Source organism: Accipiter gentilis, chromosome 5 (assembly GCF_929443795.1).
Source record: "Accipiter gentilis chromosome 5, bAccGen1.1, whole genome shotgun sequence".
Classification (NCBI taxonomy): Eukaryota; Metazoa; Chordata; class Aves; order Accipitriformes; family Accipitridae; genus Astur; species Astur gentilis.
Window position 1 is genome coordinate 32,047,906 of NC_064884.1, and position 144,179 is coordinate 32,192,084.

At 40.8% G+C, this 144,179-nt stretch overlaps 3 protein-coding genes across 5 annotated transcripts; all 3 read left to right on the forward strand.

The window, feature by feature from the left end:
• Nucleotides 1-25,073: 25,073 nt before the first annotated feature.
• RGS17 (regulator of G protein signaling 17) lies at nucleotides 25,074-99,299 on the forward strand. Of its 3 annotated transcripts, none has more exons than XM_049801301.1 (5): nucleotides 25,074-25,239; nucleotides 69,787-69,930; nucleotides 92,368-92,457; nucleotides 94,380-94,614; nucleotides 98,127-99,299. In XM_049801301.1, exons 2-5 carry the CDS (start codon nucleotides 69,812-69,814, stop codon nucleotides 98,313-98,315), a joined length of 633 nt encoding a protein of 210 aa, XP_049657258.1. In that variant the 5' UTR covers nucleotides 25,074-25,239; nucleotides 69,787-69,811; the 3' UTR covers nucleotides 98,316-99,299. The 3 variants fall into 3 exon arrangements, with proteins under 3 accessions (XP_049657258.1, XP_049657256.1, XP_049657257.1); XM_049801299.1 differs by having other exon boundaries at nucleotides 25,126-25,235; XM_049801300.1 differs by having other exon boundaries at nucleotides 25,141-25,239; nucleotides 92,380-92,457.
• A 5,383-nt stretch (nucleotides 99,300-104,682) lies between these two features.
• MTRF1L (mitochondrial translation release factor 1 like) lies at nucleotides 104,683-122,563 on the forward strand. Its single transcript, XM_049801295.1, has 7 exons — nucleotides 104,683-105,260; nucleotides 108,134-108,213; nucleotides 109,420-109,603; nucleotides 116,597-116,760; nucleotides 117,730-117,847; nucleotides 120,237-120,373; nucleotides 120,826-122,563. The coding sequence occupies exons 1-7, from the start codon at nucleotides 104,957-104,959 to the stop codon at nucleotides 121,039-121,041; spliced, it is 1,203 nt and encodes a 400-aa protein (XP_049657252.1). The 5' UTR covers nucleotides 104,683-104,956; the 3' UTR covers nucleotides 121,042-122,563.
• Nucleotides 121,236-130,689, forward strand: FBXO5 (F-box protein 5). The gene is made up of 5 exons (XM_049801291.1): nucleotides 121,236-121,334; nucleotides 125,850-126,586; nucleotides 126,725-126,815; nucleotides 128,033-128,194; nucleotides 129,767-130,689. Exons 2-5 carry the CDS (start codon nucleotides 125,865-125,867, stop codon nucleotides 130,016-130,018), a joined length of 1,227 nt encoding a protein of 408 aa, XP_049657248.1. The 5' UTR covers nucleotides 121,236-121,334; nucleotides 125,850-125,864; the 3' UTR covers nucleotides 130,019-130,689.
• Nucleotides 130,690-144,179: the final 13,490 nt, after the last annotated feature.

A 144,179-nucleotide genomic window follows, 5' to 3' on the forward strand; every position in this document is an offset into this window, starting at 1 on the left:
CACTCCCTGCCACCCAGTGGAATGAGGGAGAGAATCAGAAGGAAAAAAGTAAAACTCATGGGTTGAGATAAGAACAATTTAATAGAACAGAAAGGAAGAAACTGATAATGATAATAATAACAATAATAAAATAACAATAATAATAAAAGGATTGGAATATACAAAACAAGTGATGCACACTGCAATTTCTCACCACTTGCCAAATGATGCCCAGTTAGTTCCCAAGCAGCAATACCTCCAGGCCAACTCCCCCCCAGTTTATACACTAGATGTGGCATCCCATGGTCTGGAATACCCTTTTGGCCAGTTTGGGTCAGCTGCCTGGCTGTGTCCTGTGCCAACTTCTTGTGTCCCTCCAGCTTTCTCGCTGGCTGGGCATCAGAAGCTGAAAAATCCTGGACTTAGTCTAAACACAACTTAGCAACAACTGAAAACTTCAGTGTGTTATCAACATTCTTCTCATACTGAACCCAAAACATAACCCTATACCAGCCACTAGAAAGAGAATTAACTCCATCCCAGCTGAAACCAGGACAGGAAGGTAACATTATGCTGTGTTTTCTCAGCTAAGTCAACAAGACTTTCAAAGTATGTTAGCTAGCATTGGTTAGGGTCTAGTTAGAAAGTGCACTGTGTTACACAAGGAAAGATGGAACCAAATAAAATGTGTTTCATCTTCTAATTTATATACTACACATTTGTAGCCTAACTTCTGTCTTCATATCTACAGCTGTATGATACCATCTTGTGCTTCCACTGTACTTGGCAGTGAAGGCTCTGGTGTTTCCCCCGTTTAGACCGACTAAACACTCCTCTGAAGGTAGTAGGGGACTGTTCAGTCTAATCTACTGAATGACTCATTTGGCACAACGGATTGATATAAGCTGCATTGATAAACCATCCACTTGCACAACAGTCATTATTCTGAAGTCATACAAGCCGATTCACTAATTCATATCTTGATAAATGTATAATAAATATATCTTTATTTTAAATATACTTGGGCATTATTCTTATCATTGCAGGTCACACCAATTTAAAAGGCTAAATCCTATTTTCAAAAGTTCTTTACACTCTGATCCTCAAAGGAATTTAAGTCTCTAACAGTCATAAATATGACAGGGATATAATGGGGTAACTATCACTAATTAGTAAATGAATTACTGTACATCACTGGGGAAAATAGGAAAGGCCATCTGAATCACTCAGGCAACACCAAGTACATAGAAACCGTGATATTAAATTCTGTTCTGCAGCGGTCCGAATCCAGTGAATTGCAACAGGTGCCAAACTGTACAGATTTGGCTTCCTTTGTGTATATGAGTGGGCTGAGGGCTCTTTGCTTAATCACCAGTGCAACACCGATTCTTTCCATTCCACCTCAGAAGAATGTCAGCCTTCGCAGATGGAGCCAGTCTTCATTATCTTCTTTGTGCATAACACTACAGAATCCTCCATAAAATTGTTATTTCTGCTAAGGTTTATTTTTGTTTCAAAGACAAGCATACAATCTCTCTTTGCAAAGGTATTAATATTTCCTGATCAAACCCTCCTTAGCCCAAACATTGGTAAATATAAATAGAAGATTAACCTGAATAAAATGTTCAAGTGAGTTATTTAGTACTAATAATTCATGTTTTACCTTTAGTCTATAAGTTAGATCATGAGTGATTTATTTTGCTGAAATCATGGCAAAACTCACAATCATACTATAAGGAAAAAATGATTAATCACAACAGAAAATACCACAGCACTTAGGAACTAATATCCAACCCTCCACTCCAGTGGAAGTTTGATGCAAAAAAACAATGCCAAATAGCATGTAAGAGAAAAGGAAACACATTTTGCTAGTATTTTCTGTCAAGAATATTGGGCTAAGCAGAAAAAGCTTGTAGGTGTCTGTGTCAGGAAAAATCTGTAACCCAGATAACTGGATAATCTCAGTTTGAATTTCCTTTGCTTTGAGAATTCCATGCCAGAAATAGTAGGCAAAGTGAGTGAATTTTTTCCACAAGAAGACTTTTTCAACAGAAAATTCAGATTGAAGACATTGCAGCATTTTTGTGCACTAGTGTTATTTTCAGTATATTTATTTCTAGGGTAAAAAAAATAGCTGAAAATTTAGTAAGCTTGATGCCATGGCTCTTTTCTAAGCAATTTAAAATACCTAACATAAAGAATATCTTATTTATAATTTAATTTTATTTTAATTTTTAACAAAAGCTTGAAATGTTAGTAATAAAACTTTTTATACTATGTATTTTAGCTATCAATCTATAAATCATTTGATATTGATCTCAGATTCTTTTTTTCCACTGTTCAGATCTAAACTAGGGTCAGAAATATTTTCTAACCTTTTTTTTTTTTTTTCCTTTTGAATTCCTCTAGCTTGCAGACTTATTTTTAAGAAAGGCGCTTTTGTCTAAAAAAAGGACAGGGGATTTGCCTACTCTCTCTTCCAGAAGCTAACTGCTTTCTTTTTCATTAAGCATAAATATGAACTTCATTCCTCTATGTATATCCAGGTAGATGAATCAGTTTAGAATCCAGTTACCTGTAGTTATTCCTGCATCTTTAACTTGTATTTCCTGATTGCATTAATTTTAATATTTTTCACCGTGAATCCAATAGTAGGTTCTTCAGCATAATAACAAATGTTTACCCATGCATTGTCTAATTCTTCAGTAACAGTAGCTTGTCACTAATCTATTTGTCAAACTGTAGAAAAGTTTAGAACTCTGCAAAGCTTGTGAACTTTATTTAATGAAACTTTACGATGTGGTTCAAGTCACCCTTGCAAAGAATGTCTTTGTTGTGATGCAGAACCATATTCTTTACTTACCTGTAAGAAACCAGTGTTCATAGTTATCAAATCTCCACTTGAACAGATGTACACTGCAATGTTACTATTTCTTCATCTAGGAATTAAAACTGCTTGAAAGCAATTTGTTGATCTTCTCTAGTCCTGCTTCTGAGTAACAAAACAGCAAAGGCCACACACCAAAGTTCTTATTCATTAGATTTGCATTTTGAGTATACTTGATAGCATTGCAGAAAAAAGTGCCTGAAGACCATAGAAGAGTCCTTGTCATTGATATCCCCATTAGATCCAGCATTAAAAGACAGATTCATTAACTGGCAGGAAAATAAAGAAAAGGAACAAATAAAAAAGTGTGGTTACCGCTGATTGTATTACTACCGTTATCAGAAAGACTTTCAGAGAGAGAATAACATTGCCAAAAGAGAAACAGTTTCACCGATGATTGTAAATCTTGTGGTCTTACAGTGTCACCACCACCTTACAGAGGGTAGTGTGGGGCTATGTCACCCGTTGTCCTTCACCAGAGAACTCTCTGATAAAGCAACTGTCCAGAGAACAGAGAAACTAAACGTCCATTCGTGAGGTCGTGTATAGCTGTGCTGCACAGAGCAACTCAGCATGCTCAGGTAACCTGACAGAGTTTCTATCCTTGTTTTCATGAACTTCCATACAGGTTTTAGGACTCAAAATTTGTAGGGAGGCCATTCAGTCCAGCCAACATGGCTCCCTTACTGCAAAATTTCTGAGGCTTCACAAGTTTTGTGCATTCTACATCATCATGAAAGTAAAGCCTGCAGAAGATTTACAAAAAAAGGAATCATAGTGGTGACTCCATTTATGATCAAAAAGCTTCCCTTTTTCATGCATGTTTTCTCCTTTCCCCTGAGATTAGACCAGAGATTGTATGCTGAACTTTTCCATTGAATATGTTACAAAACCCAGCGTCTCTAAAGACATTTTGGTCTCAGTGGAACAGTATTTTAGGATAAAAATAAAAAATTCTGAAAGTGCTTTGCCTGTTTACTAGATGAATTAGACAATAGCCAAGGTGCTTTGACAGCACAGAGCCCTAGATACGTCGTGACTGTAATTAGCTAAAACATAGTAACATTTGTGAAATTTGGCTCTGAGATTATGTTTGCAATGACTTTATAGGTAAACCAGTATCAAATACATCTCTCTTTTTGGACTACCAGCAGTATTCGAGCCTGTCTGTCATACAGTTCATTTTCAAAATGCTCAGAGGTAAAAACCTCAAATGGGATTCCCCAAACTCTCCGTTTGGAGATACTCTCATTCAACTCGAAAGATATTATTACAGCCATTAGATTTGCCATGTGTTTCTTCTTCTTCATCTCCTTCCTCGCTGTGAATAGCCTGCTTTGGTTGGAAGTGACTGACACATAGGTGTGAATTGGGTTTGTGGTCCGGAGAGCCACGTCATTCTCTCATTGCTCCTAGGAGATCACCAATGAACAAAGCCGCCTTTGCAAGAAGTCCCATATATTTACTGGTTTGGATTATACTGCTGTACTTCACAGCCCAAGTTGAATTCCTACAAAGATGAAAGGTGGCGAAGACTTCAGCAGACGCGTTTTCAACGGTGTGACATTTTATAAGCACATTAACCCGTCCTTCAAGATCTCCACTCTTTGCTCTTTGGTTTGGGCATTGATATTTTGTATAAGCATTTAACAAATAAAGCACAAGGTTTGCTTGTGTGAAGTATTTCTGTCCGGCACTCATTTATCTTTGATACTGCCGCAACTGAGATCAGACGAGATGCCTGCCTCTTTCAGATTGGAAAGGGCGGCTGGGAGCTGATCTCTGACAGGTTCCTACTTTTGGAAGCTGCTTTCCGGTTAGGTGCCTAAAGTACTGCATGTATTAAGTCTCAAGATATGGTGCTGGGTCTCACTTTTCTCTCTTGCCCAAAGGACATTTATGTGAAAGGCTGAAGTTAGCTACGTGGAGGGGATTTAGTGTTACATTTTTATTATACTTATTTTACTGTTGGGGTCTTGGCTTCAGCTAGTCAGCTGGTGAGTTTACGACATCCAAGTTATAAGATTTGATCAGAGATGTCCAAACTCCGGGACACAGTGTTTTAGGTGCTGGTTTTTTTGTTAGGACTTAATAAATAAATTCAAAATTATGTTTTATAAATGTATTTTACTAATAAAAACTGTTCACACTGTTGGTTGGGGGGGTGTATATTTTTTTTCAGTTTTTTTAGTTTTAGCTATTGAATACCCATTGAGTTCAGTGGGAGCGTAAAGGAACAGAACAAGATTGTCACCCAAATAGAGGCTTCAGGATTTGACCCTTTATAGTTCTTATCATTCCATTACCATGCACAAACCATATTGAAAATCACTTGAAAATGAAATGGTGGACTGGGAATGAAACTTTAATACCCCATAAGAAACCTGACTCTATGATGAAACAGAGAAAGCTAACAGTGCAGAGGATGTAAGTGTGACTTAAAGTCTTTGCCAACGCAAAAATAGCAGCCAAATCCAGGTAAGGTGTACCTTATTTATCTACATCACTAACTATTTTAAGTAGTATGAGTGGGTAGTCAATCTTAGAGCATATACATATTAAAAATTAACAGATATATTCTTAGATTTTTTAACATACCTGGCAACATACATATCCTAATTTGCAATAATAATTTGGTAATTTGGTAAAATTCAATTTAAAAGGAAGAAATTTGCAAAGATATTTAGATTGCTTTTTCAGAACAAGTCAACCTTCAGAGAAGCTTGATCTTTCAGCAAGTGAAAAGTAAATATGTTCTGAAATTTCTGCTTTTACAGAAACAAAATTAATGCCCATTGACTAAAAATTCTTGTTTCAGATAAACTTTTATTTCTTTTTCCCATCCTATGTCATGTCATTACCACAATCTTTCTATTACATTGGTAAAATCTTAATAGTAAACTGGTAATTTTCCATGCTATTCTGAACAACTATAAAAGAATGTGTGATCAGCCTTTGTACTGAATTGATCAGAAATTCATAATATAAATAATTAGATTTTAATTAGTTCTTTCAATAGTCTATTTCTGAAATTTGTTACAGATAATCAGTCACTATACTAACGTAGCCCAGCAATAATTAACATTCAGTTTTCTGGCACTAATCACCGGAACCATGGCTCACTTCCTAGCATTTAGGGCATCCCTTGGAAATAATGCGATAAAGCACTCAAGACCGTTCAACCAATTAGCGTGCTTGGATGAGTGAGCTTTCCAAGCCATCTGATTTTAAACGTGGGTGCCTCATGTTGTGGAATATTGTCTCTGCTGAATGTCCAAAAGGCTGGACATGGGAATGGAGAAGAAAACTGTAATCAGAATGTATTAACCTGAAAGGAAATTCTGCTGGTCAGTCAAAGAAAATGGATGCTATTAATTAATAAATAAATAAATTAAATTAAATTAAATTAATTTAAATGTCTGGGAGAAAAGGGTCTACCTGTAGTTGTGAATTCTTCTTTCCATTCTAAATAACACGTTTGCAAAATATTAACAAAGGTGCAACAGGTAGACACTATGATTAGGTTACACTCAATATTAACCTTTTAGAATGTTTTGTGGAATCAAGGCTTTTTTAAAAAAAAAAATCTTATTTTATACAATAACACAGCATTATCTTTGTGCAGTGTATAGAATGAGGGTTACACTCTCTGTCTTGTTTTGCTTATGATTTAAGAGGTTCAGAAGTTTCTAAATTTCCTGTTCCTCTGAAAATATGTTATTAAAGATTCACATTTCATTGAAAAAACTTCCCATAAGATTTAGGAAAAACTTTCAACTTGTCTGCAAGATCTAAACACAGCCAAAAATTCCTGTTGGTTAATACAGGCCATTTAATTAATAAAGCAATGGGGTTTGTGCGTTAGTTAAATTTCCATACAGTACTTTTAAAAATATATCTGTTATTCAAAGTCACGCTGTTAAGCAGAACCTGCAAATAATGACCTGTTTATTCTCAGGCAGATTTTATCTAATGTGACTAAGTAAGTGCCTGGTTTATACATTTTCTTATTTTTAAGCAGTGACTGTGTTGGCACAAAATTGATACAGTAAGATAATTCACTATTCTACCCAGTTTATAATCTAGTAATAGTACTCAGTAGAAAAATCTAGATGAAAGTGTTATTTTAGATTTTTTTCTAAAATACTTGAAAATCATTAATCTATGCTTTAATAGAGGGAAATTAGATCTATAGTACGCTATTAGAAACAACGGAGTGATTTTAATCTAGATGATGAAACAGATTTATTTATGTCTAAGCTTTCTATTTTTTGCTTAAAAATAATAAGATGTATGCAGCTGTGAACAGCTTGGTTTTGGTTTTTTTCATCAAAAACTCAAAACCATAAAAATGCCTTGTGAAATACTTGTGCAATGATACATTTTATGTATGCAAGAAATGTTGACTTCCTAACTTGTTCTAATATTTCCTAATTCTTCCTGCTACTTTATAAGATTCATGAGACTCTTCCATAGTTCCTTTAAGAATTTGGAGATCTTAGGATCAAGAGGGATAGCAATGTGTAAAAGATTAAAGTACATTAATTGGCATGACTGCTTTACATTTACATGGTCCTGTGCTGCTGAACTGCAATCCAGCTAGATATCATTAACTTATAGCTCTGTATGGCCACATTCATCTCACTGCATCCAGAAGTGCCTCCCATTTCCCAGATCCAGATACATTTCTTGGCTTCACCTTGTACTGGAGCAAGATGTGGGCATCATTAAGTCCCACCTTCACTCGCACACCTGCATTTTCATGCAAAGAACATGTGAGTAAGCACTAGGGACAGGAGCCACGGGAGAAAATCTTGCAAATTACATCTAAACACAGCCTATATGCCCACCTGTGGAGAGGCTGGTTTCTTCTCTGGGTTGAGAAGAAGCGTAGATCAGCAGGAAAAGGCAGGGGGAGGAGACCTGAGAGCTCTCAGCACTTGCCAAGTAAAAAATACTACAGTAGCTAAAAAGCCCCAATATACTCACTCTATTTTCAGTTAACCGGTAAATTAGTGCTAGCTGCTTTGACCAGCAGCGTTTCTTTCAGTCTTTCTGCCCTGATACAACATCTGAATTTCAGAGACCATCTATAAGTTGCACAAGTGTCTGTCAGATTGCCCACATCTTACAGAAATCATAGCGGGCATAAGCCCAAACGCCGCTGTTGTACTCCCCGATTGCAGACAGAAACACCAGTACTCATAGCTCTCACTATGACTGTTGTGCCCACAATCAAATTAACTTCACATTTTCCTTTAAAGATAAAGGTAAAATAGAGTTGTAAGAAATGATTGTAAGGAGCTAGGATGCTTACGTACAGTTCTTTCAATAGATCTTGCGCTTTCAGAGGTAAACTTAGTGATGGGGAAGGTCACTTTCAGCTCCTAAAAACTTCACTAGCTGCTGTGAAGCAAAGTAGAGATTAAAATGTCAAGGAGCTCCCTGAAATGTGGGCGATCAAGGAAAAATTGCAGAACATTTCTTCTGTTCTGATATCAAAACTCTCAGGAAGATATGGAGAAACATATTTAAAAAAAAAAAAATATCTCCTTCCAAGAGTTATAGAACAAACACATTAGGAGATGCATAAAGCTAAAGTTTTCTTCCATAATTGTAGCTTCCTGAAAGATGCTGCAATTGATCATGCACCTCTTCATCAAAGGAATCCAAAACAGGGTTCCTCCCTGGAGGTACTGACCTGGTCCTCCTGCCTTCATTATGATCCACGTGGCAAGTCTTTTTCTGCATCTGATATGAGAATTGAATGGTCTAAGGCATGTATTCTCCTTCCTGAGCCTTTTCTGTGCTCAGAGTCAGTCCTGCAGACCAAAGGGTGTAGGTGATATGAGGCTTTCTCGGCTCCTAACATTGTTTTGATTAATTTCTGTCCCTCATGTGCACTTGTGCAAAAGAGAAACACATGGGTCTGCTTTCCTAGTTTAATCATCCCAATCAAGACATCTCTTTGATCAACATCACAAATCACAGTACATTGCATATTCTACAGCAAATAGCACGGGGTGTGCTGTAGATTGATATCCAAATGGCACATAAAAGATCTGGAGCACAGATCAAAGAGGAGAATGTTGGGTTCTTGGCTGGTCAGTAGGCTTGTGTTGTACTGTACTACTCCTTTATGTCTTTGGCTAACAAGGCTTCTGAAAACAGGCCAGATCAATGACCTCCTATGGGAAAACTCACTTTTCGTTCCTTATCAGTTTGTATCTGCTGGCTATTCAGAAAGTAATCATGCAAACCTTTTATTGCCTCTGTTTTCTAATTCGAACATGAAATAGCTGAAGAGGCATGAAAATATGTATCCACACAAGGAATATCTGAAGCTATCACTGTGCTTTGGGTCACAGAACCTCATTTTTCAGCCCATTAAGTGCTTATACATGGCTTCCATTATCATTCTCCCTCTGGTAAGGCAGGGAAGTTCTGCCATCCCCTTCACAGATGGGAAATTTGAACATAAAAAGCTTAAGATCAACACTGAGCTTCTTTTCAGCCTTTCCTTTCTGCAAGATATGCTGTGCCATGCAAGGATCCTACATCAGCTCCAGTTCGGCACTCCAACCACTCACATATCAGTGAGTCTGTTCCTACCACATGGTTGTCAATTAGCAATTAGTCCTTCTGCAGCTCTTCTGAAAATTACAGGCATGACCCTCCTGTTCAGTTCAGTTCCTTCCAAAGTATTTGAAGCTTCCTTCTATGCCAGTGAGTATTGGGTTTTGGGGTTTGGGTTTTGTCTATTATTATTCCGGAGGGATGGCTTTAGCATTATTTGGGGGTGGGGGTCCTTAATAATTCTGTGTCTTCTTTCTCCTTTACAAATTTTAAACTTTACAGACACAGATGGTCCACTCGTATATGTAAAATTAAACATATGAAACGGCCTACTTGCATAAAATAAAGCATATGCATAACTGTTTGCAGAATCATGGCTTCAGTGTGCATGTCATAAATCCAGAGAGGGCTTGCCCATGGCTCCTGCTGGGCAGCCATACAAGTTGGCACACAGGGAGCCATCAGACGCTCCCCTTTCTTGCTTTTTAGGAGTGGTCCACATCCCCAGGCACATACCTAGTGGGTAAAAGAGAAAAGCAGGCACTTCTTCCTGTGCTTCTGTTTCTCACATTGAGACTGGGGAATGCATACAGTGGGACAAGTAACTTATGCCAAGTCACAGTGGTTATTTGCATTGTGGTCATCCGGGTGCAAGGCAGGACTGGATGGTGACTCTCAGAATTAAATACTCTCCTTTTCTTGGGGTACTCAGCAGAGAATGAATAGCTAATTAGTAATTTGCCTTGGTGTGGTACGGGCAATGTGACTACCCTTGGATTTGTCATTTGATTCAGTTGGGAGGAATTAAGCTAAAATAAAGTGCAAAAAGGCCTAATGCATTTTTTTTTTTCCCTAATCCATTTCAAACTCTCGAGGTCTTACACAGGGCCCGTTGGCACATCTGAATGCCTTCGCCTAGTTAGCTCTCAGAGTATGATTTCATGGGGACATCCTTTTATGGGGGTTCACAGAGACTTCATATGCTGGCAGCAAGTGTGTCCCTATTGGGCTTTGAATTTGCTGATGATTGAGGAGTCAGCGCCTGTGAAGATGAAATACCAGCGTGCTCGTCACCTCCACCGAGCATATTTCCATGTTTCACCAATCCTTTGTAAGTACTTGGTACAGAAACAGCTCTGTTTATTGGAGGTGCTTGTTCCCCAAGCTCCTGGGACTGTGCCCAGTTGCAATCACAGCAGTGTTATTGCAGTTCCTTCCTGTCCCTTTGATGTAGCATTTGCTTTTTAAATTCCTGCTGCTTTCACTCATTTTTCTCAGTCTGTTTTTTGGCTTGATTTCTGAAGGTAGTGAGGCTCTTTCAGGGACAAGGCCTTAACAGAGAGTGCATGTTTCTCCCACCTCACTGTTTCACTAAATCATGGTGTTAAAGCCTGATCAATTTACTGGCACCAACAACCCCTAGAAGCACAGCAAGGACTACATCGAATACAGCATCCACTATATAATGCTTAGAAGAAGTCAGCTTTAATAAAAAAGAAACTGAACCCTGTTTATTTCCCAGCTTCTGTCCTTACTCCCTCAAATTACTGCAAGAGTTTAAGGCAATTGGTGCCTTGCAGGATGAAGCTATTAAATGTTGAATGCCTTGTGGCAAATTGCATAGGAACATAACTATTAGAAAAACTGAAAGGACTCTCATGTATTCAGTTTTGTGGTCCAAGAAGAGCAAGATGAGATGGCAAACCTGACATCAACACTAAACCTAAATGGGTTATAAAACATTTTGAGTTAGATTGTGCAAGGTGCTCTATGCTATGTGGTCACAAAGACTTGGGGTTTACAATTTTTTATTATAAAGTTGGCAGAGGCCCTGTGGCTCCACTCAGGATTTTGAAGGCCATTACCATGTTAGAGAGCAATTGGCATTTTTCTCTCTGTATATGGAAGGAGGATGAGGGTATAAAAGCCAAACTGAAACAAGAAGGCATTGAATCTATTTTTTTCCTAAAGTTACTGTGGCTAAAATCTAGCAAAAGATGTATTTCAGGTATGCCTGGAGGGATTTATTTTGCTTTATACAACCCTTTTAAACCATCTTTTTCTTTTCTTTTTCCTTTTTTTTTTTTTTCCACAAACACAACATATGAGAGCTCAGGATTTCACAAATTGAAATTTATTGTAAATTAATAGTGGGATTGAAGGAAAACTCTAAATGTTGTGGTTTAATGGACTGAGCACACCTATTGATCTTGATGTTAGGAATGTTACCTCTGCATTCTTGGGTGAACAACTTACCTTAATGTTTCTAAAGTGGAAACAGCACCCATTTCTTTACAATACATCTTAAGAAGAATTAAGGTCACAGTCCTACTCCAATGAAGTCTAGTAGGAGGAAGATCCAAGTTCATTTTAGGAAATGTCAGACAATTTTGCCCTCAGTTAGACCCTATGGACTTCTGCGGGAGTGAGAGGGTGGCACGAGAAGCAGAATTACTCTGTTGTCCTTTCCTATTCATGCTGTGCCAATCATCACAGCATCTGAGCACTTTCCCAAATTAAGACTAAACAAAGAAGACTAATGTCTGTCATGCGAAATTTCCTCTCTGTTCCTCCCCCACAGAGAAAAGTTACGTGAATGCTGTGTAGGAGGGATGTTGTGATATTCACATAAACAAAAAAGGTAAATGCATATTACCAAAAAAAAAAAAAAAAAAAAAAAAAAGCAGACATGCTTATTTACTGCCTGTTGGGAAAGAAAAGTTTGAATAAATGAGCTTTATAATTGAACTGGAAAGGCTTCTGGTTTGTTGACATATTGTTCTTTGAAACAGATTTTCAAGCCCCAGACCCAGTTTTCATTCACTGTAAATGTTCAGTAATGAACACTGGGGTCAAGATGAGGGAAGACTAACAATGTGGACTTATCAGTAGAAAGCATCATTATCATACACTGAAAAGAAAACAATGAATGTGAAGGACATCTTCTAATAATTGGAATTATTTACTGAAATTTACAGTGATATTGTTTATATTTTTTTAGTAAAGGACAAACAATGATCAGTAATACATAGGATGGGAAAACTCTGGAGCATCCGTTTATTTTGGGGACCATCAGCAGCAATGCAGATACAAAGCCCAGCAGCTGCATTTCTAGCCATCCATCCCAATACGTAGATTTAGGCACCCTCAGGTCCAAATCTTCTGCTGATGTCAATTACTATACATCCCATGATTTCAATGTCCCCGTGAATCCATTAGTTGACACGGTGCTTGCATAGCCGGTTTGGTTTACAGACTTGCAGAAATTTTGTGGGTGCAAGGGCTAACATCACACAATAAGGAGAAGACAATGCAGAGAGCAGAAGGACATAATGCACATTACCACATCAGACTTACATAATCTCACTGCCGCACTAACTAACAAATCTCTACCAAGAATGCTGGAACATTTAAATAGGATCTAGGCTAACATCTAATTATACTGAAATTGCATTGTCTTTGCTAGTCAGAAAGCAGGGATGCTACGCAGTTCCTCAAGTGAAATAAGACCGCCCTTTCCCCAGTGACACACGCTGTGCTCTGACTGGTTTCGGTAACCCCACTAACCACTGAACTCGTACATGCTGGGTATCCCAACTTCAGTAATTACAGCTCTTCCTCTGTAAGACGAACGTGTATGTGCACAGCTGTCTGTGCTGAGGGTCTGTGCTGGTAGCTCCTTTACACAGACATGTTAAGCGCTCTGCCAGCAGCAAAGCTGGGTCCTCAGCTTCACGTTCCTTTCTTCTGGAGGGAGGGGGGAAAAGTACAGTGTCAAAATGTTCAAGGAACAGAATGTGTTTGTTTGGAAATGTGGTTAAGAAATTGCTCGAGTTGATAAAGTTTAAGCCCTTTTACACATTTTCTGCTGATTTTTTCCTCTCCTTTTTTCCTTGTCAGCAGCAAAATTCTCCCACTCCTACAATTGTATTTGTTGTCTGTTGGTCATGTAATTATTCTCTTAAATTGGATGTTCTCAGCCCTTCCCTTTTTATTTACCTTGAAACACAAACTCCATTTCCAATGCCAACACAATAATTCTACAGCAAAGCCCAGGGGAGCTTTGAGTGGGTAAGGAACGAAACACCGGCTTCACTTCATAGTAAAATTAGCTGGAGCCACCATTTTACTTTCCATACATATTTTATAAAGGAATCACATCCAATAGCCTTTGGTTTCACTATCAGGATTTTCTGATATACTCCTACATTTGGACTTACCTTTGGCTCACAGCAAATTGATAGATGCTGCCAGAGCTTAAGAGATTTGGTAATTAAAAACTTCCCTGCCACTTTCTGTATGCACAAGCAGATTATCTGGTGCTGCAGAGATTCTTACAAATGGTACTCTGGCTGCCAGCATCACCAGAAAAGTGAGACATTTCCTTGTATTAAGTTCCAAAATAGCATATGGTCTAACAGCCTCTAAAAGATGCTGTCGAAGAAGACAATCACTGACAAGGTCAAGCCTGGTCATAGCTGGGGAGATGGGGCTTATCAATAAACAGAAGAGGTCTGGAAGGCAGCTTGGCTTCTAATGAGAGCAGATCTCAGGCACAAAAGCAGACTGATAAAGTGGCTTGCCCAATCCCAAGGAAAATGAACTGCAACTTCATCTACTCTGTTGTGAAGCAGAACTGAATTTGGTGAGTGACTTCCAGACTGAGCTTGTATAACTGAAAGCGCAACTTTATCCAAGATCTGAATTCATAAAGGCCTATTAAAAAATGGCCTGGCCGGTTGCTTGAGTGATTTTTTTCGTCAGAATGTTTTCTCAGAAATCCCACAGCACCAAAGGCATTGTGTATCCGTGCATGCATCTGCAGTACCATTTGTATTATTTTCTCCTACGGCCAGTGATTATGTATGCCTCTTACAGGCTGCTTCTGCATGTAACCGTATGACAAACAGAGCAGAAATTATTTTTAAAATACACAGGCAATGCTTATAGTCATCTTTTCTTACTATTAGCAATATCACAAATCCTCTACTAAGAGAGAAAAGATTTGATTATTTGTTGTGGTTTTTTGTTTTTTTTTTAAAAAATGGTTGTACACCAAAGGTCCCTTTCTTGGATTAAGTCCTTATCCACTGAGGGATTTATATGAAAAAGAAAATTTTTCATATTTCTGCCTACAGGATCTAAAATGTCCTGTGAATCCTACCCTGATCTAAATGAACATAGTGTTACTGCTCAATGCATTCTATTAAATTCAGTGGATTTTTTTTCACTTATAACGTTATAATTGAGATTAAACTGTGACCATGATTTTTATAAAATGGTAAGTGAGTTAGAGTGACTAGCTTAAGATGTTTCTAGAAGGCCAGCCTTTCAGAAACTCATGAGCAGACCACTCCTCTTCCCTGCCTTCTCTCTAAAAACGAGAGGCTTTGTGGTGTTTCAGGTTGTTGAGCCAAAATAATGAGTCATTTCTGAAAACGGATTCTTTTTAATGTTGGCAACCTTATCTACCTGCCTCCGGCATCACACCGGCCATGAGAACTGCTTGCATCTTGTAAATAACAGTTGGTCAGGGTAACAGAGGCCCTACAGTTTCAGGTGCTTTGATGTTATTTCATTTTACACCCTTTGATTTGATTCATAAAGTGGTGCGTAGGAATTCTTTGTAGTGTTCCTTAGCGCGATTAAATTTCCAGATGCTTTGCCTCCACTATAGCTCTGATTATATCTTGGGAACAGGACTTTTTGGTTAAAGGGTGCCATTTTTAAACATTCATTTTTCAGGCTAAGTTTGCTGTTCAGGTTCTGGTCTGTCACCTTCTGGATTGTGACAGGCATTGAAATGTTCTTAAAAACAATGATATCATTCTTCTCAAAAAGACTCCATTTCCTCTGGTTTGTTGTGTCTAAATTATTTTAACGCACAATATCAGCTACATGCCATTTATTGAATTATTAGGCTTCAGACAGGTTTAGCAAATAAGTTATTGACCTTCAAAAGCTGTTTTTTATATATGCAAACAGTGGCGTTGTCCACAGTATGTTTATGATGCTGTCTTTCTTAGTTTTGAGACAAACTAGAGCTGACAAGATGTTGGGTTTCATGGAGGGGAAGAAGAATAAACTTGGTGGGCAGGTTTTGACTTCATAGAGATACACATTTCCTAGCAATTATCAATTATCTTTTTATTTTAGAAGATACATTCACACCTAATTTACCACAGTATGATTCTGGATTGTGTTAAACTAAATAGAGTTTCTCAGGATTTACAGTAATATGCCCTAGATTAGATTCTAGCCAACAATTTGAAAAGGGAGAAAGGGGTTTGGCTGATTTCATTTTAGGAACTCACAGTGATTCTTCCTGAGCAAAGAGTGAGAGTTCACATTTCTTTGTACAATATTATTGTAGTCATGTTTATGGATTAGATCTATCAGACTGTAAAATATTAAAAAACTGACGGGATGGCAAGCTCTTTCCTTTTTTTTTCATAGTGCTGTAGGCATGTGGATTAGAAAATAAAGATGGAGTCTTGCTAAGAGAGATGACATGTTAATTCAAAACGAGCAACAGAAGAAGATAATAAATACAGGATTTTTTTTTGAGGGAGGGCGACTAAAAATGAAATAATGAGCTTATGTGGCCGTCTGAGTATAACTTCGGAATTGCTTTATCATGTTTAAATAAAAATAGACTAGTCTAAAAGTCTTTATATAAATGAAGACTAATCCAGGAGTCTGCATAGGGAAGTGAGTTTTGACAGGTACCTCATAATCATATATGAATAGTAACTACATGCAGCCTGTTAGCTTCCAGTCACGTGCTCAGCTCATTAAATCACGGTGCCTAGTTGAGTGACAAATTTACAGGTCTTCTTATAATTTGGACTGATGTCATCATTATGACACACTCAAATGTAAATGCTTTCAGTTGTGCAAGTAAGGCAAATACCTTTCCCTTTTACCCTCTAAATGAACTATAAGTTTAGGACATGAAATAGTCCTAACAAAATGAAGAATGAAGACTAAAAGCATAGGAGCCAACCGACACGCTGCTCTGCTCAGCCTTGTTAACAGTTGTCACCGCTTGGCAGAAGTCCCTGAATATGGTTGCTGCTACACCTTTGCTTCAGGACTTTGGTTACATTTAAAGTGATACATAGCTGGCATAAAGGACCACCACCTTCTCTTGTTAGAGTGCAGTTTCCAGTCTTCCAAAAGGAGTCATAAAGTCGGAGGTCGGTAAGATTGCAAGAGTAATAACAGAAACAAAAAGCTAAACAAGTCCAAATGGGGCCATAAAAAAGCCTTTTTGCACAAACCAGCATATTTTCAAATTAGTGTTTTGCAAATAGCTGGGCCTACACCCGTTGCCCTATTTTTCACCCGCTGCAAATCTCTCAAAAGCATCAGTGATGCTGTTGGACCGAACTTGATGCAGCTTACAAAGGCGATGCCAGGAGAAGAGAGCATGGTCTATGTCACTGCTTCTCAGCTTGGGGTTGCCTCATAAAATGATTGTGGGGAAAAAGGAAACAGAACACATCCTACATACCCTAACATCTGCAAATGAGAAAAGAAACTAAATTGGGAAAAAGCAAGCTATATAAGAGCATTCAGAATTTATGCTAATTTTGAGCTGAGTGTAGCAACACTGCACAGGCACTGGGATGTTTTCAAAAAATTTTAGATGGTCTCTAATAGGAAAGGTTGAGAAGCACCATCTTCTGATCAGCTGCATATATCGCTCGCAGGTCAACATCATTCTATTGTTCTGTGAGAAGGACGTGGAGGTGACAGATGTCCTGGTCTCTCAGAGTTTGGACCAAGGCATTTGTCTGCAGACTAAAGGCTAAACTGATCATGCGGGAAAATCTGACAGGGAAACTCTCTCTGGATTTTCAGGAGAATATTTCAGAAATCAGGAAATTGCCGCTAAGTTTCCACTTTCCTGAGGAAGACGTAAATTGAAGTGAAATGGTAATTTTAGTGGAGTTTTGGCCAAAACTTGCTTTGTATTGGCTTTACTGCCAGTTATTCTCAGTCAAAGCAAAAAGAAAAAAAAAAAAAAGTGGGTGAGGAGGAGCAACAACCAAAAAAATACACGCCCAAGGTTTTTTGGAGGACAACTGCTATGAAAGCCAGGGTACTTGCACATGGCATATGCCTTCTGTGAGGGGGATTGAATTTGCTGAAAATATTCTCTCTCAAGCAGGTGGAAGACAAATTTCTGTTCTACCTGTGAGCCTCTCACAAGGCCAAATTCATGCCCATCTACGAAGTCTATTGTTGGCTAGCTTACCTGTGCGTTCTATCTTAAGATCATGAAGTCATTGGTCTGGAAGGACTGATGGATTTTGCTTTCATACCTTTTATTAGAAAGTTAATTTCAAACAGAAAGTATTAGTTCTGTATTACAGAAATTTAAGGCTTTCTGACCAGGGCAGTAACCAGTTCATTGCTTTTACATCACGTACAAAGGCTGACATGATACCTTTTTTCAAAAATTCAGACAAGTGATCAGATACAGCCAAAAGCAATTAGTTAAGAAAATGACCCAAGAAGGGCCTGAAATTTCCTTATGGGGAACAGACTAAATAATCCCTTGCAATCTGTTTCGAGGCCATTTGTCCCGATTTTGCAAAAAGCTCCAATCACTTCTGTCAGACTTTATTGTCAAGTACTTCAAACATATTAAATTATCTGAAAGTATTTGTAGAAGAGCTTACCAGACAAAGAATGAAGTTCATATTTCCATTTATTGTTGGTTTGAAGAGGGATGCCACAAAAGGATGTGTTGCAGAATACTCGAGGCATCATTCACAAGGACAATTTAGTGACATTTGCCTATTCTCTTGGTTACGTCTGCTAGTGATTACTTACCTAAGCCACCTTGCGTGGACTCTCTGTGTCTGTGTACCGCTTCTACTGCAAAAAGTTTCAGCTTATAGATCGCAAGGAGGAAACAGCAAGTACCGACCAGAGAACGGTGTTGCCTATGTGCAAATACAAACACCGGTAGAAAGACCAGATGTCCTCTAAAGAGGACCGTGTTTGTGAATACTGAGTAGTCTACTGTGTTGAATCATACCATTAAATCATGCCATTCCCTGCCCTGGGAAGGGCTCTGAGCGCACAGGTAAAGCGCGGTGGGCTGGCACCACCGACGACTGCTCTGCTTTCATCTCTCGGTGAGCGAGGGGAAGGGCAGCCAGGTGAGACCACCTCAGCTGGAGTCTTCATCCACCCCAAAGCCAGAACAGATGCTTCAAGGGGGAGGACGGCTGTGCTATGTCGGACAGGGGAGCACAGATAGAGAGTCATTGGCGTAAGCTTTTCTCCCAGAGTGCTCCCACCACTGCTCTGGGACTCGCCATAACCGCTGCTACGTGTGAAGTGTACGTACAGGTCGTGGGCACCGATCCCAGGAAAAAGGCGGCTAGCTTGCGGTAAGGAATCTTTTCAAATTACTATCAGATGCTCATTCCTAGCCATTAAAACCCTTACGCCTTTGGGAGGATTCTTCAATACGCAGTGACAAAGAGGGAAACAAGGACAGAGACGTGCCTTTGCCAGGGGATGTGGCAGTGACCGCTGAAGCCAACGAGGTTGGCAGCAGAAGAAGGACCACAGCTGAATCCCCATCGGTGGGCTAAGGGGTGCGGCCGCAGGTGACAAGCAGAGGACGCTTCCCAGCTGCCTGGAGCTGAGGCTACCGCACGTGTTGGGGGAGTGTGGGCACATACAAACTCTGGCACCAGAGCCGGGCAGGAAAGTTGCCTCTCTGATGCTGGCAGGCTCTGGGCTGAGTTCATAAACTCCTCCCAAACGTCGTGAGGGTGGATGAGAGGGTGGGACACCATCCATAGCACAGGAAGCTGCTTACCCTGCTCCTTCTGCTCTGTAGTCAAATCTCCAAGGCTGAGAGCTGCAAATCCTGCCTCGTGGGCTGCTGAGGAAAAGGAGGGTCTCAGACCCTCACCACCTTGCCACCAGCTGCACAGCATAGACAGAAGTATACAGAATTAGAGCCACGTGAATTTCAAAAGCTACAATTTAAGCAACTTTTTAAGAGATAACATTGCCTTTTATTTCCATAACAGAAATCTCTGTTATGCTCTTTCATGGTTTTTTTCCCCTTGAGAAATGTTCTTGTTGGTTCTCTCAGAAACTCCAGGTGGACACTTATGTGTGCTTCCAATCCCAAGTCTGGTTGCTGCTAACGACTCTGGCAGAAGAATTACATATATTTCAAAAATAACAATGAAAAGAAATGGGCTAATTTAATTACTAGAAACAAAATTAATTTCTTCACATTATACTGAACACATTGCCTGTACTTATAATAGAGAACAGATACTACCCAAACTCTTTCATGAAATAAAATACCCAATTTTATTCCAGCACATCTACCTTGTTCTATTTTTAGGTACAATTCTCCACCTGAAATATTTGCCTGTGTTAAGAGGTGGGCTTGTATTCACCCGTATTCTCTGATTGCAAATGCTTGGAGGCTTTTAAGTCTAACCATACTATTTTGTACTTCCACAATGTAAACTCTTATAGCCACTGTTGTGTTATGAGAGGGAGGGGCTTTGGGGCTTTTTACCCACTATTATTTGCACTCCAACCTTTAGCTTCAACTTAATTAAGATTTTCATGGAAACGTGAAGTAGATAAACTAAGTAGAAACAGAATATATAAAGCACAGGTCTCTCTGCTTTCATCTTACCTTCAGCAAACTATATGAGATTATAAACTGTGTAAAACACAATAGAAAATACAAACTCCCCACTTGAGAAAGAAATCAAGTATGTGTTATTCTCATACAACTTTTTAAGTATGGAATTACCTCTACATCTATAGTCCAATCTAAGTCCCATTTACTGAGAGCAAGAAAAGGCTTTCTTGACTCAAATTTTAAAGCTATTACTTGTTTTTTACTGAGACAAAACAAAGTTTTAGGGAAATGGATTTATGATATGTTGTATGACTTTTAAGGGTAATGAGGGATGTCATCATTAAAAAGAAACATTAAAGAGTTTATGGATCAGCAAGCTAAGTAAAAATTAGTATTTCATTGTTGAACCTTAATCTTGATAATTCACTGTTACCTTGGGATTATTCACTAGAAGCAGGCATGTTCAAAATACTACATACTTTTTGCCATCCAAATGTCATTTCTTGGGACATATAAGTGGCTTTTATGACTACTAGCCTTAAAAAAATACTTACCGTCTACTGGTCCTTTCTGTTCAGTTCCACTTAAGGACCAGAAGTGTTTCGCTGCAGAGTGCTCAGATCACCTGGTTACTGAAGTGAATCTCCATCTCCCACTTCTGTGCAATGAAACCTCTTAAAATCTATTCACTCTAGCTGCTAAAGAAGGGGGATAAAATATATTTAGCTCTAGGAATAGTGTGAGGAATCTTTGTCTAGCTCGTGATGGAAGAATATATTTGGTGAAATGGTAAAATGATAATACCAGTTTATTCCTGAGCTAGGATCAAGAGACCACCAGGGTAGGTCAAGCCCACAGGAAGCCATCTCAAGCACCCATGCTGTACTTCAGTCTGGTTTCATCAGTCTGGTGCCAGTGACATTTTTCTTCTCATTTGAGTCAACAGACTTTAGGGGTTTGGTGGCTGTTGGCACATAATACCAGCCTTTGAAATACTGATGGCTCAGCCAAAGTTAACAGAAACAGCTGCAAAACAAGATGTCATTATCTCTGGGTCTTGCTCCGAGTGAGCTACAAGTGCACGGCCATCTGCAAAGAGCAGTTCTTTAATAAGGGGACTTCTGAAACCTTTGTTTCTGCATATAAACAAGCCAAATTACAAACGCCGCTTGGGGAAATCTGAAACTGGACTCTCAGAGATAGACTCTGTGTTTGTTCGATTTGTTGCCACTGCAAAAATAAATCTCTGTGACATTAAGATGCTGTAGCTCTAATCACGTTTTGCAAACCAGCTTTCCATCCAAATAGCCAACTGAAGTTGATCACTTCTTCGGCTCATTTGTTTTGTGCCAAAGAGCAAGAGTTAGGTTGGGGGTTTGGTGGTTGGTTGGTTGGGGTTTTTTTCTAATTTTCATGGTTTTCTGCATAGCAGCATAGAAATGCCTGTTTAATTCTTTAAACTCTTCATAATAGTGTCAAATAGCATTAGACAGCCTGACAGTTATAAATAGCCGTGGCTGTAAAAGAAACGTGGTGTTGCAGGGACATAGCTAAGAAAGATTCAAAGCAGTATTTTACATGAAGCAGACCGTAAATATACAGTCATCTCTGTAACTGCAGCACAGTTTTCTAACCCATTGCCTAGTTGATGCTACAAATGTAAGCGTCTTTAAACTTTGGCACTACTGTTGCTTACAGAGAAAAATATATATAAGATCAGTGCCTCAAACACATTTCAAATATTTCATTTTGTATCACACTGAAGCAATGTTGGGGGCATGAAAGAACATCATGACTTTCTGATCAATTTGAAGTCTTTGGCTATTGATTTGTTTTAATGATAGCCTTTGGGGTTTTTTTAAGTTGAAGATAGGCAGAGACTGCTGTTAACTGAAGGTAGTCTTGAAGAGTTCATGACCATGAGAAATTTTAAATGTCTTGTATTCTACAGGTAAAATATGAAGTTGACTGAAATGATACAGTCAACCAATAATTATGTAGACTTAATACTGAAAAATAAGGAACCTAACTTCATGTCCGCTAAAGTCAATAGGAATCCAGACATTAAAGATCACAAAGTTGAAGAAAAATGATTTTATTAATTTATATGGACTCTCTGTACCAGAAAGCCTTCTCACATACACAGTGTTCTAGATTTTCACAAGTCCTTTTATAATGCATTGCTCCTTCCATTTCTCTTTTCTCAAAAGTCAGTGACAATTCATTGGAAAAACAATGACAACAGGTTTAAATTTAAAAAAAAAAAAAAAAAAGAAAGAATGCATGGTAATAAGGAAACTGTTTGGGTTAAGAAATGCAAAAAAGCATGGAACAAGACACACGAACCGGGGAGAGAGGATAGAAAGGCCTGGAAGAAAAAGCCACTGAATGCAACTGCAGGGCCCTAAAATAGGCACACGGATTAGGCAGTGGTCAGAACAGAGCTGCTGAACAGCTATTGAAAGGAAGTGGATTTATAAACACGAGTTCAAGCAACAACAAGGAATGGCTTCAATGCAGGAAACTATGGTAAATAGGAATGGCTGGGCTTGTTCAGAGCTGTGGGAAACATTAACAGAGTCATAAAAAGCTGAAGACTTTTATTCATTTAAACATTTTAAGCATAGCTTTTTCAAACTTATAAAATTTTAAAATCTCTTTTCTTTTTTTTCCCCTGGTATATGGATAAAATTATTTCCTTTCATTTCTACCCATTACTCAGTCTCCCTTTTAGGTTGAACATCTGTATACACTTTTACGTACCTACTAAATCTTTAGGAGAAGACATTTGCTTTGATCGGTTTCGTAGCTTTTGTCAGAGTAGAACTGTCTTGCTAATATTAAGCAGGTACTGAAGGCTTACTGTCTTCAGTATGAAGTCAATAAGCTCCAACATATGACCCTGAAGTTAAACAAGTCTTAAGACTATTTCCTAAACATGGAAGCTTTTCTGAATTGAGGCCTTAGAGTGGAACTGGTGCTCTTTAAAGCTGTAGAAAGATACCCAAGCAGTTATTCTAAGCATTGCAATTAACAAATACAAACACTGTTAACACTTCATAAATACTTTTAATCCTTTTAAATGCTCTTCTGAGCACTATTTCTAAAGAAAGGGAATGTCAGCTAAATTTCCATAAAGACCTGAAAATTGCCATGCACTCAGATGTTTAACTTGGAGTTGCACCTACATCTTTATTTAGGTATGCAACTAAAAATCATTGCCTGATTTTCTGAGGGCAAGGCTACACGTGTAGATAGCATGCTTACTAGGACACTTGGGATAGTTGGAAAAAACAATTTTTCAGGCCCTCAAGCTCTTCAAGTCTTAAACAACTAAAAAACCCTAACTATCAGTTGCTCTTAATTTAATTATTTTAAATAGGCGGAACAGTTCAAGAGAAGTCTGTTGATACACAAAGAGCAGAGGGGGATGTTTGTCAGGGAAAAGGTGATAAGGTATGAGCAACTATAAGACAAAGAGGAGACAGGCTGCAAAAATTTTGCTTGGACAGAATGCGATACAAAATCAGTGATACAAGTGTATTTGGTTAGGCAATAACCTTTGCTATCAAGCGAGTTACGACTTCCAGTTCTCACACTTCTCCTCCTCGAGGACGGAGATCAGAAGAAAATCGAAGTGATGGTTTCATGAGGAGTGACTTTCGGGGAGGTTAACACTGACTTTGGTCCTTATGATTCAGAATTTGAGGCTTCTATCCCAGAATTCAAGAAGTAAGCCGTAGAGCCATGACTGCGACCGCCATGTCGTTAAATTAGTTACGTTTTGAATACACATCCCTGGGAGCCGAGCTGTTTTTGATGTGCCTATGCTCGTACGGCTCTCATGCAAGTTAGCCCTTCTGGACTGTTTCCAATCCCCTTAATTTCAGCCCTACCAACATAGGCGCAGTTTTGGCTACAGCTTTTGTAGCACTCCACTTTGGGATCTAGATAGGGTACGCAGGCGTCTGGACCAGTTTTGCGAAGCGAATCAATCCGGGTTGTTGGCGAGGCACAGTACCACCTTAATCCGGCCTTGTGCCTTTTTGTACCATCTCGCCGGATTGTTTTGGTGGAGCAGTAAGCGCAGCAATGTGTTCTCTCTTGAGACGTTAACATTTCTGGAATCACGGCATGATTTGACAGGATCCTGATGCCAAATATGTGTTTTTCCAGCGCTGTTGCCTTGAGGCGTATCAGGCTCCAGATTTTTAAGGTGCAGCGGGGAAGCTAAATAACGTTCTCTGTCGAGCCAAAATTTGGAAACCGGCGTTTGGAAAGCTGGGACAAAGTAACGGGCAAGACCTGGCAGGATTCAGGATTCACAGCCAGATTTTCAGAACACCCTGATCTTGATTCTCACGCTTGCAACCACCAGATCCGCGCTGGTTCTTTTTTTAGGCATCCTGCTTCAGGTGCCCGACATCAAAAAGTTACTCAGCCACTAAATCCCTGCCTCTCTCTCGGCTGCGCGAGGAGAACGAAGAGTCGGATAGCGGTTTCTACACCCTTTTTTTTTTATTATCGATTTTTTTTTTTTTCTATTTGGACGCACCGACGCGGGGCCGAGAATAAAACCAAGCAGGAGCCCAGCACTGCTAGCGCTTCTCTTTCTACCGCCGCGGCGCACCGCTCCCGCCCAGAGCCTCGGATGCCGCCGCTCCGCCGCCCGCCGCGGGGCGGACCGCCGCCCTCGGCCCCGGCCCCCGCCGCTCTCACGGCCCCCGGGACCCCCGCGAGACACCCCCCCCCCGGCCCGGCCCGGCCCGGCCCGCCGCACCGCCCAGGGAGCCTCCCCGGCAGCAGCGGCGGAGCCCGGGCCGGGGCGGGGCGGGCCCTGACTCACCCGCCGGGGCCAAGCGGGGAAACTCCCGCTGCCGCCGGGCTCCGCCGCCCGTGGCAGAGCGCATGTGCGGAGCCTCCGCGCCGCTCCTCGCACCCTCCCTCCCGCCCTCCCTCTCCGCCGCCCCTCTCCGCCGCCCTCCTCCCTGCCCGCCTCTCCCCCTGCCAGCTGCCCGCCCGCCGTCTCCCTCTCCCTGCCGGCTGAGGTGCTGAAGTTGGGCGGATGGCAGCAAAGCCGCTCCGCTAGGGACGAGCCGCACCAGCCCTTCCCGGGATCGCTCAGCGCCAACTGCACGCAGCCGGGCGGGGGTGGGTAAGGCGCTCCGCTTTTTAGTTCAGCCTGAACCGTCTTCAGCGGCATCAAAATGTCTGCTTTATACTGATGCGCGGGGGGGAGGGGGGGGAGGACGGGACGGACACCAAAAAAAAAACACCAACCAAAGGGGTGGGGAGGAAGAGGAGGGAGGGAGACGCGAGGGAGGGTGGATGAAGGGCGGTGGAGTGCGACAGAAAATGCATTTGCCGGGGGGACCGGCTGTGTGTGTCAGTGTGCGCGCGCGTGTGTGTGTGTGCGTGTGTGTGTGCGTGTGTAACAACGGGCGGCTGCGGCGCCGGGGCTGCAGGGTGGGGGTGCGCGTGTGTGCGTGTCTCCGTGTGTGCGTGTCTCCGTGTGTGCGTGTCTCCGTGTGTGCGTGTCTCCCTGCGTGTGTGTCTCCGTGTGCGTGTGTCTCCGTGCGTGTGTCTCCCTGCCCGCGATGCACAAAGGGGTGGGGAGAGGGACCGCCGGGCTCTGCCCGCGCCCTCCCCCGCCGCCCCCTTTCCCCGTCCCCCCCCGGCCCGGTTTGTGTCTGGGGTGCCGCGGCCCCGCCGGGCGATGCCGCCGGGCATCCGCCGCGCCGGGAGATGCTGCCCGGCCCGGGGAGGGGGAGGGAGCGGCCGCCCCCGGGGAAGCCGGGGGCACGGGCTGGCGGTGTGACAGCCCGCGGATAAGGCAGCGCTCCTGCCTTTCCTCTTGACCTTCCCCTCCCTGTAACGCGGGTCTGCTCGGCTGTTGGGGGGGGGGTGGGGGGGAGGTGTGTTGTAATTATTGTTACGATTATTTTAATCCGGGGAGCCGGCGGAAGGTGAGGGCGAGCGAACGAGTCGCTGCTCCAAGATCGAGAGTTGCTTTCCGATCCCTCCCCCCCCCCCCCCCCGGCCCCCGTTCTCGGCCGCCCCTACCGGGCCGGACCGGGGCCAGGGGCCAGGGTCCAGGGGCCGCCCCCACCCCGCTGCCGGGGCCACCGGCCGCACCGCCCTCCGCGGCCCCCGGGCGGCACCCAGCCTCCCCCGCCCGCCGTACCCTGCGGCACCGCCATCCCTCTGCCCCGGCCTCCGTCCCGCCCCTCCCCTGGAAATGTCGGCGGGATGCGGGCGGGGGCGGCGGGCGGAGCAGGTGGCCGGGCGCGGCCGGCGGGGCAGGGGCTGCTCCCGGCCCCCGCCCCGGCCCCGGCCCCGGCCCCGGCGCGGAGCCGCGCGGCAGAGCGCGGCGCCGGCACGGCCCCGAGCAGCGCGGGGCTTCCCTGCGCCCGGGGAAACACCGGCTGCCGCCGCTTCCCGGTGCTGCGGGGGATGCTGTAGCGCTGCCCAGCCGCCGAGCACCCGCGGTGTGCCGCTCCTGCGGTTCCTCGCCTCGCCTCGCCTCGGGATGAAACCGCCCGCGATTAAGAAAGCGGAGGTTGCCTCGCTTGCGCGGCTGTCAGCCCTGTATGGCACAATTTGTAGCCACCGCGTCTTGTTGATTGAGGAGGAAACCTCACCCGCCCTGGCAGGCTTCGAACTGGCAGGGCTAAAATTCGGGGGGTTTTTGGTATTTGGTTTCTTCATTTCCGTATCTGGATTTTCACCAACGCGTGTCATAGGTTTGCAGCCAGATGCTTTTGCAAAATGGATGAAATCTCAAATACCCTGCTAGGTAAATGTAAGGAAGTTACATATCGTCTGGCAATACTATTATGGGTAACAGGTGATAAATAGCTTTCTACGAATGTAATATGCATGCATTGCAAATGCGGGGAGTTCTATAAAGGAAGTCAATTCTTTTTCACATCAGTGGATGCTAGTGTCATCACCCTTACGTAAATCACTAGGGAATTTTCCCGTGGCACCAGCCATTTGGGCAAACAAATTATTCAACCTTTATGGAGAAACACTGTTACACACTGTTATCACAGTTACCAAATACGTATTTTTATTTGAGTTCATACTCAGAATAAGCAAAGTCCTAATAAAAGGTGTATGTGCCCCACCCCAGCAAGTTTACGGCCTAAGGCGCAAAGGCTATGATACGCACCAGTACTTAACCTCCCTAAAGTACGTGAGCGTTAGATGTTTAAATGTCGTTCTCCATCGGGGTCTTAAATCCTTTCAAGTAGCCAAAATAAGAACATAATTTGATTAAAAGCACACGATCGAAAAAATTGCTACAGTGAGTTGAACATCTACTCCGGTACCCTGGCTCTGACTGTAGTCATTAGCAGATGCTGAAGGGAGAAAAATGTAAGAAGCAGGATTGGTATACAGCGATCTTTTCCTGGTATATCCTTTCAAGTTCCAGCATACCGTAGTACAGGGATTTCTTAAACTGGAGTTTGCTCCCAGACCATCGTATTTAATACGCCCTTGAATTTCTCTGCTCCCTTTTTTTAATGCGTGTGTGCTTTAGTCTCCACCACATTCTGTGGCAATGAGCACCACAATTTAATTACGATTTGCGTGAAGAAGTGCTTCCTTTTGTTTGCTGTGAACCTGCTGCCTGATAATTTCATTCGGTGCTCCTCAGCTTTCGTATGTGACAAGGAGCACACGCTGTGTCTGTACGAGGTACTAGGAGTGTCCTCTCACGCCAGAGCAGATACAGCGCTGGCAGTTCAAGTCCCTTCATTTTATCTATCACTGAGTTGAGAGGTCTGCCTAGAAGTGTAAAGCCGTATTCAGCCCTCGGTCTTTATGTTGATATCTACAGATAAGAATAGTCATTCTTTTTCTTGTTATGCAACATGGACACTTGTGCACAAAGAATTGCCCTGAACCCATGAACTTATTTCAAGAAGGCTGCTGAAAAGCTGTTTTCTGAAAATTAACTCCCTGCACTATTGATTTGAATCGAAATCTGACTGACAGCTTGGTGAAAAATGCCCTATCCTAAGCCAGTTTTCTACCTACCCTGAAAACAAGATGAAATGTTTTATTCTCCAACTACAATTCTTCACTTTTAAGAAGTAAACTAAATACAAAATGCAAGCGGTATGTCGAGGGACATATATCTATGAACTCTGTACATTTGAATTAGCATCACTTCCAGTTGTTCTGTGTAACGTTCATTAAAAGGATGTGCACACTGAACAACATGAATATTTTCAAAAGTAAAGTTTAAATTCCCATAAAATCTGACTGATCTGGAAGGAGCTGTGACACCAGTTTTTCTCCCCAAGACTACTCCTGAGTTTGAATCATGCTTGAGGAGCACTAGTATTGGTCAGACCAGCATCACAGAAAGTTTCCCTCATCTCACCGGTAGCCCCGTTTTGATTTCCTCACAAGAATAATGGAGGAGTAAGAGACCAGAGAACTACAAAAGCACAACCCGGACCCACAGACCCCAAAGTTCCCACAGTTTGAATTTGGCAGCAGGCACAACTTGGAGCAACACAATCCATGGCAGAATGTGGACAAGTGGAAAATGGTAGAAACCCACGTGAGCTGTGAAATCCTTCACAAAAAATAAAACACTGGGAACCTCAGATGCAGTAATCCTCATCTCCCAAAGGACTAAAAAAAGAAGAGGCTGGGTGGCATCGTTACGAAGACAGGATAGGAGGGATGTTAGCCAGTCTCAGACTCAAGCCAGTCTCAAACTAAATGTGAGAATGATTTTCCACTTATAAGTGGCATATATGTGTACATATATGTGGCAAAACATATATATATATAGTATATAAACTTTCCTTCATAGAAAATACATTAGCTTGAATAAATTTTGCAATCCTAGTATCTTTTAAATAGCACTTCCTTACTTGTATGCTTCACACGCCTGCCTTTAAGTACGAAACATTTGGAGATTCTTATGAATACGCTAGAAGTGTACCAAGTGAAACAGTATTAGCTCTTACAGAGATGTTCATCACAGTTCCATTAGCTGCCTCCTGATCGTGTCTCCAATATGTCAGGCAGGGATTTATTTTGCTCGTCTACCAAGGTCTCAGCTTCAGCTTTTTTAATCAAAAATACATCTTCACCGTACTCATAGTGCTTATTCTGTGAATACAGAATGAGTTTTCTAAGAACATAAAATTCATGTGGTAATTGGCTTGAGTAAAAATTAGTTAAAAACTAAATCTTTCAAGAAATACAGCATTTCTGTTGGCCTATTCTTTGTCCTAAGTAAGTCTTAATAATGAAATAATGCAATCAAACTTTCCATACTGTTAATTAATTAAAAGCTTGTGCACAGGGTATAAAAACAAATGAATAGATTAAGTTGTAATTAAGTTTATCTAGTCATGGTTATAGCTAATGGCTATAACTGTACAGGCTGTAAGTAAGCTTGTGTGAGTAGCTTTGCTGCTGACTCCTGGGGGCTACCGCACCCTCCGAAGGAGCTCAGCCCTTCGGCTTGGCACCTCTGCAGGTCTTGGCTACGGCGGCTCTGAGATTGGGAGCTCCACGCACGTCTCTGATCCTCCGGCAAGTTAACCGGTTCAGAGAGATCTTTTCTGCAAAGATTTTGTGTCTCGACCCCAAGTTGGGTGTCTGCTCTCGAAAGGTTTCCCTTGGCGCTGCTGCTGTCTCTAACGTGCACAAAGGAAGCAGCCATGCAGTGTGACTGTGGCAGGAACTTCGGGGAACGCTTGAAGGTCACAAACAAATGAACTCGGGGTCTGCACTGCTCCTTCTGCCCAGCCACCATGTAACCTGGGCCTCGGCTAAACGTGGGTCCTCCAAAGCAACACAGGGGCTTGATTCCCTAGCGTGCTTCATCTGCTTTGCGCTGCTCCAGTGATGCAAAATAGATGTAAAACTAATTTAAATGATGGGTGTGCTTTGAATCATTTGTGCTGTTCTGGTATATTAATGAATCTGGGCTTAAATTTAAAAAAAACAAAAACAAAAACAGAATAAAAGTAATGCAGTCAGTTTAAGATTGATCCTGTCATGTCTTCCTGTGAGTTTTGAGTGATAGCTTTGTCTCTAAGTTCCTTGTTTATAAAATATGAATGAAATGCTTCTTACCTTTCATACAGTCGAAATTTTCATGTTATTTACTTTGTAAGAAAATGGCAGTAAGTTCCTAGAGATCAGTAGATTTCTAAACAGAATGTCTGTGGGGAATTACAGGTAGGGAGGTGGAATAGAAATAAAAGGTTAATAAAATCTTAAATCCTGAAGCCAAGCATTACATATTACTTAAAGGCACTCAGACATCTTAAACACTGCATCTGCACTGCATAATCTTTCTCCATGCAAAAATACTATATATCTAGCCTAGTTTCTTCAGCGAGAAAGAGAGTAAATTAGTGAGTGATGCATTAACACAGCTATGCAGCTTCTGCTACCAAAGCAGCTTCGTTTAAAGCAGCTTGGCTGCTCTCTCCAGTGACGCCAGCTCTGTGCTTGCTGAAATATGAGAGAGATCTCAAGCTGGACCACTCTAGTTAAGTTAGCCCTAAGTCTGTACGTACAGGCTAGCAGAGAGTGTGCCAGAGTAATGCTGCCTTACAGGGAGACTGCCACTCTGTCATGGCTCCCCGCTGTAAAAGGCAATTGATTATGCCACCTTGTTCTGTAATTTTACTTCGGTGCCCGTCCAAGCAAGACTTGATCTTACTCTGTTTTAGGAAGGCTGAATATGGCTTGGGCTGGTTTGCTGTGTTATGCTTTGCTCTGTTGTGTTTTGCTGTGCTGTGGTGTGCTCCAACGATCTCTTCATTTATCAGCAACTCACGTCAATTACGGTGAAATAATCCTATGAGATAAGGCAATTAAAGCACAGGGATCATGGATGAAGGCTGTCATGGTATCCTTAGCGCAGCACTTTCATGCCTGCTGTAGTTCAGACAGCTTTCACACGAGAGAGCTCAAAACACTGGGCACCCCAAGAGGCAATGTGTCCTAGGCACGCCACAGCCGCGGCGAGGAGCTGCACCAAGTCCTCGCGGTTTCCACAGTACCCCTGGCCGGCTGGTATCACCATATACACACTGATCTCCTAAAAGCCTAAATCAGAGGGAAAGGTATAGTAAATTTTTAATACCATTGTTACTGCTTATTGTTTATGTAATGAGAGCAACCTTCTGAAGGAATTTCTTACCCAATCCACTTTATTATGACAGCACTGCAGGCAGCATGCGCCCTCTGATATTCACGTTGCACCAGACCTTTGGGTGGTGTAGATGCTGCTTTCTCAAATGATTTGCATCATATGAAGATCAAGAGCAGCGGGTAATAACTTCCCGTACAAGGGCTTCACAAGTAGCCCTGTTTTAATGAATGTAGGTGGGAAGTGTAGTCCTAATTACTCAGTGTCCAAAAGGTACTTTTATTTCCAAGTCTCATCTTCAGAAATTACAAAGTCCTAAAATATTAAACGGATACTTCATAGCTTTCAAGATGGGTTTGGGAAGAGAGGAGTGAGACGCAGAAGTTATTTTTTATCTTTCAGTTATAATGGTTTAAAAATATATTCACAAATTCTTTTGATGCTTAACTCTAAACTAGTTTGTTGCAATGCAGTTGTCATATAATGGTCTCATAATCTAACTGATACAGCTTGATATATCTGGTAATCCAGTAGCTAGAGTCTTAATTCATAGCATTCTTTCACTAATATATATATATTATATGTGTCCAAACATTCTTATAAACGCTTACTGACTCTCACAATGTAAAAAACCCAGATGATAATAATAGAGTCTCAGCTGTATGGTAAGCATCGCGCTGACCAGAATAGACAAGGATGTTTTCAAATTCTATGTCTGATTATTTGATAGGTAAAATCAAGTCATAGAGCTACCAAAAAAATATGAAGTACTGGTGTGGCGAGGTTCTTGAAAAGGCTAGAGGGAATACCTCTGCCCAGTGAATGCAGCAACTTCATAAACGATGAAGTTATGAAAGCGGCAGCTTTGAGCTGATAGGTCACGTAGGACTGGGCATTGGTCAGTGATGCAATATACAGTGCTTCACTATACAGAAATCTGACTGTTTATTGGAATTGTCCTGAGCTCTCTCTGCAGAAGGACCATCCTGTATCAAGTATCTGTCTCAAAGCCTATGTCTGCACTGCAAATTGCAACGTAGGGTAGAGATACCCGACAAAGGTTGGACATTCAAAAAATTTAGTTAAAGCGGCACTGAGCCCTGTGCAAGAAAATGACCTTATTTTACCTCTACTATCTGTATGTCATCTTGTATCCTGCAGCTATAGACTACTCAGAAACTGAAAAATCCACTCCCGAAATTTTTCTATTTTTAAGCTAAATGGCTTCTGAGGGCATTTACCATGAAATATGTTCCATACTCCTTCAACCGTTGTCTTAGCTCTTCTTAAACTTGTTTCAATTGATCAATAACCCTCTTCATCTAAGGACATCACAACTGTCGTTTCAATAGCAGTCAGTAAAAAATGCAGAAGTATTCACGTGGCTTTCACATGGCTGTCTAAGATTTCAGCGTCATGTAGCTGAGGTAGCACAGCTCTTGTGGGTGCAGGATTGCACTGAGCACTTCGTTTACTTGCCACGACTCTCAGTTCTTGTTAGAGTCCCAGGTTATGTCTCTGTAAAATAACAAAAGCCTGAGCTTGCGCACCAGAACTTGATCGTCTATGCACTAAATCGTTAGAATGGTCCCAGACCTGGCTGGAAAGTTACCACAGCCCAGGGACCATTCCCAATAAAATGCTTGCATGAGGCTGTCCTGTTATCCAGAGCAGGTCAGTCATAATTATACAAATATAACTAAATTGGCCATTTGGCCTTAGAGCCAGAGAACAAGCCCTGAAATTGCTTAGCTTTCCAGTACAGACACGTCACATTTCTTCAGGATATAGCCTCTAGCCTCTGTCTTTGGCCTGCATCCTTTCTTCTTGGGCATATGATATTAGATTCAGCCAAAGTAAATCCACGTTTGCTGTGATTTACTTACCAATGGATCCAGATCACCTTAAGTCAGTGATTTGTCCTTGTTGGCTTATATTGTTCCCTTGATATTTGCCTCCTACAAACAATAGCATTAGCGATTTTTATGGTTCCTTCTGTTTCGTTCACAATAGAGGGGAAAGTGGTCGAGTCATATAAAAGAACATAGTCGTGAAGGATCCAGTTAGAAACACACCTGCTTAATAACTATTCCCCATTTTTAATTTCAGACCAAGATTTATCAGGTTTTAACACATTCAATGTTTATCATGTTGATTTTTATCATGTTTATTCTACAATCACAATGTTGTCTGTACTAACAGAAGTCAACATATTTATATTGACAATATAGCCATCATCTTTAGCCATCAAATTGCTAATCTTATATAAAATACTAATATAACCATCTCATACCAATCTCAAATATATATAGCTTTAAATTTAGCATAACTCATATTGAATGGCTTTAATTATACTGAGTTAATTCAAGTCCTTCATGTGTTTATTACTATTAATATTCTATCACATCTGTGGGATGAGGTTCATATGATTTATGTTCAATATTAATTTCTTTCATACATCACAGGAGGGAGAATTGTTCAAGCATATTCAGCAAGGAAGTGTAAAGTTTAGGAAGGGGGAGTGGCTCATATCTGTATGTGCATGATATAATAGGAAAATTATATACCTTGTGTGACTTTATTTCTAGTGAGCAATTTTCTTGGTCAGGCATATAATGCTGTGACAAATACTGTGACCTGGTTTTATACAATGTGTAAAAGCAGGTGGCATTTCAGGAACTTTTAAGAAAATTCAAAACAGTAAGAGAGGAGGGGACTATCCTTCATATTAGTATTATCTTGAGAATCTAGACAGTTTAGTAAGCACTGAGAACAAATGCAGAACACATTATGAAAAGGCTCTTACTGTCTTGCCAGACTTCTGGGATTTAGACCTAGTAAGTGTTTTAAGATAATTGTCCCATCATGCCGTCTTTTCTACGAGCTCACTTTTCAAACCACCACATCACCTCTGCATACTGGGACAACAGCACTGCTATTTCACAGAAAAGAAATAGATATATATATCAACTAAGTGATTACAGGATCACACAGTGAAATAGTGGCAGATGCAGAAATTAAATATAAGGGGCAAAATTCTTGTTGATTTCAAGGATCAAAATTTAACATTAAGAATCTTGTCTCCCACTTCACTTGACAGCTTCCCTTTTACGAAAGTAATGCTCATATATAAAACATCAGAGAGAGCTTAAGCTCCAGAAAATCTCCATATCTAGAAAATCTCCAGGACAAAAATGGGAATTTGCAGTTGAATCAGAAGTCAGTCTTTCTGATCAGATATTCTTAGGCATTCTGATGATGACCAGAGCAAAATCCATACAATATAATTACACTGTTCCCTTGAATATGTAACCTGAATATCAATATGAAAAGTATTAGTTATGGCCATGTTAGAAAAAAAATCCTCAGTAAGCAAAAGACTTCAAAACCATGAAGACTTTGGATGGTTGAGCAATGTAGCCCTACATTTAAAAAATCAGAAGGGAAAATGGAAGCATATAGCACGTAGCATGATACCTTCTGCATATATCTCCTGACATTCAGCTCATCAGTTCTTTAAAACAGTCTGGGATTTTTGTGATCCATTAAACCATTACCTGTAGATCTGTCATTCTCATAAAATGAGTACACAGTAAAAATACAGTAAAACTAGTCAAATAACACCTGCCCTAGCTTTACAAAATTAAGTATAAAAAAATTCTATGCATAAAAGATTCTGTAAGGTCACAGTTGTAATACATACGAGAAAATGTTTTTACAGGTAATAACAGAGAGTGGACTTCAGTAGTCAACTCATGCCTAATTCTAGTAATGAATGCAGCATACCTTTTCTAACCACAGATTACTCTGAATTTTAACAACACTGCATTCTTGGGCTTGATCAGAGCTTGGTCTAGGTGAGATGCTTTAATCGGTCTATATCAGCGTATACTTTATATGTGCTTATATATATTTCTTTGTAATTTAGCCTAAGATACTTTGAATTAATTGCCTTCTGCTTACCACAGAGAGAGAACACATCCATGGGCTGTGGCATAAGTTACCATCAGTCAACTCCTCTAGTAAATTTTCCCTGAAGTATGCCAATGGCCCAAGTAAATGCAATGTAGTTTATTTCTTAATGAAAAGAAGTAAGTTATTACATGTCACTGTAACGATGGGGGGGAAAGATCTCTTTGAATTCAAGTAAATAGGGTCTAAAAGAACTTCAATGTAAGAAGACTAAATTTGTCTGAAAGCCTAATTTATTTCAGACCCAGCTATAGATGGGATTCAGTTGTTTTAAGGTTCATAGGGGTTTTAAGACTCCAAATAATTGAATTGCTATTAATGTGTAAGGCATTTTTCCATTAACTTGAATGGAATTCTGTGGCAGAAACTGTTCTTACAAGCAATGCTAGCCATCAGTCATATTTCAAATATGATTGCAAGGCTCTATTTAGGCTCTGTTAAGTAGAAGCTGTTCTGCTGGACAGTGAGATCATACACAGCAAGGGGACTGAATGCCACCGCACCCTGTGCTGTGAGGTACTAGCTGGCATCACCTAAAAACACGATTTTATGTTTTAAACCCAAGTTGGGTACTATTCATATAGCAGACTTTCTTTTTTTTTTTTCTTTTCTTTTTTTTTTTCCTGTGTTAAACCCTGAGCTATGTAGGTGAGAGACTGTTTTAAATTGTGCTACAGCCCTATCCTCTAAGGTACAGAGTGTATCCACCACAGTGCCAAGCAGCTCAACTGCTATCGAACCAGGCTGGCAGCGTGTGCTCAGCAGCAGTCTGGATTAGCCTGCTTTTCATTAGTATGGCCAATTCCAGCAGGTGGCTTAGTAGTAGTTTTAGGAACATTGGAAAATAAGAACATAGGCTGGAGGGAACACCCTGGCTAATTGCATCCCAATCTCTGGCTGTTTCCAGCAGCCTGTTCTTACCTTTCCTTCCTTTTCTGGATCAAGTTAATATTAAAAGCTAGAATTTATTTTTTTTTTTTACATCTATTCTTACTCAAAGGCTGTTCCAGAGCTCCTGTTGAAAACCTTTTTCTCATTTCCAGCCACATTCATTCAAAGACAGCTTATTCCCCATTTGTTCATGTGCAATCATCTGTATTAAATTGGTCTCCCTCCCTTTCATTTTCCCACCTGACACACTCATCTCCCTCCCATTTTAATATTTGTCCCAGTAATGCTCTTTAGATCAAGCAGACGTCCGAAGATGGAGGGAACCCTCAGAATACAAAATCTTCGTACCCTGTGAAGAAAGTGGGCTCAAATGCCATGGCAGCAGCACTCCTTCCAACCACAGAACGCCTCCTCCAGCCCTTTCCCGTCATAACTTCACCTGTGGAGCTCCCTGGAGTAGGAATGCAGTAGGCTGCGTGACTACTCCATGAGCATCCTCTCACTCCCATTTACATAAAGGCATCCCTTGCTAAGAAGTATTCAAGGTGCAGCTGCCACCTAAAGAAATCTTAGAAGTGTGCTGCTTGAGTTTCAGTGCTGTGATGCAGTGTGATCCTTGCTGTGAATAGTGGCAGCAAAACACACAAGATCATGTGTGTAAGTAAAGACTCACCTACATAAACTTCGGGGGGGGCACTAAAAGTGTCTTTTTTTTTTTTTTTTCCTCTATCACCAAAATACATTTCCATGTTGATCTGGGTACAAGAAAGCTTCAGTATCAGTTATATTTCTCCTCTCAGACAAAATGGCCTTTTCAGGAAACTTCTGTAAATTACTTATAAGTGCTTCTCAATTTTGGCATCTTGTAGGACTAGATAAATAAACAAAATATTAATGTAGACACTTAGATAATAGTCTAGAAGAGCAGGGTTCCAGCAATAACAACTGTGTGATGCAAATGCTTTGGTTCACCTACATGAGATTGCACAGGACAAACAAAAATGTCATCGCTTTGATTTGTTGCTGCATGAGTTACCTTCAAAAGAAAAGTCAGATCATAAGAGAAAATTAAACATTTGTCAAAGAAATGAAGAATCTGGGCCACTAGGATGGATTGGCTGATGACTATTCTTAGAGTTCAGTTCTGTTATGAACTCGGTATTGTTGACCCACTTGCAGACTCAAACGGAAACAGATCATGCTGCTTTATGAGGGTTTTGCACTTACATCTAAAAAGTTGTCTTTACACCCAAGAAGAAGTTTGAACTGACCATAAGCATGCCATATCCTTTATTCTGCTTGCCACCATCCTGCCTCTTACTATGCACTGAGAAAAATACTCAGCCCTATCTCAGGACAGGGACCTCTCGAGGAAACAAAATTTGGCTGTGCCCAAACTTATGCTGGCTGAATAATGACCAAACGCCTCATGTGATCAGCAGGCAGCTGTGACCCCCCCAAATGCGATTATAACTTGACCTCAGCTCATTTTTTATATTAAAAATAATTGCATTGTTGAAACAAACATAAAGCCATTCAGAAAACATCTAAATTTGGCTTCCAGACTGTTTCAGATTTCGAATGCCTTGTCACTGCTTCTGAGTGATATATAATGGAAATATAAAGGTCAGTGCTATTAGCACATTGAAAACATTTCCATCCATATCTCCTTCCTAAGATGTTGCATGGGTGACATGCCAGCAGGCAACATGTGTCATGAGTATTATCTACAGGTCTCGGAAAACAGTCCCCTGATCAGAAAAAGCAGCTACCCCAAGGCTGTAGGTATGCGTACACCATTTGTTAAAGGCCAGTCCGGAGCTCAGACACCCCCAACAAACATGTGGGGACAACACTGCATTAGTCTGCATGCCCAGGTGATAAGCACTTATCTTTTGAGTGTCCAGTGGATGGTTACTCCATCAAGCACTCCACATCCCAGCCAGGCCTAAGTGCCTGAACCTCCCTGGCCCTGCTGCTGTCAGGATGCCACACGCAGGCACAAGAAATCTTGTCTACTCGTTCACAAGACAGCGATGTGGATGGCCCATAGGAACTTGCCATGCTTACAGCTGGCAGGGACCTGCAGTTTTTGTCCCCTGGTAAGCAAAGCTTCTCAAGGGCAGAAAGTTTCCACAGCACACGGTTGCTCTTGCTAGGACTCTAAACTAATCTGCAGCTCCCCAAAATCAAAATCCATGTGTGGATTTAGATGCAGTATTGTTGGCAAGAATGTCTAACCTTTCTCAGTCTTTCTCCAGAAGTCATCGGTCATAGCACAATTATAGCAATAAGGCTGTAAGTTAGGGTGAAGTCAGAGAAAGAAAATTCAAGAAGCTTTGAGACATTTAGATTGTCTTTGAGAAGTGTCTATAACTTTTTTCCAGAATATTAGTGAAAATGGGAAGGTTAGAAGTAGATCTGCAGTGGTATAGAGGGTCAGTGGCCAGGGATGGTTTCTGACAGTAAGAGCAGACATATACTTTCTTAAGGTGCTTGGTGCTACTGCATCCTGAAAGATGGAATAAAAAGTATTCTCCACAAAAGTATCATAGTAGTTGCCCGCAGGTCTATCCCAATGAGGAAACATGTTAGTCCAAATGAATTGCAAGGCAAAACTCCTTCCTATGTTTCCACACAATGGAATGATGAACATGAACACAGGCCTCCACCCTAGCAGAAAAATCTGCAATATCTTACTTTGTGACCAAACATGCAGGCAGTTCAATTGAATTCTGACTAGTTCTTTCCACAAAACTACAAAAAATTTCCCTGCAGGAGGAAGTGCTTGAGTCAGCTCCACAGAGAACAGAAGTTTATCCTATTCACTAAGTGTGATGAATCTTCTATTGAGATGCTAAATATTGTCTCATTGCCTTCCATAAGATCTAAAGAACTTTTTATGCCACATTTATATTCATTGTGTCTTTTGCCCCTGGCTCTCCAGCTGTTTCCCTGCTTACATCCTGAGGCAAGAACTGCTGAACTTGGGGAGCAGGAAGACTGAATTATTGACAGGGATGGTCTACAGAAAATTTTAGAGTGAGTACACCTCAGAATTGGCTATCCAGATCTTTCAGGAAAAGGAACAAATCTCAAGAGCAGAACTAATAACCAGCACCGACGGAGAGAACACAGAGATGTTAAAAGGACCTTTGAAGTGTGAAAGGGCAAGAAACAGGCATAATAGACATGGAGATTGTAATGGTAGATAGCAATGAAGGGTACTGAAGTGAGAACAAGAGTGTGGATGCTAGTTTCTGAAGAAAAAAGGAAAATAGTGGAGAAAAGGTGAATTAAATAACTACAGTGATACAATCTTGGAAGTATGGAATAGGAGAGTAGGATGCTGAAAAGTAAAAGTCAGGGAGCAGAGGGAGGCTTTTTGCTATGGAAATGGCAAAGAGAGAGGGATTTTGGAGCTCAGAAAAATGAACAACAGTATTTTGCAACAGATGAGATGGTAAGTGAAGGAGAGAGGAGTCATTGGTGACTGAAGTCAAAAGGTTGGGAATAAAGTGATTTGAAAGATCATAGTACAGAACAGAAAGGGAAATTTGGAGAAGAGATAAAGACATTTTCTCTCCATCCAATGAATTTAAATTGCCAGTGCAACATCAAGGAGAAGAAAGCCATCCACCAGTGTGTGAGAGGCTGAAAAGTGCAAGATCTCACCAAAAGTAAACTGACTACATGGGTGCCAGTGTAGACTTAAGGCAGTAGGGGAACATGTTGTGGGAAAAAGAAACCCAGTGTTAAAGACCTAGAAGAAGAAGGAGGAGATGCTGAAAAATTTTATAGTAAGGACTGAGGGGAATGGAAGAAATATATTATAGTAACATTTTTAAAATAAAAGCTGATTTCTAATAGCTTTTGATTATTAGATGATGTTTGTAGCATCTGAGAAATTCAGTCTTTATAAGGAGATGTTTGTTCAGCCTGAATATTAGGAAAGATATTACTCAAGTCCTGCTTTAAAAAAAGTGTTAAAAATGAGAATAATTCCTTTATGTGTAATAAATAATGACATATGCACAACATCACAACAACAACAACAAAAAAAAGCCACAAAAGCCAGGTTCGGTTTTCCTTTGCTAACTGCAACTAGAATTTCCTCCTGAGGCCCTCAAAACTATGTGCCATTCAACTCATTTTTCTCAATCTGGAGATAACAGGAGATCAGAACTAACAATTAGGTAAGATTTCTACTCCCTCTCCTCCTTTCTGATCCTACTCCATACTCAAAATAAGTAAGACAGCTCTGGCTAAGTAAGAGCAGACGACCTTCTGGAATAGAAAGGAGATCAACTTTTCCAATGCTGTGCTTTCTTTGGATCTGGAGATCTGCACATGAAGAGAAAGAAGGCAGACAAATTTTGATAGTAATAAAAGCTCATGCCATTCCTAGATTTGCTTTATGCAGCAAACCTACTGCAGGCCTTTCTTATCCACAGCATGCTTTCTATTACAGGACTAAGGTACTAAGGGAAAAGGTACTATTGAGCCAACTGCAAGTCTCCCAAAGATTTTATTGCTGTCAGAGAGAATTCAAAATTTCATTGTATCCTGATCAATACCCTTAAAATTTAAAAACTGATTTTCTTTCATTGTTTTTTTAAAAAAGCCATTTTCCACCATCCAAAATTTCCCTAATATAATTTTTGAGCAATTCTGTTTATGGAAGATGCATAAATATTACAGTAGCATAGTTATTGGCAACACTGGTGTCCTGAGTACCAACCCTTTGGTAAACAGAAAATGTCTGTTTCAGTAATGTCTGAATATACATTCTGGGATCAAATCTAAGATTTCCATATTTTTGGGGACAGAGGCATTACTAATTGTCATTCTTTTTGAGGAAGCCATAATATTTAGACAGAAGAGAAACAAAAAAAATGTAATTAAGATATTTCACTTAATTTAAATATTTCCTACAGCTCCATTTTACATGCAGTGTTCCAGGATGAGATATTTGTGCATAGGTTGAACTGGCATAGCATAGAGATAGGGAAGGAAGAGTTTATCTTCTTCACTCAAACTGGGATGACAATAGCTGCTGTATGCACCTTGGCCCCAATCTGCCACAGAAATTAGGCATCCAAACTCGGACTTAGTTGGCTTTCAGTCCTCTGTATCTAAGAACCCCCAATATCCCATTCCCCTCGCGCCCTTAGGTACCCAAATTTCCCCAGTCGAGTGCCTTGAGTGCCTATTACTCACGGTTGGAACTGCTTCCAGCCAAGTCAGTCACAACCAGCTCTCATCAGGACATGTGTTCTGCCAGAGATCCCAGAGGAGCTCGGTCCAGGAGGCATGCTGAGAGTGTGCTTCTCATTTCCTAAAAGAGCTGAGCTCATCACAAAACACAAGACACAAACGAACTGTCATTCCAAAACACAGCCAGAGAAGGAGGCTGGTCAGAAGTAAGTTTTGTGATTGTTTCAGCCCTCCTGCCCTCACCAAAACTGTTGCCATTTTCTCCATTTTTCTTTCATAAGGTAAAGCAGGAGGGACAGCTCTGGCCAGGCCGTGAGACATCTGGGTTCATCCCTTGTGAATCTGAGGGAGTTCAGACCTTCCTTTCCCCATCACAAGTTTTGTGTCCTGAAAATATTCAAAGGGAGAAATGGTCTCCACTATTGCTGTTGACACTGTGCTGCTTTGCAAAAAAACCTACCTAAAACCCCATCAAACAATTAAAGAGTAATTAGCCAGAGAGGCAACAAAGTACCCACCGTTACAATGTTCACCTTGGAGCAGGAACACCTTGATTTCTGCCCTGTTCTAAGCACTAAAGAGTGTGGGAGCCACATTATTTAATCTTTGCAATATTGAATAAAAGCAAGAAAGCACATCTGCTGTTTCCTTTTTCAAAGCATAGCCTAGTCCTTAATGTGTTTTTAAAAGGGATAACTCGGGTCTTAAATCTAGGAGAGGCCCATGGCTGCAAACCTCAGTCATTCTGCAGTCGAGACTGGGTTTCTCAATCCCGGGAAGGGACAGGGTAAAGCCCTCTCTTGGTCACCGGTCTTCCACTCCTGGTTGTGCAGCCGCTTAAGCCAGTCTAAGCCAGAACTGCTGCTCCTCTCTCCTTGACACACGTCAGTGACCACAGTGAATCAGTTCAGAGAGTTAATCCATCTCACAGCTCATCATTTGTTTCTACAGAGTTAGTTTTCTGCCACAACACCTACTTGATTTGGGTTACCACATGGTAGAAACACATCACCAGAAAGCAGGAGTCAAAGGACCAGTGGCTTGGACTTAAATTGACCGAGGAGCCTCATACTTGGGGTGCTGCCTTTAGGAATTCATTCTGAGGTATCTCATCCTGTCAAGGTATTGCAGATGCCCAGGTACTTTACGCAAGGCTGTTCCCTTCTAGGAGGCAAAAACCCCTCCAGCTCTAAAAGCAAATGGCTCATTGCCTCTTTGCAGCCAGAGTTGCCTGGCCTGGTACCTGCAAGCCAGCTGAGCGGGCCCAGCTCTGGGGAACTCGGAGCTCCCCACAATGGACTAGAAGCAGAGGGAGCATCAGGTTGGCTTTCTCATTTCCTCATCTTGGTAATAGTGCCCGTGTGAACTGTGTGATTTTTTTTCTTCTGGTGTTCTAGTTTTATGGGGCTCCAGTTTTAACTTTAGGGGTTATGCTTGTGTTTAATATTTTTTGTTACCTTACAAAAATATGATCATATGCAATAGGACTAACATATAACAAATAGCTGAATCAGAAGCTGAAAAAGGCGGTTCAACTTATGAACTGTTGTTCAGGCAATTGGAAAAATGTAATTAGGGAGCACATTAAAACCAACAAAGTCTGGTTGCCTACCTGGGACAAAGACTAAACCTACAGTAAATACGTGCAACAAGTAGCCTGGCAAGTTCTCTCCAAAGGTCTGCAATTATTATTAAGTGCATGTTCAACCTGACTGGATGTCCTAAAAGGTATTTATCCTTGCATAGAAGTTGTGCAGCTACGTGGTTATCCTAAACCCATCACTAGGAAGTTCAGTTCTCCTCTACTCCATAGCTTCTCTCTCTCTTTTCTTTTTTCTATTTATACTATAACCAAGTCTCCTGAAACTTCACCTGGGTGAAGATATTCACCAAACCTGGATGGAGAGTGCACTGAAGGCAGACCTTTTCTAAGCACTTCTTCTGATACAGCATTTGGTCTGGGTGCAGATGAGCTCTTCTGGCAGTTGTGTCAGACAATTTTGCAATTGTTGCTTTCTGAAAAGAGACAATTGGTTTTTAATCTTTCAAATGCCATGGGGACATCAAACAAGACTGTAAGGAAATTACTTCCTGGGGTCAGGGCCCATGCTGGTGGAGGCAGAATGTGGTTGGATTTAGGAAACTCAATGTTTCTGAGCAGTCCCTGCTCTGGAGACCTGTGGAAGAGACAAGAGGCTGTATGTTCCCCTAGTCTGTGAAATCGTTAGTATGACAGGAGTCATATATGGGATATGAAAGCTGTTGTTTCAAAGTGATCATGGGACTCAAACAAATAATGTACAACACCTTTGGAAATTCCAGACAGGGCTCCCTTAATGCAGACAGGTCCACTACTGTGGCCCTGCAGAGTAGCTTAGAGAAATGCAAAGAGCAAATTTTTGCAAGTTAAAGTTTTTCTCTGGTTATCTGCATTTCTTATGTATGTCTCATTACCATCTTGTCCAAGTGCCTCAGAATCTTAAAAATCTGTGTCTCGAGTCCAAGCCCAACTTTTTGACTGTCTAGTCAAAAAGAAATTACTTCTTTCTACTCATCCAATAGTCAATCACTTGTTCTTCTACCTAGATTTAGAAAGCAAGGTTTAAGTTCATAAGGAGCAGAAAAGGAACTTACACCTGCATGTCTTGCATCCCCGAGCTTTGTATCTGCTAACAGTTACATCCCCTTTGATGTGACCTACACACAAGTGAGAAGTCTGGAGTCATCCAATTAAAACTGGAAAGATTTTAAAATTATAGATAAGTTTCATGGAATGAAAAAATTATTCGGTACCTGAATAGCTGAGATGATACATAATTTCACAACCTGTAGTCTCCAACTCCTATTGAAAGTAACTTATTAAAAGACAATAAGCAACAATTTAGTCAGGCTTCTGAAATTTTAGGGTAGCCCTCAGCTACTGGATCATCTTTCCTCTCCAGTTTGTTGACTCTCTCTGATCAGTTGGGTATGGTGCCTGACTTGGGCACAAGTGGAACTTTGTTAACTATTTGTTGAAGTTGTGGTGAATAGCTGTTGCAGAAAGTTTAAAGCTTATGTTCTTTAGTGGAATCTGAACACTTGCTGTTAAAATGCCTCTGGCTCGTCTGCTGACACACTGCCAGATGTGAATCATAGCAGGATTGCCTGCTGCCTTCTATGTAGAGTTGAACACACTGAGAAAGAGTCCTCATCTCCATCACCAGATTTTCTAATTAGTTAATGTAAACATTAACTCTGCAGTGTTGTTTTTTCCTGAAAGGAATGTCTTGCTTATACACTGTCAGATTTTAGGATATGAGAGAGCAGTGAAGATGAACACTGAAAGACAAATCAAATAGAGAATTGGTGTGGTCTGTTAGGGGAATACAATGGCTAACTCTAAGGGAACATTGTTAAAACCAAAGTGCAATAAGAGAGAGGGGTTTATGCTAAATTAAACTTTAATTATCAGGATTGTACCTGAAGCACAGAACTAATTTCTTCAGTTAAAAAGCATGCAAGCATCTTTCTGTGAGACTAAGACTGACCAACTTTGTAAACCTCCCATGAAAGTGACACAAATGCATAGAAACAGGAAAAAGTGAATAAATGGGGAAGCAACATTTCTATCCATTGCTGCAATAACTTAGATGGAAAAGGACACACCATTAAAAGAGAAAGGGGATAAAAGCATATCACTAGACCGCTAAGTTTGCCTTGTACTTTGCCATAAAAGCTAGGGATCATCAGGCTGAGTGTTCTGAAAGCTTCTCCATTCAGCAGGACTCAAAAAAAAAAAAAAAAAAAATCCCTGCATTTTGTTATGAGTCAAGCCAGCAAGATGTTTTTAACAGGCTTTCAGGCTTGATTTTGGAAATATCATAGTGTCACTTATGATAAAACTAGAACAAATAATAGCATCTGTCTTGAATATAGCCATCTCGGCCCCATTACACTATAGCAATGCCATTAGAAGCAAACCGGTTTTCCTGTCCTGTCTGTCTATTAAGTTATCTTCCAAAGTGGTAGCATTCTTACCAGGCATATTTGCCAAGCACGCCTAAAGAATGATTAACTGTTTATATATTACTTCAATTTCTCCATCTATTGCAGTTTCTGATTTTCTTTGGTTTCTGTTTTGAGTATCACATCAAAAAAGTAATTTATTGCCCCCATTTAATATAAATAGCCTCTGTATCTGAAGGAGGCTAATGTTTAGTTTACATCTAGGTTAGTATAATGGTGGTTGGGAGATTATGGATTAGTTAGTCTGGATTTAGAGAAATTCAGCTTTTCAAGAAGCTATTTGAAGCTATTTGAAGCTATTTCAAGAAGGTATTTGAGGTTTGTTGCTGGATTTGGGTTTGGGTTTTTGGTGTTTTTTTTTTTAAAAAAACTTTGTCCTGCTACCTTTCCCAAAGCAAGCATATCAAAGTAACCCATGTAAACTGCAAGTGTGCTTCCAGAGTGATTAATGTCCGCTGTCATTGAAGAAAATGTTTGAGCAAGCAACAGTGCACACCATTTAGCATGGCATGTAAAACTTTGAATCTCTTTCATATCATTTTGGTGACAGAATTTGACTTGGCGCTGAAGACCAAAGTATTATTCTCTTGACTGCAGCTTAGTTTAGCCTCCATAAACTCACTTGAACTAATAGACTTTCAGAGCTAAATTACTAGAAAGGCGTAGTTACAGCAGGAAACCAGACTGAGATTATTCCTGAAATCTGAGGGCAGTCTGTGAAAACTACATGAGCCTCACTGACTCAAATCGCAGTTTCCTGACATGATAGAGCATAAACCATCTTTCTTTTTGCCAAGTGGCTACGAACTGCCACTAGAGCCCTACAGTAGATATCTCTGTGGCTGAAGCATAAGCACTCACTGAATAACAATGAAGCAGTGTAAGGGAGGATGGAGCACAGAGAAAGGGAGCAGAAAAAGCTGAAACAGCTGACAGAACTGCTTTTGTAGAGGAAAACAAGGTGAGCACCTGCAAACTCCCGCATCATGGCCTATGTCATCCTCTTGAGCAAGGAGTAAACTTCCTCTGCATTTGCCCAGGAGTAATCCTGACTCATTTAGGAAGCACAGTGTATCCAAACTATTGCTTGGCTTTTGATAGAAATAGTCACTATTCTTCTGCTTCTTCTACAGCAATTTGACATCTCCGTTCTCAGTATCAAGCTTCTTGACTATCAAGCAGATAAGGCAAAAATCCGAGTCCTATACCATTCCCTCATTCTTCATAGGAGTAAAAAACACAAGGGCTATCCATTCTGTGTTAGGAACTTTGTCCCTCATTCCTGCCTTCATAAAAAGAGAAGAGGAAAAAAAAGCAAACAAAAAAAAATTAGCCCTTTGACTGTATCTGTTATGAAATATATCTACAGTTCTAACTGGGGACAGCTGGGGGATTCAAGAAAACCTTGTGCTCTAAATATTCACGTGGTGGTTTCCTGTATAACTCTGCAAAAAATCCCACCAAACCCTTATGCACTTGCTTTTATGTTTATATGACCAGTTATAGGAAACCAAAACTCATCTTCCTTTCAGGGTTATTTGGGAACTTGATTAATATCTTGGGCGCTTGGAGGCTGATGGAAATTTTTTGCAAGTGCATAAAACTGCTTTCTTACCAAACAAACTGTGGCTTTACAATAGCTAAGATGGAGTTAAACCAGAAATACATCTAGGCAGCTTTATTGGGGCACTGCTTAAAATGATTACTCTTTGATGTACGGTACAGCTGCTCTTTAAATTATGCCTCTTCTCCAACAGCCCATGTAAAGCTTACTGCTCACTATTCACTTCGTCATTTTAAAATACCAGTTTATATAGCTTTTCCAGTATAAGAATAAAGGGATGGTAAATGGTGACTAATAATTCCTAGATGTATTTATGATTCAACAACCCTAGAAAGCAGCTATGCAAATAATAGATACCTGTCTTGTGAAAGAAGTACCAGGGAAATTTCTTAATCTTTGAAGCAGAATTTTTCAGGCAGCAATCACTGTGTATCCCTCAGTTTTGCATCCCTGACCCACTCAGTTGTCCAGACAGGAAACCTTCCAGACGGTTCATGTGCTGAGGTGTAATCAGAACTAAATACCTTATTATAATAGTCAGTAAACTTGATTGTGGTCACTCAACTGCTGTAGGCATGAACAGGAGTAATTACATGACAACTTACTGCTCTCACACATAAGATTTCTTTTTGCACAGGTTTCCCTTAAACGTCAGATATTATAATTATTATAATACCAGATATTATAATATCATAATTTTATAATTCTCTGCATGCTCCTTGACTATTTGACACTACTTGCCTGAGCGAACCTCTAGCTTTTCTCCTCCATTATGCCCAGAGGATCCCATTCCTTCAGTTCAATCATCTACTTGCTTATTGGTGTAGTCAAAAGGGGATGATATAATTAGGAGAGGTAGCCTAGATATCTGTAACAGAAGAGATTAAACTGTCAAAATTTCTAAATATTCTTACTCCATAACATGGTTTAGTGGGCATGGATGGTGGTTGGACTTGATGATCTTGAAGGTCTTTTCCAATCTAAATGATTCTATGATTCTATACTTAGAATAACCAACTTGCTTCTAGCTACCATGTATTTGCTTTAGAGAAAAGAGTACAACCCAATGACTTTGTACATACTACTGCCATTCAAATATAATTGTTTCATTAAGTGGAAAAGCTTTGGCAATGTAAAAAGCTTTTGTTAGTATTTATTTTAAGTTAAATACATAACTTGCTATGAGGGAACACTGTTTTCTGCTGTAAAATAACCAGGTATACCCTACTGAATCAGTAGCAATTGGTTAATTACAGCCAAATTTAAGGTATTTGTTCACATCATGAAAAGCAAGCAAACAAGGTTTTGGTACAAGAACTCTCAATGTATTCTCTAAATATTGTTTTGTTTTTTTCCCAACCAACTATTTACAAATTCTATAACTTGAGCTCTGATTTCTCCTCTGAATTGTTTTCCCATTTTTAGTCATACCACAGCAGTTTTCCCTATTCATGTGGAAGCACTCAGGGTTTTTTCAGCACAACTGCTTGAAAACAAGATAAATTGGATTCCAGAGGAGAATACAACTTTTCAATCTAGAAAATTAGTGGTTTATAGGCAAGTGGGGAAATTGATATTATCATAAAAGGATTGTGTTCTACTTTTAACTTGCTGGGGTCTCTGGGAATGAGTTGACACAGAGTCCTGAACAGTTCCAGTCTAGAGGCAGAGACAGAAAGATTTGTCCTGACCCATGAGCATCTCTAACATTTTCAAAACTGTTCCTGCCCTGAATAGAGGAAAAAAAAAAAGTCTCTCAAACGTAATAATCCTTCCTAAATAGAAAATGTGGAAATTTGGTTGGATTAATTAAAAAAATTGGGGTTTTGGAATTCCTTTATTTCGGCTGCCAATGTAAATTGATTAATTTCAAACCAAAGGTTTCTTTAAATGAAAAACTGGCCTCCATTAATACAAAACAAAACAAAATAAAACAAACCAAAACCACTTAAGTGACATACTTTGGCTACTTCCAAACTTTCTTTAAAAGAATATTTTTTTAAGAGGACATCTGTCAAAAACAATTTCTGCAGCAGTCAGTTTTGGTTTTGACAAACATAGACTTTTCTAATTAATGTTTAATTGAAAAACTCTGTCCAGGCCTATTCTAGATTGACATGGGAACTAGCTAGTGGTTGGATACCGTGCAAACGAAGTATGATACTTGCACAGCCCCAGGAAGAAAAGTAAGCTGGGGAGCCAGGACACAAAATTAAGGTGATGTTATATAAGGCAGCTTCTTCCCCAGAAAAATCTCAGAGTGAGCAGAAAGCAGTATTGATTTTGTTTGCTGTGACAGCAAGGGGAACTAGCATGGCCAAATTGGGATTGCTTCGTGCCCTGGCTGTGGAAAGCATATGCACTTATTAATATGTCCTCTACAGCACATAGCAGTAGTAGATCAACATACACAGTGCCAGTGGTTAAAAAGTGGAAATATCACAGCAAATGGGAGTCATCGGTATCTCATTTTCTCATTTTGATGAAAAAAATCTTAAAATCTAGATTTCCCTTTACTCTGTGGAATAGCCTTTGTGATGGTGATGCCCACTAAGCAGCCTGTGTTCTGCTAATTGCAGGGCTACAGAAAACTATGTATGTGCACGCGGTTGCAGAGCTTGATGTTGCTGTTTAAATACCCTAACAGAATAATTACTTTGCCAATTACAAACTAGCCCCGCTTATAAACACCTCCACATTTTTAGGCTAAATTTTCAAGAAAAAAAAAAAAAGGGGGGGTGTTCTTTGCTGCTGCTGCACCTCCCATGACCTTTGTTACTGCTGCTACTACCACAACTGCCTCACTAGCAGAGGAGGTGGTGAGGTGCACTGAGACAGTAGTGATAAATGCAGCAGGAGGTGTACCCGTGGAGGTGGGAAAAGTGCAATGATAAGAGCAGTATCAAAAAAGTCAAGTACATGTAGGATGAGTGGGAATTTCTGCACTCCCAGGGAGAGGAAATGAGATGCTGGAGAGATTTCAAAACCTTTTTATTGCTCCAAATCAAATCCTTTTTTTTTTCTTTTTTTTTTTTTTCTTCTCCTAGAGCACAACAGGACAATGGTGATTACAGTCTCCCTGTGCAATTCCAGCTTTCTAGCTACAGCCTTTTTGGGGGCAGATATAATTAATTTTTCCTTGTGCACTTGAGAATGCATTGGGATACTCTCCAAGTCTCATCTTCAGCAGACACCTTTGTTCCCCAGGGGGGATTTATTCATTGCTACAAATCACTCACTTTGAACATCCTAATCGATATATTTCAAGAGAGTTTGAATAAATGATGTTTGGAAGCTGTGATGAATAATTCTTCATTTAGAAGAAAACAAACTCTCCTTGAGAGGGAATGCACCATGTATGGTCCTGGAGCAGAACTGACAAAATGGACAGAGACCCCCCTAGATACCTAATTCACTAAAGCAGCCAGTCTTCGGTGGGGATTTTAGGGAACGATAGAACAAAAAGATAGAATATACTCAGGTTTTTAGTGTAGTGGCAGAAGTTCTCTTTAAACCATAACAATAAAAATAGTCTCCTTTGCATAGGCCTTACTGACATTAAAGCCCTAGACGTACGAAGAGGACAACAGATCACTGTATCAGCCTCCACAGGTAACTGGGAGTTACTACCCTCCTTTCATGGGGACTTGAGGACAGAAAGAAGACATGAATGTCACTGTTACAGGAATCCCTTGTAACGCCCATAAATTGATTAAAATTCTTCTTTTCTTCATCTTGGGTGTACATTTGCTAGTAGGAATGGGGAGGGGAAGGGGAAGGAAGAACATGGGGAGGGTAGTGGCTGTAAATTACTTGACCGAGCTCCAGCTTGATTTACTTTAGCCTACCAAAAGGCTGACTGAAATGGAGACTGCGGTCTTGAACTGCTGAATGAGAAGTATGTAAGCACAGAGAAGGAATCTTTAGAAATGCCAGAGTGGCTAGCACTCCTGATCTGTGCAAGAAAACTCAGGCTCACTGACACCTCTGCAAAGGAAGAACACCTGCGATAGAGTCAATGGAGTAGTCGCATTTACTGCTAAACAGGGAGATCAGAATTTGGCCTTCTGTCACTAAAGTGGCAATTCATGAATACAAATAATAGTTTAAATATAGGCAGTTAAAATAATAAGTGATGTGAGTAGGAAAGGACCCACTCCAGCAAAATTGTTCTTCTGGATTCATTTGAATTTGAAAAGACCACAAAGCTGATAGAAGTGTCAATGGAGTTTTTCAGCCCCTCTTCTGGCTCTAAAACAGAAATTAACTTGGGCGAAAATGAGAATATCAACCCAATGGAAATCTGTCTTATTTAAATATTTGTATTCATCTCAAATGATTGAAATAACTCTGCAAAACTTCTGAACTGTGATTTAGAAATACCAAGGCATCATTTAAATAACTCCGATTAAAGTATTTCAGGCATTAATTGCAGAATAGCACCTTCCCATTGCATCAAGAGCTTCTCTACCCGCTGTTTCCCACGGTACGCTTCCAGTAATGGGACGTCAGTGATACATTAGGGGATTTAGGCAGCGAGGGGAAAACAGTGCATCACAGGAGCATAGTGAGTGCTCCCAGAATTTAGGCAATTGATGAATCACGGCATCAGAGGCAGAAACAGTCTAACGTTGAACTGAACAAATCTGAAAGGGGGGGGGAGGATTCCCCCAAACAGAAACTTAGAACATAACCAGGAAAATCTTTCCACAACTACCACACCCTTGGAAACCTGTAATGTTGCAAAAATGCCGTTTTCCAGCAGTCACAGGGAAACTGATGAGTCCTTGGCAGAACCAGATTAAATGTTATTCAGTAATTTGCAGCAAGACACAACTGTTTGTTTCTGCAGAATCTTTTGCCTTTTTTAAACTATATAACTTGAAAATACCTCTGAAAAGTTTTGTCTACTATCTGCTATCATCATCATCATTTAATTTGAGTCTGTTTTTCTGGGGAAAAAGTGCGCAATCGTAGTTGTGAATATTATTGAGTGATCTGCAAGTGTTTCAGCATAGAGCAGGTTAATTGGAAGTTTTGGGGTTTGTTTATGGATAAATAAATCACTAGTAGGATACCTGACAACTTCATGAGAGCCTGAGAACAAGGGTGGCCAGCTACATCACCTGCATAATTTTTCATAAGCCATTTTTTGGTTCAGGTGAATTAGCTTTCGTGTTGGAGCACATGCTATCAGTGGAGTACACAACTTCTAGGTTCTCATCACTTTTTTCAATTACATTCAGATTATCTGTAATGATTAATCAACCTGAAAAAAAATTGCCTGGCAACGTCCCTTTAACCACTCCCTGCTTGTGTGTCATTAAAAGCACTGCCTTCACATGGGAGGGAAGGGTGGCAGATGTATTTACATACAAATAGAAAAAACAAATCTCCCTCATGTTGCCATGTTCCTCTTGCAGTGTGAATTGCTTCTGGAGTTCTCTTAGCCTGTACTGGGGGCTAGTAGGGGAAGGTTAATGGAAAAGCAGACATTCCTTCATTTTGGCAGGAGCCCGTGCTATCTGAAAAAGAAGACAGGCAGAAGCGTTCATGTTTCTGAAAGTAAATGGTACTGAAGAATCTGTTGGTTTCGTTATTTTTGCTAACTCGAGTAGAGATGGTTAACCACCAGGCTGTGTTCAAAATATGAGCAATGAACAAAAATCAGCCCCAGAAAAAATGTGGTTTTTAACAAAATATTACATGCAAGTAAAAATGGAGTTAACGAGTGGTCTAGCTTTCACAGGTAATTTTAGGAAGGTAAGTCCAGGTACAAAACTAGACTAGGACTGCAGTGTGAGGCAAAGCACTTGGCCTACTGAAAGATCCGGAATTAACTCTTAGCAACATGTTTACTGATGGGCAAAGGAAGTGCCCCTGCCTGAAGTTTTGAATGATAAACAGAACTTTGATACTGTGGAGAATGAGGACAAACATAAAACGCATTTTAAATGAGACCTGAAGTAGAATGGCATTCAGAACTGAAAGTCCACCATAGGCAGCACCCTGCAAACAACCCAGGTATGGCTGCTCAGTGTGGAAAAACTGAAGGAACTGTGTTGGAATATGCCCTTAGGAAGATTCTGCAAACTTCAGGAAAGTCAGTGAACAGAAGAATGCTTCCTAACAGTCTGAAACAGCCCTGGAATAAAAGATGACTGGATTATTAACTGCAAATATATGGAATGCTGGGATATCCAATGTTGAATGCTGATGCACGAGTTAGTATAGAGCTGGAAGTGCTGACAGTATCGCAGAAAGAAAAGCAACAGATAGTAACAGGGAACCAGGAATAGGGTTTTCAAGGTGACTTTTCCCCCATGAGAGGACAGCTAAATAACAAACAGAAAAGATAACACCTGCAGTGCTGCTGGGGAAAAGTATTCCTGCTAGGGCTAATATCTGTTACACCTTTTCTTCTTCTCTGTTAGCTGTCCTCCCTTCAGAAGAGGCTTCAGGTGGCCTCCAGCGGAATGGTAGCCTGGAGACCTCTGCCCCTGCATGCTCTGGGGGTGCCACGGGTGCCTGCCACGTCAGCCCCGTTTGTTCCACATCTGTGAGCTCCTCTGTGCAGCACAGGGCAATTCTTCTCCATCAGTTGTCTCCAAGCATAACTGAGTAACTCTGCTGGGATTTTTCTATTCTTCTTGTTTATAATGTGGAATGAAGCCACTTCAAGAGATGTTTATTAGAACTAGCAAGGACTGGCAGACTGGCATTAGGCACGCTGACTTGTGTCATGCGTGCTGGGAAGAAATGCTGAGTTTTGCTTTTTCAGTTGGGCATTCACTGAATGTGCCAGAACTTTGCAAGAGGCACGAGTCAAATATAAAGCATAACATGAAAGCATCATTTAGCTTGAGAGCTCTTGAAACAAAGCAGTGGTCTCTTTTACTGAGAAATATTGTGTTTAATGTCCCTTTGTTCTCATTTATCATTGCACTTAGTTGCACACCATTCAGGTATCAACAAGGAAAGACATATCGTAGATCTCTGAGGCTGCCCAGTTGTGCTAAATATTCATCTTTTGCCTCAAAGGCTAAGGATTTTAGCTGTAGCAAATGTAATGGGTTTTGTTTTGTGAAAGAGCTAGAATGTCAGAGGAATCTCTGACACATCAAGCAGCCTTAGAAACTACCCATATCCAGCAGCCTTATGTCTAATACTTAAAATACAGATAGGTTTGCAGTAAATAAAATTAATTCCATGCATTTTTCTATGATTTATGCATTTTTTAAAGATTCTGCCGCAAAATCTTTTCTAACTAAGAAGGTTTTAAGAGTAAAAATGTTTCAGAGATGTTCTCCTTCTTCAGGGTGAGAGCTTCATCTTCACTTTGCTTTAAATGAGAGAAGTTTTTAAGAGTTGGTTCAGTGGGCAAAGCATATTACAACCACTGGATGTTTTTGAAAGTCCTATCATACAGAACATGTTGTGTTTTTTATAAGAGGAAAGGTATGTCTTAGTCCATACCAAGCTCTGCTTGCTACAAGCATTATGCCCTAATTTCCAGTTTACTCACTCAGAAAGGCTTCATTATCCTTTTATCGTAAAGGGGTTTGGAAGAAAAGATACTATAAATAACTAGTGTAGAGATTTTAAAGCAACTGATTCAATATTTATTTCTAATAACATATAAGTATTATAGAATGACATTTCTTACCCTTTGCCTCAGTAGAATCAACTGAAGCAAATAAAAACAAGACATCAAAATTTTGACCTAAAATGGGAGCTAGATAAGGCCCTTCAGCCAGAATACTTTGAATTTTTATGTCTTATGGGACTAAAAGAAAAAAGCCTAAAGAAAACTTCTTTCTAACTGTTGCCTTTTTTAAAAAAAGACTGAAGTAGTTTCTAATATTAAGCCTCCTCCTTAGCCTGCTGTGAAGCTTGGTAGCTTCAATCATATTTTCTACTTTTATTGCATAGCTTTTTTCCCCTCCCCAAAGCATGTGATGAAGCTGCGCAATTGGTGGGACTGGATCTAGCCTAAATACTCCTGATACACAAAATAAAACTGCAGTGGGGTCTGGCTCTACTTTACTCAATATAGCTGGGCTAGAGTGAGGACTATTCTTCTCCTTCCACACCCTTCCCCAGCAACACCCTTCACCCTTTGCCTCAATGACTGAAGATAGCTCCTGGATCATAGCTGTGGCTGAATGAATGGGAATTTATTATTCAGTGGTGGGCTATTCCAGGCTATACTGCTCAAAGATGTCCACATTCATCTGGTTTCTGACTTTTCGTTTTGGTTTCCTAAGCTGATGATGGTCGTGAGACCTTGCTGTATCTGCTTGTCTGTCCCTCTCCACTAACTTCATGTGTGTCATCCAAGTTCAACCAAAGGTTAAACTTTCAAAGACAAACTCACAGACAAAAAATTAACCCAAGTGCATGGAAAAAAATCCAGCAGCCAGGTGAAGGAGATAGGTCCTACTAAAGCTCTTGCTGAGAGAAGATTTGGTCTGCAAGCTTAACATTTACTGGCCAACACAGACTTTGTATAAAGCCCTCCTGCTGGAAGAGCTGCTGTGATAGCTCACTGAGAAGGTCCTCAGGAAGAATTGGTGTGTGAGGTCTCAGTACAATTTGGCCTTGTAGCCAAGCTTGTTCCCAAGCTTCCCTCATTCCCCATCCTCTTACAGATCTCACAGCCAGGTCCTGCTTTCAAAGAGAGTTTGGGACAGAAGTCAATGCCCGAGTCATGACACAGTTGGATGGCTGGGAGAGGGCAAACTGTGGGAAAGGTGGAGCTGTGGATCGCTGGCTGGGCCAGCTGGGCCATGCCCATAGTTCTTTTTTAATCCACTTAATATTGTCCTTTAACATATGGTTGTCAGGCTGCCCAGAGCTCTTGTACAGTTCTTTTAAATTAAAACATTACCTTGTCCTCTTATCATTATAGACATAACTTTTATAAAATTAAGCAAGAAAACTACCTAAGTATATTTCACTGGCTAAAGGAAATGTAGCGCTTTATGCAAAGCTCTCTAATTTTGTTTAACATTATGAAATACTGGATGAAAGGATGCTGATGAACAGGGACATCATACAGGCTGCACTGCCAGTGAGCAGAGCTTTTATAGGAAGGGAGGTGATAGACCAGACATTCACATCAAGCTTTACTCAGTAATCTGTGGAGACAGTGTTCCAACAGGTCTCGTCTGCTGATCTTCAGGGATCTATTTATCTAAATTAAATGGGTTCACTTGCATACTCAAGTGGAAGAGCTGCTTTAATGCCTTAATACAGTAACATAGCTGGTGACTGTAAATCTGTGCTAATGCTCAGCATAAAAGCAGAGAGCTTGTAAATGCACAGATCTGACTAGACGCGACACTTTCATATCAAAATTTGCATCTTTCCAGAGATTTCAAAGGTTTCCAGTTTTCACAGCATGTTTTCAGTCCCTTGTGTCTTAGCAGTAGATTTTTTAATATTGGTACAATAAATAGACTTGGATTGTGAAAAATCATGACATGTATATTACGGGAGAGTAGTTTCAAGTTCCATCCTTTAAACTTTGTAAAAATGAGGTGTTAAAAATAGACCTTTTATGTAGGACTTTTTGTAATTCACTTATAAGTGGTCTTCAAAAGTTTTGCTGCGTTTGGATGTATTTTGCTCTTTTCTGGGGAGCAAATGATTTGCAATTCTTTTTTCTCTTCTTAAGCTTTGAAAAGAATGCAATAGAACTACAGCCTTCCCTAAGCACATACTGCTTCAAGTATACCATCATACAAAGAAAAGGGGGAACAAATTAACTTCTGGAATATTATTTATTATTGGTGCCTGTCCTCCAAAGTAAAATATCCTCTCCCAGGAGGAAAAATAGTGGATTCTTTCTATGCAAATTTGTATTTAGCATTTGTAGAAATGCTGAAAGAGTTAACTCACATGCCAGATAGGGTTAAAAAGAAAAAAAAAAAGAAAGAAGAAAAATGGCTATATTGTTTTTTTAATCTGTAAGTTTTCCATAGTGCAACAGCTGTCAGATTCTGCAGGAAGACAGAATTTATTTTCTTCTGTTGGTGAATATGAGAGAATACATGCAGAGCTTGCTATAAAAATTTGTTTACTGGGATGGTTGGAAATCTGCATTTTTAAAACTGTAAAACATTAAAAAATGACCATGGGAGGAGAAAAGAGAGGAGAAGAAATCATAACTGGTTTTGTTTTCTTTCGCTGAACCTTCCTACATCCCTTCCAACACACAACATGCTAACTAGCTTTAGGGACTCCTCACACTAATGTCAAAACATCTCAAGGCCTCTTCCTCAGTGTGGTATTTTGGGGAACTATGAACTTAGAGATACCACTTTGACTGTTAGGCGTGTTCTGTATAATTTAGATATTTATGGCTTGCTTTTGCTGCACACTTGCATCATACCTCTATGTTTAGGGGAGAGAGACTCTGCTACAAGTGTCCACTCCCTGATGTTACAAAGTACTAACAGCCGCATAAATTTGTGGTAGTCGGAAAGTGACCTGTGAGTAGCTCTGGAGAAACCCGTTCTTCCAGGCAAGCTAACAAACAAGACGCTACTGAGGATTCAGGCAGCTGAGGTAGATGCTCAAGGGATGAGGTACACGCTCAAGTGATGAGGTACGCAAAGGAGGCTGCAGCTTTCTACATGGGAATTCGTCCACAAGGGAAGTGATAAAACAAGGACAAGGGAAAGGACAGAAAACCTGCCTTCTCTCACTGAAAAGACAGCGAGTAAGTTCTAGAAAGCTCTTGTAATGGCAAGGGGGTTTAACTTGGAAGTCTGCTTTTTCTTTTTCTCCACAGATCTCTTTTTATTTCCTGTGCTGCCTAGTGGCTTTGACAGATGAGTCGTAGCGAGTCTTGCTGCAGCAGCATTAGCCACACATCTGCCTGCCGTATTGCTCTGCAGGTTTTTGGTTTCGCAGCAGAGCTGACAGACATCTCAGCCAGGGAAAGCCAGTGACCTCTGCAGTGGGAAGGAAAGGAGGCCGTGGAAAGGGAGCTGAGCTAAGACACTGGTGCAAATCAGGAGGAGGCAGACAGTCTCATGAAAGTCTGTCACTCTGCTGTCGGCTGAGTGCGTCCTGTACCACTGCACTGGGTTGTTGCAGGTGAATGCAAATGGAAGCTCGAAGAGTACAGTGGCATCATTTTTAAAAGTCTGTGATACTTTTTTCTGCTGTCAGAGAATCTTAGAGGAAAACAGCTTCAGCATCTAGTGGCTTCCACTGCCCAGAGATGTGTTAGCCATGGGGTGTGCCTTGACTTTTCCATGAGATCTAGGTAGAATTTTTATTTTTTTGCCCCAAATAAATGGAAGCTTTTCAAGCCACGTAGCTTGTCACCTCTCTGACACCCACTCTAATTTCTTGCTCCAAAATGGTTCTAACCCAAGATTTAGTCAGGTAAATCCATGTTTTCTGTCTTCCATATTTGTTTATTGTCTTCCCATTTTCCCACTGTTGTCAGCTAGCTGCCCGTTTTATTTCATGCCTGGTTTTCCTGGCAACTTGCTGAATAGCAGAAAGGGGTAAAAAAGCCCTTGATAGCTCCTCCCAATGACTGTCCTGTGCTTGTGGCTGTGACCAGCGGCTCCCACCTCTCTCCACACTGGTGAAGCCCCAGCCGGGTCTCAAAACCAGCCGTGAGGGACACGGAGCCTGGGAAGGGGAGAGCACCAATTACAGGGATGTGATGAAGCTCTGAGGAAGCATGTGGCCTCAGTGCTCGCTACAGCACCTCCACAAACCATTCTGCTACTGAAGAAAAGGGCCCTATTCATTTTGTAAGGGGGGAACCCTCTCATGTGACAGCACGAGGGACACGAAGCTTGGCAGCCGCAGATGGAAAAGTGAGTCGCTGCACAGGACATGTGAGTAACAGGTAGACAAAACAGCATCTAACGCAGAACAAGCAAGTAGGGTGAAAGAGTCAGACCCGTGGAAATGTGGGATTTCAGACAATAAACCTTCTCCAAGGAAGAGAACAATAGCTGCTTCTGTAAAGAGATGAGAAAATTAAAGTAAAGCTTTGTTATGATGTGGGGAGGAGAAAGGGGAGATGGAAAGAGACTAAGACATTGATGTCAAGAATAGTGCCTGAAACACAGAGATAGCAGATACCAAGTAACAGAAATAAAGGAAGACATTTCTTTTGTCTTACTTTTTTTTTACCTAACATCTAGGAGCGCAGAGGGAACAGACTTACACAACAAGAAGACTGGCATGAGAACTTATGAGAAACTTGGTAATTTTGGAAGTTGCTCAAGGTTCCGTAATTTAAAAACACTCAACGTGGGGAACATTTGCTTGCAATTTGTAGCAAAGATTCGGGTGGATAGTAAATTTCATCCTAAAGCTATAGTCTAAAAATGTTCATAGCAGCAGAACCACCCAGGGAATGATTAATATATGTGCCTAAAGTGAAAATTAATGATCTGTATAGCCCTGATAAAAACATAGCAATTAAATAGAAAGACATACTAAGAAAATTGCAGACAAACCTGGAAGAACTCAAGAACAAGCTTGTTTGCTTTTAATTATATGAATGACTATTAGACCACATCCCAAAACTGAGTTGGCAATCTGGAAGATACTTAGGTTTGTTCTTTTCAAAGTACTTGATGCTTTATGCTCTTACCATATGCAACAATATTACTGCACCCATGGCATAGCACCAGTCCTGGTACCAGTGAGCACAAATTATCTTTACCAATAGTCAGAAAACAATGGAGAGATCTTGTCAGCAGTAAAGATAACCAAGGGATTGACAGAGGATAAAGAAGGGATGCACAGGGATCCCTCCTATGTCATGCTGAATCATCCTTTGTACCTTATCAGGTGCTAATTTTAACCCTGCACAAACTGGTAGGTAAAGACCTGCCTGTTAAAGCCAAACTCATAGAGAAATGCTTGACATGACACAGACTTCATTACAGGAATGCTAAGAAGTAAAAGCACCACAAATCTGAACCTGTTATGCAGGTGAGCAGATGGCCACCCACAGCATAGGCGAGAAACCAAAACCCCAAGCTGCCACGGACTGCAGATCACTTAAAGCAGCTACAGACTTAGGGTGAGAGTGGAGGAGAGGAAACCAAAGGCAACTTTGGAGCAGTAGTAGAAAGTGTCAAACACTGACATACAAATCCCAGGCAAACTCTTGAAAACCCTCAGTTAACAGGGTTGAAGTCAGGAATAAGTAAGGAAGAAGTCAGAAGTGATAAGATAAATGTGTTATCTGGAGATAGCAGCAAGGTAAATGAACACAGAAATAACAAAGTGGAAGCAAGAACCTTGCCAACAGCATAGTGCACTAGAGACAGTCAAGGCTTTAACTGCTATCAATTCAAATGCCAGCATGGTGGGAAAGAGCACGTCCTTTGCACAGAGTAGGCACTGGTCTCCTCTCCCTTCCTCAGACCAGCAAGCTTTAGCACTAACTAGACAAGCAGAAATATCAGGAGCTTGCTACAAGTTTAACAGAAGTAGCATAGCTTGTGGGAGGGAAGTGGAGACTCATTACTGATGGGTATGCGCCCAGTCTGACCACTATTTGTCAAGGGTAAATATTCCTTTAGTTCTACAGTCATGACGTTCATAGATACTATGAGCAGAGCGTGGTACCTGGACAATCCCTGCCCCGTCTGTCTTGTTGGAAGCAGCTTGTTTTTAGATCAAGCATGTCCACATGTAGTGCTTAGATTAACCTTCTCCCACTGTTCCAGGCATCCAAGCCAGAAAGACCCTAAGCCTGTTTCTACCTCATGCCACCTTCCACTCCTCTCCCTCTCAGTTTTACCATGTTAACCAAAAACATTCTCCCTGCTATACTAATCTCTTGATTTTGTTTATTATAGTTTGGGTTTTTTGGTTTGTTTTTTTTTTTTTTAACTTTTGAGGGTGGCTGAGGAAAGGAGGGCTGGAACACACAGAAATCCTGTCAGAGGATACCTCAGAGGTCAGTCAGTGAAACTAAAATCAGCATGATGGCCAAATATCCAGTTATTTCAAAAAGCCTATATTAAGGACATCTTTCTGAGGCTACTTCTGTCCAAATTTGCAACTTCTATTTCCAGAAGGAATTTGAAAAAATAAAGTGCCTTGGAAGTAGGGGGTGCAAGTCTTCATTTTACAGTGAAGAATGTAGATTGTGTCACTTCAAAGACTAGAACCACGTCCAAAGTGGTTTCACAAAAGCTGTTCTCATACTAAAACAATTTTCCTAATGCCTTCCTTTGTTTTTCAGCTTGTAGTAGCACCTGCACCATAAACAAAAGCTGTGTGCATTTATTTGATTAAATGCTGCTGTTTCTGCAGATAAAAATTTTCCAGAATGATCTTACATGCAGAAAAAGTAGTTCACCGACACTGAAGCTTGTTTGATACTTGAATTACACTTGCAAATCTTTTTACCCTACGTTAGCTGCAAATTCTTGGCTGACCTTATGATATTTTCTTAAATTTCTGCTGAAATTTGTGCAGAATCTGTGCAGTTCACATAACCCCCAAATGACATCTGGCTTTTTACACAGAGAAATGGCTTTGAGCACAGGGAAATTTACTTAGAAATTACAGTGCTAATGCATGCAGTAAAGCGCTCTGTGTTCTCAAGAGTCTTCTTAGTGTCTTCTTTATGGGGAATGTCACAGACTTTAACAAACACTTCTTTCCAGCAATATTTCCCAATCTGTATTTCCCCCCTGTGAGGAAAGTTTCTTTTCACTTCCTAAAAGGTAGTGGCTTCATGTGTCTAAGTCAGCTGCAGCCATGTGAGCCACAATAAATAGGTAGGTAGATGTCATGTAAAATGGGATTCTCAGATGCTTTTCAAACACATACAAATAAAAACAATACACTTAAAAAAGATAAAAGGATTCCTGATGAGTTTTACATTTTGCTTTTTATAAAATGTTCCTGAAGACTGTAGAGTGCTCTTAATCATAATTTTAGTACAGCTCCTTAAAAACCACATGCAGGCATCTCAAACTTTTCAATAATGCATTACTGTCAGGCTTAATGTTTTGTAACTGAGCAGTAATGTCTGATTCAGAAGTACAAATGCATATCTACTTGATGATGCAGAGACTTAAGCAGGGCTTCCTCAGGATACTAAGTTCACCATAAAATAATAAAAGGAAATCTCAGACATTCTTTATGAGACAGAAGCTGTCTGGCAAAGTCATAAAAAGAATATTACTGTACACAAGGCAAGGATTTTATAATGTTTGGCCAAATTGCACAGTTTCAATTTAAACGAATATTCACGTAGCAGCGTCTATCCTCATAAAACGCTTGAAGTCTGAACACTTTCTGCCAAGTGTCCACACAATTTCTTTTTCTTCCTATTCTATCAATGGATAGAATGTTCACTTTATGACCTTCTCAGGGCTTGTTCTGAAAGACTTTAGAAAGAGTCAAACATCTCCAGAGCAGAAGACCTGACAGGAGAAAGATGTCTGTAGGGTAGAGGTGTACATGTCTTGAAACTCTTTGCTGAGTTGTAGTAACTAGTAGAAGAGCAAGATGTTTTGCTGGAGACACTCAAGTTGTCAGTTCCCCAAAAGAAAAACTTATTAGGTGCAATAACCTGTTCTCTGAGACAAAAAGTATTCAAAACCTACAACTTCAAAAGTTACCACCAAGAGGTGGTCTGCCATTTATACAAGAAGAATGACAGAATGGAGGCTGTGGGGTGTCTTGAGCATTTCAAGATACTTAAGAGAAATAAATTCCCTCCACAGTTCTCCCACCTTCATAATCAGTATGGGATCATCAAAGTTAAAATCAATGGTTCATACAGCTTCATGTAGGCAGCCAAGCTTTTAAAATTAAAAGCTATACTATATGCATGCCCTTTATTGGCTGAAGTCAGCACGTAGAACACAGAATCTGTGCACTGGCCTGTATGACACATCAACATGGAGTATGTATGCAATACGAAAATCTAGTCACCAACACTTGGGTCAACTTCTGTTTTGATTCAGACCTTCTTACTCTTCACAAGTTTTAAAAACTTAGAAGTGGTGCAAAATATAGTTTTTGAAGAACACAGAAAAGCGAATCTGTTAAAATTTGGAGTTATAATTCAGTTTCTGACATGACTACTTTTAACCAGAATAGTTTTTAGAAATTGCATTTTGCATTGATCTTTCCTTCCAAACCACAAATTCTTAGAAATGCAAACATTTCCAACTTTCCATACAATTAATTGAAATTTTCCATGTAGGCTATATTTAAATCGATTAAGGTGCAATTAAGGTTCCATTGTTGCCAATAGCTTCTAATTGTTCTGTAATAGACTACAAATACATTGAAATAAGTAAACGGAGACCAAGGTAACTCAATTACACTTCTTCTGGTAGACTTATTCTTCTCTATTACTTTAAATGAATTTATTTGTGAGATACAGAATGGCTTTCAGGACTCAGTGGCAAAAGAGAGAATATACCTATGTCAAGCTTTCTCTCGGGCAGAGTGACTACTATGAATGCCATTGCTCTATGAAGACTGTGTAAGTGGTTAGCAGCACTTAAAAGGGTGCCCATGGTTCTGCTGTCTTGATTTCACTCCACATTGCGAGGGGTATATGGAAATCTTTACAGCGCAGAGACATCTGATAAAATCTCTTGGTCTGTCTTCATTTAGCTTGTGGTACCCTTAAGACACTCCTCTAGATGAATGAAGACAGCGCAAATAAAAGATCAGTGTTGCATTAGGGCTGTCTTTGCATTGCAAGAGCAGCACGTGTTCTGGGAGATTACTTAACTGGCAGGTGCATCCAAGCTGTGTTGCACTGTTCTGGTACTCTAGTAAGTCTGTCCTTAAAAAAAACTATGGTTTTAAAACAGATAGCGTATCACAGATCGTTAGAATTAACATATTATGGCATCCTCTGAGGGTTTTTGCTTAGTGTTTGGAGTTAAAAAGATGTCTTATATATTAAAAATTCAGTAAGGCACCTAACTCCTCTGAAAAAAATAGTATTTCAGGGATATCTCTGTCACTTTCTCATTGACTGTTTTAGGAAACTAAACCCAAGCAACCAATTAAAATCCTATAAAGATCACTCCAATTATGCCCGAACAACTTATTAAAAAAAATCAAGGAAGTGTTAATGTAACTCTGCTCTTATAAATGTTGAGGTTTTCCAAATGTGTGGAAAATCTAAAACAATAGTTGAAAGTCTTGAATCCACAGTGTACAAAGCCTTCTTCAATGTACATTTATTTCTTACAGTGAACCCTGAATGGGGTCTTAAATGGATTAGGGCTTGAAGGTTTTCAACTTCCCTAAACTTAAAACGAATTCTTGTTAGGAATCCATGTACCAAGTGAATGCCAGTTAGGGCAGTGAAAACATGAAGTACAGTTAAGAGATCAATAGAGTCACATTTGGGGCTGGTATGAGGTGGTATAATATTTGAATTTATGTAAGCCACACAGCTGAAGTTTTGGTCCTTTATTAGGACCAAAGCAATGCAGAAGAGCATACTTAAAGGAAGCAAAGCGATACAGAAGAGCTGATGTGATAGATCACCAAAAAAGAATGTATTTTAAGGGCTAAGTTTCTTGCCTGCAGAGTAAATCACCCTCAATATACTTAAGCCATTGACTGCTCCTTTCTGATGCAAGGTTATCTTTCTTGCCTATTGCAGAAGTTTGAAAAAAAGATTGCTTTAGCTGATTCTGCTCCAAGTCTGTCCTGAAAGCTAAGCCATTATGTGTCCTACCTGCAACAAAAGACAAAATGCTACTTCCTTGCTGTATAAAATGATGGCGTGTGTTTATCCGCACCCTTATGTGATATCTGTCTTTCAAAGAAGCCATTAGGGAATGGCTCCAGAAGATAGGATGAAGAATTCTCAATCCCTAATGGACCTTCCAGTTGTATGACTTCCTAGCATGTGAGCTTCTCCAGGGAATGCCCTCTCAGTCCTGAGAAGGGGGCAGAAATGCTTACAGGAGGGTCATGTGCAAGGGGAAGCTCCAAAACGAGCAGAGAGGGCTGGGTGGGACAGTGCCAAAAGTTCAGATAATTTGTGGGGCTGTAATGACAGGCTTTTGAGGCCAGGGAAAAAAGAAGAAAAAGAAAGAAAGAAAGAAAGAAAGAAAGAAAGAAAGAAAGAAAGAAAGAAAGAAAGAAAGAAAGAAAGAAAGAGAAAGAAAAAGAAAGAAAGAAAGAGAAAGAAAGAAAGAGAAAGAAAAAGAAAGAAAGAAAAAGAAAGAAAGAAAGAAAGAAAGAAAGAGAAAGAAAGAAAGAAAGAAAGAAAGAAAGAAAGAAAGAAAGAAAGAAGCTTGCTTTTGCTTCTTGCTTCATCAGAGGACAGGCATCAACAGAGCCACTGAAATGATGCAGCCTGTGTTTTGTGCCATGTCCAACACCGTGGGAATTTCTGGGCAAAACTATAAAACTCTGGGCAAAACTCTTAGCACAAGTCCTGCAGGAGGTAAAGTCAGGGAGGTGCAACTCTTCAGAAATTACCTTTTCATCTTCTAGAGGCACTCTGTGGAATTTGAAATGACTGTAGTCAGTACTCAGTAGGGCTGTCCAGGCATAAATGTAATAAACCAAATGATTCTTCCATCAGTTATTCCTTTTTGAGCTCTCTTCCCAAGATACTGCTTTGTGCACAAGGGGATTTCTGTAATAATTACCCCTGAGTACCCAGTGGAATAAGTGGTAATTACACTGTCTAAACATAAAAATAGATCCTTGTGCCATCGGTTCCAAAACTGACAGGAAGCCTTACTTCAGATTTCTACGGTTTTTTTAGTTTTCATATTGTTCTAGCAGTGCAACACACAGAAGATACACACAGGGTTGCACAGACTTTCTTGCTCTGCGGCTTATATGAACTACCTGTCTGGTAACCTGTATAATAAACAGTTGCTGTACCCTTGGGTTCCTTTCCTCAGCTGCAGAGTAGGAACAGCAGGTGTTCTGCAAAATTAAATCCTTCATGATTATGGGATTGCTCAGAGGGCCATAATACCTACCCACCTTCAAGAGAATGAGTCAGTCAAGCAAACTAGAATACTATTCCTATTTCCTATCAGCACAAATGGAAATCATAACATTGTTAGTAAAACCATGCCACCAAATGGAGGGAAAGAACCAGATGCAAAACTGGCAGAAGAAACTTATACCTGTGTTGTGATGGTCTGAGAGATCATACAGAGTACCAAGGAGAAAAATTATTTCATTGAACAAAGTCCCACCTCCACCACCCAGTATTTTTGCCAAGCTAGAGGGTCTCAGGAAGAACGAAAACAGTGAAAAAGCTAAAAGGCAAACTGAGATCTTGGAGGCAGTATGTGCAATTTGTACCGCTAACCTAGAAGGTCTGCTCAATATCAGTTCACAATATTCTACTCCCTCACAGTTACGTACCAACTTTCATACTTAATTACAGACAAATAATTTATCTCATCAGAGTGACTTGCTGAATTAAAGATTCTGAATTTCCTTTTCATGCCTTGGACCAAGGCACCAAATATAAACCCTCTGTCTACAGTTCACTCTCTAAATATAGCCAAGAATTAAGAGATTGCTGTTTCTGCATCCTAAATAATCTAATGGAATCAATTACGGTTTTGCGCAGATGACATCTGGTATTTGCAAATACAACATGTAACACAAAATCCAATCAAAACAAGCATGAAACTAAAGTTTCCACCCATCCTACTTCAACCTCAGTAAACATATTGTTTTGCATCACAGGAGGGTTTTTTCATATTTTTTATAGACTTCAGCTTAGAAGCTCTCTAAGAGAATGTAACACAAGAAGAAAAGGGCTTCTAACTTTGACTTCAGCCAGTGGTTAAGCCAGATGAGTGAACATCATTCATGTTTTCACTAAGAACACCATCCCATTGCTTGGATTTTCAGCCTTGTGCTTTTATTGATCAGTATGCCAGTCATGCCAAGCTAAATAACAGTTTTGCATTGTCAGATACGGCAAGGTTCAGAGTGAACACCAACATCAGTTGTGGAAAGGACAGAATCTGAAATGGATTAAATACAACTCTGTCCCACTGTGCCAGTAAGATCTTTGCCCATTATATTTGGAAGGTAAGGATAGTCACACTAGACAGTATCCCTGTTATCAACCCATTTCAAAATATACCCCCTTGCAGCACTTTCCTAGCATTATAATTAATGTTTTATCCTCAAGTAGCCAAACACACTGTATTAGGGCTAGGATGCAAACTCTCCCTGCATGTAAGTACACAGGATTTGGGCGGAGGGAGTTTTTTTTCTTTTTTTTTTTTTTTTCTTTCAGATACAGCCTAAATAGATAAATATAAGTGTACCTGCAATCAAGGACTGCCCTCTTCCTCCTCCAAATAATGAATGATCAGGAAGGAGGTGGGTCATGTCCCTCCCCATACTCCAGAGCAGAGTGAGAGCATAGCAAAGCAAGCAGTCCCACTCTAAAGACTGGCTAGCCCATGGGCTCTGAGCAGCCTTGGAGGAAACCATGCTTCCTGAAATGCTCTACAATGAAGATCCATGTTTCCTCACAACTCCTGTTGCTACCATGTATTGCCAGACTTGCAAAACTCCAAAACATTTGGTCACGGCAGTCCATACTGAAGTGTGAATGCTGGAGAATTTTCAGTGGTAGAGCTTGCTGAGCAGGGTTAAGGATGTGAACCATTATTTTTTTTTTTCTTCCCCGTCTGGATTAATTTTAAATCATGGCTACTCTTTTCTCCAGTTCACCCAGTACCTGCACAAATGCTGCTGCCAGCACAGAGAAGGGGACAGCTCCAGTGAGGAAATGAGTGACTGTGAGCTGTGCAGGAGAAAAGGGAGAGAGACACTTATTTCAGTGGCAGCGGCAGCTTGTGCTGTGTTGAAGTTATTGTGAAACTGCAGCAAAGTCACCAATTGTCATCATCATGTCTGAATGGATAACCTTCATCCTGCCCCCTTGTATTTGTAGTGCAACAGATTCTAGCCATAGTACATTTTATACATATAGCTAAAATTGTGTAAGAACTGTGTGACTTCAGGTACACAGGTGGAATGCATGGGATGTTTTCATTTCAAGATTCCAGCCCTACAAATAAATATGGGTAATTTCACTGGTTTCTGAAACTAATAAATTTTGTGGGTTTATACAAATGTTTCTAGAATCTCTACCTTACTTACAGGAAACAATTAATTCCTTTAACCATAGTCATTGCACTTGCTGAAGCAAGTACCATTCACAGCATGACACAGCTATCTATGAAATAATTTAACAGCATCATGCACAGTCAGCAGAAGTTCAGCACTGTGATTAGGAGAAAGTGACTCGATACTGTCACTCACTGTTTGAGCTACATATTATGCTGCAACAACTTTCCTTTCCTTCCTATCTATGGTAAAAATATGGGCAGTTTTTCAATTATGTCAAAGTATCCCTTGCTAACAACACGTTAACATTGGATAAAAAAATGATGTGGGTTTTTTTAGTATGTCGTTTTGATCCTCAAGCGGTCAGCAACTATAAACCATAAGAAGTAATATCAATAGCATAAGCAGGTGCCATCACCACCGGTAGTTAAATAGTTCTTCATTGTTCAATTTGACCAAACACTTCAGAAATTACTTGATTCTACTCAGTGACCGTGTACATAGAAAAGTTAGCTATGCAAGAAGCTGAAATAACCACCGACCTTGAGTTTTGCAGCATGAGTTTGCGTACTGAAGCTTAGTATCCTTTGCTACATGTCGTTGTGTGTAAACTGTCTATAAGGACACTATTGCAGAAGAAGAACTTCAGGAGTTTTAGCAACCATGTCAATGCAGACTCTGACAGCTGCTGCTTGAATGCATGTAGACAGAGTAGCACATCCCGCGGTTGTCTGTGCATGCTGGATCCAGGTGGCAAATGAAGCAGAGCCTGCCTCTTCCCAGCACTCCTGGCTGCCGCAGGATGCCCTGGGGGTGTGGAGCACAGCGGGGCCATTTTCTACCTGCTTCTGTTTGAAACCGGGCCCCTCCCCACAGTAATCTGGTTGTACTTTTTCAAAGGCGAAAGTACTAAATTTATTCTATTTTATGTATGCTTGTAGTAGCCATTACTCTGGGAAACTTAGAGTTGTTGTACAAAGAAGTTGTGAACCATTGGAAGGATCCTGACATCTAAACCTTCCTAAATAACATAACTTAGCAATAAAGGTTTTAACTTCTTTTGAAAACTAAGTAATGCATGGAATATTACTTCCAGCTGCATATTGCAAGTCACTGGAAAGAAAAATATCTTGGCCTAATAAAACCTAGGAAAGACTGGCAATGAGCAAGAGAAAATCTTCTGTGACAAGAAAATAGCCCCAAAGTTGGAAAAGTATTTTGGAAATATGTATTTATTATTCTTTTTATTTACAGAGAATAACTCTTTAGTCGCAAATCTTGGCTCTTAACAGACAGCTATTAGTGCCCATGATATAATACCACTTATATCAATTTAATCGGTCCAGCATTGACCAGAGAAGTCAAAAAGTAAAAAAGGACAGTTTCCAGCTCATGTTTAAAGTGAATAACCATCCCGCTCTATTTTTAGTACAATGGAAAGAGCCGTGATAGTCATATGGTAAGGAACAACTCAGTCTTTACCAAGTGCTACACAAGCTGTGTAGCTTGCTGTTCAAAAGGGTAATAAACAGTTCTTTTAGTCCAGCCAAAGCGATAAGAATAGACATGATTCAATGGCACTGTAGCCTAAGCGTGTCACTAAAACGCGGTCTTCTGGAAACTGCTTTTAACACAATACAACTATTACTTGGCCAGCACAGTTGATGGCCACGTGCTTTTGTTGCCATGAGCTGTGAGAGTCAGTGGAATCAGATTGCTGTAGAAATGTGAATGTACTTTATGACGGCCTGTAGTAATTCTGTACATCTCTTATGTCTGTGTTCTTATAGCCACTTGGGCACTGAAGTAGCTGAAATGAGAAAGAGGCAGCAGTCACAAAATGAAGGAACATCAGCTGTGTCTCAAGCACCTGGAAACCAAAGGCCCAACAACACATGTTGCTTTTGTTGGTGCTGTTGCTGCAGCTGTTCATGGTATGTCCTGTAGTATATTTGGTTCCATATCCACCACAGGTAAACAATGAGAATGGAAAGTGCCAAGCACTGGGAACATGCAAACTTGTGGGAGAGGACTGCTGCCAAGAGGCACAATTTAACATTTCACTTAAAAATTTGATTAAACAATTCCCTGATTTGGTTGGACATCTTGTGAGGGGGAAGAGGAGAGAATAGTAAATTCAAGCTATATTTACCCTACTTAAACCGTAACTAAATGAGGAAATTTCAGTTGTAAAACTAGTGTGTGTGAATGAGAGACTTGATACTGAACATTTTATAATTTGCATTCAAAACCTTTTTTTTTTTTTCTGCTTGTACTTTTGATATTGCAGTTCTCTGCATTCAGGAGGGTAAAAGGGAGATGGTCGTAAATGTGAATATATGGTGACCTGGTTTACTAATCAGTTGTTGAATAATATATATTCTGTAAATCTGAAAACACAAGCCTTAAATTCCACTTTATCTTTTAACTGGTGTGGAGTAATTTTAGTGGAAAATAGGCTCAAAAATTGTCACTGTTTGTCTCTTCCTAACCAAAGAGTTCACTTGGAAAGTCAAAGAATTAAAACCAGTATCAGAAAGAGCTTTAAATTCTCAGTGTCTTGAGAGCTATCAGGTCTTTATTTCTCATTTTCATGAACACAGTTAGTGCTGAAATATGAAGTAATTAACATGCAGTACTGTTCGAAGCCTGTGCATCCTGTTACATACACAGTTCAGTCTTTTTGGAGTGACCATTCCTCTGTGTATCTGTGTTATTTTCACTTGTATCAGCCATGTGGACCCAATCTAATCTGAGGCTATTTGCCCCCAATATATTTAAAAATACGTACCAGCGTGTGTGTACCAGGCATCAAATGGGACAGCTTTTTCCAAGATGCTACATCCTGGAGGCAGTACCAGGGTGGACCTGCCTTGGCTCTTACTTCCAGTTTCACCTGGAGGCAGAGGGTATTTGGAGCAAGGATGAGCGAGAGCTCATGCTTTTACGAAGTTACTTTGCAATGTGTTCAAGCCATACAGCAAAGAGGTGCAAGTGTATTAAATAGGAAGAAAAGGAAGGATGTTTTGCCACTGTTATCTCTGCTTTGTGACAAGGGCACAATGTAAGATTAGCTATGCTGTTACAGACCAGAGGTTCCCTTAGCTCAGTATCCAATTTCAGGAAGTGACCTGTAGCGGATGCCACAGGGAAAGGATAAAACAAGTGGACATGCACGTCCTCAGTTTACCCACAGCAAAACTCCTCACAGCTGGCAATCTGCAACTTAGGGACTTCCTGGCCCAGAGGTTATTTCTGTGTGTTTTATAGCCCTTGATGGAATTTTCTTTCATTAATTTGTCAAACCATTTTCTGAAGCGACTTCCTGAACTCATCTAAACTTTTGGCATCCAGAGTTTCTTGTAGCAATAAATTCTACATCGGGCCTGTGCACCCTGTGAACTATTACTCCCTTTTATTTTTTTAACCTATGAGAGGTTACTTTCATCTGATGCCTCCTTGGTCTTATGATTGTGAAGAACAGCGAATAATTGTTCTCAGGATGATGGAGCTCTCTCATGTCCCCCTTCAGCTGTCTTTTCTTCCATAGTCTTCTCTATTTTAATCTCTGTGATACGAAACTGAGGCAGACCATGGTTTATCCTTATCTCTCTTCTATCTATCCACCTACCTTGTGTCTCTCTGTGTACCTTTCCTATTCTGCTATCTCCTGTCTGAGATGTGTGACTAGATCTGTTGCAGTAGTCAAGACATAGGTGCACCCTGTTTTGTGTTTGCTCTTGATTTTTTATTATTAATTCCTAGCACTCTACTTGCTTTTCAACAACCGCTGCGATGATGTTTTCATAGAATTATCCACCATGACTACATGTACAGCTCGGGTTGGCTTTTGCCTTGCATACTGGAACATGAATGGCCATACGAGTATCAGTCTAATTTCTAAAACTTAAAGAAAACTGATTTTATTTTTTAAGCATGTTATAGCTCAGGAAGTCTTATTTGACAACTATACTCTATTTTGAAGCTTTCATGTGCTTTTTGACCGTTGGAGTGCCTCTACTCCTCAGAATGCAATACCATTACATATTTGAACAGCTTATGCATATTAAATCTAAATTAAAGCAATTATTGCTTTAAAACGTAGGATGCCCCTTCAGCTGCTTTAGTAATTGGTTTTGCTGTTAATATCCGGTCCTTTGGTGTTTTTTGGGGGTTGAGGGTTTTTTTTGGTAAAGTAGATTAGACAGCACAGAGAAATCCTGTCAATTTAAGCTAGATTTCAGGATTAAATCAAAGAATGGGTCGAAGGGGATAGTGACATCACTTGTGCCTTATAAAATCAAAAAGGTAGAGCAGATAATGTAGTAAGTCTTTTCCAGCTCTATCTTCTGTGATTCCATAGTGGAAACTCCATTACAGGAGTGATGGGAAGAAACTTTGAAAAAGGCAATATGAAATGTTTCAGAATCTCAGTTAAAATGAAGCAATTGGTTCCGGTGCCAAATTTGTTTAGTAAATTTGAACTCTCCAGGTAGAGTACGGATTACTGTTCTTGCCTCAGTTGTGTACCCTAAAAAACTACCAAAAAAAAAAAAAAATTTAAAAAAAAAGTAACAAACTTTACTAGTCACCCATTATATAGGGGATCCTAGGTAGGTAATTCTCTGGGGTAGTTCTCTGTAACAGGAAAGCCTAATCGTAACAGATTCTCTGGACCTAATGTAATTACGTGCTTTCCCTAGTTCCACAGGTCTTTATATTTGAGTAATGTGAATCTATCAAGAGATACCTGTCTGGAAATGTTGCTGGATTCATTAATGGTGATGACAATGCTTTAACTGTCAATAACAAGATTAGGAGAATTTTCTTCTGTTTTTCCACCAGCCTGGGTGACTGAAGACAGCTCTTACATCACTAACCTCTTAGTGCCTCAACTTCCTCATCATTCATAGAAATGGGGGAGAGGGGGTGGGGGGGTGTGTGTGCAGTTTTTAGTAAGAAGCTTTCACTTTTATCTGTTTGAAGAATTAGTTCAGTAGATCATATATCCAAACAAATCATTAGAATTCTAAATATATCTTTTGTGTATCATGTGATGTTTGTTTTCTTCTGTTCCACCCTGTGTTAAAATCAGAATAGGCTAATGCCTATTCTTCTTTTTGCATAACAGCATAGGCAAATATTCACACCTTTGTTTGGGGAAACAGTATCTTGCCTAATAGAGACTTATTAACAGCAAAAAGTTAGATCAACATATTATTCAGTACATCTTATTACAAACTTTTTTTTTTCCCTCTAATAATTCCTTCTTAAACGTATCAAATATTCGGAGTACTTCTTTGTTGTGGGAAAACCCTGGTAGGCAGCTCAGCACCATGCAGCCGCTCGCTCACTCCTGCTCAGCAACATGGGGAAGAAAATCTGAAGGGTGAAGGTGACAAAACTCATAGATTGAGATAAAGATAGTTTAATAGATAAAGCAAAGCTGTGTGCACAAGTAAAGCAAAGTAAGGAATTCAGTCACTGATTCCCATCAGCAGGCAGGTGTTCAGCCATTTCCAGGAAAGCAGCGCTTCATGACACGTTATGGTTTCTTGGGAAGACAGACAGTACAGCTCTGAACCTCCCTTCTTCCTCCTTCTTCCCCAGCTGGTATTGCTGAGCATGATGTCTTATGGTCTGGACTATCCCTTGGGCCAGTTGGGGTCAGCTGTCCCAGCTGTGTCCCCTCCCAGCTCCTTGTGCCCCCCCAGCCTACTTGCTGACAGGGCAGCATGAGAAACAGAGAAATCCTTGATGCTGTGCAAGCACTGTTCAGAAACAGCTAAAACACTGATGTGTTGTCAACACTGTTTTGGTCACAGATCCAAACCACAGCACCATATGGGCTGTTATGAAGAATATTAACTCCATCCCAGCCAGACCTGGTACATCTATCGACACTGCTAATTGTCAGGACAGTAAATTGCTCAGTTTATGAGGACAAGGCAGGGCTGATAACCAAGGTTTGCTCAGATTGGAAAAGATGGAGATAGACAGGCTCCTTAAGTTGGCCGTTGTATTGTAATAGGTATGGTCAGGATGTTGCCTAACTAGCTTAAGCCCTAAACTTGCGCCTGAGCATCGGTAGTGAAGGAGGCAGTCTTCCTCAGTGGAGAAAATAAAGTGCTTCTGAAGTTCCCAACAGGAAAAGCTTGTCCACTTGCCACAGAGGCAGATGATATATGCCTCTGGAGATCTTCTATAGGACCTTCCTCTCTCCACTGACCAGACACAGACCTTAGGCTCTTACTTCAGGAAGACTGTCTCACTAAAGCATCTAACAGATAAGTACCAGTCTCACCCTGTGTCTTAAGCTTCCACAAAACACCATTCCCATAGAGGACAGAGGAAAAGGCTTCCTTACTAGGTGTAATTTCAGTGACTCAGGTAGCCTGAGAGTTGCAAAATGTGGAGTAAGCCTCCTAACATGACAGTCTATAATTTCCTCAATTACACTTTCTCCAGAGAGCTGCACATTTAGTGTTTAGTGCTATGGCTTTACAGTTTTGAGCTCAGCTTGGCGAGGTAAGGGTAGAAGCCTGCTATTTCACACCCCCAACCTTATTTAGCAATCCGTCACTCCAGCTTCTTGAGGAGACATGGAGCCAGTCATTCTCTTGCAAACACTTGTAAATCACATTCTTCAAAAAACTCTCAAGACACTAGCACAGGGAGGTTGGCTATTCTGCCAATTTTATTTTGCTTCCTCTTTTGCGTCCCACCTAGAGCAGGAGTCATAAGGTGCTCAGTGAATTTTAAAGCTGTGGAACACTCATGCCTGATAATCCCTCTCCTTTTACCACACACAGAAGGCTCAGAAGGCATCTGACATCTGCCCTGCAAGAGACCTTAGCAGTACTGGAGTCTGTGGGATGTGAAAAGGCTTCCAGGGGCTAAGTGAAGATGATCACACAATTTCACTTGGTTCTGTAGCTCCATTCAAATGTGCGAGCTGGAAGGCCTTTACCTTAAAGGGAACCGTTAAAACAACTGCTGAAGACTCTTGTGAAGAGGGAAAGGGACTCATGTCCAGCAGCTCCGAGCTGTGCCCTGTACAAAAGCTATGCCTGCCATTTGATTTCTTGTGACCCTTCCACGACTAGTTTCCCACACCCAAGAGATGCCAAGGAAGATAGGGTATTTGCCAGCTTGGCAGTAAACAAGAGTTGCTCTTGGCAAGAAACATCTTTTCTCCAGTTCTTTAAACTTGTCTACGACTGCTGTGAGTTACGTCTGAAACTTCTTCCTGTTGACCTTGTTACACAAATATTTTTCTTTATTAAAGGGAACATTTTCCTTGCATTGGTTTAGCAGTTGACTTGGGCCTACAAGAAGATATTTCTGTCAGTTGTGCCATGAATACGAGATGACAGATACAGTTCTAAGGATGATTTTAAATTATATTAATATTTTTTCTCTGTGGGGTTCAACGTTTTCCTTCTCCTAACAGATAGTGTGCATGGTACTCTAAATGAAAAAAACAAACCAAAACAGTTTCTTTTTTGCACTTCCCACCTGTCTAGTATTTTGAGATGAATAATTTTTTTCTGGTGTATTCAGTGTTAGTTTGTCATCGAAAAATTGTGTCTAAGCTTTGCATGACTCTATGCAAGATAATCCCCAGGTGTCATAGTCATGGCTGCTTTATCTTATTTAACTATGGTAGAAAGTTTGGAGGAGAGGGAAGCAAAGAAAGGACAGAAACAAACAAAAACCCCCCAATTTAATGCAATAAATCATAGCCACATGTTGTGAAATCTGTGGAAAACAAAATCCATATTTTCTTCCCATGCCTGTCTGCAGCAGAACTTTTATACTAGGAGTAGACTAGAGGTGAGCTGGTACAAAAGGAGTCACCCAGGCTCTAGGATTTTGTTAAAGCTTTCATCAAGAAAAGAAAATCTTTATCTTTGAAACAAAAGCACTCATTATGAAAAACATTTCTGGCTTTTAATTTTACTTTTTTTACAAACTTAATTTTTTAATTCTTCTTTTCCTCCCTGAACCCATAGGACAACACATCTGAAACAGATGCACTCAAGTCTCTGCATTTTACCTTTTCAAAACATCACACCTGAGAAAAGCAAGTATGGAAAAGTGCATCAGGAATTATTGTACTCTAGTGCAAAATACTGTACTCTACTGAAATAGAAGGTGATATTTTTAAAAAATATTTAATGGGAAAAGATGTTCCATTCTGAGCCTTTTTATACTTTAAAACATCACAGGACTTCCTTATGTTTTTATCACTTGCTGTTGCAGAGGTCAAAGATGAAAACATTCCCTCTCTTTCCTGGAGAATAATTTATTCTGAGGAATAGTGGGCTTAGCTAGCACAGGAATTCGTGCTTTATGCATCTATGGGACAGTGTCATCTGTATCATCACAGTGCAATATGGAGCACTGGTGCCTTCTTAGGAAAGGAGCACCAGTTCTTCTGACAGGTGGAATTTAAAGCTAGATAAAATCCATTATATGACCTGTCACACAAGCTACCGAATGTGATATTCTAGAAATTCAGTCTTAAATTACCTTGTCTTTAAGTCCACATACCCTCAGTGCTGAGGCCATGAGAGAAAGCTGCCTGGCAGACATTCCTGTTGTCACTGGAATGCACCGTGGGGTGAGTGTGGGGTAAGGATTTAAATACTTAGTCCTCAGAAGTGGGCCTCTCAGGATTCCCTGAGCTACTTAAAATAAGAAATTTAAGTTCTCAGCATTTGGAAAAACAAGCAGAAGACACTCTAAAAATAAATAGCTTGTCAAGTATTTTTTCATACTTTTGTAAGTTATGTTAACAGTACTTCTTAAATAATACCCAAGTAAAGCATTTCTTTTCCCTTTAAAGCAAAAGAAAGGGAAGATCTCTAAAGTTAAAAAAAATCAGAGGGGAGAAGCATGTCTTCCTAATGGCTCTGACATTTAATAGGCTCGCTCTGCTTTATAATTCGGACAAGGCAAGTGATTTTTCTGGAGTTTTATGGATGTTTAGGTCCTCAGGGCAGGCTGGGCACAGGTGGCTCTGTGCATGCTTGTTTACACAACTCTCCCAGGGCATCACAGCCTGACTTGCCAACCTCTGGGCTTGCGCCCTTCTGTGACACTGGGCCAGATTGTCAGTGTTAGCCTAATAATTCCTGGAAGTCTGCTCTCTTCTCGAGCCAGAACACAAATACACCTCAGATGTGATTCGATACATGGCTTACCTCAGAGCCCCAGAGGTGGAGAGTAAAGGCACCTTTGACTGCTTCCTGCACCTCCCTGTGAAACAGATGTCAAACACTACCGTTCAGAAAAGGGCAGCGCATTTCTTCTACGCAAATGATGCCACAAGGTGCAAAGGTATGCCAGACGAGGTCTCAGGTATACTAACTGCAGTGGACTGCTGCTCCATAATTCTTCCTGCATCTACTTCTAAAGAGTAAGATGTGAATGCAGGAACTGTTACTGGCAAACGAAAAGGACTATAGGAATAAAATTTACAAAAAGCAAAACTTAATGTAAAAACAACTCAAGGAAACTTAAAGTTAACCTGTTAAATCTCATGCGAGCCTGCACTGGTCACTGTGGGGCCCTCCTCTAATTAATCAAATAGATCTCATCTCCCCTCATCAAAAAGCGGCCCAGAAATCCCTACTTCCAAGTTCATCCACCACCTTTTCTCTTCCTCCTTTCTTCTTCTCAGTCCCCTGCCAGCTACCTCCAAAGCCCTGTGGAAGCACAAGGTCTTGCGCAGCCTTGGAGCGGGGGCAGGAACCGTAAGCCACCAACTCCCCCAGCAGCAGCGGGTTTCCACAGGTATTTGCCACTCAGAAGCGGCTTTGGGGCAGCTCGTTGCTTTGTGGGACATGCAAAGTAAATCAAAATCATGCAGTTCTCTAGGAGAAAGCTGTAAGCTACACAGTGCATTTATTTTGGCAAGTGTCTGCAAAGGGGTAGTCACTAAGGTGCTGCTGGCCTACCATGAAATCACGGTGGAAGCGCAAAGATACAGAAGACACTACACAGGCGTTCAGCATATATAAATAATTTTAAATTAATTTTCAACCAAGAACTCTGGTTCAAAAAAAACTTTAACACTGTGAAGTGAGTGTAACTCCATGTAAACTGATAAATGTTTCTATTTTCAAAGATATGAGGTAAACTTGTTCCTCCCCATAATAAAAAAGAAGTCTAATGTGAAGAGTGAGCATTAGCTTCTTATGCAGCTGGTCTGTTAACGTTAATCTCAAGCCAATGGTAGAGTCCTCATTAACATCACCAAAACCAGCCCTGGGCTCTCTGGGCCAAGCTTTCCTAGTATCAGGATTTTATCCTTAATATTTTAAACTTTGAAAAATCATTTCAGCAGAGGAACAGGTGGAGGTTTATGTGTTTACTGGCATTTTTAGCCATCTGTGATATCAAAAGCAGGTTAGAGAATGGGTAAAACATAAACATAATATATTAGCAAATTTTTAATAAATGTTTCTGAAGCTTCACAAACCAAATGCATAGATTCCTATGTGTATAATACTGCTAAGGAAAGAAACCCTCATCGGTCTAACTGCAGAAAATAGTCGTATTTCAAGCAAACAATTCTGTAAAGAAAACTGGAATAAAAAAAATCAGAACTGCAATCCTTCTAAATTGAAGAATAAATACATGCTCAGAGGGGATTTGGGATTACACAAGGCTCATTCTAATTCAGCCGCACATAAGATGCTGACAGTAGCTCCTTAGAAGGAGACAGCAGACTAAATCTAGTTAACTTTAGAAAATGATCTTGATTCTGCTCTGGCACAGCACACAGAGTGTATTCAGGGACTCTTGAGGAAGAGAAAGGAATGGCAGAATCACCTCCACTGGGGTAAAGCAGCTTGATGTCTCCTCGGAGGCTGTTTGAGAGATGGATTGCTTCAGAGCATCAGCATCTTGGCTCTCCCTCGCCGCTCATGCCTGTTTCCCACCTGCCTGTGCCAAAATGCTATTCAGCGTGGTGTCTGCGGAACAGTGGCTGAAGGAAGATTCATAATGTCATGACAGATTTTCTGTCACCAGCACACAGCTTGACTGTTGCTGTGGAAAAAAGAAAAAAAAACAAAACAAAAAACCCAGGAGTGCTGAGGATGCCTGAGTCCAGTTTACGCTGTGATTTTCAGCAGTTAGGAGTTTGGAGCCTTTGAAATCTCCCCCGATAGGGTTTGGGCTGCTTTTTTTGTTTCCATATGCAAATTTGACAATTATGTATTTACACAAAGATGCATTAACTCAGGAGTCTGTGGAAAACCACAGAAATAGACAAGTGTGTGAAAGGTCAAATGGATCTGAGATCGAAATATAAGCTGAAGTAAGGCATGTTGATAAATGGTGTCATTTTAAAGGTGCCAAGGTGGCCTTGCAAATCCTCCAAACTTTGTTCATCGTGGAGTATAATAAAAAGTTAAATATTTAACATGCAAAACCACCACCAACAAAATGTTATCCAAATTAAACACACTGGCTGTGTCTATATTAGTAAACTAAGCAGGGCCAGGCTCTAATATGGGCTCAAGCAATCAGCTGTACAGTTAAATTGTTGGCAAGTGTTAACTCCCTGGCAGAGTTTTGGCCAGTGCCAAAGTGCACAGTCTCAGGCAATGACCTGTCGCAGGTGCAGAAACCCTGTTTTGGGTATGGGCTTTATGGACTGGGGCTACGTGCTGCCAGTCAGCCTCAGGGCCACAGAACCCTCCAAGCCCGTTTTATCTGCAAGAGTAAATGCAGTCTGTAATTCCAAGCCAAAAGGGGAAAAAATTAGACTACTTAAATCTGTTAGCAGTAAAATTTCCATCTTACAAAGGTTTATTTTTTAACCATGTATCATTCCAAATCGGTTTAAAATGTCAGTTAAAACAGGAATAAATGTCTAGCGCTTTTAAGAGAAAAAAATGAGAAAATGTATCATGAAAATGAGTCTGCACCCCTAGAAAATAACACTTATAAGATGGAGATCCTCTCACTAGAAAAGTGGGTCAGACATTCATTACGTGAGGCAGAAAGGCAAAGGAGATGCGAATCTTGTCTAGTCACCCTCAATAATTCCATAGCACATACATTTGTCTAGATGGCAACTCTGGCTCTTCTGAAGTAGCTGATTGAGAGCCTGATACCGGCAGGTGCTGAGCACCCATTATGGAGCAATGGATATCTTCAGTTCCTGTTGACATCCATGTTGAAAATGCTTCCCAGCTCAGGGCCATGTCTGACAGAAATTCTGGAAAACAGCAGTTAACATCCATCAAAACAGATCCCTGTAATTTACACTGGTTGGCATGGCATTTCTCAATCCTGTTTGTTAGCTGGACAGATGTTAAGTGGAAGATCCCTCATCTTATTTGATTGTAATGTGGGTAAGCGTAAACTAGTTTAGTCCAGGCTAATGTCATAAAATACAGTGTTCATAAGCATCATGGTAGGAATTATAGTTTACAAATACATAAAGCCCTCTTTAATTGGAGAACTTTACAACATCTTATGAAAAGGAAAAATTGTGAATTTAGTATGAATGTTCCCAGGCATCTATTCCCATTTGGAAACTACAACTAAATCTATGGAATCAAAGGAGTGACCCTAATCAGGCTCAATTCTTTACTGTTGCTGCTATTTTCATCTCTGCAAACCAAGAATAATAAAAAAATCCACTACAGAAACTGAGACTAGGCCCATTTATCAGAATTAATTGAGACCATTAGGCTGCCTTGCTGGTGGATTGGAGCGCTTGTATTCAGCTGGTTACCCTTTCAAAGAATACAATTTCTATTTCTTTGAACACTAGACAACTGCCACTTTTAATTGTCTCAAGTCTATGAAGGAATTGCTTGCAGAATAGCTGTAGCCACGAGTAAGGACACTGCGGGTTGCCTAGTAATTAGATGTATCCATTGTACAAGATGGAATATGAAGGGTAATATTATTCTGAAGGAAGGAATGAAGCTGACAGCCAGACTAGTGATCTGTTGGGTGACCTGACAAGAGAAATACACCCCTTGAGTTGAATCTTGCCTAAAGCAGAAACCAGCTCTACAGTAATGAAACAAAGCTAGAGTAACTCCATTAGGAATCATCGGCAAGCAAAATTTGGCAAACCATGGATTTCTTACCTATACAGAAATTACACTGCACATCGGAGAACAGAAGTCTCAAAAATTTATCCTAGAAAGGACTAAAAGTTTCCAAAACTTGTAATAGCTTCTGGTGTGGCTATCATTAGGTAAAAGTAAAATAATCTCTTTAAAGTAGAATCCAGCAGAAAGCATATTTTCTTACAGATTTTCAGAGGAACAAAATATATCTGAGAAAAAGGAGAGTTTAGGAAAGTCAGATTGCTTTAAAACATTAGTTCTTTCCTCTCCTGCACAAAGGAGCAACTTTTGCTCAGTGCTAGTCTAAGTTTGAGGGAGATACTGTCCTTTATTTCAGAAGTTCAAGTACAGTGCCCACTGGTAGTTTCCATCTGCCTTTGAATGCCTGCTGAGCTGCAATATCTGTAGCTAGGTAGTTTAAATCAGTCACACAAGAAGAGAGGAGGAAAGCAAGTTCAGCAAGGCTGTCCATTAAAAGCAGCAGTCTCCTTTCACGTACATTTTAGCCTGCATTGACCTCGAGAGCATTTCCCTCCTTTACCCTGAAGTCATCCTGAAGTGTAAATATCGTTGCGTTTTTTTAATTAGCCCTCAAATATATTCTTCAATCAAAGTCTTTCTTTAAATATGATTGTAGTAAATGTGTTGGTTGTGGCATGGGTGGCCACACCTGGAGTACTGTGTCCAATTCTGGGCCAGGCTCTTTTCAGTGGTGCCCAGTGACAGGGCCAGAGGCAACGGGCACAAACTGAAACACAGGAGGTTCCCCCTGAACATCAGGAAACACTTTTTTATTGTGAGGGTGACCAAGCACTGGCACAGGTTGCCCAGAGAGGCTGTGGAGTCTCCATCCTTGGAAATATTCAAAACCCATCTGGACACAGCCCTAGGCAGCCTGCTCTAGGTGGCTCTGCTTGAGCAGGGGGGTGGACAAGATTATCTCTGTCCCTCCCAACCTCAACCATTCTGTGATTCTGTGTTTCTGTGATTCTGTGTTCAACTTGGCGAACACTAAACTAAGGTCTTAAATGTTTGCAAAACATTTCTGGATATATTTGTGGGTATCTTAGGAGAATGTCCCTTTTGTCAGGGGGTTTCCAGCAGGTTAGTTTTCCCACTACCAATCCACTCTTGAACATATTCTAAAAGAAGAAAGAATCAATATAAAAATTACATCAAAGATCACATTGCAAATAGCAATCTACAATGGAAGATGTATTGACATGGGGATTCTTGATTCTACAAGGCTTTGCTTTCAAATTCTTCATGGGGTCCAAAAGGAAAATGCAGAGTCTGGACAAATTTGAACACTTGTCTGCCAAATGTATACTGAATTTAACTTTTATGGAAAATACAGCAGAAGATATAACTCGGCTTTAAAAGGAGACAGTTAGTCCGACTGTCCCTTATGAACAGAAAAGGTTACCAGATTTTAGATCTAGGCCATTTTAAATATACAGGAAAGGGAATAGAGTGGAACACTGCAGATTTGCTAAAACCTTTTTAGGTACTTGCTTTACTGAGCACATCCCTCTATGACTTACTTTAGCTTAGCATTCGTATTTCAGTAAGGATGATCTACCTTCACAGTGGCATGTGGGATGCAATTTAATAACCTTATATAATGATCTTACATAAACTCAAAAATCTTGGCCAAGATTTCCCATTAACAGAGAGATGATTATACTCGTAAGCACTAGATCACTTGGGTTCAATTCTGCATTTACTCAAGCTGAGCAGTAGCACAACATAAGTAAGACTAGGAGGACAGAGCTAAATGTCTTAACTGACTAGACCTTAATAGCCTGAGATGCTCCAGATATCTTAAACCTTAATTTCCACCAATCTCCTTTTTCTTTTATGGTTTATAGCTGAATCTGTAATGACTTTGACCAATTACGCTGAATCCAGCACAGTACTAAGAAAGTGCTGCAACTGAAAAGCAGTAGGAAATTCAGCCTGCTCTCCCCCCCGCTTCAAAGTATGGCAGAAACATACAATCTCAGATGAACTGTGAAGTTTCGTATTTTTCACGGGGAAGTTCACAACTCTGAACAATGATGAGTTATCATAAGCCTTTGAACAAAAGAATTCACAGACCTTAGTCCAGGTTTTCACAAGGAAGAAAAAAGGTAGGGCCCTGCTCATCCATAGTGTTTTTAAATGTATTTCCTTCTAAACTCTCAGATATTTCACAGGGATGAAAGCTGTTCCTTCACACAGAAAAGTCTAAATAGCACCGCAAGAGCAGCACTACGGAACAAAGACAGGGGAATTGTCAGTATTTCCTTCAGCCACCCCTGGGTTGCTGCGACAGCGCAGGCGTCAGAAACACGGCAGCGAACAGGCCAAGCTACCTGTGTGCGGGCACAGGGGGTTGACCACATCTCTTTATTCCAATGTTCACACGCTCTGCGGACATACCACCAATGCCACTCTTCTAGAAATCTCCAGACTGGTTTAGGGAGGTGAGGATACTTCAAAATAATCCAAAAACCAAATGCAGATTTTGCTGGGCTTTAGGATTTTGGTGCTGTAAGGCATTGCTCTTCAAGCTTCTCTCCACAGTTCTTGGTATAAGCATTATTCTGAGGGAAAGGTGGGGCTGCTAACTCTTTGCAGGACTCTGAGAGATGAGGTTCTAATAAACTCCAGGTATCATGAAGTCAAGAGTTATAGCTGCTGGATTTCCTGATGAACTGTTTTCCTATTAGAAAATCTCTTTTCTTGTAATCAGAAAGCTTACTGGGAAAAACATCTACTATGAGAGAATGTAATTTTTCTAAAGGGCCTTTTAAAGTTAAGCACAATATTTCATTTAAATCTATTACATTACTAGAAATGATTACATTTCTAGTGATTACATTAACTAGAAATACTTACAAAAGACTAGTTAGAAAAACGGTTACTAACCACGAATGAAACGAAGACAACTGATTATTTCTTCTTAAAATGTAATTATAATTATTTTTAAAACCATGAAAACAAATTATGAATCTTCATTAATCTTGAACTTTTCCACAAACACTGTTTTGTGGAAAATCCAATTTAGAAGTAAATTAAACTGTCAAACCTGTGTGGAACACAAACTCCATTCCAGTCAGCTGCATTCTCTATAAAACCCCAGTGGAAGGGCCTGCAAAACAGCCTCTGCACCCACCCTAGGTAGCAAAAATCAGACCAGAAAATTTCCACCTTGAGCTCCCCCTTGGCCCACAGGATTTATGGTATGCAGAAAGGTACATATGGGAGCCAGAAGTCTGCCTGCATTTACTATTACTGGATCCTGAGCAGACACTAAGCTGTTCAGTTGAAAGCACATTCATGGCACACACAAGTGCCCAACCGTCTGTTACAGACTGTTTCTCAGCTGTATGCTCTTCAAACAAAGAGATGGAAAAAAGCGAAAAAATCTGAAGTACACCACACTACAACATAGCAAACTGACTCTAGGGGAAAAAATACCACCAAGGAAAATTGGAAGGGAAGAAATTGGATGTTTTCTAGCCATTGAAAGAGACAAAGCATCTGGTTTTAGCATTTGTTTCATTTTAATTTTACTTTTTGTGACCTATGAGAAAAAGAAAAAAAAAAAAAGGCCAGTTATCACTGTGGCTTTTATGGTTACAGGTCAAAATGATGAGACCACAGTATAAGCTGAGCAAAGAGCTGTGAGGTATGTCACTCCACATTCCTTCCCCCATCTGAAGCTTTGAAATATTGGAGGGGGTTTAGCTGTAATACAAAATCTCCAGGATGCTAACCCTGCAAATACTTGCATTATTTAAAACAAAACAAAACAAAACACTTGTTTGGGTTTTTTTCTTACATGAGGTAAGGCTTGCAGGATCAGACCGCAAGTTTATAAATTCTCCTTGCAAGCACATATTTTTTTCACCCTAAAACAGCTGAATCCAAGCTGGAGTCTACGCTTGTTTGGTTTTTTCTTTTAAAAACAATTTGGATTATACATGTCTCTTGCACCATCTTTTTACCTAAGGCAAATGTAACTCTGGCACTCGTGAAACTTAGCACCACAGGTACCTGGACTTTTTGAAAGGAGTTTATAGTTTCAGTGGACACTGCCAAGTAGGCTGATTATAGCCTTATGGTAATTGTTGGCTTTTCCCCAAAAGACTGCTTTGCTGTGTCAGTCTACTAAACACAACCTCCATCATTTAGTTCTAAGAACAAGACAATTCATTTTTTACTCAGAGAAGGTTATAGGTATTTTTCACTAAAATTCTACCTTGTTTTCAGAATAAAATTTTACATCCTACATTTCTTTAATAAATTCAGTGAAGATATGTAAATCTTACCTCATCAAAGAACCAGGATGGACACTAATTTAAAAAAAAAAAAATGTTTTACATTTTTTTGTTCTGTTTCTTCTTTGGAACAAAAATTATGTTGTGCTGACTGAGTTAAGACCAGATTCTGATCAATTTAAGTAAATGACTCCAAAAGCTCTTGAACACTGTTCCCCTCCAAAGTTTCTCTCAGACAACCAATGCAGACATATGGAAATACCAAGTTTGCAATTTTCACTGTTTCACGTCTTTCTGTGGAGGAAGTGCACATCACGTATGCTGGCCTCGCAGACTCCCAGGGGTCCATGTAAGCCTCCGCTCTAGAATCCCTTAGTGCCACAAATTTGGCTGAAGTTCGCTCTGCAATTCTATGCTTTGCATATGCTGGTATTACTACAACAGTCTAAGTGCTTTAGTCTGTCTTGCTATTCTTACAAGGAGGTAAATTCTCAGAGGGTGGAGATAAGAGACCACAATGCATAGTTTTGATGGCTGATGCATCCCCTTTCTGTCTGATAGAGCCAGGGGTCTGATGGATATAATGCAAGTTTATCTGAGCCTATGAAAATATCTAGTGCAAAGCATCGCTTCTTCATAAAAATCAGACTAGACTCTAGCTCTAGTTTTTCTCAGAGTAATTACTCCAGACACTATTCACTTACCATAACAAAAAGTGAATTATTTTATGAACTTTGATAGAAGCAGGTTTTTTACCCTTTACTCAGCTTAAAAAAAAAAAAAGTTATCCTTGGATAGTATTGTTCATGTAACATTTCATTCTCATGGATGCATATTTTTGTGCCACTAAAAGAGATATAGGAGATAGCATGACTGACTAGACTGTCAGTGATTTTCAGATTAACATAGCTGTATTGTTCTTTATGAATGGATCATGATAATATTGCAGTTATTTTTCATTATTATTGCTTTATACAGCATAACAAAACCATCATGCTGCTCTGTTCATAAACAAACACAGCCCTGATCAGTTTTCGCTGCCATCAGGCTTAAATATGCCAGCTGTCAGAAAAACAAGGTGTCAGAAAAAAATTTTATCTCTGCTTTCACAAAAGAAATTAAAAAGTGCTGGTATAGGTGTCTGTTGCTTTATCATACAGCATACACGGACCACATCCATCTCTGACTTCTAGCAGAGCCTGCCTCAGCATGTAGGAGTGAACTTGTGAACAGAGCTACGCAAACAATTGATTTTTCAGTCACTGACTGTTGAACCACAGTATTGAAGACAGTCTGGTCAGACTGAACCGCAATCAAGAATGAAAAAAGATACTGGCATGCACTTTTTCTGCATCCCAATTAAAACCAGGAAAAATATGTTTCTGCTCATATAGCATATTTTAAGCCAGACACTTATAATAAAAGTAAAGGTATCAAAGAGCTTAGAGACAGGCAGGGGCACAACCACTTTGTACTGAAGAGTAAAGGCATTTACCCAGCTGGTGAAAGATGTAGGGTTGGTGCCCATCTTTGTCTCAGGGTTTTCAAAACCACCTTCCCCTCACTCCAGGAAAAATGCACTAATCATAGGTTCCTGTTTTCAGGCTCTCCTCTCAATGATCTATAAAATATTGTACTTTATATAAAATGCTTAAAAGTCTTTATTACAGGATGATTTGCCATTAAGTTAGGAGTCTCCTGTTTCTGTCTTGTGTAATGAGTGTTCTATTATTTTCACCAAAGTGGAATAGCTTCAGCAGAATAGCTTGAAAGACATCTACTCCACTGCAGTCCCACAGGAAGGGTGTTTTAAATCCTGAATGAGTGCAGTAACTAACTTGCTTGTTTAAAGGAAGGCTTTTCCTCCTCCAGACAACCTTGACAAAATATTTCCTGTCTGAATCTATTTGGTAAATTTAACCTGTGTTTGTCAACATTTTTGGTGAATGGCCATTTTATATCATCTACCAGTGGAATTTTAAAATCACAATTAAATCTTGATCTCTTCTCATTGTCGGGGAGGGGGGGGGGGGGGCGGGGAGGGGAGTTGTGTTTTTTTTAAGAAAGTTTTCACTTAATCTACATCTACTAAATCACCATTATTTAAGTTATGGCAGTCCTCCCTGTAGCTTGCTTGCACTGGAAGCTGGATTCAAGCATCAAAAAATACTTCTTGGCTTTTGGACCTATGACCTAAAAATATTATGTCTCTTTTTATCTCAATGATAATAAAAATTCCTAGGAGTAGGATAGGGTGAAGAGTGGTGCCAGTGAGATACACTCTTTCAAAGGGTAGATCAGTGAAAGAAAGATGTCAGAACATCTGTTATCCAGGGGATCTTAACTGAGTATTGATTTTCATCTGAAAAGCAAATCCTGCCTTTAAATTATGTATGTGCAGCTGACTTCATGTGGCGTTTGGGCTGGAATAAGGAAGATTTTTGTGTTACAGGGCTGGCCTAGAGGGTTTGTGGCCCTACTGTGACATACGCAGGTTCAGCCTAAAATGTAATCGTTGCTCTGCGGGGCCTAGCATCTACAAACTTCAGCCAAGAAGTAGGAATTGAGCACAGATCTCCTGAATGGCAACCCAATAGCCTATCAAGTAGTTCACAGTGTCCTGGTTTGATTTCTACTCTTTATCCTCCTGGCAGCACAAAAAACACCACTAAGGCAAGAGGCTTTAATTGTCACATTGTCTTCAAAGCCAGACATAATTGCAAAATACTGTGATGATATACTGCATATCATGCACATAACTGATAAAATACCTGAGTGAATTGTAACTGGTGTCAGCCATGCATGGGCAGAATATTAATCCTAGGACCTGTCACAATGGCATAGTTTTCTTGCCACAGTGATAAGAGTAATTTCACTGATTCACCAGATTTAGGCTACTGGTACATGAGAATCTGACCCTTGGGAAGCAATTAAAGACTATTTCTTTAGTGGATATACAGAGAATGAAAGATTAGGTCCAAGCTCTAAATGATTTTCAGTTTCTTAATGGCAGTAGAAGGTCAGTGCAGCAGTAGGGATGCTGAGCAACTTTAAAAAAAAGGCTAAAACCACCAGCTGGAAACACCTGGAGGAAGAGTCAGTAAGATTTTTGCCCTTAAATTAGTCCGACTCTCTTGATAATTTTATCCAATTAGCTTGGCTTTTTCACCTTACCGTGCAGCAGTGCCATGCTAAGTAATTACTCAACAGAACAATTATTTAATTGCTGAACATGAATATTAACAGTGGAATAAGAGTAGCCAAATAAATAAAGATTGGTTTTCTGAATCCCAGTCGTTCCTCCAAACACACATCAGCTAGGAACCTTGACTAATTTAACCTTATATGTGGTAATTTGTTCAATTTGTATACTTCTTCAAATAGTCCCTGGTCATTAACATTTTTACTTATAAAGTCTGTGAAGTTGCAAAATAGAAATGCACTCCAAACAGAAATTATAATAATACTGTTGCAGTAGTTAAAGCAACTATCATTTTTGTAGAAGACAGGAACCCAAAATATATTTGAAAGGTACATCAAGCTCAGGCCACTTGGGTTTACTGAAGTACTTTTTACCATATTCTCCAGAGCAATAAAACCAGCATAAAAGCAGGTAGAACAAACCTTCCATAGGAACAGAAAACAAACCAGTGCTTGTGCTTTCCACTTAAAGTCAGCCTTTAGACACCCCAAACTCTCTCTTTTTTAAGGCATTAGCAGTTTTGTCGTGCTTTTATCATGGGTACTTTACATCTCTAAATTTTAAAGATATCTGATGGATGTACTCCAACTAATAAATAATAATGGCACCATATATGTTAACTTGCATCAGATATCTCTCTAGAACACCTCCCTTTCATTTAACTACTTTTTGATAAGGCATATCAGCAATTTCCTCTTCTCAAAGCCTTAACTAAGATAATTTTGTTAATATTTATCCTGTTACTTTTATTCTGTTTAGTTTTACACTATACAGCGTAATTTTTCTGACATAATCAGCTAGCTTCCATGATGGAATAATGTATCAAGGACACCAACTCCAGGTATACAGGGTGCCTTTCCTGCTGAGGACTGCTTGAATTCCACAGAAAAATGTGAACAGATAGGGTATTTTCAACTGAAGATAACAACATAGCAATGCAGTGCTGTCAATTTGAGGTAAAAGGTAGCAATGTGTTACTGTGATCAGCGTTATTTAAAGGCTGCTTTTAAATTATCTTTGCAGTCACAAATGTGTAAATGTTTAATTTTTTTTATAAGCAAACATCAACCAGTTCCTTGAGTGAAAACAGAACGTGTCTATATTGAATGTACTTCTGTATAAAAATGATGGTTTCTTTCACAGGAAAAACATATCAAAAGTAATGTATCCGATGGAACTCCAGCCTTGACAGATGTTGATAAATAAAAGTTGAAATGTAGTGCTAGTGTTTGTTACTAGAAACGTAATGCAGAATTTAGGCCAAGATGTATTATAAATTTAGCACAGTTTTAAATACAATACCGAAACTCAAGAAATTGTTCCAACCAGGTATAACACTTCTTTCTTTAGAGTCTTCCCTGTTTTGCAACTCTGACTAACTTCAGCCATTGAACTCCAGCTATGAGTGGTGAGATGAAGGAATTAGGGCCAAGTGTGTACCTCGCATTGTCACTCTGGTATAGATACCAGAAAACTGCACGCTACGTTCTGGGCCCACCATCTGAACTTTTTACTGAGGTGTAGTCCTGTAGAAAATCAAAATGCGTAGGGCCTATCCATTACTCCTTTGATAAACAAGTGCAATCAAGTCAACATGGCTTTCTTGTCTGTTTTCCTGTTTCCCTTTCTGACTCACCACTCACTACTTGTATTCCACCTTCATCAGCCCATGTCAGTTTTCCTAAGTTTAGCACAGATTTGGCATGAGAAAAACAAAGAGTATTTGATCCCAGACATGAAATTAAATTAGCAGTGTAGATTAACTGCTCTCAGATGAGTCACATTCTACTTCCAGTAAGACTCTGCATCCAAACCTTGGATGTCTACTGCCCGACAAGTAAATTATCTCAGTACAGCTTAGCTGCTGCTCATGTGATGGAGGAAAGAAAACAGGCAGCTTCATTCTCTTTTGGATGGACTCGGGTGAACATCCCGTTACATTCCCAACGTTCCCAAGCTGTTTCCTCCTTCCATGGCGTTACTCTTCCATGGAACCAAAGGACACCCAGTTCTCTGCACCTAGCAGAGGAGACAAATGCTGCTCTACCTACGGACTGCAAAGGAGGGAGGGAGGGAGGGAGAGAGAGAAGCTTAGTGCCTTCCCTGTTTCTCCCTCACCCCAACTTTGTGCTCCAGCCAGATGCGAGGTGACCCTACGCAGTTACATGTGTGGACTTAAAGATTACAAGACAGAAAGTGGATGGCCCCTTTTTTTCTCCTCCTGTATACGGAACTCCCGTTGGCTTTCCTGGGTGCTCCCGCTATAGACTGACGAGCAACAGGTCAGAGGAGACGGAAAGGCTTTTTACCTGCCAACCCCAGAGTTCAGGATGTGTTGTTTCTCCTGCAGCAGTTGATGACAGCCTAACACCTTAGCAGCACTGGAGCTGCATTCCTACGCTGTAACAGGGGAAGCAGGACCAAGGGCCTGAACTAAGGTCTTGGCAGGTAAGTGAAGGAGCAACCAGTATCAAACAGCTTCGTTTGAAAGTGTACGTCTTTGTAATGTTTAAGTCTTAATATGTGCTCTGCGTTACCTGGGAGCTTAAACTTCCCGTTTTCAGAAGAGTACTTGAGATCACCTGGTAACTCTGCCAAACGCTTGGAAAAAAATGTTGAAGAAACTCATAAGTGCAGAGGGGCTAGAAAGAAACGTTATTTGTGGTAAAAATCTCTCGAATCTGGGATTTCTTCTGAGAGCTGAGCAGAAGTTACTCAGATTAGTGGGGGAGGGAGAGGCTTTATGCTACCAACGTATTTTCGTACATCCCCACTTACGATGACTGAGAGCATCACTGTACGGTGAATACTCAATATTAAAATATGAGCTCTATGAGGATTGGGAGGGGGGGATTTTTTGCTTGGTTATGTGTTTTCTTTCAATTGGACACATAGGGAACACATGATAAAGGGAAATCTCCATGTCCTTACTACACTCCACTTCTTAAGTTTAATTATTGGAACCAGGTTTCCTATATGAATACTTATGCCATTCAAAATGTGCTTTATTTCAGTAGTTACCGGTAATTGTGTTTTTTGCTGGCAAGGCCATGTTCCAGAACATTCATAGAGAGCACACACAGAGGAAGTCGCTACCACTAAAGCAAATCCAATTAAAAAGATACTTACAGAAAAATAACTGATGCTAGTTACCACCTCAAAAAAGAAGAAGAAAAAAAAAAATTAAAAACATCCTTACATAAAGGAAGTCTTTCTTTTCCTTGCTTGTGGTAATACGAGGGTAATGGATGCCTCTCTGTTGAGAGGCCAGTAAGTTTTACTTTTTGGAATGAAAAACAAATGTAGGTCAGAGGAGGAAATCATAAGGAGCTGCCACACACTAAGTTCTGTATCTGAGCCATCTACTGCCACCGTATCCTGGAGAGAAAAAAGGGAACATTCATAAAGAATAAACAACCATCCAGAACTGGTGGGGTACCAAAGCCTCATCAATGTCCGGTTCAGATATTCTTATCCCCCCTACCCTTATTGTTACTAATATGCTCAATTTACTAAGTGAAATCACTCCAAAAGTGGCCTCTAAGTTTGTGTCCATCTTTCAGTGGATAAACTGTGAGCCTGTAAAACATTACACATGCTATAGCAACTGTTAATTAATATTCATCAGAATTAAGGGGAGAAGTCATTATCAAAAATTACTCTCTAAAATTTTAGGGGCAAGAGTGAAAAATGACATTTTACATAGGTTTATATATTTTAAAAGTTTTCATTACTGTAGTCGTTGTTTTAAATTAACTTTCTCTAGACAAAATAAAGTGTTGTACTACATTGCAGCCTCACTGTTAGGAATGAAGATAGAGGAGACAATGCAGGAAGGCCAACACACACGACCAAAATGGAGAGTATCCAAGTCATAGAAGAATGGTAAGTTGGTCAAACTGTTGTCTAGGAAATGTTTTTAATTTGCCTGTAACTAATCTCAAGAATTGCCTTGGTTTTTATGCTTCTGGAATGTCCTTCTAATTACTTTTCCTCCAAAAAATTCTATAGAAAAGGAAGCAAAATCTGTCCTGACAATGAAAAGCCAGCAGAGACATTCATAAGCCAGGCTTACTTACAGTTTCTTATTTGCGGGGGAGAATGGTGGGGAGGAATGGGAGGCACATGGATGGTTCCATAGATCTGTGGGTCTCTATAAGAAGCCTTCGCCACCTGTGGGATCATTTTCTTCTGTTTATCGAGACAAGAAGAAAAACTAACGGGGCCCAAGTGTACTTCATAGTCAGATTTTTAACATGGCTACCTTTCATAAAACAGCTTGGACTAGGGTTTCACTGGAATTAACTAAGGAAACACATACCTTGAGAAACAGGCTAACACACACTGGAAGTCTGAACTTCTGTCTAAAGTTAGGGCCCATGTTTATTGTTTTGGGAAAAATTATAACCTATCAGTGGCCTTGAGTTCTCTAGTCCCATAAAAAGTAAATTAAAACTTACCTCAAGAGGATATGATTGATGGTAAAAGCAACCCAAACCACTCATTGTCTTCATTGCTACTCAAGGTCATTTATGAGAGGACAATGTCAGAAATTTCCACAAAATACTGTGGTGAGGAAAGCTTCCCAACAGAAAATGAGGGAGCACAGGTTGCTTGTCAGCTCCATCCACCTCAGCTGGTTCTTTCACTCTCCTCAGAGAGAGGACTTTTCACCTTCAAATCTATATGTTTATACTTTTCGGATCAAATTACGATTATTTTGCTGGATAGTTTAAATGTTAAACACTTTCTCATTCATTAGATCTTTTGGACTGCCGAAAAGCTATCACAAATATATTCCCATCATCCAGACTGCCTTGCATGCAGAGTAGGAGTTGATAAATGGACTTGAAGGGAAATCATATAGGCAAATGTCAGTTGTTGTGCAACATGATTACACGGAAGCTATTAACAACAGCTAGTAAAGCTCTTGTTTTGGATCCTATCAGGGAGGGGGGGCAAGCGCTCAGAATTAAGTTTGAAACTATATTTAATTGTTGTTAAGTAACTTGGAGTCTTACCTTCTCAAGCTCTGCATTAGTACATTAATGGATTAGTGACACAAGTTAGTCTTCTGATCACTTAACCAGTGTGTCCACTGTTAGAATCCACGAATAGTTTCCTTCAGAGAATGGGAATAAGGACTTTTTCCCATTTCTTCTCTCTCCAGTTTTGCCAGCAATGTCCGTCACATCTCATGCCAATAGATCATCATTCAGGTCAATAGCGCCAAACAGAGGGAAGCTTAGCAACCCTTAGGTACAAGCACAGAGAAATATGCTAATTTAAATGCTCTCTGAATTACTATTTTGTTGGCCCTCATTAGTATGCTTTTGGCTGCCAAGAGGCTTTTGTTTTCCTTGTCCTTCCTGAACCAAATCATGTGGCAGCCAGTGATTGGCCAAACACCATCAGAAGCAGGCAGGGACATCAGGTGTCATCTAAACCCCTCATGAAAAAAGAGTCTATTGCCAGCTCCCTGAAATCACATCTCCCTTAACTGCAAAGGCAGGAATTCAATGCTGTTGTGGGATTTTGTCTTTGAGTCTGATGGCTAACAACTCTAGTAGAAAACTTGTAGAAAGCCAAGTGCATGTCTCGTAATGTTAAACACGTTTAGTGGGCTATCGAGATAATGAATGCACAAGTGGAGAGTGAAGAAAATTCCCCTGTCACTGCTGAAGCCTTGTTGCTTCCAGTTTTCACTCTGGACTACAGTGCAGTTGAAAGGAGAATTTTTGGATGAATGTATGAAAACACTGTTACAAAAATAGACGCATATTTGTAATGATACTTTGCTTTTGCAGCCAAAATCCTACTGCAGATGAAATTTTGTCTTGGGCTCAGAATTTTGACAAGATGATGAAAACACCAGCTGGGAGGAACCTTTTCAGAGAGTTTCTTCGAACAGAGTATAGTGAGGAGAACCTGCTTTTCTGGCTTGCCTGTGAAGATCTAAAGAAGGAACAGAACAAGAAAGTTATTGAAGAAAAAGCAAGACTTATATATGAAGATTACATTTCTATACTATCACCAAAAGAGGTAAAGCTGTAAACATTACGTTTGCATTTTCTGTTATTCTGGAGCAGAAATGTTATACCCTGGATTGCCAGATGGGGCTCTAAAGGTCTGCCTGATTTGTCAGATGAAAGTCTTAGTATGGACATTAAATCAGGAAAGGAAGGGACACAGGTGCCAGGCCATTTAGCATCACTGGCCAGAACACTCAAAGCTCTCTATAAGACTCAAGAAACTCCAGTAAGAGAAGGCTGAGAAATAGGTATGCTGCTTTAGTAATGCTACCTGCCTGCCAGAGAGAGGAAGTAAGTAATGCAAATGAATTTCTGGAGAAAAGGCACCCAAATTAAGGAATTTAAATCAGAATCATTATAGATTTATCTTCTGCAACAGCTGTCTGGGAGAAAATCCAAATTTGCACTGGTTATTCCTATGTGAGAGTCCAGGAATGGAGACCACATATTTTCTCTGATGAAAAGTATGAGAACATCTAGGAAATTATGTAAGATTTCCTTCAACCCTGAAACTGAAATAGTCAAGTTATGAAATTATCTTCACCTGGGCTAAAGAACAAGTATCCCCTATCACACCATGTTTTGGAATAGAGATAAATGTAAATATATCAGCACTATAGAAGAACCTTTCTTAGGCCACATCATGTACCTTTAGCTCCTTTGCCTTGTCTGTGCATTGCATCTGACTTTCCACTCAATGGTGTTATGCTAATTTATGCTCACCGTGAAGAACCTTGCTTCCCACCTTTTACTTCTGCACTGCATTCAGTAATAATTTGCAACTTCATTCATATGAATGAAGCACACAGCAATTTATAGCTCCATTATCTTCTCTTGTGCCATGGTGTATACTTTTGCTTTGGAGTGAGATAACTGCCAGTACAGCAAGCTAATACTGAGTTTTTCGTATAATATCTCTAGTACGTAAGTACTACGTGCTGAATGCTCAGTTGTCTTTTTAAGCTAAGGTCAACCAGCAGTTAAAATTCAAACTAACTAACTGCTATTTGACTTAGGGTTTAACAAAAGTACTCACAAACTTGATGCACTGGACATGTGCAGATGCCATCGATCCAGTTGCTCCTGCAACTGGAAATCTTCTGAGGCAAACAAGAACTGTTTGCAATGCTTTAGATCGGCACAGGAGCTGAAAAGTTCTTGTTCATGCCGGCATCCCATTCCAGATGCGATCTTCTGGTATAAGAGCTAAAGTATTTAGCATCGCATGTTCAGTGATGAAGTTATTGAGGCAGAAGGCCTTAGTATGACAAACAGATACTTTGTATTCATCTGTTTAGCAAGGAAATACCTTTAATAATTCCAGCTAGTTTTGCCATCTGGCTTTAGTGAGTCACTGAAAAACTACGACGTAAATTAGTAGTTCCGTAATTAAATTTTTTCATTCTATAAGTGCAATTAGCTTTTACTATATTCAACGGCACAAAACCCCACCATCCTGCCAAATTTGAGCTTTTTATCCCAGCTATTATATTTGATAATGAAGAACCGATTAGTTAACTGCACAAGCTTTTTTTGCTAAGATATGTGCATGTCCATGTGTGCCAGGGGGAGAACTGCTTAAATCTTCGCGTGTCGTTTCTGTGCTACAGAAACGCAATGGTCTAGGATCGAAACCTATTCAAATAAATTCTGAAGACACGCGGCTGCAGCCCTGCTTCTCAAAACTACCAGAGCACTACACCCCCGCACGCTGTTGCCTCTAAAAGCAGGTAGTCCCTGCCCGAGCGGCCCCACCGGTCTGTTCGTTCCTGCCGGACAACCCGGTCCGCTCGCACCGCTGCCTTAGTTAGACAACGACTTCTACCAGCAAAACGCCCCGGTTGAAAACCGCCCCGAAAAGAAGTGCCGCTTTCGGACGGATGGATTCCTTAACTCAGCTGGCTGCGGGGCTGCCCAGAGAGCCGTGCCAGCGCAAGGGATGGGACGCGCCGGGGTGGGAAGGGGGGGCAGCCGCTCCTGGCCGCTGCCGCGGCCCCGCTGCCCACCCGTGAGGGGGCCCAGCGCCAGCGCCCCGGGGCGCTGCGGGCGGGCGGAGCGACGAGCGCTGGGACGGGGCGCGCGTGGAGCAGGCACAGTGGGTGTTCTGCAGAGGCAGCGCCCTTGAATGGTAGGTACGGTCTGCTAGCGGGGATAGGCAACAGGTTACGCGCTGCATCGTAGCCGTGCCTTGTGACCCATAACCAAGTAACAGCAAATACTGGAGGAGAAGGAGCTCGCCCGCTGTGGCAGTAACGTACTCCCATATGCCAGCAAACCGACAATGCCAGATTCTACAGCTGGTGCTGAAGAGACAATGAAAATGTGGTTTTGCTCCTCGGTACACCCGCGTTCCGAAGATTTTGCTTCACCACATATAACAATGCACAAGCTCACGCATCCACACACGTTCTGAGGTAGGTAGCACCCTTCGCATATCAAGGCGTCTTGGTACGCGGAGCTTCCCAAGGCGTCTCGGTACGCGGAGCTTTCCAGGTTTGAACTCAATTCTTCGGACGATATGACTATTGATAGGGTTGCAGAGTAGTAGGGTCAGATTGCAACCTGGTGTAAAGTACAGTAGCTCAACTGATCTATGCTCGGTATTTCTCTACTCAGTGTGTTAGCCTTTTTCTCCTTAGCTGAGGAAACCCTTGCCGGCCCCAGTGGGCTTTCCTGCTACTGCCATTTCATTTAATCCAGAAGGCATTAATTTTACTGGGTTTAGAGCATTTTGTGGATAAGCTGTACATTCTTACAAATTTCTAAAGGATATTCTAAAATCATCTGTGCATCCATCCCAAGCATAATATGCCCTTTTCTGCCTAGGCACAGGAGTTCGTTACAAATGGAAAGTAAGTAAGAAGCGAAAATTGAAACTTGCTAACAACTTCAATATGGGCATATGATATCCTGAAAGTATAAATTACTAGATGTTGAAGAGTCTTGAGGGACTAATCTGAAATAGTTAATATTAATGGGGAGATTAACACAATGGACACGATAACAAACTCTGGGTAATTTGTGAGTAACAAGTGCAGTGCCTGAAAAAAATGGGGAAAAAATCTGTAGGGCAGCCAGATGAGAATGCTGAATAGAAAGCTTCTAAAGACTTAACCACAAATGGTCGGGAAAAAAACATTTCAGCTCTCTGAATGACAGTCATTCAGCATTCATTTCAGAGAAGTAATTTTAAATATGTAAAAAAAAAATTAAAAAATGTAAAATAACATATTTTGGGAAATCTGGGTTACTGCAGAGGTTTATTTAGTTGCACTGTATTTATTCTGTTATACAGCTGCATTTCATCTTACAAATCTTAAGATGGATGCAGAGACCAAGTCAAAACTGAAATAGAGTTGACTGTATCGGTCTGTAATTTGGTGGCTCTGAAAGAAGCACAGAGCATTACTTGAATAAACTGATAAAACTTGTCATGTTCAATGGAGCCCTGGGAAATAAAGATACATATAACAGCCTTTCCAATATAACTATTTAAAATTAGTGTGTTCTCATCTTCTTCAGGTTAGTCTTGATTCCCGGGTGAGAGAAGTGATCAACAGAAACTTATTGGATCCCAGCCCTCACATGTATGAAGATGCCCAACTCCAGATATACACCCTAATGCACAGAGACTCTTTTCCAAGGTTTTTGAACTCTCAGATTTATAAGTCTCTTGTTGAAAGTATTACAGGCTCTACTTCTGAAACTTAGTTATAATTTTCAAGCAAAATAACTTGATTTTTTGGGGGTGGGTGGGATGGAAGAAAAGTAGTTTAATAACATCTGGAGCTGGGTTCCTGGAGAACTACAGTTTAGCACTACTCAGGCTACTGTGAAGAAAACAAATACATATTATGGTCTCTGTCTACATTTTTACCAAGATCCTCCTTGCTCGAGATGGCATGGGAGGGGAACAATGGATTTGCCAAAATACATTTGTTTCACACTCCTTTCACCCTACTGCAGTCAAGATTGCAATGATGTATTTGTAGTTTTATGAACAGCCTCCTTGTGTATCCTCACACTGCATGTGCAAGGTAAAACTGCTTCACTTACCACTTAGTTGTTGCAATATTTAATCCAATAACATAAATTATATCTGTACTTAAGAACTTTTTTTGTGCAATACAGTCTTATGGTACATAGAAACAATTGCAGCAAACCAGAAAGAGGCTTGCATTTTTTAACATCACTAACTGAAAAAAGCCAATTTTTAAGGTGTAGCATTACTCAACATCCTCTACTGAGTACAATACACTGACTTTTTGAAGCCAATATTTCTGTACAGAAAAAAAGAGCTATTTATCACTGTTTATTTAAAATAAATCAAGCGGAGGATTCCTCTGGTTGTTCACTGCCAAAACTGTGGCATTTTCATTACAGAGTTTGCAATGTCAAAAAAAGAAAAAAAAAAAAAAAAAAAAAAAGGAAAAAAAAAAGCACAAACCACTTAAAGGGATCCATATCTGGGTGACACAATCTATGCGCTGATATTGTTTAATTGTTAAAAGAACAAAGATTTTCAATGTACATTTCAGATGTCAGATACTGTAATTGATTTATTAAAGACTGGCTATCCAGTTCTAACACTGTTGTATAATGTTATGTACTTCAGCAAAAAAAAAAAAAAAAACAAAAACAAAAACAAAAAAACAAAAAGCTTGATAATTTAGTTTTTTTAATAAAGAAATTTAATAAAAGATTGCCTACATGTAGCATTTTAGAGCATTTTAGAACATTTTGATGAATTGCATCTGTCCTGTAAAATTTTTTCTTTTCTTTGAAAGCTAAATCCAGTAAAAAATGTTTTTAAGCAAAGTAATGTTTTACAAGGTGGCGGGTTAAAGAAGACTTATCTTAGCTTCTAGCCTCATTGATTTTGAGTAACTCCTTGAAAACAAGGGGTTTAGAGAGTAATATTAAACCAAACTTAAAGGGCTCCTAAACCTACAGTCCTTACCCAAGCAAAATGCCTACAAAAATGCAACGGGTGTCTTTCCTGGGTAAAGAATCCTGTACTGAGCCCTTAATCAGAGCTAAGGCAGCACAGTACGCCCATCACTTGGCTGCCATGGTGTTTTTAATAGGTGTTTGCTTGGCCTTTTTATCGAAAAATGTCCAATTTTAGGATGCATTTTGATGTTTAAAGAGACAGTGACTTGGAACTTAAAAACCCCACATCTTTATACCTACCATATACAAGTAAAATGAGTGTTAGCATCCCTCACAAACTGCTAAAGATATACCAAGAAATGGCGTTGAATACTTGTTAAATATATATATATATATATATGTGTGTGTGTATGTGTATATATATATTTAATACTGACAACTCTGGTCTCGTACTAAGACTTAAGAGGCAAGGTTCTTCTCACTTGCATAGGACTAAACGTGGCATAAGCCTGTTGCTTTCGAAGGGACTGGAAGGTCTGGCAGTTGTGTCCTTGAGCGGAATCTAGCCCTAACACACTTGGCTCCAACCCCCCAGTTCCTCCCTCCAGGCAGCCTCTGGTGCCGGCTCTCGCTGCAGCCGTGGCTGCCGAGGCAGGTCTGCTGCTATACAGTAACTGGTAGGATGCAGGTCTTAGTTTATCTTCTGGGGCTTATATTTTTCCTTTGTTTTACTACCTCTCATTTTTTTTAATTTATTGAACATGCTTCAAATAGCAAGTCTGGGGAATTTTTTAATCATTCTTTTTACTTGAAACCTGTGTGCTTTTTTTGGATATATATATATACGAACAATTTAACGAACTGTTTCTTAAACTCATTTGGTTTTGTAATTTATATAGAATTCAGGAGATGATTAAAAGGGCTATTCTCTATTCCCTATGCAAATATTTTAACTGTTGTAGTGTTTGACAAAATGGGATCTAAAAAAAAAATCTGCAAAGTGGAAAACAAATCTGTTTACAGTGGCGTTGCTGACTATCCTACCATATTCAGCACTTTTAAATATTGTTATTTATGAAAATGTAGTTTAAAATGCAAGACAAAATATTTATAAATGTTTCTTTTAATAAATACCTGTTTTGTCTGAAAGTGTTATTGTGTTATGACAACTTTATTCATGTTGGTTAGCTACTTACCATTATGAATAAAATATTCAATTATTATACTGATAGAATAATAGCTATGATGTTTACAAATCCTGAGGGGGGAAAATTCAGTGAGAAAGGACTGCCTCCTTCTACTGTGAAATACTGTTAGAAAAAATGATTTTTTTCTGGCTTTTTTTCTTAACTGGAATTTAACTATGGTCCTACATATGTCTAGTATCATTCGATTACAGTTATATTTACTGTGGTACTAAACATATACAGCATCATATATGTATATATTTACATAGTGTAACTTCAAGTTTGTTGGTGTTTGAGGCACAATACATTTAGTCCACACATCTAAACAATGTGTAAGAGACAAAACTGCATGCATAAGTCTTTACAAATGTAGACTTGAATATTCTTAGTGTTACTATTTGATGGTGACCTGCTAGTCATAAGCTATCTTTATAAGATATTTCACACAGGTAGAAGTTCTTGTCAACATAGACAAGTCATCCTTTCAAGGACAGTTTTAAAGCTAAATGTGCAGGCCCTAAAATATTATCTTGATTTCTAGCATAAGATTCCAAAATCTGTATTTGGAAACTGTTACATCATTTTGAAAAAATATTACATCAATCTTCAGTGTAATACTGCAATGAAATCACGTTCAAAATTTCTTGTCTTAAATCCTCTGTTTGGAGGGATTTAAAAATTGAACATAATGTGAAGTTTCTTTCTTGGAGCAAATGCTCATATTAAAATTTTTAATATACATTTCATCTATCAGTTTGGGTTTCCCAAATTTTTTTGTGAAAAGAGGGATTTGGTCCAAGTGGACAACAAGTCATTCCATAACATGATCTCATTGCCTATCATACAGTTCTTTGAACACAAATTGTAAAACAGTCAAGCTATTAAAATGATTTATTGTGCATGCAGTGTACAATACACTTTGAAAAACTGCCTAAATACACTTATTCTATAGCGTGGAATAAAATAAGTATGTATTTAACTTGTATTTCAGTTTTTCATGAGAATGTATATAGCAAGTGCACTACAGAAAGCGAGTTATGTTTTTGTCACTTTTGCCCAGTGTTTAATCTTTTCTGTCAAATAGAGCCTAATGCCAAATAGCCACAAATAAGCAGAGCACTTGTGTACACTCCTGACGTTTAGGTTTCAAAGAAACTGGATAGATATTCTATTATGCATGTGTTCAACTTGGCTGTTTACAGTCAACTTTCACATAACTTAGCTGAAAGTAGTTTGGGATACCCAAGATGAAACAAAACCCGCAGACAGTATCAAGAGTATTTAAATTAGACTGAAGGCACAATGGTATGAAGGAGACTAAAGGTACGATGGAGAAAAGACAGGTCAGTGACACAGGTGGCTGGGCTGCATGTTAACCAGCTGGGTCCAGGCAGCACGGTACTGTGGAAATGTGGCCACAGCGCTTCCAGGTCCACAGCCCGTCCACAACTTGCTTGGGCACCTGCAGAGTCCACATAATCCATTCGCAGGGCAACCGAGTGGACACAAACCAGACTTAGGCTAGTAACAGCTCTGTTTTAAATTAAAACCATGCTAAAGTGTCTGCTAGGCTGTAGTCTAAACCAAGCAAATAGAGGAGACCTACATTCTACCTTAAAGAGCCAGGGTTTAAGCTCTCACCTGATGCCAAACTTGCTCCCATAGGCAGTAAATTCAATGGCAAGGAGCATCTGCCTGTGGATCCAGTACCTAGAACAGGTGGGGGCTCTTTTGCTGGGAGCAGCTTGCTGGACTGACCACGCCGTGAGCCCGCTCAGGAACCAGCAGCTTCTGTATGCAGTAAGTGCTTGCAAAAGCCATTTAGCATAAGTATTCCAGAACTCCAATTCAAAAGCAAAGCTGACACAAGAAAGTCTCTTAACTTCAGGGGCTCTCTACAGCACAAGGAGTAAAGTTCACACCTCTACAATGTCTGTGAGCCTGCTCCTGGCAGCGTTAACCCAGCCAACGACAGCCTGAGTCCTTATCAAATCTAACAAAGCAAAAAATTAAGGTTGCATGTAGACAGACAGCTGCAATTTCTGCTCCAAGTTGATTTGAACTAGGTCCAACTACCAATTTAAAAATAGGGTTTTTCTCAGCCTGTAATGCTGTTTTTGGAGACCCATGAGTAGCACTGTAGCACATCCTGGGACATGGCTGCAGTGACAAAGGTCCAATCCTGTTCCCCAATACCCTGAGTATGTTTGCAGTGACAGAACATCAGCCCCATTCTCACAGGTCCTGAATACTTCTGCCAGCAGTAGAAGTGACGTTTGTGGGATGAAAGAACAAAGCAATAATGGTGCCAAAATCAGCTGGAAAAAAACTGACATAAACATTGTCTGCATATTACTTTAACATTATACCAAAAGACAGATTTTGCCCCTTCCTTCATCCATAAACTCACTCGGTGACAATCCATCCTATTGACTTAAAACAGGGATACAATTCAAGTGATTCAAAGGCTGACCATCAGTCATTGACTCACACTACCTTTTTTTCTTCTCAAAAGCTTTACAGTACATCACCCCTTACTCTAAACTTCCTGAGTTCTGCATACTTCTCTCACAAGCAGGGATCACACAGCCGTTAAGACTCTTAATTTCTTTCATTGTTACAGAACACCAAGATATTTGGTCTATTAAATGCATAAATTTGATCATTTTTCCCTCACCCTCCTGAAAGAAGGCTTCAGGGAGCTTCATGGGCAGGCAGCAGCGAGTGCAAGGGAAGCTTTCGGTGGGTGAGATTTCATAAACAACGGACTGGGCTGTTTGTCAGCACCAGACTAGCCGCACAGATTGGACGTTCTCCACAAAGCTCTTCGAGTGTGATTTTCTTTATAAATTATTCCTACAGTGTATTTTGCCAATAAACCTTATTCAAAGCGGTGCATTTAGAATCATAGGAAAAGGCTTTTATCCAACCATTCATTGTAATGTTTAATATTCCAAATAACAAATTCTCACGTTGACCGTATTGCCTTGGGCCTTCTAGAATGGAACAAAACTTCCAAGTTTTCACTTCTGACTACCGAAACTACTTAGGTGTGACAGCATTACTCTTGCTTTTGATATTACGTTCATGAAAATACCAATTTACTAATGTGTCATCTGGAAGTTATTGTTATTCCACCACTGTAATTAGTTGTAAAGCATTATTACTTAGTTCTGTTAGCACATGAACAAGGACGGAAGAAGAGCAAAGACCCGCCTTTGACTCCTCCAATGACTGTAATATAAAATACTGCCTAATAAGGTTTTATGGATAGTTGCACATTTTTATAATAAAGTATATTCTTCAAACTGTTTTGAGTTTAGCCAAGAATCTCATTAACGACGTTATCTAAAAAAGGTTTGCTATGCCACCCTGCCTGCATACCAGAGGGGTCGGTCAGGCGTTCCCACACCGTGGCCCACCCACCACGCGGCCTTCACCAGTGACCGCACTGTCACCGCCTTCCAGTTTAGAGCTCTGCCGCAAGACACCGTGCTCAGAGCCATAATTTGTAAGCGGGTAGTCCTTCGTCTCGCTACCGGTCTCTGCCATAAAAGCTCTTTCGACTGCCCTTTCTTCTTCTTCTGACAATGCTTTTCCTCTAAACGCTTAATTTCGCACCTGCTTTTACCGTGAAGGTATCCTTCCGCAAGTATTTGCGGCTTCCTGCTCCTCCCCCAGTGCTTTAATTCTGAAAATTTCCTCCGGAGGGAGAGGACCAGACCTGTAGGGGTAACCTGGATACCCAAATCCCCAGCTGAGACCGTCCGCGTCCCCTTCCAGGTAAGCAGCCCCGCAGGCCGGCTGCAGTGTCGGGGGACACTAAACCGCCCCGCTGAACACCTCAGCACCCCCGCGGGCTCTTACCCCAGGAGCCCTTTTGGGGCTTGGGGGCTTTTTATTTTATTTTTTTTGTCAGGACGAATTAAAAAACCCCACCCGAACGCCACCTCCCGCGCCCTGCGCCCGCCCCACAGGCAGCCGCAGGGCCCGGGGACGCGAGGCGGAGCCCCGTTACCGCCGGGCCCCACCCCCTTGGCCCGCCCCACCAGCGCTGGCCAATCAGAGCGCGCCCAGCACAGGGCACGGCCCCTCGAACCGAAAGCGGCCGAGCCCCTTCGTCCGTTTCCGCCGGCGGAGCCCCGATAACTTCCGACCGCGCCCGAAGCCCGCGCCGAGGCTCTTCGGCGCCTGCCGGAAGGGCGTTCGGGTGTCTCCGGCGCGGGCAGGGCTGGCGAAGGAAGGGCGCGCGAGCGGCCGCCCCAGCCGGCCATGCGGCTGCTCTCGCGCGCTCTCCGCGCGGCGCGAGGCTGTCGGGCGGCCGCGCCGTCCCCTCGGAGCCTCCGAGCAGCGCCGGTCGGGGGCGGCGCGGCGGCGACGCGCCCGCTGCAGCCGCGCCGCGGACTGAGCGCCCGGCCCGGTTTAGACGAGCTGTTCGCCGCCCCCTCCGTACGCCGCCTGCTGGAGGCGCGAGCGCAGAGCGGGGGCGAGGCGGCGCCGGCGCTGGCGGCGCGGGTCCAGCGGCTGCGCGAGAAGGAGCGGGAGCTGCGCGACACGCGGGAGCTGGCGCGGCAAGGTGCGGGGCGGGGGCGGGGCGCGGCGCGGCGGGGGCGGGGCGCGGCGCGGCGGGGGCGGGCCGCCGCGGCGCCTCCTGGCGCGCTGGGAGGGGAGGGGGCGGGGCTGCCTGATTTGCATACGCCGACGCGATTGGGGGAGCGTCCCAAGGGGGCGGGCGGGGGCGGGAGGCGCGGCACGTGCCGAGGGCGGGGGCGCGCCCCGGTGGCGGGAGAGCGGTGACACGCGGGGAGGGTCCGAAGGGTGTCAGCGGGGGAAGTCCGGGGCAGAGGTCAGGGTACACGCGAGTGGGGGCGGGGCGGGAAAGGCTCGTCCTCGGGCCTGGGGGCTGAGAGTAGGAGCCGCTGGTACTGGAAAAGGAACAGGGGCACGATGGTCTCTGTGTCATATAAAATAAAGGTAATTAATCAGGGATAGAAGACTTCTGATTCTGGTTTTGGTGGCTTTTTTTCTTGCTCTCAAGACAGACCGGGCTACCTGCCTGCCTGCATCTGCTTCAGTAGTCATGGAGTCATAGACTGGTTTGGGTTGGAAGGCGCCTTAAATATCGCCTAGTTCCAGCCCCCCTGCCATGGGCAGGGACACCTCCCACTAGACCAGGCTGCTCAAAGCCCCATCCAGCCTGGCCTTGAACACTGCCAGGGATGGGGCATCCACAGCCTCTCTGGGTAGCCTGTTCCAGTGCCTCACCACCCTCACAGTGAAGAATTTCTTTCTAATACCTAATCTGAATCTACCCTCTTTCAGTTTAAAGCCATCACCCCTTGTCCTGTCACTACACGTCCCTCCCCAGCTTTCCTGTAGGCCCCCTTTGGGTACTGGAAGGCTCCTGTAAGGTCTCCCTGGAGCCTTCTCTTCTCCAGGCTGAACAACCCCAACTCTCTCAGCCTGTCAAGTCATAGACCTTAGCATCTGTTTGTGCTGCCTCCACGCTGTGATTTAACTTTGGATTGTGTTAGTACCTGCACACTTTTAGTCTTGCCAAATAGGGAATGTTTTTTTACCCTGAATAAAACTTCATTCTGATAGCAGTTAGAAACCAAAATGCAGAAAATGAGTGCTTTAAGGTCAGTACACATTCACTAGATCATGCAATGTTCCCTAGATCGTTTAATACTTACAACTTTGCTAAATACTGGTAATTAAAAGTGTTAACTATAGTTAGTTATTCCGACTAATGGAGGTAGCAAACACTGTCTAAAAGCAAATGGCTGGGGTTTCTTCTCTATTCATTCTCTCCCACTTCAGATTGAAAAAGGAGCAATGGTTCCTTTGAACAAACTAATCATTGACCCAAACTAATCAAATGAAATGGAATGGAAGGGTTTTTTCTCCTTTCAGAACCTGCTGAAGAAGCCAGTGTCATCAAAATTAGGCTTAGAACTTAAGCAAAGTGAAGTGATCAGAAGGCCTTAGTCAGTAACTTTGAGCATTTCTGTAGTTCAGCCTTAAAAATATTTTCATATATTATTTTAAACTGATTTTAGAGTCTATAATACATTTGCATCTTAAAGTACAGAACTGCTACTAATTGTTAGATTATTCCTTAATTGCATTATCAGTAGCTGGTTAGACTCTAATAGATTTGTAACTCCTTAATTCTTATCCTTCCTTCTGTTGGTCTTAATGACTAGCCCCCAGTCAGTCAGTAGTTATTGTACAAAAATGTAGATAGTTGCAGATGATCAATTTACATGTGTCAAGAGTTACAGTTAGTCAGGTAGTCAACCGTGCATACTCTTAGCCAGCTGTAGGTAAAGCATGCTTGTTGTTTGAACCAAGTTACGCATGATTATCTTTTTAATTTCCTTCTTACAGAAGTGATTGGAGGGGGGTTTAAGTTACCAATATTAAACCTAAATTGTAAAGTCAAAAAGTTGAATTTAAAATTGTGCTATTGACTAAATGCAGTTACAGTGCTGAAAAGGTATGGCTTTATCGTAAGAGTACACCTCCCATCTTAGCTGAACACATTTAAAAGCTTGTGTACACAGGTGGAAAAAAAAAAAAAGTCTTAGCATCTTTCTTTTTCTTCTCTTGCTGCTGACTGTGCAGTTATGTGTCCCAATGCCTGCCCCAGTGCCCTCTTTTTCATTGTGGGTACCATTTGCTCCTTTTTGGGGTAATATTTTTTTCTTCTGGGCAAGTGAGCTGAATCAGTGCAGATCAGAAACACTTTTTTTGGGTGTGTGTGAAGTTTGATATTGACCAGAAAAAAAAGAAATGTTTTAACATATCAAAACTGTAGTACAGAAAAACAGGTCTTGATTGTAAAGCGTTAGTGTTGGTCAGTCAAGTATCTTTGTTTTTAGTGATGTTTTAGAAGTTTCGCAGCTGTTCTGGAATAAATTGACAGAGGTAAAATACTTGAAATTACTACTACCATCTTCAAATTTTGCATACAATGATAGGGGTAGTAGTCCTTTTAATGAAGAGTGTCAATTGCAGGGCTGCTGTGCTCTTTAAATCCTTGATGTTCCCATGACATTGAAATAAAGAAAGTAATTTCTTACAATCACAGAATGGCTGAGGTGGGAAGGTACCTCTGGAGTTAGTCCAGTCCAGCCCCCTGCTCAGGCAGGGTCACCCACAGCTTTACATTTAAGTGGAACTTGCTGCATTTCAGATTTTCTTGTATCTCATACCTGAACAATGTCAGAAAACGCTCAGTATGTACTGTGTATCTTTGTTACAGATCATACTATTAATCTCATTTTCTGACAGGTTTAGTGTGTGTGGGGGTGGGGTTGTGTGGTAGGCTTTTTTTTTTTTTTTTTTTTTTTGGTAAAGTTCTTCACATGGTTATTTTTCAGAAGGTTTTCTGAGAGTGGCACTGATATAAGTCTGAGGATTAACCATACTCAAATCTTCCAGATGAGAGTGAAGATTTCCAGAAGCTTGCAGAAAGGGAAATCGCCACCTGTGAAGAAGAGATAGCTGAACTGAAACACCAGGTTAGATCCCCTTTAAAAGCCTCTGTTTCCTTGCCATTTTTAAATTAACAAAGCCAGTTTGTCTTCTCATCAAGATATGATGTATACGATAAACTCTTCTCCTCCTCCCCTCCCTGGCAGTTACAGTCCTCAACTAGTGTCTGTTATCTAAAGAAAATGAAAAATGCAGATGATAGAGAGACAGCCTGTAAGTGCGTGTCTACTTGTATCTGAAATTGTTTGAATCAATACATCTTTGTCTTGTCTGGGTATACCTTTATGGAAGTCCATTTTTTTATCTGTTAGAAACATTAAACTTGTATAGTATCACACACTTTAGTGGTGTTGAAAAAAATAGTTTAATACTATGTAACTACTTTAAACTGCTACCTTATATAGGTTCTACATAGTATCTATGTTATTTAACATAATGATCTTTACATAAACAAACTGTTACATATTCTTAATGTTACTGGTGAAGTAGAAGTTGGTATTGTCTCATTCTTTATTCTTTCAACAACAATACAACAGTTACTTTATAAATGTTTTTGTAAATACTTACGATTTTACCAAAAGAAGGAGGAGAAGTCTGTGCAAAGAAACATCACCTAATGCTAGTGAAGGAAGATGATGGAAAAGCATTTGCAAATCATCTAGAGTTTTGATCCAGCCTGCACAACTGTGATAGTTTCTTGGTTCTACTGTATCTTTCTTCTACAGATCAATATAAGGCTGGCTTTCCCTTTTTAAATAAATAAATGAGTAATACAGCCGAGTCGTTGTTGAAGGACTGTCCTCCTGAACATCCATACCTTCTTAGCTCTGCAGTTGAGACTGGGTTAAAAGGGAATCTGATGGGAAAGGAGATGCTCGGTTGTCTTGCAAGAACTGGCGTTTATACCATGGTGGCCAAACATTGCAGTGCTCCCGATGGGTGAAAACTTCTGTGAAGTTTTGTAGGTCTTCAGAGAGAGACCTGTGTAGCTCTGGTGGCTGTGAACAGACACGAGGAGCCTTCCTGCAGTGCAGCATCCCCCCCCCGCCTCCTCCTGGCTGCTGCTGCTTCACTGCAAGAGGCATGAGAAGCCTGTCCTCTGGGAAGCCAAGGAGTTAGTGCAGGAGAACGCAGCCTAAGTCGATTACAGACTTGTCTGGCATTTTATACTCTCTCGGTTGTGGAGAAGAGTGTCAGAGGAAAGTCTTAGCTGGGTGTTTTTGTATTTGCAGATAGTGTTGCTTTTGATTCCTCCGGAAGAAACAGACAAGAGTGATCTTGTCATGGAAGTAACTGCTGGAGTTGGAGGGCAGGAAGCCATGCTGTTCACCTCGGAAATATTTGATATGTATCAACGATATGCTGCCTATAAAAAGTGGAAATTTGAAATATTAGAATACTTTCCCAGTGAAATAGGTCAGTAATGAAAATACTTAATCTTCGTAACTTTTTAATTTAAGTTGAAACACTCATTCATATGATATTTGAATTTCCTGACTACAGGAAGCTAATTTGCACTAACTTAATTTTAGAAGCAGAGAATTGTTTGAATGCCTGAGTACAACTTTCCTCAGCTTCTGTATTTGAGAATGAAATTCCACTTCAGAAGTACTATTAAAATACTAAAGTGCTGCAAGATAAAACTTGTCTTTCGGTAGTTTCAAAAAGTAGAAATGAAACTAAGTACTTGGCAGAACAAAATTCAGAAAGTGATGCAGATAGGTTGGTTTAGTTTTATTTTTTTATAAATACATACTACATATACTTTTTATTTGGATATGCTGTTCTACTTAAGTTATGCTGTTCTACTGAAGGCTGGGACTAGAGTCCTCCATCCATGCTCCTGTAACTCACCTGACATCAGCTCGAGTACTTACAGTATCCTGTGTGAGCTGGTGCAACTTGTTAACCTGAAAGAGAGCTAACTCAGCAAAAAAACCCCCTTGATCAATTTTTACTTGGTTATCTAGCTGAGTCTTTGTGGAAAGGTATTAGCACTGGTGCTGAGGTGGTGGTGATGCCACAGGAAAGAAAGGAAGGAGACCTGGGCTTCCTGTGGCAGGAAGCTGTTGCATTGACTTGGCTCCCTATGAAACTGTACCCTGAGCGTCCTAGTCAGTGTTTAATTTGAAAATGTTGGCTATTGAGTTTATTTTTCTTGTGTTTTCTGCAGCCAGGGCTCCAGTGCAATACTTTTGCAGTCTGCAAAACCCGCAGTCTGAAATAGTGGAGACAATTCTGTAATAATTTAACATTATTGAAAGAATAATAGTTCTTTTCATATTAGTCTTGTGTGAAAATGAATGCTTTGATTTTTTTACCAAGGCCTCTACTGACAGAACAAGGAGCAACAATTTTAGACTGCATGAGAGTAGATTTAGATTAGATATGAGGAAGAAGTTTTTTACAATGTAGGTGGTGAGGCACTGGAACAAGTTGCCCAGAGAAGTTGTGGATGCCCCACCATTGGAAGTGTTGAAAAACAGGCTAGATGGGGCTTTGAGCAACCTGATCTAGTGAAAAATGTCCTTGCCCATGGCAGGGGGTTTGCATTAGATGATTTTTAAAGGTCCCTTCCAACCCAAACCATTCTATGTTTCTATGTTACTTAGTTACTTAATGTTTCTAGTGTTTATAGATAATTTGGTGGCAGGTTTATTATTATGGAACCCTTGGCAGAGGGATCAGTGTAATTAAAATTATTCTTGAGGTTTAATCTAAAACATCTTGAATTTATCTGAAACAATGTCTTCAGAGGATTTACATAAGGAAGCGGGATGTAACAGCTGTGTATGAGCAAAGTGGGGGAATTGTTGAGACTTTGAGAGGAAAGATAAGAGTTCTAATTATTTATGAAAGTCTTCAACTAAAATTTCATAGGTAATCAGTTTAACAACTTGATGCCAGTAAACGGAGATGTTTCTCCTTTCTCCCCTCTTCCTTGCTGCCTCTCTGTCTGTTTGAGCAGTCCTACCTTTTTACTTTTTTTTTTCTTGTCTGTTTTGATGTCCTTTCACTTAAACTGGCAAAGACTGCTTTTTATGACTGGGATAGTTTTTTGCCTAGTTAATGTGTTAAGTCAGTTCACATGAGCCTTAGAGCTCCCATAAGAGAAGCAGCAATGTGGTGCTGTATGCAAGGAGGTGGAAAAACTGGATCTTCTGGTGATGGTGAGCTGTGAAGTTGGTTCACTGCATCTCATGGAACTGGGGATGGGTAGGTTTACACAACAAACTGAGGCAGTGGCACATGTTAGTTAACTTAAGCTAAACCTAGTTAGTGTGTAAAGTTGTTTCACAAAGATCAGGCTGCTGTCTCTGTGTTGCTGCTGACTTCTTTGCATTGGCGCTTGTGGTTATGTGTCTTTGCAGAGTCTCATCACCAAGTCAATCCAAATGAAAAATAGCACGACCCCCCCACCCGATTAGTTTTCAGGTAATCCAGCACCAGAGAAGAGGAGAAATGCTTATGGGGGGTGGTGGGAGCAGAAGTGCGTGGCTACTGGTGGTGGCAGAACTGTGTGGCTACTGGTGGTGGCAGTGAGAAAACCAGGACCTCCTTCCAGCAGCAACAGGTTCAGTCAATTTAAGCCAACTGTGAAACTGCAATCCAAAACATGCCCAACCAGTGGCAGAAATTTTGGGTTTTGATTGACAGACTGCTAGACACATTTCTCAGCAGGCTAGATTTGCTAAGTCTGTCTGTGTTAACAGATCTGCAGGCTTACTGTTATCCATGGCTTTGTGAGTAAAGCTAGCATGTTTTGCTTGCTTACGTATTGCTGTGGAGGCAATGTATATATCATAGGGCGTATGGATCAGTAGATGGACAGTTGTGCAGCTTACTGCTTCTAGCTCAGATTGGTTGTGAAACTTTACCTGTATTCATACTTTCATCGGTGTGTTTTTTTCTTTTTTTAGTGAAACTTTGAAGAAGAAATGACAAAAGCTAGGATGTTAGGATATGCAATGTGTTGGAAAAACTCTAATATTTTTTCAGTCAACACTTAATATAATAGCAGAGAGATTTTTATCAAGCTTTGAGAAATGTGAAGCATCTTCTAATACCACTTCTGTTTACTTATGCCATATTTTGGACTCAATGGTATTTTCAAGTATCTTGAACCCTTTTTGTTTCAACCATGTAGAAATTCACAAAAAATAAATATCCACAACTCTCCTAATTGAGCTTCTTATGTCAGTGAGCTACTTTCCCCTTCTAATGAGGGTCTTTCTGTGCCCTGAGACCCTTCTTGCATAAGTACAGTTTTTGATTTACTGTTACATATTGAGGGATTAAAAGCCGGTTCAAAAATTGGACTCCATGGAAGAAATAATTGGACATCACAAACTGGGAACTTGAAAATCTAGGTACAGGCTTGATTTGTTGTCAGTATTCACACTTCAAAAAAGGGAATACCATGTCTTCACCTTTTAGATATGCAGGTATAATTTAACTTACTATGGATTTCACTTACACTTCTGGGTTCTTAGAATCTTTAATAGAATTTGATTTTAGAGTATTGTATTTGTAAAATGTTTGAATAACTTTAGAGTTCTTAGCAGGTGACTTATTTCAAGTTGATGAACATGAATTCAGGTTTTCACAGTATGAGAATCTTTTTCTAGAGTGGCTGCTGTTGATTCAATTAATAAATATTTTTTTAATTTAATCACACTTGAATTCAGTATTGTCTATTATCTAGATTTCTCACTATTAATAAACTTTTTTCTATGGTCAAGAAATAATTTGTCAAGTAAACTGTTTGCACAGTTCAAGTGAAGGTAGGGGCAAGAAGAAGCTTCATGCTACAGTGCAGCTTGTTGCTGAAAAGGGAAAGTCATGTTTATCCCCATTCATGACTAGGCAAACACTTTGCCAGGAGCTGAGCCAGTTCAGCCATCAAAGCTGACAGTAATCTATTAACTTTTTTTTTTTTTAAAGTAAATGGAATAAACATGATCTAGGTTAGACGGGTGTAAAGAGAATGGGGGAAGGTTCTGGGTCTTGTTTATTTCATATACTAGGAGGAGAGGAGAGTTGTCCTTCCCATTGAGGCAAGACTTAGATGGGGTAAACTCCAGCAGTCACATACTTTACCTTCAGAGTACAATTTCACAGTCAGCTTAAACAAGGGCTGTCCCACCTTCCAGCCAGCTGCCAGACGTATATTCTTTCTCTCTCCCCGCTCTAGCAATTTTGAAGCCACAATGCTAATTGGATCAATCCACTCATTTGGCTTAAAAGCCCTTTATCGTTGGATAGTTTTAAGTCAGGTCTGACTCAGCTTGCAGTCCTACGATTGGAAGAGAAAGGGACTTGTGCTTGACTGCCCTTTTGGTGAAAGCTCAGTCCTTGGACAAGGAGCCCACACCCTCAGAGGCATTCTCTTTAATGCCGTAAATAGGAAATTGAAGTAATACATTAACCTAGTATATATCTAGCTGTATTTTCTCTTTGAAACTGCTAGTGTTTAAATGGATATATATTTATTTAAACTCTTTTTGTCTTGCTGAGGGCTTGCCTGTGCACTGAAATGAATGTTTAGGAAGGTAGCATGTAAATTTAGAGAAAAATAAAGGCAGCCCTAGCCTATGTAAACCTCTTGCAGTGTATTTTCTGATCCTACTTGCGTGCCTGCATATTATCAAAACTGAGGAGCTAGAAATAAGTTGGGAGGTAGGGGCACTATAGATGGCACTGCCACTGAAAGGCATGTTTGATCCCTCAGGTTCAGAGTGTCTGGGCCGTGCTGGGTAAGAACGGAGTTAAGGATGCTTGCTGGTGACACTAGGCTGTTGCATACCATCCACGCTCCATTTTTATGGACTGCATGAGCAAAAGCAAGTCCTATATTAAAATGTCAAACTCCCTCATTTCAGGGAGCCCCAGAATTTGGCTGAAATCTTAATGTGAGCATGTGTGAACAAGGTGAATGTTAAACAAAGCTGCAGTTAAGAATTGGTTTTGGTCCACTCTTAACTGACTTTATTGACCTACCCCAAGGGACGCCACTGTGCAAAAATAGCATGTTCAAGATTTAGCGTGCATGTTAAAGCACAGACCCGCATGTCATTATTTATCCACTGCCTCTCACCCTGTAGTGGCAGGCAGACACACAGATACGGGACTTTCAGTCTGGGTATAAGATGCCACATAAAAACTGCGTGCAGACTCATACCCTTGTTCCATGCACATAATTTTTCAGGGTAGAGAGGGACATTTTAATTGAAAGGGGCAAGCATACAGTTAGTAAGAGCTAACTACATTAGACAGGCCTACAACATGTCTGCCAGGGTAAAGGGTTTGTTGAAATTTCATTGGATTTGTCTGCATTTCATATTAAACCTGTGTTGGTAATAGTTGATTTGAAGCAGTATGACCTAAATACCTGTCTTTTGAACCAGTTTCTTGGTCATCTCGTGCTAAGCACTGCGGTGCCACAGGCACGCTGTTATCACTACAAACTTAAACTTTCCTGAACGTGTCACAGATGTGGCTGCAGCTCAAATAGACAGACTGTACCTGTGGTACATATATTAATGCCAGGAGAAGTGAGGGAAAAAAGACAGAACATTAGGTTTTGCAATGAACTGCTTATCACATAATTAATACTTGTCAGTAGGGACGTAGCCTTGTGGACATTCACATTATTTTTACTCCTGACATTGCCTGGCTTCTTCCTCATGTGCAGAAGTTGCTTATGATTTTTTTTTTAGCACTTGCTTTTATATGTAAAAGAGTAAGTCAGTTTTATTACTCAACTACATTAATTATTTCAGGTTATATAAGGTTCTTTTAGAGTAAAGAAGAAATCTTTTGTTCATTTGAATAGCATTTGCGTAGCAGTGAAAAGATTTCACGCTACCTGTTAGAATGAAACTTACTGATCTAATCTGAAGATTTTGACAGATATTCTTATTTGTTAAACTGCATATTTTATGGTTAGATTTATTCTAAACATGATGGATTTATCTTACAGAATTGATAGTAGATAATGGCTATAAATTAAATCAGTGAAGCACTAGGTATGTTGAACAGTGCCTTTGAATGCAAGTGGTACAGATTTGTACAAGTAGGAGAAAAAATTTAAAAGTCAGAAGGACAAAAATGAGATGAAAGAGAAAGGAAGAGGCAGTTTAGGCTATTTTCCACAGACATGACTGTAAAAGGAATTATGTTTTGCTAAAGTTCTGAGGGAATCTTAAATTTCTGTAGAATAAAAACATTTGCAAACCTTCTCTGTGGAGGTGAAAAACCTGGCCTATGTTCTGACTGATGATATTTTCCTGCTCTGCAGGGCATTTTCAGACTCTAAGTTGTCTTCATTTTCCTTTTTTTAAAAAGGTGTTATCTTGTTATTATGGTTTATTTCCTTGGTCTAGAGACAGCCCAAAAAAGTATTTCTGAGAAGTACGTGCCGCCTCTTTTTGTTGGCTGTGGTTTCATGTTGCAAGACTTCAATGGCAATACTCTTTCAAGGCTGCCTATCTCCTCTCTAATCATTCCCTTGGCACACCATCCACTGTGCTGAAAATGGGATCTGGGAACTGAGCTGGATTAAAAGCCAAAATGGGTGAAAAGTTACATTCATTTATAGTGCCATCACTTCTCTGATCCTATAAACAGTTATACTGGCACGACTGAAGGGTTTTTACACTAGCAAACAGGGAAAACCAAGAATGCCATAAACTAGTATTGCAACAAACTCTTTCTGTTATGAAACCATGATTGTGTTGGGCTTTACTTCCAAGTTCCAAGCTGTTCAATGCTAGTTTTTAGTACATTGCTGTCGAGTGTTTTGCTGGATATATTGGTAAGAGGGGCAGGAGTTGGAGTTCTGCTTGCTCCAAGGGAGCAAAAGATTAAAATGAAATGAAAGAGCAAAGACGAGACACGAGTAGGATGCATAGAGGAGAATGGATAAAGAATATTAATAATACTCATCCTTTAGTTAAAGAGTTGGGGGTTTTCCCATTGAATGATAAAGTTCTGAGCTGCCAATAAAAATATTGATGCAGTTTCTGAAGGCGGCTTGCAAAATTTGATCTTTTTGTAAACTTACTACTGATGTTAGAGTTCTGCTGTGGTTTATGATTGTGTGTGTGTGTACATGTATGTACATGGTTCATGGACAATCTTTTTATGTATATAAAAAAAATCAAATTGGACTCTATAAAAAAGAATTTGACAGTCCTTTACTTGAGATAGTGTGTGACTGTATGTCTGGCTTTGTTTTTAAGAGTTTTCTTGCATTTTCAGTATAATTCTGCCTAAGTATTTAAATAGTAAATTCACAATTTTAAGAGACAAATGACAATGATGTCTAAATACAGTGTTTGAAATATAACAGCATAGTACCAACAGTTTTTCTTACAGATTTAGAACTGTTTTTCTTCTGTATTTAAGGTGGCCTAAGACATGCAGTTGCCAGTATAGCAGGTCTTGAGGCTTACAAGTACATGAAATTTGAAGGAGGAGTGCATCGTGTTCAGCGGGTGCCAAAGACAGAAAAACAAGGACGCATTCACACCAGCACAATGACTGTTGCAATATTACCCCAACCCACTGAGGTAATATTTGTCTTTTAGCATAACACACTTTACCATGAGCAACATTTTTACGTGACGTATTGCTGATACCCAAGTATTTTCTGTCTGTCTTGTTCTCTCTTAATTATTTTTTTTAACCTTAGTTTTAAACTAAGTCATGTTTGTTTTGTTTTGTTTGTTTATTTTTTATTTTTGTCCAGGGGGGTGAAGTAAAGAATTTCTGGATTACCTCATAATCCTATCTCAAGAAAGTCACTGGCTATCCACTTCACTGTAATTTGAAAATTCTCTGTGACTGTGTCTTGCCTGTTTTGTGTAAAACTTTACATTTGTTACAAAGTAACAAAAGACTGAATTAGCTTGCAGAGTTCATAGAGATTTGGTTTAGCACCTTCTCTTCCCCATTTTTGTTGTGTCCTCACTTTCCCCTTCCAAAGTACAGGTGATTATTCATTCTCGCCGTATTTGCTTGGTTAAAAACAACTAGCTAAGAATTAAAGCTTTGTTTTGATCTTTGTTTCATGTTGACCTAGCAAATTGTCAAAGATGTTACTCCTTCGTATTCTCACCCCAAGTTGTCTCGCTCCTTCCTCCCAGAGACTATAGTTACATTCCAAAGCTAGCAAAGGGAATCTGTTCCATTTTATCTAAAAACCTTCTGGTCAAGTTCAAATATTGGTTAACTCTGTTGGGAGGGGGTGCAGAGCTTTCGGAAGAGGGGGAAGATTAGTACTGAGGGATGGTTATGCCTTAAGCTACTATTTGTCTGATTTCCTGGCTTCCATCATGTTGCATTCCATTCTGGCTGCAGGATTTTTTAATATGTTATAAGTGATGTGAGCTACCACTCATAAACTTTAAAAAATTTGATCTTGCCTGAATGTGCCTTGTCAAATATGCATACTTGGTTTATTTTCTATCTGTTTGGAAAGAAACAACATAAATGTGTTCTTTTCTTTCTTTTTTTTTTTTTCCTGTCTCCCATGACAGATGAGGCTGCAAATTAATCCAAAAGATCTACGGATAGAAACAAAGCGAGCTAGTGGAGCTGGAGGCCAGCATGTCAATACCACAGACAGTGCTGTACGGATAATTCATATTCCAACAGGTGCTTGATTTTTTCGCTAGTACAAGTTCTACATCGCAAAACTGCTGTCAGAATTTCTTTTGAAACAATGGTTTTATTGTCAATCCTGGACAACAGTAGAGTAGATTTTCGTATAGTTTTCATGTGTGTTTATAGTACTCTAAATGCACCATCTTGTGCCCACTCCAATTTGTAATAGTGAAGACTACTGGCTTCAGTGGGTAAGCTGTCCATTTTGCCATTACACATGATGCTCCAAAAGTGTTGTGCTGTTTTTTGTCTGGGCTAGAGTTAATTTTCTTCATAGTAGCTGGTATGGGGCTATGTTTTGGATTTGTGCTGAAAACAGTGTTGATAACACAGGGATGTTTTAGTTACTGTTGAACAGTGCTTGCAGAGCGCCAAGGGCTTTTCTGCTCCTCACCCCCACCCCACCAGCGAGCAGGCTGGGGGGGGGCACAAGGAATTGGGAGGGGACACAGCCAGGACAGCTGACCCCCTGACCCAAGGCATATTCCATACTGCATGATGCCACGCTCAGTATATAAAGGTGGGGGAAGAAGAAGGAAGGGAGGGATGTTTGGAGTTACAGTGTCTGTCTTCCCAAGTACCCGTTACACGTGCTGGAGCCCTGCTGTCCTGGAGATGGCCTGCCCATGGAAGTGGGGAATGAATTCCTTGGTTTGCTTTGCTTGTGTGTGTGGCTCTTGCTTTACCTGTCTTTAAACTGTCTTTACGTCAACCTGTGAGTTTTCTCACTTTTACCTTCCTGATTCTCTTCCTCATCCCACTGTGAGGGAGGTGTGCGAGCAGCTGCGTGGGGCTTGGTTGCCGGCCAGCGTTAAACCATGACAAGCATCCAGATCAGTTTCTGTGAAAAAGTTATATTTAAGCTTTCAAATAATGGGGGGAAAAAAATGAAAAACAGAGTAGGTTAAAACCTGATGATTTGCTTTTTCTTGACTAGTCTCCAAAAGAGAGATTACTCTATTTCCATATTAAAATGTTGCTTTTAATTGCAGAGTCTACTCAGGATGCCAGCTTCCATTTATCTGCTGGCTCCTTTCCCATAGTTTACAGACATAATTAGGAGGCCCATCCCTAGGGCTTATGTTAGGAAACGTAGGAGTGTTAAGATACACCCTCAAATGCTACCTGATTTTAGCTATCATATCTTTTTTTTTTTTTTTTATTGCCATTCCTAAGCTTTTTACTTCCCTTTGAGCAATCCACAACAACTGCCTTGACTTTCATTGCTTTTTAACTTTTCCTCTTCTCTACCACAAACATTAGTCAGGCTTTACAGCCTCTGGGTAATCCTGAGTGCTCTTTATCTTCATGTATCCAGATTTTTGCCACCCATTTCTTCATATTTATTGAAGACATTAATCCATTCTGCATTTGTTGCATCACTTCAGTAAAGCAGAAAGTGAACAGTGGAGAGCATAGAATTCCGTTCAAGGTATGGTGATGAAAAGATACTCCAGGTTCAAAAAATTTTAGATTGCTGCGTGTTTGGAAAAAAAACCCCCAAACTAAAACCAGCAAATGATCTTAGTTTTTGCTAAAGGCAGTTATTACTGTTTGTTATAGAAATCTTAAAATGTATTGCAAATTTTTTTGTGGTTATGCACTAGAGATGGTTCATAGGGGGGTTTATATCTCAACTTATCTCCTGACTTTTTCTTATTCCACCTTTCCCTTCTTCATTCCTCTTTATCTCTCTTCCTTTACAATTGTCCTGTTACTTCTATTTCTCTCATCCTAACTGTTTTCGTAAACCTTCACTGCGATCCAAAAAGTTGTTTGTAAACAAGCCTTTCATAAAGTAATACTATGTACTCTCATAAAAGCATACTGTAATCTTACCAGAGTTACTTAAAATAAATCCCTATTCCTTTCTTAGCCTGTTGATTTCTCATCTTAAATTGAATTGTATGTTTTGGGGGGAGAAACAATACCTTTTTTTTTTTTTTTTTTTTTTTTTAAAAGAAAATAGTGCCCACTTTTGTATATTCTGATTGTATTCTAGATACTCACTATCTTGTGTATTTTACTGCTCATTAAATCCTAAATTTCCTGGAACTGTGGCTGAAAATTACAGGTATTAAAGGTGTCCTCTGTAAGTCAGATCACATTATGTATCTTTTATTGCACATTCTACTTGTTGTCCAGCATATCGAATTAAATGTCTTGTCTTATGTCTTAAAGCACCTGTAACTCAGCCTGCACTTCTCCCCCCAGATTTATCATTAGACATTAATAAGCCTGGACTTTTACAATCCCAGTTCAAAATATGTATTGAAGAAAGAAACAGCTTACTGTAACATAATAAAAGTCTTCTAGAAATTGCAAAACCTTTTTAATATGTGTTACTGTTAAGTGTTAAATTTCATGATATTTTTGGCAGGCATCATGTCTGAATGTCAGCAAGAAAGATCTCAAATTAGAAACAAAGAGAAGGCTATGCAAATGCTATGTGCTAAACTATACAAGGCCAAACTGGAAGAAGAAACCAAAATGAGAAACAGTGTTCGAAAAATTCAAGTAAGTTTCACTTAGTAAAGATGTAATTCTGTACAAGCATATGTTCTTAGGGTAACTCCTGTGTTGAACTGCAAATAGTAAATGGAAGTATAGAGGAACAGGAGCCCAGGAAGGACTTATATGAGGCAAAAAAATTACATTCTATTTCAGCAATAAATGTCACATATTAATCAAAATTTCAGTAGTATGTAAATTCTAAAGATCCAGTGAAACAAACTGGATTACAGCATGAAGAACCAGAATAGTATTAGAAAAAGGTGCAGTAAAATTGTTCTTTTACATATTTGAGAACAAATATTGCAACTACTGAACTGGTCTAAGTAGTATGTAACTATAACAAACTTTGGATAATCATGGGAGGAAGAGAAAGATTTTGCGTTAGATTCTTAATCAATATTTCATCCTTTGTATAAAAAGATGATGGTGATAAACTGATTCTTCTTGTTTGACAGATTGGGACTAAAGGAAGATCGGAGAAGATCAGAACATACAACTTTCCGCAGGACCGGATTACTGACCACAGGATAAGCAGATCAGTGCATCGTATTGAGTGTTTCATGCTAGGGGAAGAAATGCTAGATGACATGATACAAACTCTGAGAGAATATGCTGATTATGAATCTTTAATGGAAATTATTTCAGAAAATGAAAAAAAGAATCTATCCTGAACGTTGCTCTTTGTCAGCCCATTACAACAGCTGTAGACATTTGTCTGCAAAGGAATTTCTTGGAGCACCACCTGGAAAATGCAACTGCTTTTCAGATCATGAAGGACACCACAACTTGTTTCCTCATGACTTATAAACAGTTTTCTTACTTGCCGAGTAAAAGACTTTATTACCTTCATATGAGACATTATTGCTGCAGCAGTCCACTTAAAAAGTAAATTTGACTGGGCCAGGAGTAACTGCAGTTTTTAACTTTCTCCACTGAGAAGCTACTGATACTCCACTCTCGAAAGGTACGCATTAAAAAATGACCTATATCTAGTTCCATTTTTCATTTAAACAATAGTTTAAACATCAGTACAGTGTCAGATAGCTTACTTGAGAGAACAAAAAAATACTATTTTGTTTGAGTGACTGGAAGAAAGTGATAAATAAATGACCCCACTACTAATCTGCATATTTGTTAAACACAAGTGGCATGGGAGAGGGAGTCAAAGTGTATCTCCTTCATGTTTTTGTGGCCTTGTGGCCCTTATTAATAAACACAAAAAATTGTTTAGGAATGTCCCTTGTTCCAAAAAACCAAAAAAGCTGTGGAAGCCAAGTGACAAGCTGTGTGAATTGTTTTTGAAGAGGATGTTTCTGTTCTTGAGTCAAAAGTGAAAAGAATCATTACAATATTGTTTGACTGATATTTCAGTCTCTATTTGGCTTCAGTTCAGTTTCTCCTTTTTTTTTAATTGACTCTCCAGTTTATTGGTTTCCTAAACGTTACATGGTATGGATGGCATCTTACTATTTTTGTCTAGTTATTTAATGGCATATTAAAACATTTGATCTGTGAAAGCAAAGTAAAACTTTTGCCTTTCTAATCTACTGATATTCTAGCAATACAAGAGCTGCGGTTTCCATGCCGTGTTATCCCATCGTGCATTGTACCTATGCATGTGTGTATACACACACAGAATGTATTCGAAATATAAATACCAGTAAATAAGAAATTGGAACCTAAGGAAAAATGTTACCCTGAATATAGGGGTGTTTACTTTTAGACTTCTAATTAAAATTCGTAGAAGAAATTAGAATAGGAACAAAGTAAATTTGCTACAGATAGCTTATAGAAATGCATTATTTAAACATCCTATATAAAAATCAAATTATTATTAGTAGTAGTATTATCAGTTTACTATCTTCTTCTTTTACATTTGAGACTGCAGTTTGAACCAATGCATAGACTCATTTAATACCTTTATCAGCTTTGTTTTCTGGGAAATATTGCATGGTAATTATGATTAAGTTCCAAGTATTTTAATTAAAGATGCATATATTAACTTCAGATGTAGAAGTGCCTGTGTGCATAAGGCGAGGCGTACATATTTCCTGTTGGTAAGTGTGAGACCTAGGTCTAGATTAACTAGCAGATTTACAACTCCCAGCTGGCACATAAGAAAGTAAAAATAAACATTGATGCATTTTGTGTGTAAAATAATTAGATACCGATTAGAGCAGAAACTAGGAGTGAAGTCTTGATTCCTGCCAGATCAGTACTGTGAACAGAAGACTACAGAGCACTTGTGACAGTCATCTTGACTTCACTTAAAGCCAGGCTATCTTACACCAGGTGGTGGATGGAGTTTGCGACTCCTTCTCTCTAACTTCAGCTTCGTGTTCCTCCAAACAAATAAGGGCCATCAACCAGGTGTGAGCACTGGGCTCCTGCATGAAACCTGTATAAGCGTTCAGGTCTTTGTCACCCTAGACCTTCCCTGATGTTGCAGCTGGTGGCCCGGCTAGCCAGATCCTGCCTGGCTCGCGGCCGCCCTGTTCCTGGCTGGCTCCTGAACAGACACGGCTCTGTTGTTGCCTTGCAAGCAGCTAGCCTCCGGTCAGTGTGAGAACAGCCAGATACCTTGTGGTTCTGGCAGGAGGCTGGCAGGGGTATCCCAAAACTGGCGTCTGACGGCATCGTACGGGGTGGACCTCGCTATCCAGAGGGGTACCTCCGTGGCCCGTCATGGCAAGCTTTACTGCCTAAAGACTTGAAGTCCCTTTCTCGCTCCACGTGCATTTTAACGCACGGTCTGCTGTCTCACTACAAACACAACCTCCCTGAGCTGAGAAGACCGCGTTTTCAGCAGCGGCGGGATCCCTGCGCTGGCATCCAGCCTGCTTAGCTCCCCGTAGCCCTGCTCCTCGCTCTGCCGGCCACTAATAACGTTGATCACGCTTTAGAATAAATACAGTTGTTCCGCGGGGAGGAAGGCAGATGTTGGACCTAGACTGCCTTCCAGACTCAACTAAGCCCTTCCCCGGTAGAGGAGCTTTGCACACTTGGAGTGTGCGAGGATGACGGGAAGATCCCAGGCGCGTCCATTTATAAAAGCAAAGGCAGGTGTAGTCGGGCGCCAGGCCCGGCTTAGAGCGGTGTCACGCCCCGGTGCCGCCGAAGTCGGTCGTTCGCTTAGGAAAGGGCGCCGAGACCCTTCGGGTGCCGGAGGAAGGGGCGGCCGGGCCGGGCCGGGCCGGGCCGGGCGGGAGGCGCGGGGGGCCCCGCCGCTGCCCGAGCCCTGTCTCCCGCGCTCCGCCCCCCGCCCCGCCCGGCCCCGCCCCGCTCGGGGCGCGCGCGCGCGCGCGCCGCCTCTGCGCCACTCACCTCGCTCGTTGCCGGCCGAGGAGGGAAAATGCGAGCCGGGGCGGTTCCGCCCGCGGCTTCTCGGATTGGCCCCCGCCTTCTGCCCGCCTCCCTATTGGCCGCGTCGCCCCGCCGGCCGCGCCCGATTGGCCGGCGCCGTTTTGGATACCAAATTCAAAGTTTTTAAAAGTACCCGGCGAGGGCGGCCGCGCACTCACTGCCCGTGGCCGCGGCGGCGCAGCCCTGCAGGTGAGCGCGGGCGGGCGGCGGCGGGGCGGGGGGGCTCTGTGGCACGGCCGGTCCGGGGCAGCGGGATTCCGCGGTGAGGGCTCCGTGGCAGGGCCGGTTCGGGGCAGCGAGAGTCTGCGGCGAGGGCTCCGTGGCCGGGACGGCGGGGGGCCGCCGGCGTACGTGGTGGCGGGACCGGGGGTGCTGGCGGCGCTGCGAGGGGCGGCGGGCGGACCCGGGACGGGGTCCCGGCACCCGCCGCCCTTCCCCAGCCTCGCCCCGCGGCTATTCCGCCGGCGGGACGGGACGGCGGCGCATGGGCGGCCGCCGGGCGCCCGGTCCCGCCACCGAGCCGCGTGTGGGGCTCCCCCCTCTGCTCCGCCGCGTACTAGCGGGGTCGGGACCGGGCCCCGGTCCCGGTCCCGGGCCCAGCCGGGGTGGGGAGCGCAGCTCCCGCCGGCGGGCAGCGGCGGGCGGGCGGGCGCCTGCTGTCTCCCGCCCGCCGGGCCACGCCGCCGGAGGGGGGCATCCCCCCGGCGCGGTCCTGTCCGCCCCGCCGCCATCATTTTAGGGGGAATCCTCTGAGGCGGGGGAAAGCGGAGACCCCCCCCTACCCCCCAAAAAGCGCAGGGTGCCGTTCCCGCGGCCGCGGGGCTCGGCAGGGCCGGCAGCCGGTCTACCTGCCGCCCACCCGGGCCATCTTGAGCGCTGGGCGGGAGCAGCCTGACAGCGCGGCGGGGGCCCGCGGCAGAGCCCGCTCCGCCGCGGGGGTCGGGGCAGGCCCTGGCCCCCGAAACACGGGGAGGGGGGAAGGGGGGGGGGGGGCGGACGACGGCGACGTTTCCCAATTCCGCAGGGTTTCGGTCCGAAAGCTCTTCTGCTCGCTGGCGGCGCGCAAGCAAGGGGGGAAGGGGAGGAGGCTTAGCGAGGGCTTGCATCTCGCCCCCAACTCTCACTGTACAAAGCCATCAGCGTATTTGCTCCTTTCTTCCACCGCACGTAGGTACGAAGAAGGGACTTTCTCCCCGAAACGTTCACGAAACGCCTTTTTCTAATCCTTTTTTCCAAAACTGCTGGAAGGGCATAAATCCCTTAAAGTACCTGCTCAAATGGGGGAGCTTATTTTTCCTGCGGATTGCAAAGCATGTTGGAAATCGTTTTCCCCTTAGATTTAACACGACAGAGATGGCTTCCTTCGGCCCTCGCCCATCCCCCCGCAATGGTTAATATCGATAGCACCACACTTCGGGTGGGGGGGGGGGGGGGGAGGGGAAAGAAACAGGGCAAGAAAAGCTCGATTTCCCTATAGTAGCTATCGACTTCCCACCCTCTTAAAATCGCGCTTGTAAGTAACCTTTACTTCACTTTGACCGTTGTGCGAGGGGCGCTGATTTCCATTGTAATTTACACATGTATGTGAGCGCTCAAGCTTTTCCTGTGCCACCCAGCCTCCTCCCCTTTTAAAAATGCCAGATACCTGGCTGCATCAGCAGCATTGCCTCTGGCCTCAGATGCAAACTTCAGGCTGCTCTGGCCTGGCTATACCCCTGGACGGTCTTGCTGTCACTCACGGACCCTCTGCCACTGGTGTCCCTTGGAGGGACCGCAAGGGTCCTGAGTATATTGCTGCGTTTAGGGCAGGAAGCGGAGACGTTGGTGTGCTTAAAAGTAATCTCTACTGGTGGAATGGTGACACAGTAAATCACCCAGTCAGTTTTCTCGCCCCAGTTGTATGCAGCATAAAGCTCTAATTTTGAGAAGACCTTATGTAGATTTAATGTGTGTCTGTTCAAATCCTTAGTTCCACTAGTTGTCTGTGGTTTGGACGCTAGAGGGTGAGTTAGGTAAGCTTAAAATTCATAATGCAGAAAGGAGACATGATCGGTTCTTTATAAGGAAAAGAATTTGTGATATGTGTTGCAATACTGTCTTTGTTGTTTTTTTCCAGGATACAAACAAAATAATGAAATCAAACCTTAATCACTCTCTCAAAATGAAATGTGATTTTGACCGTACGTCTCTTCACGCTGGGTTTGCACCACTGAAATCTGCTGTGGAGAAGACAAGACTGGAAGAATCCTGCCCCTTGAATTATGAGGAAGGCTTTTGTAAAAGCTGTGCTGAAGAGCATCAGAAAATACTACTTAGTGACTCATACCATGCGGCCACTAGAAGTCTAGATCTTGAAGATGAAGGAAGACCTGTACATAACAAAGAAAACAAACAAGTAACTCAGAGACTTGAGGAAGGTATCTATGAAATGGAGGCACTGGAAAACAGTAAATTTAGTGAGGACAGCGGTTATTCCTCTATGTTAAGTAATCAATACACTGATGCAATAGAACATGAGGACAGTATACCTTTGGCTGGGAATCTCTGTGGCACACCAAAGCATTGTCTCATGAAAAGCCAAAACCAAGCACAGTTCTCAAAGAAGACTTTGTTGCCAGTAATCCATTATGAAGAAATGATTTGTTCAACTTTGAAAAAAAGTGGTAAAAGAAATCTAAAGTCTTGGGCTGCGCTAGACAGAATTGTTTTTAGGGGACAGCTTGAACTTTGTAACCTGATTGGAAAGAAAATGGGATTAGATAGAATAGACATTCTTGCTGAACTCTTCCAAAAGAACCTGAAGCATATATTAGGCAACATTTTAAGGCATCTCGGTGAGATGGATTTAATAAAGTAAGTATATTGATCTCATTGTATTTCATTGGGAAAGTAAACAACCTAATCAGATGGCTTAAGAATGTCTTAGATATGGGGCTAAAAAGTTTTTCCCTTTCCTAGGAGGTAACTGATGTGTTTGTATTGTCATTGCAGTTTTGCCAAAGTCAGCACAACATGGCAGAAGATTCTGCAGGAAGATAAATGGATTTTCCAAATGTATAGTAAAGCAGTGAAAAACGTTTCTGTAAGTTTCCGCACTTGTTATATATTTCAAGGCTAAACCAGCAGTGTCTCTCTGCTATTTTAGGATTCCTCTCAGCCTTGAGATGTTGCAGAAGAGCTTCTTAGATTGAAAGCACTGTCACTGGAGTGTCTGAGTTTGTCCTGTTAGGATGCCCTGTCTCAAGGGTTGCTAGTCACTTCACTGCCTTTGGAGCCCAAGGAAGGCTGACTGAGAAGGTTACCCAAAGAGTGATGCAGATGTTCTTAAGAGCTTCCACATGTCCTGTGTTACAGAGGAAGGCAGGAAGGGGAGGGTCAGTTCCAGCACTGCCAGCTGGGCAAGCCCTAGAGGCTCTCAGCAGAGGCTTGCTTACATCGGTGTCCCCACTGATCCAGAAGGGAGACACGCTGAGAGAAACCATTCAGCTGAGTGTGCAACTCACGTTCTCTGCTTATACTTTCTAGCAGCAGTCTCTGAAGTGCAACGTGCTGGCTACAGAAAACTAAAAAGCTTTTTGCACTGCAACCTATTCCTAATGCCTCTTTGTCCTATGAAATAAAAGATACGAGATCCAACCACAGTAGCATTGCACTCTGCCAAGGCAGGACTCTTGAAACACTAAGTGTGTTTTTCTTCCTTGAGAGACGGAGAGGCAATGAAACAAGGCTTAGGATCTACCACAGAATAAGGTAGTCAACAAGTTTGAATTTTATGTAGTATTTTACAGTGCTAGCCTCTTGAGATGAAACAGTTAGACGCCACTGAACATTCATGCCATAAAGTTTGATTTCCTCCCTGCCATTGTATGCTTTTTTTTTTTAACCTGAACCTCAAACTTAGAAAATTGGTGGGAGGAATTTACTTCTCAGAAAGAAAACTACAAGCTTCCCTCTTCACCGTAAAGAATTAGAAAAAAAAGCTTTGCGCTTTAAAACATTGCAGTGACTAGATTATATACTCTGCCTAAATTATGCGTTAATAAGAAAGCAAATTGCATTACAAAATAGAAGGTGGTTGCTTTTGATGGTCTGAACTAGGGGTCTGTTCTACGCATTTATAACAGTAGTGACTGAGAAAGCTAAGGTAAAATTAGTAGCATACTACTTGATATGAAGCTTTATTATTTGAAACCTTCTAGCCAGGAGGAAGGCTCAAAAATAAGTTCTTAACTTCTGTTAAACAAAAAGTCCGTACTGGATGAGTCTCTTCTCAAATTTTCATGTTTTTCTTTTCATTAGAATGGCACTAAGGCATCAGAGCATGCTGCAACAAGGGAGTATGTTCTCTACCGAGCGGCTTTAGCTTCTATTCAGAAAGCAACCCCACCAACCAACTTGAACAAAAAAGGCACCAGATCCAAAGCATCCAAGAATCACAGCAGGCTCATGGAGTTTTCTGAGGTAACTGGTGATTTCCATCCATCTTTAATTTCTCACATGTTGTCTGGCACATGATCAGCTTGTAAAGCATATTTCTGAAACTAGTATCTCCAGTTTGAAGTGCTTGTAACTATTATTAATGTGGCTGCCAGATTTTGTTTATTGTGCCTATTTTAAGACAATGTCAGAAACTAAGTGGAGACAACCGACTGATACACTGGGAAGCTCTACATCTTCTGTTCCGTCCGTCGTTCCCCCCCCCCCCCCCCCCGCCGCCCCGGGTGTCTAGGTACCCTCAAAATGGCTTAGTGATTTTTTTAATTTTTTTTTTTTTTTGCTTAAATTTTGGCTTGAACAAGACATGAAAAAGTTTAGTTGTTTCATCTTAGTTTCCACAGGCTTATAATGAATCACATGTTTTCCAGATAAGGAATCCCACAAAACCTGTCAATTTTGCTTCAACAATTTAAAAAATTTAAACAGTTTCTTTTTAAAAAAGGAGAAAAAGAAAAGCCAAAGACTTTAAGTAGTTCTTATTTCTTAAGAATTAAATAAATGATTATTTCTTCTGTTCATTCTATACTTCTTTTAACTACTTATTTGTAATGCATCAAACATTTGGAGTTGTCAACAACTGCCAACAGCCTAAGTTTCTCTTCACCTTCTTACTTTTCTTAAGCTTTTTTTTTTCCACTTATAGCTGCAGATCTACATTGCAAGTGTCTTATAAGACTTTAAGAAAAGTTTATTGAAAGTCATTGTTAATAAGCAACAGATTTTTCCTACGTAGAAAAAGTTTTTATACTCAAGCTCAAAAGTCTTATTCTGCAAATTTGTGCAAGAAGAGGATAAGGTATAATTGCACTGGAAAGTACAGTCAAGCTGCTCTAATACTACTATATAGCATTAGGAATCTGAAAGTTAACTGTACAGTGACGTAGCAGTCTAAAAGCTTTTTCCTTGATAAACATATGTATGTCTACATACACACATTTAGATTGTAAAAACATTTTCTTTTCACAATTGAGTGATATAAGGTGTATACAGGTCTATGATTTTCTAATGCTGAATGATTTTGAATGGTGGATCTGGTTTTGTGTCAAAAATGCATTCATCGGAGAGAAGTAGGAATTGCTTTCATTTGGTGGCTCAAGCTGAGTGCCCCACAGCTGAGATTTCTGGACACATTGCTCACTTTTCAAAAATGTTAATTATTTAAATGGAATTCAGATTTGATTTCTTTTTTGAAATTAAAGTTAACTACATCACCATCCTTGGATGAGGTTTGCAGGATTCAGGAGGGCTGTTTTTCTTACTGTTTTGCATTTAGTCTGTCCTTTAAATTTAAAATTTAAAGAATTTTAAATTGGTTACCTCTATTCCAGTCCAAAGTACCTGCAGTTATAGACTGATTATTCCTGTTCAATCTCCATCAGAATTTGATACAACCAGAATTAGGCTAAATTTGTAATTTTTCTCTCTAGAGTAGGAGAAGTTATATTATGTTTTGTGGCAATTAGGTAACATCAGGGAATGTTTGGGCTGTGTGTTTACCCTCCACTCATGATTTTTTTCATACTCTTTCTCCAACAGGCTGCCAAGATGTTGAGAAACACTGAAAGCCTTAAAGTCTGCCATCGCTGTGGCTCACCTGCAAAGTATGACTCCTATCTACAAAGGGCGATGTGCAGTCGTGAAAGTTGTGGCTTTGACTTTTGCACAAAGTGCATGTGCGGGTACCACAGCTCCAGTGACTGTATGAGTGGCAAACCAGTGAAACCCAACTCTAAGCTAGGGCCTCTTCCTGGGACTAAGAAAAGCAAACAGAATCTACGGCGGTTGTGATCCATCCATCCCAATAGAGATTGTTAGATGTGCCAGGGAAAGGTTTTTTAGGGTATGAAGTTATCCTCAAAGAAAATAAAAGAAGAAAACGCTTTCTGCTATTCTGTAATTTAAAAAAGGTTAATTTTATTATTCCTCTGTACTATTTGGTCATGTTGAAATTCCTAGGGATCATCACAAATATCCAGTCAAAAATGTCTTACTAATCTATAAATTTAAAAGAAAATTCTGGATATGGATTCTAATAACATTTTAAATATTGTCCTGACAATTTGTCTACTGTCTTCCGGTCTTCAAAACACCCCACAATAATATTGAACAAAACAAAGTTTTTGCAAGTAGCCTTCCATGTTTAATGCTAGCAATTCTTGAATGCCAGAAGGGAGAAGGGTAAACTGTTTTATTTAAATTTTTACTCTTGTTCAAATGTCTTTTAAAAGCATTTATAGTAAGAATGTCAGTGAGGTGAGTGAAGTCCCTTTTAACATAAAATTATGAGAGAGTCCAGATTTTATGATAATTTTTTTCAAGGCTTTGCCTTAATTTTAAAATATGAAAAATTTCTCTGGTGCTTTGCCTTATGTGGATCTTAAATTGTTGTTCTTCCTTCATTTCTTAATTCAGAAACTGCAGGTTTTCCTTGAACTGAGATGATACCCTTTCCAACTTAAAAAAAAAAAAAAAAAAGTACGGTATCTTGGCTATACTGCTAAAAAAACTTTGCCTGTTTTTTCTAAATCATAGATAAATTTTTAATATTTGTATATATTTGTAAATACTACTTTAAATATTATTCATTTTTGTCTTGTAAATGTGAAAATAAATTACTGTTCTCAGAAACTTGATTGGCAGATCTGGACTTCTTATTTATCATCTGAAAAGATTACTTCTCATGCTCATTTCTCAAGTTTTCTAGTATGTACTTCTAAAAATGTTGATTTAACAAAGAGCAAATCTGGTTTTGTGTAAAATGTACTGAATCCATTCTCATGGGGCCTTCCTGCAGCTTGCCTGATGGCTCTTAGCAGTAATTGTTGATAGTTTCTGAATGAACCCCTTCAATGGAAAATTTTCTATTGGCTGAATTTGTTGCTGTTGCAGAACTAGCTCACTGTCAGTAAAGTCTTCCTGATTCCACAGCAAAGAAAGGCAAGCTTTCAAGAAAAGGACTGATAATTTTCTGGAAATGTCTGACATTTGGCTGTATTTTTCTTGTTAATGAGCGAATAACAGACTGGGAACGTAGCATTGTAGGTCCTGCTCCTTGAACTGGTTCAGCAGTTATATACTGCATGACAATTCTCCTTTTGTGACAGCAGTGGTAGAAACAGTTGCACAGAACCTCTAGCACTGTGCTTTTATGTGGTGAACTTAATCTCCTAGCCTAAATCTGAGACTTTAAATAAGAGGCTGGCTGAGTTATATCAAGAACTTCCATTCCATAAATCTTTTGTGTATTTAAGTCCACTTAAGGATATGCTCAAGATGTGAGAATGAAAGGTAGAAGTCTTCCATCCTATTATACCTTAGTCTGGTAATTAGACCCATACCACCTTTAACAACCAGTCCTGCAGAAGAATGATGTTTGTGTAAGTAACAGCCCTCAACTACTAGATATTGGTGTCTCCATTATTGTTTGTGAGATCGAAAAAGCAATGGTCAGGGGCTTGATATGCTTGTAACCACAGTGAATCTGTTAGTGGGCTGTAGGCTGAGCACAGATAGATAAGAAATATTTTAAACAAAACTTTGTTATAAAATTTTTATCTGTGTCTGCTGAAATTCCTGTGTCCTGAAGAGCACAGATATCTTAATGGGATCTGGACAGAACTGCCCTTTTGTACATTGATTTTGAGAAATGTGTCACAGGCATCCACACTCAGACTGGTGTTGCAGAGTATGATGCATCTTGAATCAAAATTTGTGTGTCTGTTTTGGAGCTGAATGTGGATGTTACAAACTTATGAGGTTTACCTTTTCAAGTTTTCGGCTTACTAAGGCGAACTATCCACTCCCTAGGCAGGCCTAACAATTTGTATGGGAAGACAGTGAAGAACAGCTGCTTTTTTTTTGTTGGTTTGTTTCCTGTAGAAATTTATCTGCTCATGCTGAATTTTGAGGAAAATTCCTGGTTACCTCCAGATTTGGGGGACAAATTGGACTACATAGCTTCAGTAGTCACAACTGGAGATGAACAATATGTGAAGAAACAGACATTTTTCACTAACTTCTGAGGGATAAGACGCAACTATGTTCTACCTGAAACCTTCCTGGAAAGGTCAGATTACTTGACTTCTAACGAAGCTTTGGCCAAGCTATAATGGGTCTGCTGCAAATCACCGCAGCTGTTTCTTTCCCCTTGTCCAAATGTTTTTGTCTTATCCTGATTCTCAGACCCTTGCCTACCAGCTTTAGGGTTAATAATCAGACGTTCAAGATTGCAGCCTTCAACAGGTGGGTGACAGCTCCTTAAGGAACTTGATCTGTTTCCAATGCTTACAATTTTCTTATGCAAAATTTCTAAAGAGAAGCATGGGTGTCTGCGGTGGCCGCACAGCTATTTCTTCCTTTATGGTAGACTTGCCCGACAGTCGAAACCTTGCCCAACAATGCTGAGCACTGGACCTGTTTAAAAACTTTCTTACTGAAAGCCACATGATTGTTGGTCTGCTCATAAATAGTTTCAGTGAATGGTGTACAGCAGAAAAAACAGTGGACAATCTGTCCCTACCCAGGCATGCTGGCATGTACTGCTGAGAGAGAAAGCAGCTCCTCAGGGAGTGAGGGTGTTGGATGTTAGTACTAGCAGTGCCCCAACCAGTGCTGAGGAGAGTGATTTATGTGCCAAAGGTGGGAACAAAGTAGATGCAGATTGTTGTTAATGTCTGTTCTGAGCCTATCTTGAACCTGCCTCTGATATGTAATCAATGTGAGAGTCTCACCTAGCCCAAGAGCACAGCACTTGCCCTATGGAGATGAGTCTATGTCAAAACCACTTTCAAACTCAACATTTGGCAGCCCCAGTGACATTGCAGGAATGTGATAAGCTGCTCACCCGCATCACATACGCCTTTCAGATCTATAGAGGGTGATAAATACCTGCAGGCTGACAGAGTCCCCTGTCTGGCTGGTGCAGGAGTACAGATTTCTCCCAGTTACTTGCTTATCTCTAGGCATGGGGTGAGGAAGGGCGGGAGGTTTCTCTGCTCTGTAAATTGCCATGGCTCGCAGCTGTTCCCTCTTGCCTGAACAGCTATGGAGCCAGAATATTCCTTAATTTCATCGTGACCCTAGCTGGGAGGCAGGCAGAGGCAGGGGTTTAGGAGTTTCTGAAATCAATATCGAATATCCACATTTTGCAGCTCTTCTCTCTTGCCCTTACGAAGCTGTCCTGAAAAACCCAAGGAGCTGCTTGAGATGCATATGTCTTTCTGCAAAGCCTTAAGGGCAATCTCAGCTGTCCCACTGCAGGGACCAAAGAAGCTGGAGAGAATTGTCAGATAATCATGATTAATCTGATGATGTAATCACTTGTAAAAACAAGGACAAGTTTGTATGCACTTAGCAGTGTAATTTGTCCTCCAGCAGCAGCAGCCTTTGTGCTTTGAGGACTGTGGGACATGGAAGAACCAAAACTGAAAAAAAGCCCTCTTACTTCCAACTCTGCAACTGCTGGTGCCTTAGCACAGCACACAGCCTAGCTGTTCACCTCGGAGGCTGATTTCTAACAAGTGGAAAAACTGCAGCATGTGTCAGATATGCTGTCAGTAACCAAAGGCTCCACTGCAAAGAAGCGACATTTCAGCATGTTGAATATGTTTTGTTTGACAAAAAAAGTTTAAAACTGAAAGTTCTGGCAGTGAACACTCTTAAAAAAGCTCAGAATATTTAGTGGTAAAAATATGAAGTCTTCCCTAACTCACAGAGTTTTAAAAAAGGAATCTAGATTAAGATTGTGATAAGAATTCCCTCCCCACCTCCCAAAATACCTACTCCTAAAGCCATGGGCTGACAACCCTTTTGAGGAAATTATGCTGTAGTATAGAGATTTTAAAAAATAATGTTCTGGAAAGGGAAAACCACAAGATGGTGCTCTTGCAACACTGCATGAAGCCGGATTCATTGCATTCTTGCTGCGCTAGTATTTCCTCCACCTTCACTGACAGTAGCTATCCATCTCATTACTACTGTCACTGGTAATTGCATTAAATCTGCAATTAAAAGAACAAAACCCAAACCTTGAATTCAATTACTGATTTTAACATTCGTTACAAACATGTTTGTGTAGGATATGTGCATGTTTGCTAAACTTAAAAAAATACAGGTGCCTTTCATAAAAGCTTTATCCTGCTGCTAAACGCGCGTGCCTTCTTCAGGGAGTGAAGGCTGCCCTGAAAATATAACATTTATTTTGCCTGCCTTGTGCCCCTGTAGTGACAAGTGGAGAGCGAAGCCACCGCTCCGCTCCAAACAGTGGGTGCAAGACGTCCCATGAAGGCCTCAGCAGACGGAGCTTTGCCTGGGACTGGACGTCGTGTTCCTGATCTGCTGAGGTTCGGTGAAGACCTCCACTGCGTGACTGCTGTGGCCTGACCTGGACGCAACTTCTGGCAGAAGCCCATGGTGCTGACTTGCAAAATACCTAAAAGGCGTAGCGTGAATATGTAAGGCAACTTCTCATACAGCACCTCTGCTGTGGTTAGGAGGAGCTGGTGTCTTGAGCTGCATTGCCATTACCTGAATGCAAGGATGAACTGGGCAATTACTGTGATAGATGCTTGATTTGGGAATACACTTGCCGTGATAGAAAAGATTGCCTCTCTGATGCATTTAGACTTTGGAGCAGAGGATGAGGAGTTACAGAGATGGACAACTGCTGGAATGTGAGTCTTTACCTGAGAATGAACAAATTGTTGTGTCAGGTCCACCCGATTTTAATGTTATTTTGTCAGAGTGGTTTGTCCTCTGAAGGAGTCCAGGGGAACATAAGGGGAGAGGGAAAACCATAGTGCTGATATTCTGAGCACAGAGTAGAAGCAGCAGGGGTCTACTTGAGCTGGCTGGCACATGCAGAAATGGTTGCAAGGTTCAAATGAAGGAATAGACATTCTTGTAATAACCGCTGAGACGGTTCAGCAGCTGAGGGTTTGTCCCTTAAGGTTTAGTATTGCTCTGCTCTTTGCATTCAGAACTGCCCTCACAGTACCTCGGTATAGCACTGAAACAAGCCAAAGGTTTGGGAGGTATTTTGAGAAACTAAGATGTAAAAAAATGCAATTCCCTTTGTTTGCTGACCACTCCGTAGGTTTCGGTCTCGTGCCGGGGGGATATGACGAAGCCTCCACAGCCCTCGTCCAGCCGCCATGGCAGGGCCAGCCCTGGGGGTGTCCCCGGCAGAGCAGGGCCACCCCTGGCGAAAGGGAGGGAACCCTGTCCCTCCTCCGCCCTATTTTCCGCCTCCTAAGTGCTGGGCTAGCTTTTGGGAGGTGCCAGAAGTGCTGTTGCCCTTGGCTGGTGCAGCTGTGTAGGACTATGGCCTTTCGGTAGGTAAGAGAGCACGTCGCGCGCGTGTGTTTGCTGAAGAGCAAAGGCCCCTGGACGTTGGATGCTACCTTGTAGCCAAACCAGGACAGTAAAGGTGAAGGCTGGTGTTGCATTAAATGGCTGAGTTCCTCTGGCTTCCTCGGCCCACGTTGGACCCGCACCGAGAGCATCGTGAAGGCCGGGGTCAGCTCTAACCAAAAGTATTTGCTGTGGCCATACGAAGTTCAGGCGGTCCTCGGCTGCTGTGCAGAAGGACGGGGCCTGGACGACAGTCCTGTGTGGTTCGGGAGGAGGTATAGCTTCACGCGAGAGACTTGGGGTGGGTACAGCTATGGTGGTGTGTCACCGGTTGCCACCTCCCGAAGCTCCCGTTCCCTGCCCACGTCGCCTGTAGGCCCACCGGAGAGCGCGGTGCCCCTTCACCGCAGTGATGAAGGCTCCGGCCAGGGGCTTCACTGGCGGCTGGCCCCTGCGCCAACCATTATGCAAACAGGGTGACACAAGACCTCTGAGACGTACCTCTTATGTTTAGTGTCATTTTATGAGGGTCTACCTCAGCTCCGTTAATTACATTGTACAACAGATTTTCCTTAGTCATATGTAGATCTAATTTTCAAGATTGTCCCTGGATACCAAATTAGTAGAGAAGACATCAATTGCAATTTGCTTACAAACATCCTTTAAACACCAGCTGCTTGTAAAAATACACATAATGGTTTTAAATTAAAAAGCTCTGCACTGCCTTAAAAATACTCCCAACAGGCATCGCAATAATACATTTACTCTCTGCAGCGCATTTACTTATGTACCCCTAGAAAAAAATCTGGGTGCCAGTATGAAAACCAGAAAGTTTGTGAGTTGCTCCATGTCCCTGTCATTCTTTATGGCACATCATGGCTGTGTAATAAGTCGTGATGTCATACCATAGTAGGAAAAGCAAGGGAAAAAAAAGTGTAAGGTGTCATATGTTGAAGGTAAGAATACTGCACGACTTCCAGTCTCACTGTATACATTTTAGAAAGAGTTTTGGAAAAGTAAGCAGTTCATATTTGTTCTGGTCTCCTCACCTGTGTTAAATAGCAGTTATATTCTCAGTATTTGTACATGATATACAAATGTAAAATACATAAACCAAGATGTCTTAGTGTCCTACACCACTACCACAGTCCCACCACTCTGCCAGGAATTAACCATGAAGTAGAAAAGGAGTACACTTCTTAATATTTCTATTTATACTCTCAGCATGTTAATATTCACAGTATTTATTCTCTTGTCAGTACTCATAACGTTCTTCAGTGTTCTCAGCACTCTTGTGACTAGATTATACCCTGAAGGGTGACTTTCTTAACAACATGAAGACAACTCTTTTGCTGTGATTTGCATATCACAGCAGAAGAAAAGTTCTCTTCCCTTGGAGTTTCAGTCAAGAGCAAGATTTTCGTTGTTCATACAGAACAGCTTTATCCTCACTACAGCAAGGTTTTCACAAAGTTTCTGGAGCAGGCAGTAATTCTGTATGTTGGTTTGTGCTTATGTGCTGGTCTGGAATGTGGTTAAAATGCTTTCAGATTTCCTATCCATACATATTGACACTGAAGCAAATTAAATGCCTGTAATTATTCTTTTCCATATCAATTTCTTAAATTCTGGTGATCAAAATCAAAAGTGTTGATTGTGCATGTTTTAAGAAGTTAGACCCCCCTGTGCTCCTTCCTCAGGAAATACTCAAAGAAAAAGAAACTGTTACAATGTTCTAAGTAATAATAATGATGATATTGAAAAACATTGACTTATAGGGCAGCTAGTGGTAACTATTGCACTAAGAACAACTTGATTTCTGGACGATGTTAAGTCTTTGACCTGCAGGCTCATTTTTTTTGCCAATGGATGAAGTGAGAAAAATAGTATTCAGGGACTACATGTTCTTTTATTGAAGTTGGTATCTGGACCTTCATGAAACTTTTTCCTCCTGAGTGTTCACACTAAGCCAAACAAATGCATGACCAACATGACATTTTTCAGAAATAGTTTTTAGAATGATCTTGGCATATTGGAACACAAACCAAGCATAGAATAGGACATAAGAATACCTAAATCACATGTCATTTTCTTATCTGTAAGCTGCAAAGAATGTCACAAGTGAGATGAATGTTTTTACACTATTTTAAATGTAAAGCAACGGAGATATGAACCGCTTGGTCCATGGTCAGGCAGTGGTTCAGTTACAAATACAGCCTGGGCTTTCTGACTCCACATTCTGGGGCTAATGTCTTCTATCCGTACTGCTTTTCATAGTAATTAAAGTGGTAAACCAGGAAACACTTTGTATTTTATGATACCTAGTGCTCAAAAAAACAATGAAACTTTTAGGAATGTGAGGGCTTGTCTACTTAAGAAAGACTACTGGTTTAATTTGGTAATATTTGAAACCAGGTTGCTTCTATTGATGGGGAAAAAAAATTATATACACTAAAGAGGTTGTCTGAAATTATAAGACCAGGCTCAGCTCATGCCTCAAACACTTTTAAGACCAAGTGAAGATTAGAGGTAACAAATATCCTTATTTTACTTAGTGAGACAGAATTCACCCTTTGAAGCAATTTCTTACTGCAGGTAAGTGATGTATACTTGTACAGCCCTCCTAAGTCTACAATACATTTTCGTTACTTATGCAGCTGATGAAAACAGAAGTTTATGCTCCTATATAAAACCAGGATAAACTTTTAGCACTGCTAACTAGGCTGAAATGGTTGTCACTCAAAGTGAAAAAGATGAAATCAATGGAAGAAATACCTGTGACTTGTCCTGTGGATTAAACTTCCAAAGGATAAAAAAATGTTAATTATGGAGAGGATGGGAGAAGATAACTATAGCTTTTCCTCTTCTATATGTCCTGAATAAATGAAGTATATGATTTAATATGGGTTTACAAGGATTATAAGCTGAAAAGAATAAGTCATTAGCTATATTACTATTTATTTCTGTTCCTTTCATTTTAAATTAGTAGGGGTTTTTTTTCAGAGAAATCATTAAACAAAATTGTTAAGTTCAAAAATATTACAGAATGTTTCATTGCCATATGCACAGAAATTCTCTATTATAAGACAGCTTAATTTTTTTTCAAGGGATAATGTTAAAGAATTCTCCTATTCCAAGTTTATCTGTATATGTAACTACAGTGATTATCCACAGAAAATTTAGTCAATTTTAAAACAAAATGTTAGACATAAAATATTATTTTTTTTTATTCTCTGTAAACTATTGTCATAGGAGCTAGTCAAATGTAGGGAGATTATAGAAATTTTTTAAAGTTGTGAGTTTATTTTTAATTTGCAGATTTTTAAACTGATATTTTTGCTCCCTTTTCCATAATTTAAAGTGTATTTTACTGAAACATATTTTTAATCTATAACCTTATTAAAATATAATTTTCAAATATTTGTCTTGATACTTTTGAAATACATAAAAACATGAATGGTAACTACAGAAATACATTTGTATTTGATAAGTTTCATTTTTGAAAGCGATTTTAGCCTCTTTTTTTGCTTTACCCCCCTTACCTCAGACCTCTTCAGAGAAAGGGAGAAGAGAAATGTTATGCCAGCTCTGTGTTCAATCCATTTTCCGTTTTTATTAGAATTAAACAGAAATTTCTGTAGGAACTATGCTGAAAGCACATCCGTGGTATAAACTTGTGGCCAGGAAATGGTGAAAGAATGAAAAATAAAATATGTATGCCATGTCTTTGTTTCTAGTAAAGAACATACAAACTAGAAATAACGTGATTTGGCTTTCAGGTTGTAATCTGAGCTCCTAGTGTTACAGGGGAAGTGCATAGTTATTATTTATTATGCAGCTTACAATAGTTGGGGAAATGTTTCATCCAGTACGATAAAAGGTAGCTGATAAAAAAATTCATATTTTAAACTGGTGTGTAAATGAAAGCAGAGTGTTCCATTTTAGGCCACCACAAATATCATGGTTTGTTGGTAGCAAGCTGTATACCCAGTAGTAAAAGTTTGAAGGATTAGAAATGAAAAGAAGTCAGCATCTGTTTTGGTTATGATTTTTAAGACTTGTTCAAAGCCAGTAAGAGATTCCATCATTTTAAAAATTAACATGGCAGGAAACATGATCCAAAAGGCTTCTCCTTAAGCTTGCCCTTAAGGGCATGAAAGAAGCTCAATACAGGACTGCGATACACAGCCAGTGGGCAAGAAATTGATCCATAAATCTTTGTAAATTAAACCAGTGTTTGTGTTACTGAAAAATGGATTTCATCTGCTGGCAAACTCAGAACACTCAATGGCACTATATATCCTCTATATGAATTTGCTTTAGAGATGCTGCTGTATTGCCATAGCAGCTGCTGCAAAACTGCTATAAAAACCCCCACACTTCTCTGATTGTATTTTCAATGTCCTAGTCTGGATGTGTTTTGCAGGTAATAAATGTTAACTCTGAGGAGGATGAAAAAGCATCATCATCATTTCTGTATTAAACCTCAGATAGCATCAGTTCATTTTGAGTTCAGTGTAGCAGTAGCAAGTGGATTTTTATTTATGCTAAAATTGAAACAGCATGAAAGAAACATAGAATATATCATTTGGTAGATCTGAGAGATCATAGAATTTTGTTCAGGGAGTGGAGAACACGCTTTAATGAGACTTCCTTGTCTTCTTTATGTGCTCCGTGTAATTTTAAATTTGTTGATTTAAAACATTGTGCAATTTTAATATAGTCTTCTGCTTAATAATTCTCGATTTCCATCACCTTATTCCTGCAATGCTGATGACAAATTTAAATGCTTTCAAGATTATTGTGCTATCTTTCAAGCTAAGACTTTCTGAGTCGGCAAACTCGACCTCTCACAAGGTCCTCTTACTCAATGACCACTGGGGAACAACTACAAAGGACAAAAACTAATTTTCAACAGCACAGAAAAGTTTTAGTAAACCTTTCTGCACCCCAGAGAGTGCCAAAATTATGATGAAATGGAATAAAAGTTGCAACTGAGAAGTTTGGTATTTGCTGCTGTGCGTCTGTCAGTGTAATTTCCACCTCATGCAGGCTTGTGATGTTAAACATAGTATGACTCAAAAGAGGCCTGAGCCAAGGTCTGATCCCTCCTAAACTAGTGTGTCACTGTCCAAGAGATTCTTTTTGCTTATAAAACTAGTCCTCAGGTAGCTCTTCTGCCTTCACTATGAGTATGTGATGAGGGCATGACTGTAGAGACTGTATCTTTTTATTTTTCCAGACAGACTTGTGGCTTCTCCGACCGTGCTCTGAACTAGCGGGAAGCATGACAGGTCCTATCCAAACCCAGGCACATAGCTGAGCTAGCACCGTCCTGAATGCATGCTGGTGAGTTCAGGATTGCCCCTTGGTTTTACTCTTTACGCTAGTAAGACGCCAGTGACCTCCGTGAGCCCATGTATCATGTGCACCCCCTGTTCTACTCCTATCCCATCACTCACACATCCAGCCACTGGATTCACAACTCTCCTGCTCTCATCTTGCAGCACTCTACCACACAAAATTCACAGCAGGAGCACCGAACGTCCCTTTTTGTTAGTCTTATCAAAGACTGAGAGTGATAAAAGACCTGGTTCGCCTCTGGGACTGGATCATGTCCAGAGCAAGCAAGAGCCGAGCTTGAAAAGCAAATTTTAACTACCTTTGTACTCCCCCATTTCTAGCCACCCCGAGGCAAAGGGGAGCACGCTGGCAGGGGACACGGCCGCTTTCCACTGCCGGCACAGGCAGCGCGGGAGGAACAGCCCCATGGCAGCGCTTCCCCACTCCAGCCGCTTTCTCCTGGGCAGCAAGGGAAGTGCAGCCACACACCGTCACACCAGTGGCACCACGGTGTCCGCTCTATCTTCTGAAGCAGCTGGACACTGCTCTTTTGAAAGACTTTTTATTTTAAAATACTTAGTGTGCATACCATCTTTCCCACTTTGTAAAAAACAGCCCAGTCAGCGCTTTAACATCAGAGTGGAGAGGACAGAAGTGTCTTCTCCCCTGCTGTCTGAAGGGATTTAGAACAAGCAGGTGAAAGCACATGCACGTACAGTTCTTGATCCTTGGCCAGGGCAGAGTTGGAACCCGGTGATTTCAGCAGATGCCTGTGTAGACCTTCCTTGTGGAAACTCTCACGGATACAATCCTGCAGAAACTGTTACACTAACTCAGTGATACTGGAGCTTTTTCTTTCCTGCTGCAAGGTTTGCTGTACAAAGCTTTAGAGTTCATGTCATCGGTGCCATCCTGCATCCTTGCTATTACACTTGGCCCTGATTTCAAGTTTGCTATCATATTAATCTAGCCATCCAACTTTTGGCTATCTTTATATCTATGATCTTTTCTTTGCATTGCTATAAGTGCATATAAAATCAGATCTAAGCTCAGTAACTCTGTCAGTTTCCATGATACCAATGACAATACCAATACTCACACGTACACCTAAAGTAAGGCTCCTCTGCTAAAGAGGAGAAAGGCAAAGAAAAGTTCTTGAAATAAAGTAAGTACCAAAGATTTTTACCTTTCATTAGATATTTGTCATGCATAAAGATTCCAACTCCTATTTCACACTAAATTCTAGCACAGTGTTCCTATATTGTTGATTATCATTAATTTCCAAAAGCCATTTGAGAAAGATATCAGAGTTCAACAGGAGAAAATATAGTTGAATTTGTCTGTTTATTGATGTATTCGAGTGCTTTTTCAAACACACAGATTTCTTGAATTTCTACCTTGTTTTATAGCCAATACTATTTAGTTTTAAATATGACTTCACTTAAGTTATTTTCTACAGTTTCAGTTTCTAGTGCTTTGTGTCTTGTTAAGAATGTGAAGCCATTGCCCAGTATACAGTCTTGCAGGCATGATGAGTTGGATTCCAAGTTAATGAATCTTCCTCTTAATTTTAACCCCTGAATATAGCTATGACCTTCTCCTCCTACAGTGTTGAATTACAATGAGGTTGGGGGTGGTTTAATCTATTGATGCAGTTGTCTATGATGGCATTGCTATTTTATTAATTGCAGAGACTACATGTGCATACTCATGCCTTTACTTAAAAAAGCTACTTTTCAAGCTTTATGTAACACAACCATGCTCTCAGCTTTTAACTGTCCCAGCTTAGGCTTTCTGACTAGAGTGTGTGCTTAATTTGTCATGAAATAATAGTCACCATAACAACAATATATATTACAATACAAGGCATTCATAAAATACGCTATATTTTAGGCATAAAATGTATATTACAGAGGTTTAAGAAAGTATTGGGTATCTGCTAAGTGTATTAACAGTCCCAGGACTCAATCTTAGTCCTGGTTTTCATGATGCACCTTAGCTTAAAGGCCATCCAGTGGTGTTCAGAGTAAATTTTTCTGCTTTGCAGTATGAGTGGGATAAGAACACACACACAGTTATAAGCCATGTTTAAGCTGGCAAAATAAAAGTGTCCAGAAATGTTTATAGTAAATGAGGCTGACTAGTACAGAACAGCCCATGTCTATGCTGATAAATCCCCTGAGCATCCAGAAGAGGTTGGCTATGTGCACAAGAACTCTTTGTGATAATCTCCATTCAGTGTTAACTTTTGAACAGCACCCAGGAATTACTTGGGAAAAAGTTTGTTGGTACAGGCTAATGACACCGCTCTAACACTACAAGATAGAGTGTGGTGCCCAGGTAACTTGTAATTTGCTTGTATAGAGGCAGCCACAGTGGACCAGCTAAACTGCTGTAACATCATCGGTTGAGCTTTTAGAGTAGAGAACGATCTTTACTGAAACTATGACATTTTAAATGTTGTTGGAGTTTGGCCCACACTCTTAATTACATTTATGGTGGAGAGAGAATTTGCTGGATAGCAATTAGTTCACATTCAGATCTTTCACCAAAGGGATAAAGTTTAGGGAAATCTCTGGAATTGAAGCAAGGCAATGGAGAGAATGCCAGATTGGGGTGTCCAGACATCTCCTGGCAGTCTGTGCCGAGCTGCCTCATCCTATTCCTGTTTTCAGTGACTGAATCCTGTTTTAAGAGAGAAGTAAAAATGCATTATGCACATTTCTAATATTGTAAGCAATGTATGCAATTTCTGTAGTTCCCCAAGGGATAGTATACCTACTTGCTAGATAGATGGATTGTAGGAACTTAAAAAGGAAATATAGTGAAGAAATTACCTTATATGTATAGATCTGACCCACCTCTCAGGAAAGATGCAGAACCCTATCAATGTCATGGAAGAAAAGCTGGAATGATACACATCCTCAGATAACTGAGCTGAGTGGGAGGGACTCTGTTCCGCTTTGCCCCAGGCACACGGAAAGACAGGTTTGTTCTGTCTTGGAAGGAGGAAACAGAGAGGTAAAAAGGGTTGTGTACCACGGTGGGAAGGCAGAGGGAAAAGGCTTCCAGTCCTGAGCATGTCAAGGAAGTGGAAAGAAAGCCTCTTTTCTGAAATCCCTGCTGCAAGTTAGGAAGAAAAGTAGATGACTGAGAGCTGGAAGTATGTCTCTACTTACTGAACTTCTTGCATTAGCTGTGCTTGAGTATAACCTGCAGTATTCAGCAACTAAAGATTTTGACTGATATACACAGA

Coding starts and splice junctions, on each gene's coding strand:
- MTRF1L (XM_049801295.1), top strand. CDS start 104,957: ATGCGGCTGCTCTCGCGCGCTCTCCGCGCGGCGCGAGGCTGTCGGGCG. Junction 105,261..108,133: donor GCGGGAGCTGGCGCGGCAAG/GTGCGGGGCGGG, acceptor CAAATCTTCCAG/ATGAGAGTGAAGATTTCCAG. Junction 108,214..109,419: donor TAGCTGAACTGAAACACCAG/GTTAGATCCCCT, acceptor TTGTATTTGCAG/ATAGTGTTGCTTTTGATTCC.
- FBXO5 (XM_049801291.1), top strand. CDS start 125,865: ATGAAATCAAACCTTAATCACTCTCTCAAAATGAAATGTGATTTTGAC. Junction 126,587..126,724: donor GGTGAGATGGATTTAATAAA/GTAAGTATATTG, acceptor TTGTCATTGCAG/TTTTGCCAAAGTCAGCACAA. Junction 126,816..128,032: donor AAGCAGTGAAAAACGTTTCT/GTAAGTTTCCGC, acceptor TCTTTTCATTAG/AATGGCACTAAGGCATCAGA.
- RGS17 (XM_049801301.1), top strand. CDS start 69,812: ATGAGAAAGAGGCAGCAGTCACAAAATGAAGGAACATCAGCTGTGTCT. Junction 69,931..92,367: donor TGTTGCTGCAGCTGTTCATG/GTATGTCCTGTA, acceptor ACTACATTGCAG/CCTCACTGTTAGGAATGAAG. Junction 92,458..94,379: donor ATCCAAGTCATAGAAGAATG/GTAAGTTGGTCA, acceptor TTGCTTTTGCAG/CCAAAATCCTACTGCAGATG.